General features: G+C 44.5%; 3 protein-coding genes and 1 long non-coding RNA gene across 4 annotated transcripts in view; 1 reads left to right on the forward strand and 3 right to left on the reverse strand.

Moving 5' to 3' along the window:
* Positions 1 to 11,296: 11,296 nt before the first annotated feature.
* On the reverse strand, positions 11,297 to 37,907 carry LOC116980248 (ATPase MORC2B-like). The gene is made up of 18 exons (XM_033032301.1): positions 37,843 to 37,907; positions 37,700 to 37,753; positions 32,996 to 33,030; positions 31,513 to 31,581; positions 29,905 to 29,995; positions 27,995 to 28,103; positions 27,061 to 27,220; positions 26,021 to 26,132; positions 25,181 to 25,306; positions 21,398 to 21,586; positions 20,111 to 20,249; positions 16,998 to 17,089; positions 16,065 to 16,202; positions 15,504 to 15,515; positions 14,716 to 14,864; positions 13,929 to 14,057; positions 12,884 to 12,989; positions 11,297 to 11,474 (listed from the first exon to the last, which is right to left on the reverse strand). Exons 1-18 carry the CDS (start codon positions 37,905 to 37,907, stop codon positions 11,297 to 11,299), a joined length of 1,953 nt encoding a protein of 650 aa, XP_032888192.1.
* A 9,046-nt stretch (positions 37,908 to 46,953) lies between these two features.
* LOC116980791 (suppressor of tumorigenicity 14 protein homolog) lies at positions 46,954 to 98,705 on the reverse strand. Its single transcript, XM_033033377.1, has 13 exons — positions 98,079 to 98,705; positions 91,167 to 91,220; positions 89,815 to 89,977; positions 87,048 to 87,214; positions 85,603 to 85,673; positions 77,197 to 77,372; positions 75,364 to 75,399; positions 63,871 to 64,096; positions 57,578 to 57,711; positions 54,618 to 54,715; positions 52,707 to 52,816; positions 51,806 to 51,924; positions 46,954 to 49,515 (listed from the first exon to the last, which is right to left on the reverse strand). The coding sequence occupies exons 1-13, from the start codon at positions 98,181 to 98,183 to the stop codon at positions 49,487 to 49,489; spliced, it is 1,488 nt and encodes a 495-aa protein (XP_032889268.1). The 5' UTR covers positions 98,184 to 98,705; the 3' UTR covers positions 46,954 to 49,486.
* On the forward strand, positions 64,542 to 68,345 carry LOC116980792. The gene is made up of 3 exons (XR_004414065.1): positions 64,542 to 64,818; positions 66,631 to 66,639; positions 68,307 to 68,345. It is a non-coding gene; the product is annotated as an uncharacterized LOC116980792 (long non-coding RNA).
* Positions 98,706 to 111,443: 12,738 nt separating the features above from the next.
* Positions 111,444 to 124,896, reverse strand: part of LOC116980249 (suppressor of tumorigenicity 14 protein homolog) — an 87,942-nt gene continuing 74,489 nt past the window's right edge. Inside the window, exons 19-20 of the mRNA XM_033032302.1 lie at positions 123,136 to 123,272; positions 111,444 to 112,102 (exon numbers count right to left, since the gene is read on the reverse strand). Coding sequence (XP_032888193.1) covers positions 111,938 to 112,102; positions 123,136 to 123,272 — 302 coding nt within the window. The 3' untranslated portion in view covers positions 111,444 to 111,937. The remainder of the gene's footprint in view (positions 112,103 to 123,135; positions 123,273 to 124,896) is intronic.

The raw sequence follows: 124,896 nt of genomic DNA on the forward strand, positions 1-124,896 counted from the left end.
ATAAAGTTGTTACTGGTTTAAAAATAACTAGACAGTATGACAGCATTTACGTACAGTACAGTTCCTGTTCAACAAGAGTGCCATGACGTTCTGATAAAACTGCAGTTTCTCTTTGGTATCCCTCAGTTGTGTCTCCACCTGCTGCATTTTCTGCTCCAGTTCCTGAGCTCTGCTGATCGCACCTTCAGTTGTAGATTGCAGCCTCCTCCGTAAAGCTCTCTCATAATGCATGAAGTAGTCGTGCTACAGAAACAGACACACTTTGGTAACCTGAACATGGAAACAACCATTGCTTACCAAAGTACTACAATTGCCAAGGTTGTAGGGTGCACTGTAGTACTTTAGTATGGCAGAGGCAAACAAGAACTGAGAAGACAGGCTTAAATAACTTATCGCTGGGTCTCCATAGAAACATAGAAAAAAGTGCAGGAGTAGGCCATTCGGCCCTTCGAGCCTGCACCGCCATTCAATATGATCATGGCTGATCATCCAACAGTATCCTGTACCTGCCTTCTCTCCATACCCCCTGATCCCTTTAGCCACAAGGGCCACATCTAACTCCCTCTTAAATATAGCCAATGAACTGGCCTCAACTACCTTCTGTGGCAGAGAATTCCAGAGATTCACCACTCTGTGTGAAAAATGTTTTTCTCATCTCGGTCCTAAAAGATTTCCCCCTTATCCTTAAACTGTAACCCCTTGTTCTGGACTTCCCCAACATCGGGAACAATCTTCCTGCATCTAGCCTGTCCAACCCCTTAAGAATTTTGTACGTTTCTATAAGATCCCCCCTCAATCTTCTAAATTCTAGCGAGTACAAGCCGAGTCTATCCAGTCTTTCTTCATATGAAAGTCCTGACATCCCAGGAATCAGTCTGGTGAACCTTCTCTGTATTCCCTCTATGGCAAGAATGTCTTTCCTCAGATTAGGAGACCAAAACTGTACACAATACTTCAGGTGTGGTCTCACCAAGACCCTGTTCAACTGCAGTAGAACCTCCCTGCTCCTATACTCAAATCTTTTTGCTATGAATCCTAACATACCATTCGCTTTCTTCACTGCCTGCTGCACCTGCATGCCTACTTTCAATGACTGGTGTACCATGACACCCAGGTCTCGTTGCATTTTCCTAATCGGCCACCATTCAGATAATAGTCTACTTTCCTGTTTTTGCCACCAAAGTGGATAACCTCACATTTATCCACATTATACTGCATCTGCCATGCATTTGCCCACTCGCCCAGCCTATCCAAGTCACCTTGCAGCCTCCTAGCATCCTCCTCACAGCTAACACTGCCCCCCAGCTTCGTGTCATCCGCTCTTTATTTGATTGAGATTTTGACACACATACCAACCAAATAGAGTTGCTGCTCATTTTCTTTTGTATGATACAGCATGAAACAGGCCCTCTGGCCCACCTTCGTCCACACCATCCATCGATCAACCCGTTCACATTTTTGAAGCCACTCCCTACACACTAGGGGCTTTTACAGAGGCCAAGTAACCTACAAACCCACACTTCTTTGGGATGTGGGAGGAAACCTGAAGACCCGGAGACAAGGAGGACATGCAAGCTCCACAAAGACAGCTTCCAGGGTCAGGATTGGACCTGGGTCTCAGCCACGGGGCCACGCAAAATTTTACTTAGAAATATATTTTTTAATGAAAGTATCTGGCAACAGAGCCATCAGGCTCCCCAAGCAGAACCATGTTACTGGGAAGAGCAGGGGATCCAGTGTCCTTGCTCCTTAGATATTTGATGGGACTTTGGACTTGTCTGGGAGAAGCCTGCTTGATCAGATCAGCAGCATTCCGATGTCAGGGATTGGAGTGAAGGGTACATTCTGGACACCCAAAGAGCAACGTACATTAAGAAATATACAATTCCCAATCTAACCCCGATCCACGTTGGCTACTGGGAGCTCACAAAACTCAAGGGGTGTTTGGCCGCCCCCCCCCCCTTGTGATGTCACATCCACTCCACTGACCTATGCCACAATCCCACAAGGTTTAATTCAGCTTAGTTTAGAGATACAGCGTGGAAACAGGCCCTTCGGCCCACCAAATCCACGCTGATCAACGATTACCCCAACACTGGTGCTATCCTACACCCTAGCGACAATTTGCAGATGCCAATTAACCTACAAAACTGCACATCTTTGGGATGTGGGAGGAAACCAGAGCACCCAGAGGAAACCCACGCGTTCACAGGGTGAACATGCAAACTCCGTACAGACAGCATCAGTAGTCAGGATTGAACCTGTGTCTCTGGCTCTGTGAGGTAATAGCTCTACCTGCTGCGCCAGTGTGCTGCCCTGTGCAGGGACATGTAATTGGAAGCAATCTCTCTTGGCCCAAAATATCAATGTCACCTATTATTGTGGATTAGTTGCTAGTCAGATTTAACTTTCTGAAGTCCAGTCTGCAACTGAAGGGTTAGGGAAGCTAAATATCTCAAATTATACTCAATTATTACTAAGATCTTTCACTGTAATACATTATACCACAAATTATTTATCCAGACTTACCATGGGGAAAGTAACCAGTTCCTCTGCTGCCAAATGTTCAAGTTTTTCCTTTGGTATATGGTAGTTTGATGGTACAAAATGACTCAAGAGATTCCTTAATTACAATCAAAAATATTTTGTCAGCTGCATCAATGCTTTATTCAAAAGTAAATTCTTCATTTTGTTTTAAATGGCATCATGCCAACAAAATATGATAGATTTATTTCATGCTTAATCTTCTAGAATAAATTATTGTTTTCTTATGAAGGAGGAAGGAATTGAGCCACTGATACATGGATTTTTTAATGTTCTGAAGTAGTTTTATATATTTACAAGGATATTGCTAGGGCCTAAGCTACAAGGTTGGGCAGGCTAGGACTTTATTCCTTCGAGTGCAAGAGGCCAGAGGTATAAAATTATGAGGAGAATAGATAGGATGAATACAAGGACTCTTTTAGGGGAATCAAGAACCAGAGGACATAGGTTTAAGTTGAGGGGGAAAAGATTTAATAGAAATCTGAGGGGCAACTTTTTTCACAGAAAAGGGTGGTGGGTATATAGAATGAGTTGCCAAGGGAGGTAGTTGAGGCAGTCACTATAACATTTAAAAGACATTTGGACAGGCACATGGATAGGAAAGGTTTAGAGGGATATTCAGGCAGGTGGGACTAGTTGGCAGAAGCTAAATTTGGGTAGGTGGGATTAGTGTAGATGGGTCATCTTGGTCGGCATGAACAAGTTGGGCTGAAGGGCATGTTTGCATTCTGTATTACTCAATGCAATTCATGATATATGTAATAATAGTCATATCTCTACATGTAATTGATAACATGCAATCTCAACAACTCTAAAGACTCAATAATAAAAACCTACCTAAAGCAAGTCACAAGTCCTTTGGGGATTCCACTATTGATCATGGGCCTTGTGAGGTCCACTTGTTCTACATCACTGCGAAGCTCACAGAGGGAGATACCACCTTGAAATCTGAGTGCAGAATCAATGAAGAGTTCAACAGGACGATGATGTTTGAGTTATATACGCACAGCATTAATTCACTTAATTCGGCCTGGTTGCACAGTTTTCATTTTGTAAAAATTATATTAAAATGATTGATAAAATTATATATCTGTCTGCAGATGACTTGCCAGCTTTCATGGTGACCCTTCCCTGTAATAATGACACACTGAACAACTGTACGGAATGGAAGGACGCTTGGAGAAAATTAAATATCAGATTTAGTTCAGTTTAGTTCAGAGATACAGCATGGAAACAGGTCCTTCGAGTCCATGCCGACCATCACTAGTGCTATGTTACGTCACTTTCTCATCCACTCCCTGCACACCAGGGGCAATTTACAGAGGCCAATGAACCTGCAAACCCACACATCTTTGGGATGTGGAAGCACACCAGAGAAGCTGGAGGAAACCCAGGAGGTCACAGGGAGAACGTGCAAACTCCACACAGATATCAGGATCGAACCCGGGTCTCTGGTGCTGTGAGGCCAGAACACCAGCTGTGTCACCGTGCTGGCCCAAATTCATTAAATTCATAGTGAACCTCAAATAGTGAAAGCACAAAAAATAAGCTTATGGCTTTAAAATAAATAAATCCGTACACTTAAATAACATGCTTAAAACCATCTGCTCAATGAAGCAGGAAAGCTACATCCATCCCCGTTTAATTTCATTTAACATAAGATTTTTAGCTCACCTTTCAGGGTCAGAACAAACCAATATATTTTCCTTAACTTCCCACCGAAAATATGGTTTATGTGGAGATCCAACAGTATCTCCGTTCGTAGATTCTGTCTTTACCATTGCGTGTGTCAGGTATTTACCTGAAAATCAATGCATTTATGATGATTAATTGCCCTGGGATGGAATTGGTCCTAAGTAGTGTACTGATCACAATTCTTCATCTTGGCACCAACCAATTTCTGAAATTTGATCACAATTAGATCGGAATTATTTTAGCACCATGTACAATAGTAATTGAAGACACCAGAGACTGCAGAAGCAGGAATCTGGAGCAAAACACAAAGTGCCGAAGTAACTCAGCAGGTCAGGCAACATCACTGGAAAACATGGATATGTGATGTTTCGGGTTGGGACCCTTCTGACTCTAGCCCCAAAATGTCACCTACCCATGTTATCTAGGCAATCTGCCTGATCCACTGAGTTACTCCACTACTTTGCTATTTTTTGTAAACTAGCATCTACAGTTCCTTGTGTCATCAAAATTGACATGTCCTGCCTTCCATTCTTTCTTAAATTTTGACCCTAGTCAGTTATGGAAATCAGTCCGTGTATAAACATTTAGTTACTATTACTATTTTTACAATCTCAGATTTAAAATTATCCTGGTCCTTCAGTTATGTAACAGTGTGACATATTACATCTTTGCTCATGTTCTCTTGCATTCCTCCTTAGTTTTGTTGCTATCTCTTCCCCTCTTTTAGCTTGGTCCCAGTCTTACCTATCTCTCCATCTTAATTCCTTCCCAAGGCCATCCATCTTTCTCTCTTTGCTCCTCTTTCCCATTTCATTCCCTCTTCCCCTCCTTCACTTCTAACCCTTCCTCTAGGAGAGAAAGTTTTGAGAGTGGCTATAAGCCAAATTGAGGCACATCTTAAATAACCTTCCAACAAACAATATTTGCCAAACAAACTGCAGGCGGCATTAATAATCAGATTTATTCACAGCAGAATAGATGATTTAAGATGCCTTACTGTGTGATGATATTGGACTTTTCCCACAAACATCAACAGGAACCTGTAAATAAATAATGTGATGAAAGCAATACAAACATCTTGATAGCTTAGTTCTAGGATTTATTCAATGTACTTCATTTGTAGAACAATCGTCCCATTAGTTTGATCTCTGAAAGATCTTCTGTGGTGATACTTCTTTGGAAGTTTAGAGCGAGGAGGAACATTCAGTAAGTCCTGACAAGATCAAGGTGGTCCTGGGATATGCAGAACCAGGATGGTTTTAATCCAGCTAACCTGTACAAGTCCACCATCTGGCATCGTTGGTTCCAGAGGCTTTCTGGATTATCCGTTTTGTTGGATTTTGCCTCAGAGAGTAGTCCAATGGTACTGGAACGGTCTGTCTAGGCCGCCAAGGAGCTGAGATAATGGACAATACACAATAGGTGCAGGAGTAGGCCATTCGGCCCTTCGAGCAAGCACCACCATTTAATGTGATCATGGCTGATCATCCCCAATCAGTTCCCCGTTCCTGCCTTCTCCCCATATCCCGACTCCGCTATTTTTAAGAGCACCATTTAGATCTCTCTTGAAAGCATCTGGAGAACCTGCCTCCACTGAGGCAGAGAATTCCACAGACTCACAACTCTCTGTGAGAAAAAGTGTTTCCTCGTCTTGATACCAGGCCTCAAAGTCGGCTTCAGAAGTCGGCTATGGGAACGGAGCGCCGGCTCCGGCTGGACTGGAGTTCCAGAGCCCTGGCCGCTGGGGGCAAACTCAACCTGCCAATTAGAGTGGATATCCCGATGAGGTAGAGATCGGTCGCCTCACCTGGCCTAGCCACCACATTTCCAGGAGGATTTCCAAGGGGGATTTGAAATGTGCTCTCGGAATTTTGTCCAGATTAAAGGAGGTGCCAGACCACCCGTTGTGGGAACATCGGTGGTGGACCTGTGTTTCCAACTGATTCCTGGTGACTGAGGAGATGAGATACCAAGTGCTTGAAAATAACTACTGAAAGCTGGACATCTAGATGTTGGGGAGTTGATTCCCATGGTGTGGAGCATGCGTGGGACTGAGCAGTGGCTGGGAATAGCTGTGTCGTTGGAGCATTTTGAGCAAGGTCTAGAGGTTCACGAACTCAGATAATGATGAGAACAAAATCCAGTGAGAAGCATCTAAAAAGTAATAAAATTATTTATTGTATATTTACTTCTGTTAATATGCCTGTAAAGTTGCAGGGAGTAGGAATTTTGTTGTTCTGATCCTGGTGCATGTGACAATTAAATACTCTTGGCTCTTAAATCATCACTGTTTAGAAAAAAGGAACAGAACTATGCAGCACTAAAACAGGCCCTTCGACCCACAACATCTGTGCTGGATATGATGCCAAGACCATTACTTATCTACCTGCGCATAACCCGTATCCCTCCATTCCACTGATTATGACAATTAATTCTGTTTCTCTTTCTTTCTCCTCTTACAGAGGTGATGCTGCCCAGCGTAACAGTGCAGGACATGTTGACAATGCTCTATTTCAATTAACCAACACTCTCTCTGTTCAATGTGATAGCTGTAAATCCCACAGGTCATTTGAAGCTGGAAACATATGGACAGCTAGTGACATTACATCTGCTACCAAAATTAACAATAATTGTAACCAATTTTACGATTCTGATCACTCACGCAAAGCTAAACAAAAATGCTGGAGAAACTCAGCGGGTGAGGCAGCATCTATGGAGCGAAGGAATAGGTGACGTTTTGGGTCGAGACCCTTCTTCAGACTGAAGAAGTGTCTCGACCCGAAACGTCACCTATTCCTTCGCTCCATAGATGCTGCCTCATCCGCTGAGTTTCTCCAACATTTTTGTCTAGCTTTGATTTTTCCAGCATCTGCAGTTCTTTCTTAAACATAAACTCATGCAAAGCTGTACAGTAAGTGCATGGCTGCAAAATATAACTTTGTATAATTAGTATGCCACCTTAGGTAGATATCAAAGAGGAAGATTCCTGGGCAAATATGTGCTCCACTGGGCCTGTGAATGGTTATAGAGGCAGGTGTAGAGCACGTCGCCAAAGTACTTTCAATAATATTTTAAATGCAACTTACAGCTATTATTTCACTTGTTATCTCTCTTGTTAATTCTTTCTGTGGAATATCCATGTTTAAGTTGCAAGTGTCGATTTGTTCCTTCCGAAGGACTTGATAATAACTCTTTCTGGCCTTGAAATAGCAATTGAAATTAATTCGGAGTCAATGAAAACTGAATTGATTGAATACTTTATTGTTACATATGACAAGTCAGAGTGAAATTTTTTGCTTGCATGCCCAAAGTATGCAATAGTCACCACATAAAGGGCACTGACAATGACAAATAATCTTTCAAATTGTGTAAGAGTCAGAAAATATTGGCTGAGGAGTTCTGGTCAATGTTGGGTAAATGAAATAAATTTGTACTTGCTCAAAGTGAACTTCCAAAGCTACTGGGATAAAGCATTGATGGTAAGTCCTTCCTATCATGTGTTCACAATATCTTCCAATTTCTGTGTTCAGAAATGCACCAAAATTGCTAACTTTTTTGAAAGTTAACACCAACATTTTCCTGCAAATTCTTAGTTATACAGCACGGAAACAGGCCTGTCCCACTTGGCGATATTTTCGGCGACTGCCGGCATCATATCAATGTCGCCAAAAGATTTTGAACATTTCAAATTCCAGCGGTGACAAAAAAAATGTTGCGACACTTGACAAAACACCGCGCATCATACGTCATCACACCGCGTCACCACCGTTCGTATCAATATACAGGTACCTGTCCAAATGTCTTTTAAATGTTGTAGCTGTGCCTGCCTCAACTACCTCCTCTGGCAGCTCGTTGCATATACCCACCATCTTCTGTGTGAAAAATGGGCTGAGCTCTGGTCAATGTTGGGTTAATGAAATAAATTTGTACTTGGCCAAAGCAAAGTTCGTAGCCCATTTCTTGGCTAATCTGAATATCTTTAAATTGCTGAATGTTCTTTTTCAAATGCATTATTTATTTTCACTAATCTATGAATTTGTGCACATTCTTAATGAACGGCAGAGCAGCTAACATGAAATATCCTCTTCAAGCTGACAGTTTTTAATTTGACTCAGTTAACACACTGTAGTGCGTGGGTCTCGAAAGGAGGCATGAAGTCCTTGATTTTACTTCATAATGTTACATTTTAACCGTGCTTTCATTGTGGGCAATAATGTGCCATCTTATTAACATACCTTTAACATATACCCACGTGGCTGGAAAACAAAATAATGATGTTTACTTTCGACTTTCGAGATGCAGCATGGACACTGGCCCTTCGACCCACGTAGTCTGTGCCATCCAAAGATCACACCATACACTAACATTATCCTACACACTAGGGACAATTTTACAATGTTAATGAAGCCAATTAACCTACAAACCTGTATGTCTTTAGAATGTGGGAGGAAACCGGAGCACCCAGAGAAAACCCACGGGGTTACAGGGAGAATGTACAAACTCTGTGCAGGCAGCACCCGTAATCAGGATTGAACCGGGGTCTCTGGAGCTGTAAGGCAGCAACTCTACTGCTGTGCCACCCTTTTTAGATGTGTTGGAATGCCATACCAGTGTGTACCGTCACAAAATAATCTGCATTTTAACCAGTGGAATGCTGTAAATTCTGATCACAGCTCCACATTTGTGCTTCAGTTATGAACACAGCAAAGTTTGTTTCAAAGTTTACACAAGGATGTGTCCAAAATGCCTAATCAACTTTATATTAAAATCAATGGCTCCAATTATAGCATCACTTATGGACAATTTTAAATTCATCCTAAAGACAATTTTGTATGCATTTTTAAAGTTCCATACTGTATTATTGAAACTATGGTCATCGAAAATTGAGTAAAACACAAAGTGCCGGAGTGGCAAACATGGATAGGCAGCGTTTTGAGTTGGGACCTTTCTTAGAGATGTTGCCTGGCCCGCTGAGTTCCTCCAGCACTTTGTCATATACTCAAGACTCTTGCACCTGTAGTTCCTTGTGTGCTCATCTGCGATTGTCAGAGTACGTTACCAGAAGTGATTTTGTAATGCCTCTGTCTTCTGTAGAATGCTGTGAAGTGCAGGGTTGTTTCTCTGAGCACATGACTCTGATTTGTGCCACCTCCTCACAACCTGATGTCCTGGAACGTTTGTTCCCAGAGAACGGAACCCTTGCTGAATAGCGTGGCCTTGTGTAACGAGGTCTGTGAGAAGCTGGGATGTGCCTTTTGCGAGAGGTTGACGGGCGTGTATAGTGTTTGGGTATAGTAATGCCCTGCAAGGAGAATAAATGGTCACATTATAACCTGTACAGTGATTCCCTGATACAATAACACCCTGACACAGTAATATCCTAATACAGTTATGCCCTGATACTGTAATACTCTGATACAGTAACATCCTGATACAGTGATGCCCTGAGATAGTAATGTCCTGATACTTTAATATTCTGATGCAGTGATGCCCTGCAAGGGGAATAAATGAAGAATCGCATTAAAAACTATACCAAGGGTCGGCAACCTACTGCCCCCGGGCCGAATGCGGCCCGTAACCCAAAATCATCCGGCCCGCAGGCATTTTTTGTTTCCCGTAATCATCTGGCCCACAGACTTCCATCATCTCCGATACCGCCTAGGCTCGAGGCCGTGGCGCCCAGGCACAGTGACGCAAGGCGGCCGCAATGTCCAAGCAACGCCAAGCGCCGAGCTCTAATTGTACCGCATCCTGCGCAAACCCGCCGGCACGGCCGCCCGTGCACCTTCCTTGTCTGGGCTTCACTGTCGGGATCGGGGTTATCAATAGGCCAGGGACGAGTGAGTGTGAGTATTTCAGCCACCGCCTTCAGGACAGAGCCAAGGCAATGGTCCATAGGTACGCCATGTTGGTGAGTGCCCGTAACTAGGGGCCCGTGCTCCGGGTGACGTCCTCGAAGGGGCGGGATCCATGTGTACACGTGATAGATGTGGCCCGCTCTCCGCTCACAGACATGTCCTGGCCCCTGTGCGGAACAAGGTTGACCACCTACACAGTAATGACCTGATCCAATAATACTCTGATACAGTAATGTTCTGATATAGTAATACTCAGATGCAGTAATATCCTGGTACAGTGATGCCATGATACAATATCGCCCTGATACTGTAATGTCCTGATACTTTAATGCCCTGCGGGGGAAGTAAATGAAGAGTCACATTGTAACCTATTGTAACAACAAAACAGATATGGTTTGGATCATTGGTATCAGGACAGGTCATACTGTTGAAGCCATGTCAGAAATATTCTAATCAGGATGCTGGTGTGTTTAGAATTACCTTAGACAGAGACTTGTTGCTTGAGTCAGCGGGCAGTCTCTGTGCCAGAGGCTCCATTGGGAATGTTCTCTGTAAATGTAAACACGTTGTACTTTAAATTACTTTGTAAAACCGAAATGTTAAAGCGTGCAGAAATAGAGTACAAAGTGCTGGATTAACTCAGTGGGTCAGGCTGCATCTCTGGAGAACATGGATAGGTGACGTTTCAGGTCGGGACCCTTCTTCAGTGATTGTGGGGGAAGGAAGGAAGGGCCTGGTGAAGATGAGGGAGATTTTTTAACATGTGCCCTGATTAACTTTGTCGTTTCAGATCGATGATTCAGTATTACAAACAGAAAGTAAAACTTGGGCACTGCCAGAGACAATGATCACGGACAGAAATAAAGGATTCTGACATATTTTAAAATACACAGCCCATCACTGTCCATTTATAATTACCGCTGAGCGGGGCCAGCGGTGACGAGGCAGAAACATGCACAGGTCTGACGTCACAGGTAGATCAAGACTCCTGATGCCACGGGAATGTTCGCTCAGAGGGTTCTCACAGACCATAGGTAAACAGTGAATTCTCCAATTTCAGGTAACACTGGTGAGCAATGCATTAAACTGATATTGATCATCAATATTAACTTGTTTAAAAATTAGCACAATTGGTCGCATCAGGCACTAAAATAATTAGAAAGTCCTTCCCCCGCCAAAGCTAAATTTGAGGAAAATATTCAAAGCAGGGAGTATTTGAGCAGATACACTGTACTTGCCTGAGATTGCAAGGAAGCCACTTTGACCCAATGCCTCTGGATTGATTTCTCCAATCGTTCCTGCTTTTCATTGGATAATGGTGATCTTGCTTTTATTGCTCCTGATGGAATTTGGGGCAGTTGTTCTGCTATATCACATCTGTGGAAAATCATTAAAGTTACAAGTCCAATTATATTCCTGTGTTATATAAATATTGTGTAATATAAACTGGGGTGGTGGTGGAGGCAGATATGATAACTGTTTCAGAGGCTTTTAGATAGGCACAAGGATAATTTATGTGTAAGAAAGAACTGCAGGTGCTGGTTTAAATCGAAGGTAGACACAAAATGCTGGAGTAACTCAGCGGGACAGGCAGCATCTCTGGAGAGAAGGAATGGGTGACACTTTGGGTCGAGGTCTGAAGAAGGGTCTGGACCCGAAGCGTCACCCATTCCTTCTCTCCAGAGATGCTGCCTGTCCCACTGAGTCACTCCGGCATTTTGTGCCTACAAGGATATTTTAGTTTGGTTTTAGTTTATTGTTACGTGTACTGAGGCAGAGTAAAAAGCTGTTGCTGCGTGCTATCCAGTCAGCGGAAAGTCTATACGATTACAGGATGTGCAGGAAATGGAGGGATGTGGGTTACATGAGGCAGAGGAGATTAGTTTAACTTGATGTCATGTTCAGCATGGACATTGTGGGCAGAAGGGTCTGTCCCTGTGCTGTACTGTTCTATGTTCTATACACACTAGCTTTAAACACTGGATGAAAACGTCCCTGCTCGTATCACGACACCTTTGAGCTTGCCAACCTTTACACTAATGGGCAGAGTTCCTCACATTCATGTTGCCGGGTCCCAATATCCTTCTATCAATGGGACATGTGGCAAATGGAACTAGCTTAGATGAGGCATCTTGGGCCGAACAGCCTGTTTCCGTGCTGTGTGACTATCAAATCACCTTTCCATCCTCTCTGCTCCAAGGAGAACATCTATGCTTCCCAGCTTATTTTTTTCATTTCAAGGGACACTCCAATAAGTAGAAACAAGCAACTACAGATGATGGGTTACACAAAAGAACACAGAGTGCTGGAGTAACTCAGTGGGTCAGGCAGCATCTCTGGAGAACATGGGGAAGTGATGTTTCAGGTCAGGACCCTTCTTCAGTCTAATTAGTATTATCTGCAGTTTCTGTTGTGTACCTTGTTTCTACAGTTCCACACTGACACGATCCTACAAATTAGTGACAATTTTACAACATAGCAAATCAAATAAACCCAAACATCTGTACATCTTTGGAATGTGGAAGGAAATCAGAGCACCCGGAGAAAACTCGTAGTCACAGGGAGAATGTCCAATCTCCGCAGTCAGATTGAACATGGATGTCTGGGGCTTTAAGGCAGCAACTCTACCGCAGCACCACTGTGCCGCCCTAATACTAATTATTACTGATAAGGAGGCAATTGTGACCCAAATAAAATCATGAATTTGCCATATGTATTTAACACTTTATATTAATGTTTTTATTAATAAACCATTCCAAACTTTGACTGAAATGTCCTCGACCTACCGATTTTGTTGTGGATTTTGGTTCATGGAGCAGATCCAAGGGTCAGGCAGTTCTCTGTCATCCACATCCAGGTTAGATGGTAACACTCTCCAACGTAGGCACAGGTCTGACACAAATTACACAAAAATAAACATATAAAAATAAAATATCTTCAGCTAAAGAATAATATGGAATTTTATTTTAAAATACAACCAGTGCACGTCTTTTTAAATTCAAATAGCAGATGGCTTTCAAAGGCCAGACCTACATTTGTTGTCAATCCTTGTATATTCCACGGAGATAACTTGTTGAAACAATGCACAATTCCACCCGGAGAAGGTGCTGAGAGACATGGAATCCCAGCATTTTGGCCCAGACACTAAATTATAAACCACTAAACCAGAATGATAGGAACAAATTCTACGGTGTTGTAAATAAACAACTAATGGGTTAAACCATGGACAACAACATCCCATGTGTATAATTTGCACTACTAGAGCATGTCACCTGCTAATCAATGGGCAAACTCTCACACTTACACTTCCATTTTACCCCACCTAAAATTGTGCATATAAAGGGTTACAGTCACAGTGTCATACAGCATGGAAACAGACCCTTCGGCCCAACACCTCCATGCCGACCAAGATGCCCCATCTAAGCTAGTTGCATTTGCCTGTGTTTGGCTCATATACCTGGCTCATATACCTCTAAACCTTTCCTATCCATGTCCCCACCCACGTGTCTTTGAGATGTTGTAATGGTAGCTGCCTCAACTACCTGCTCTAGCAGCTCGCTCCATAAACCCACCACCCTCTGTGCGAAAAACATGTAAAACAGATGACATATAATAACGTATAACATGTAAAACAAGTGAATAGAAAGTGTATTGGGATGGGACCAGGAGTAATATCTAATAGTTTATACCATTCACCGATCTCATCTTCCTGAGGTTGTGTATCTGGTATTTACTATGTGGGTAGTTTTATAATTCTGATAGTATGGTGTAATACTCTGGGGATTATCTGTTGACTTTCTCTCTCTCGATCCACACCCAGTAGATACTTGCCGCACTGCACAGTGAGTGGGATCTCCACAGCCCGCCTCCTCCTATACTGGACTGCAGGAGATGGTGGCCAGCTCCAGTTGGTCGACACGTATCCAAACTCACTCCAGAACTTTGCAATCCCAGCCCGAGCTGAAAGCACATCAACGTTGACCGTTAGGGTCACTAAACTTAGGAGTTGATTTACCAGAAATAACCACTGCAGTAATTGAACACAGAACCATTACATGTTATATTGCATATTTCTGCTGTCAACCCAGAGCATTTTTTGAAGACAAAAAGGTGTCACTATGCATAATGTTCCTTTTTTACCCCTTTTCTCCTGAGATGCTGCCAGACCCACTGATTTACTCCAGCACTTTGTGTCTATCTTTGGTATAAACCAGTATCTGCAGTTCTTTGTTTCTACAGTTCTACAAGTTGTTTGAGGGCCTGAATGGCATATTTAATTATTACATTTCTAAAAAAGTGAAAATCTAGTTTTCAGGCAGAATACAAACATTTTAAAGGACACTGGTGCATTTTATCCATTGATAAACAGGTGAATGGAGCAGAAATAGGCCATTCGGCCCATCCAGTCTACTCCGCCATTGAAACATGGCTGGTCTCTCTCTCCCTCCTAACCCCATTCTCCTGCCTTCTCCCCATAACGCCTGACACCTGTACTAATCAAAAATCTATCCAACTCTTGCCTTAAAAATATCCATTGACTTGGCCTCCCCAGCCTTCTGTGGCAATGAATTGTACAGATTCACCACCCTCTGACTAAAAGAGGTAGCACGGTTCTTACCAATGTCTAGGCCCTTCCAGTACTGCCGCAAACACTGCCCCATAACTCTCAGTAAGCTGTGGTATTCTCTGGCATCTACAAAGTCTTGCTTGTTATGAGTTGGCTCCATCATTGCACTGGGCACGTTGACCACACCCATGACACCACCACTAGACCTGAGGAAGGGACAGAGACAATGTCCGGTTGAACGCATGGTCAGCCCAACAGTCAACTAAACGCAAGACACAACTTACTACAACTCTTAGAAACATTTAGGCCGATTTATGGATAGAAAGGGTGGAGATTGATATGGGCCAGTTCAGGCAAATGGGACTGGCCCACTGTGCCACTTTGGTCAGCATGGACAAGGTGGGCCGAAGGGCCTGTTTCCATGCTGTGCAGCCCAGTGATAACAAATAAAACAAAATGGAAGAAATTCCTGCCTGACCTTTTATAAATATATTTATATTTTCCCGTTTAAAAACAATAACCACTCTTTTTGTCATTTCTGTTGCAAATCCTCACATTTTTAAAGGTTTATTTAAAATAGATAGTTCTGATGATATACAAAAAACAGAGTGCTGGAGGAACTCAGGTGGTGAGGCACATCTGTGGAGGGAATGGACCTACGACGTTTTGGGCTGGAACCGTTCTTCATTCTGAAGAATAGTCCCAACCTGAAATGTCGCCCGTCCATTCCCTCCACAGATGCTGCCTGACCCGCTGAGTTCCTCCAGCACTATGTCAAGGTTTCAAGGTCACTTTATTGTCACATGTACCAATTAAAGGTACAGTGAAATTCAAATTACCATGCAGCCATACTAAAAAAAAAAAGCAACAACATGCACAACTACATAAAAGTTAACATAAACATCCACCACAGCGGATTCCCCACATTCCTCACTGTGATGGAAGACAATAAAGTCTAATATTCTTCCTCTTTTATTCTCCTGCGGTCGTGGCAGTTGAAGCCCCCGCATCGAGGCGGTCGAAGCTCCTGTGGTTTGGAGTTCCCGAAGTCGGTCTCTAACCAGTGACCGCGGGCTCCATGATGTTAAAGTCCGCAGGCGGTTGGAGCTCTCGAGGTCGGTCTCCAGCAAAGCCGCTAACTCCTCGATGTTAGGCCGCAATGCGGACGGAGATACGATACGGGAAAAAAAATCGCATCTCCCTCGGGATAGTAGATTAGAAAATGTAAAAAAAAACTAAATAACAGTATAAACATACATTTAACACATAAAACCAAACATCAAAAAGGAAGGGGCAGACAGATTGTTGGCGAGGCAGCCATTGCCACCGCCACCCAGTGGACAAGATCTGCATTTCATTGTGTCTTCAGTTCTGATAATTCTCTGGCCTGATACCTTAACCCACGGTCCAGCTGGACTCCAATTCTTTTGTACATTTTGATGAGGCGACAGTTGTTGTAAATGAACATCCCATCACAGTTCCTATTCTCGATGTTCACTCCGAAAATAAAAGTCAGATTATTTGGCTTTTTCAGTGCTCTGTGAATAAGAAGTCAGGCAGTTAGGTGTAGGTCAATTCACAAGACGAGCTGTTCACAACGCCTCAGAAAATGGTGGGTCCAGAGAGACTTTAACACCTCCATAAATGACGACCTGCACACAGGTTGAGAGGACAGTAATTGGAAGAGAATGACCACTGGCCTTTGCTGGGCAGACCCTCAGCTTGGAGGAGGGGGGTGGGGGGAAGGTGACCCTCCACTCGGTCTGGTGGACAACAAAGCCAAGGTGGATCTGCAGGTTCTTTCACAGAGGGGGCAGGAGCCGGTGGTGGGACGGGCAGGAGAGGTTCATGAGAGGCGCACTCCCTACGCTGGGCACCAAAGCACAACAGCCACTGGCCATGCACACATTCCCCCCCCCCTCCCCCCGCAACACCGTGGCAGTGGGATGACAGACCGGCCACAAGATCAGCTCGAGCACACACAGTGCTGGAGGAACTTAGCGGGTCAGGCAGCATCTATGGAGGGAATGGACAGATGGCGTTTCAGGACGGGTCCCTTCTTCAGGCTGATGGAGTGAGGGGGAGAAAGCTGGAAGAGAGGTGGGATCAGGGCAAAGTCTGGCAAGGAATAGGTGGATACTAGTGGTAGACTTGGGGACAGAAGGGCGGGGGGGGGGGGGGGAGGGGGGAGAAAGAGGGTTGATGGGCATGTAGGGAGAATATAGGTCAGGGTAGTGCTGAATGGACGGTATGGGCAAGGTGGGCCGAAGGAGTTGATTCTGTATCTCTTTGACTATTATTTACAAAGCAGACATAAAGCTAAATACCATTACCTCAGTTTTTCTTGATACAGTTTCTTCTTTCTCTCTACATCCTTCTGTGAGACTGATAATTTAGTAACAGCTTTGGCAAGTTGAAGCTTATTCTGGAAAGGATCAACGTTAGAAATCAAAAGAAATGACACTTCATTTTAAGCAAGCTAGTGACATCTAATGATTAACTTTTTGTGAAGGAGCATTATTGGAATAGAATTCTTAACCAAAACCAAACATAAACAATCTACTTTGTACCTATTCAGAATTCTACTATTGACAAGTTTTGAAAATATGAAATTTCAGGTATAGTTTAGTGAATTCTCAACGCACTTGCTCTAAGGCACGAAACACTGTCCAATGAAAAATCCTCTTCAAGAGCCACACGGTTTCCCAGCAACCATCAGTTCTTGAACATCACACAATAACTACGATCTTCTATGGGCACAAAAAAAAGACAGAGTGCTGGAGTAACTCCGCAGGTCAGGCAGCATCATTGGAGAACATGGATAGGTGATGTTTCAGCTCGGGACTCTTCTTCGGGATGATTGTAGTGGTGGGGGGGAAAGAAAGCTGGAGCAGAGGTGGGACAAGGCCTGGCGAGTGATAGGTGGATTCAGGTGAGGGGGGTTTTGATAGGCAGAAGGTTGAACTAAGGCCAGAGATGAATAGACAAAAAGGTGTGAGATAAGGATTTACAGAAGACAGAAGCAGGAATTGAGGAGGAAGAGGAGGGAGAAGGGGAGAAATGGGTGCAAGGCCAAGTGGAGCACAGGTGGAAGAGGAGGAGGGGTTGTGGCAGTTTACGATAACTATGTAAAATTGAAGAATTCAATGTTCATACGTATGGGTTGAAAGCTACTCAAGTGGAATATGAGGTGCTGTTCCTCCAGGTTGTGTGTGCATCACTCTGGCAATGGATGAGGCCCAGGACAGTGTGGCAATGGGAAGGGCAGTTAAAATGGTTGGGAACTGGGAGATCCAGCAGGCCTTGATGGTCTGTGCCTGTGATTGCTCGATGGACTTAGTTTTGCACTATCATAGTTACCTTTTATTACAGTAATTAATGTATTCATTATTACAACTAATTATCTGTGTGTCATTGCTATATCTGGCCTGTTAATCTGCAGCAAGTAAAAATGTCATTGTTCCAACGCCAGTACATATGACAATTAAATAATCTGGACTATATCAGCACAGCATTGGACTATGTTAACATCATGGCAACTGGTCTTGAGGTCTTATCATGCAAGAGGTTGTACGCAAATGTCACAAGTCCAGTCCTGGTGCAGCAAATATTTTGGGGAGCCCTTGACAGAGTTATCTGAAGCTGATAATCAATATCTTAACATTTTTACTTCTGCAAAATCCACAAGACTGGATTGCCAATGTGTTGGTGGTAATCTCAGGAGCAGCTTCTTCCCCTCAGTTATCAGGCTTCTGAATAGTTCTTCCATGAGCTATGGTACTGTCCAATTCACCTCTACCCCATTGTGGACATTGGACTTTGTCATAGATGTCATTGAATCAAACAGTGTGGAAACAGACCCCTCAGCCCAACTTGCCTGCATTTAGCTTATATCTCTCTAAACTTGTCCTATCGATGTACCTGTCTAATTGCACCTTAAACGTTGTGATAGTCCATGCCTCAGCTATCTCCTCTGACAGCTTGTTCCATACACCCACCACCCTTTGTGTTAAAAGGATACCCCTCAGATTCCTTTAAAATATTTCTCCCATCAACTTAAACCTTTGCCCTAGTTCTCAATTCCCCCATTCTGGGCAAGAGACTCTGTGCACCCACCCAATCTATTCCTCTCATGATTTTATACACCTCTATAAGATCTGTTTATGAACTGATGCACTAGAATGCTGAGGACCATATTCTGCACTCTGAATTTATCCCCTTTGCTCTACCTATTATACCTGAGTTTGGCTTCAACATATTTATGTACTACTAGACCAAGTGGGACCCGTTGGGTCCCATCCGCTCAACGCAGGTTGGGGGGGGCCTGCGACGTCACACACACACTAACCACCCCCTATACACAAACACTAACCACCCTCCATATTATATTAATATTATTAATTCACTCCCTATCCATTCCCACCCTATCCACTCACGCATGGCCCCCAACTGACGCGTTTAGACAGGGAGAAGGAGGGGGGTAGAGAGAGAGGGCAGAGAGAGAGGGGGCAGAGACAGAGAGAGATGGGCAGAGACAGACAGAAGGGCAGAGACAGGGAGAGAGGGGCAGAGACAGAGAGAGAGGGGCAGAGCCGGAGAGAGAGGGGCAGAGACGGAGAGAGAGGGGCAGAGACAGAGAGAGAGGGGCAGAGACGGAGAGAGAGACAGAGAGAGACGAAGAGAGGGGGAGAGGGGAGAGAGGCCAGGGGAGGGGAGAGGAGGGGGGTGTTGAGCTCTGCTGTTGGAATAACTTAAGTCACGCACAGTGATTAAGATCCAAATACTGCATTAGCGTTACAGCATAGGTAACTTCATCTTAACACATAACTCAAGATTGAGGGAGAAAGGGAAGTGAAGACTTCTGTTAAACTAGTGGGTGGAGCTACAACTATGACTCATAACATGAGTGACACTGATCTACATCCTCCCTCTAAAAGAATTAAATGTCAGTACAAAACCATTGACTAAATAAGGCACGCATAGCAATTGATAATAAGCTGGAGGAAAGTCCAACATAGCCCGGGTACTTCACGGTGGGCTTGCAAACACGACCAGCACATGCGCGATAAAAACCATCTCCGTCTATCCCCACCGGGGACAGAGTTTGTGTCTTGACTGGTGACGGAGATTGAACCAGCATTCCCAGTGATGAAACAGGGGATTGTAAGCACAGGCGGAGAGGGCGTCGCCACTGGCAGAGCTTATGCGAAAAGGTATGCGAAGAAATCTGTATCGTCCGAACGGTGTGCTGAAGGTTGTTAACTTAGAGAAGTTGCGTTCCAGCGACATCTGCCAGAATGAACTCTTGGCATCTAGTACATTGAATACAGTTGCCTCAGCCATCTACGCTGCAATCTCGTCCACAGTGCACATGGGATAGTGAGGCTGTGTTTAAGTCTTTAGGATTGATACAAATCCATATTTCGTCTTTATTCTTCTTCGTTGCCACAACCATGGTGGAGACCCAATCCGAGGAGTCAGCGACGGGAGCAATTACACCTAGAGACACCATCCTGTTGAGTTCACTTTGAACACGGTCTCGCATAGCATGGGGAATCCTGTGCTGGACGGACAACTGGAAGTACCTTTGGGTTAATGGTAATTGTGTACTTAACGGGCAACCTGCCCAGCTTGTCGTCAAACAAAGTTTTGTATTGTGTCAGGATTTGTTGGGTAAAGTCACAGGTTTTACTCAGATGACAAACAGCAGGGCTGAAAGAGACAAGTCCCAGGTCGCGACAAGCGTTGACACCTAGCAGGGAAGGCACATCCTCACGAACAACATAAAAACTCAGGTTGTGGACATGTGAGTTAAGACAGCAGCGTAACTCGACTTGACCGATAGGGTGCACTGGACCTCCTGCAAATGGGAGAAGGGAGGCAGCCGTAGAAGTGACAGTCTCTGTTTTTCGTATCTTTATCAATACAGCTAGACACATGACGTTACACCTGATCCCTGTGTCAACTTTCTGATAAAAATTCTTGCCATTAACGAGCAAAGCGACCTTGTGATCTAGTTGTGTGTGCAGTAAATCAGACAAGGAGTGAACATCCAAGTTAAAATCTTCGCTAGCAGCCTGCAAATCCGTGGGAGCTGGTTGAGAGCGTTCCGAGAGCAGGCTCTCATGACCGAGTGAATTAACAGATTGTCTTGTTTGCAGTCTGTTGCTACGCGAGTGACAGCATTTGAAGAAATGGTTCCTTTTGTAACCAAAACAACATAATTTTTCATACGCAGGGCAACGGTCACGAGCTGCAGCATGCGAACCCCCAGAGTTAAACCAATTGTCTATTAGTCTAACGATAGGGCTGTCGGGCACTTGAGGAGAACGGCGAGAGATTTGATAAGACATGCCGGCAACATTAATTTCACGATTTTTGTATGGGCGTCAGCCATTTCAGCAATGTGGCAGCGGTTTTCAGCAGTCTCTAGAGTGAGCTCAGCATCTCGCAGTAACTCGTCGCATAATTTATCATTGCGGACACCATAGACCAGACGGTCACGACTAGGCTGTCACATATATCCCTGAAATCGCATCGACTGGCAATGTGCTTCAAAGCACTAACATACATTTCGACAGGTTCACCCTGTCTCTGGCGTTGAGAAAAGAACAAATGCCTCTCCATAACTAAGTTAGTTCTTAACTCACATAACTGTCTGAATTTGCGTAGTAGGCAACCAGGGTCAAGGATAGATTCGGCAGGAGCGATCTGGACACCAGCCGGGTCAAACCTCGCCGGTTCATAATGAAATCTTCTGGCATGTCGGGCAGCTTCTGTGCCTGCTAGATTAAGAAGAATTGAAGCTCGAACACCTGGAGCAGCAGTCAGGTGAGCTGCCTCAATGTAGATTGAGAAATCTTCTTCAAATACGCTCCATCGTTCTGCGAGGTCTTCGTCAAACATCAGGATCTCTGGTTTTCTGAGAGCAGAAGCCATAGTATAACATAAACCGGAGAAAACAACAAACTAAAATAAAAGCAATATAATTAGGCAAGGAGTAAGTCCGTGCACTCTGACACCATGTTGAGCTCTGCTGTTGGAATAACTTAAGTCACGCACAGTGATTAAGATCCAAAGACTTTATTAACATTACAGCAGAGGTAATTTCATCTTAACACTTAACTCAAGACTGAGGGAGAAAGGGAAGAGAAGCTTTCTGTTTAACTAGTGGGCGGAGCTACAAGTATGACTTATAACATGAGTGACACTGATCTACAGGGAGAGAGGATGGGAGGAGGGGGGGGGAGAGTGGAAGGGGGGAGAGCAGGGGGGGAGAGGAGGGAGGGGTGTGGAGGGGGGGGAGGAGAGAGGTCGGGTGTGTGGAGAGGAGGAGAGGAAGAGGAGGAGGGGGTAGAGGAGGAGGGGGGGTAGAGGAGGAGGGGGGTAGAGGAGGAGGGGGAGAGGAGGAGGAGGGGGAGAGGTTGAGGGGGGAGAGGAGAAGTGGGGGAGAGGACGAGGGGGGGTAGAGGAGGAGGGGGGAGAGGAGGAGTGAGGGGAAGAGGGGGAGGGGAGCGGGGCGGGTGGGCGGACGGCAGCTTGCAACCAAAGAAATGCGAGTTCGGCAGCTTCAATCCAGAGGCCGACTTGTTCGTTCTTTCTGCGTCTTTTGAATAACGGGGGCGGGGGGGGAGGGGAGGGAGTGGTCGGGGGGGTGAGGTCACTCGCAGCATGAGCAAGACAGCAGGCACGCAGACCCATTGTGATGTCACCAGTAAGTTTGTAAGTTTTATTTATATAGCACGTTTTAAGTCAACTCGCATTGACACCAAAGTGCTTTACATAAAATAGCTAATAAGTTTCCATACCATAGAAAAAGGTTAACAAAAAATAAAGAAAATGGACACAAACATTATAGAGTTCAACACAAACGTCCCCCCACAGCAGAATCAAAAATTTCCACTGTGGGGAAAGGCACCAGAAAGTTAAGTCCTCTTCCTCTGAAACACCCGAGGTCGGGGCCCATTTGTGGTCTTGCAGCAAGTCCGATGATGTTCAGGGCCCTCTTGCCGTGAAAGGTGGAACTCCGGCGTCGGGTGAAACAATTCCTCAAGCAGCGTGGAAAGTCTAGAGCGGCTGCCTCCTCCCCGGAGACCGGAGCCCGGGGCACTCGTAGCCCTCAGGCCGCGCCGGTTGGAGCTCCGACCCCGGCGAACTCAATCCCTGGCTCCGCGGCGCTCCAAATCCAGCGCCGCCCGCGGCCGGACGCCCGCAGCCACAGCTCCGCGATGTTGGGAGTTGGCGGACACAGCGCTCCGGAGCTTACCGCACGGCGACCCGGTAAGGCATCGCCCGCTCCCTGTTGGTATCCCAGCGCTGCACCGCCGCCGAAGCTGTAGTCCCGGCCGGTCCCGACAGGAAACGCCGCTCCACTCTCGATGGCAGGCCGCGAGGACGGGGCGAAGAAGCAGCTTGGAGGGATGCTGCCTCTCCGACCAGGTAGGGGACTAAGAAATAAAGTTTCCCCCTCCCCCCCCCCACCCACCCACCACATAAAAGAGCTCCAACTAACTAACACACATTTTTTTTTTTAACAGGACTTAAAATAAAAAAAGGTGAAGAGACGGACTGCGGGCAGGCTGCCATACACAGACGGCGCCCACTCCTGCACATCCGTCAATGAAAGACAGTCTTTTTTATTTCAAAGTTTTGTCAGATGTTTTAGCATTTTCCATAATAACTCGAGAAATAAAGCATGAAATTTTAAGGTGATTTCGGACTCCACGAGAAAAATCTCTACTGGAATATGTAAAAAAATGTTACCATTAGTGCGTCGTTTTTTCGAGAAGGTGTGATTATACACAAACAAACACACAAACATCCAAGATCAGACTTTTAAGTATATAGATATATCTGATCTCATTGGATAGCATGTAAAACAAGCTTTTCACTGTACCTCAGTATACATGACAATAACACACCTAAACATATACTTTTGTAAGGAACACTAGTTTCTTAAAATTAATGATTACCTGTTCTTCCATACCATGGTCACAAGTCTTTTCAAACTCCCCCATTTTCAGTTTTGCATCTTGCATCTTTTCCTCTGCTGGAAGTACAAAATCTAAAGTCAGTTTTAGATGCGTTTATTGTTGGCCTAAGGCCTACATCATTGCGGGTAATCCATTTTGGAAGTGTGTACTTTTGAATGAGGTCAGTTGATGGATTTTTCTCTGAAATGTAAATAATTTCTCCTGTGGGTTTTAACAGTGTAATTGATAAAATTCCCACAGCATTGATTACAAGGAGAAAGCCAATCAAAGTTGGCACAAAGTGACTGACATTTGATCATCTGGTGAATTCCAGCTCCTGTTTTTCCAATTCACATCAAATGTTATTATATCAGTTTTAACAGAGTTCTGTAATATTACATCAATGTTTAAAAAGTAAGGTTTAATGAAAACAAATCTAATATTCTGTGCTTGTAGAACAAAGTACAAATGTTAGCAACATTTGGGAAAGAAAGGCACTGATAACTCAGAGAATAATTGTAGCATGTGTCTTTCTTTAAGATGTGCAGACTATATTTCAAAGTGACAAATGGTTATCTAACTTTAGACTTTGAAGATAAAATTAACCTAATGGAATGTATAGCTGGAAGAATCATTTTTTTGATTTTTCAACCTAAATCAAAAACCGTATCCAACCCCCTAATGATTTATTGGACAATATATACTTCATTTGACCTTAAGAATATAGAACTGTACAGCACAGGAACAGGCCCTTCAGCCCACAATGTCCGTGCCGAACATGATGCCAAATTACATTAATCTCCTCTGCCTGCATGTGATCCATATCCCTCCATTCCCTGCAAAGACCGACGTGGAATGTTACGCACTTGATGGTAGCCTTCCTTGCTTACTGGGAGTCCAAGATATCCAAAACAGAGAATCTGTGATGTTTACCGATAGAATGAGTCATTGAAAGCATTAATCCCTACCTACTTTGACAGCAAGATCTGCTTCCTCTACTTCTCTCAAAGTACGTACTTTGAATCCTTTGGAAAAGTATGTGTACTTCCTACAGAGATAGTAATAAATGTCAATTTAAAATCAAGTCACGCTTTCAACAATGGTTGCTTCTAATTTTTTATGGATGTTAGCTCTAATGAAAGCCAACTCTGCAACATACAACCTACCTTTGCATCAATAACTCAGTACATTTCACCAGTGATGCAAATCTAAAAAAATACATAAATATTGCTCGTTTCCAATTTCACATTCAATACTTTACAAATAGTTACAGTAACAAATGTGTTTAATATGGCAGTCAGAATATAGAAATACAATATATAAATATAACTGTGGAAATTAAGGAAAGCTGACTTTAAAAAATAACTTTTTTTTCTCTGTTAGACTAGAAGAAAGTCATGAATGATCATCAGATTAAAACATCTCCTATTTCTCAATGTGGGAAGGAGGTAAATTGTTCTTGAGAAATAATATGGTGTAGAATTTCAAAGAGGAGAATTTTAAAACAGGTGCAACATTTGGTCACGGGCAAATAGTTTTCTTACCTGGGTCTGTACAATGAGAAGATGAGAGGTTTAGCGCGGACCTTCTTCCCCTGGATATAAATCTTCATGTGTGGGTCAATGTACAATATTGCAGCATAGGCTCTGAACGAATAGTGTTCGGGCTGGCTGTGGAGGTACAATGCAGAAATAGCATCCAAACTTTGCTTTATAGTATTAAGTGTCATCAAAATCAGAAGGGTCAGTCTACCAGTTGAAATATGGTGTAAGAAAGAACTGCAGATGCCGGTTTAAATCGAAGGTAGACACAAAATGCTGGAGTAACTCAGCAGGACAGGCAGCATCTCTGGAGAGAAGGAATGGGTGACGGTTCCGGTCGAGACGCTTCTTGAGACGTGGTGCTTTTCAATCGACATTCATAAAGAATCTACTGAAGACGGTTGAGATTTATTTATGCCATCGTAAATAAACGTGTAAAATTTGGAGAAAAACTGAGTTGCACTTTAGTATATTTACACCAATGTTACAACCCTAACATTAAGCAATAAGGGAATATTTTTGCTCAATAATAACACCGAAAGCTGATGATATTTCCATGGTGATGTATCAAGAAAGCAATTAAGGCAAGCCTTCTAGAGACCCAAACAAACAACTGGAAAATCTCCAGTGATATCCCACAGATTCCTTGCACAAACCCATTCTATCCGGTCTGAAGAAGGTCCCTAACCCGAAACGTCACCTATTCACCATCTCCAGAGATGCTGCCTAACCCGCTGATTTACTCCAGCAATTTGTGTCTTTCCATTCCATCCAAGTATGGTCTGGAATTAGAGTCAGTAATGACATGACTCCAGTCTTACCTGTCACTTAATAGAAACTTACATTCCATTTCTCACCATTCCTGTCAGCAACAGATCGGACGGGTCTGATACAACATCCAGTTCTGGTTCTCCATCATCATTCAGCTTTACGTTGTAGATAATTACCAGAGTGCCTGCTGAGCAATCACAAATAATGCTTTATCTTGTGTGAAGATTGCTCGGCATAATGCAGATGTGTCAGATGTGCTGGAGAAATGTGGAGATGTGCGGTAAACGCATTTCAATCCGGCAATGTTCAAAACCTGTGGACTTTGCTGTAATGACCAGTGGGATTAATCATTCTAAGTGGCTTCAGGACACTATGTCATAATTCGTTTGATTTTCATCAAAATTATATCTCAAAAATAAAAACTCCACCATTGATGTATACCACCCAGAATATTTATTTAAATAGTTATAACACACCTTTCACATTCAAAGGACAATTTACCGATTTTCCAACCTACCTCAGTATGGCCACGCATTTTTTTCTACCTGCACTTTTTTATCTGCTCTTTCTCTGTATCTATAATACTATATTCTGCATGCTCTTTATTTTCTCATGTGCACTACCTGATGTACTTGGGTTTGGTGCGATTTTCATTTTTCATTTTATACATAAAATGTTTTTCATTTTATCTTGACGCATGCGACAATAATAAACCAATAATTATTAGACGATCATCAAATATTCAGGCAACTGAATCATCCTACCACAGCCAGCGTGCAGTGCTGAACTACTATCCACCTCTTTGCTGACTGTCGGACTTTGCTGGCTTTACCTTGCACTAAACGTTATTCCCTTATCATGTATCTTTTCACTGTAAATGGCTCGATTGTAATCATGTATTGTCTTTCTGCAGACTGGATGCCATGCAACAAAAGCTTTTCACTGTACCTCGGTACACGTGACAAAAAAATAAACTATTCAGTTGATCTTCTGAAGTAACCTGGGTTTTATTTTACATGGTGAACCTTCTGAGTTATTTCACAGAGCTGATTCATTAATGTATGAGCATCAATAAATAAATCGCTACTCATTTCTTTTATTGCATCTCTTACCGCTTGATCCTGTAATTTTATGAAACTGTTGCATGACATCGAACTCGGTGCTGAATGGGGAATATTTATAAATTAGTGCCATTTCAAGGGAAAACGTCTGGTCATCAGTTTTTATGGATTCCTGAGTTGAAACAAACCATGATGGCACTGGTACAATAACCTGGGGAACAAAACCAAGACCCAAGCATTAGATATGTTTTAAAAATCAAGAACCTGAATGCCAGCATTGTAAACATGCTTCATATTTCACTGTTGCAGATATAACACCATGGAAACAGGCCCTTTGGCCCAACTCATTCATACTGGCCAGGTGCCCCAATCCAAGCGAGTCCCATATTCCTCTGAAACTTTCCTATGCATAAACAGTGCCCTCAAGCCACTCTCTGTCCTTTATTGACCTCTCTCCCCCCCTGGGTTTGTAGTAGACGTAATCTCGCCTAGAGGGAACAAGGACAGAGTTCCCCTGTTCCTCACCTTTCACCCCACCAGCCTCCACATCCCACACATCATTCTCTGACATTTCCGCCACTTCCAATGTGATCCCACCACCAGTAACATCTTCCCATCTGCATTCCTTGTGTCGACTTCCTCGAGGAAGCCATCATTTGGAGCTAGCAGTTCTATTGATAGAAAAGTCCAGCACAAGAACAGGCCATTCGGCCCACAATATCTGTGCTGAACATGATGCCTAGACCAACTCATCTGCCTGCACACGCTCCATATCCCTCCATTCCTTGCATGTCCACGTGCCTATCCAAAGGCCTCTTAAATTCCACTATTGTATCTGTCTCAACCACCACCCCCAGCAGCAAGTTCCAGGCACTCACCACTGTGTACACAAAAAACTTGATTTAGATTCCCCTTGCACCCAGGTTGAATCTCTTGCTGAAAAAGTAAGTAAAATTATGTGATATTAAAGTTCTCTTTCCTGTACCTCATCAATACCTTCTTTCTCATAAAACGTTCGAGATAACAGGATGCAGGTCATGGTATTGGTTTTCTTGGTGAACAGAATTAAGTCCATACCTATTCTCATTGCCCCTCTACAAGGAAGAAGCAGCAGTTAGATATGCAATATATTTATCTGTGTCATTACATTTACAGGCCTGTGAAGCTGCAGCAAGTAAGAGTGTCATCGTTTCATTACCAGTACATTTAGAAATTAAACTCTCTTGACTGTCGAGATCTAAAGCGTTGAATATTACGATCCACAAAGTTACAGTATTAGCTTCCCAGACTACAGACTATAAACCAGATCACAGAATATGTACAACTTGCTGATCCAGTTATTCATGACGTCACGAAGATAGACACAAAAAGCTGGAGTATCTCAGCGGGACAGGCAGCATCTCTGGATGAAAGGAATGGGTGACTTTTCATGGCGAGACCCTTCTTCAGACAGAATCACCATCAGCCATGATCATATTGAATGGCAGTGCAGGCTCGAAGGGCCGAATGGCCTACTCCTGCACCTATTTTCTATGTTTCTATGTTTCTAATCTCTCCACAAACTGTAGGCTGCACTAGTCTAGTCTTGACAAGTATGTACAAGAATAAATGGTAGAAGTTTAACTTAAATAGTGAATCTTCTTCTTCTTCTTGCCTATGGCATGCACAGCCTAGAGTTGAAATTGTGAATTGCATGTTGCAATGCAAGATTGAAATTAAAAATGGATTTCCAATATTTGTACTGGGAATTATTGAATACAATGGGACAAATGATAACATCTTGAATACTGGTTTAGGTGTAGGTTTGTCACGTGCATTGAGGTACAGTGAAGAGCTTTGTTTTGCATGCTATCCATCAGATCAGATAATACTATACATAAATACTATCGAGTGAAACTCAAGTACAATACGGGCAACTGTTTTACTCGGAGGGTAGTCTGTATCTGGAACGAGCTGCCAAGGGAAGCCGTCGAAGTGGATATACAGTAATTATAAAATTTTAAAAACATTTGGGCATATACGTGGATAGGGAGGGTTTAGATGGATATGGGTCAAATGCAGGCAAATGGGACTAGCCCAGTATGCCAACTTGGTCAGCATGGACAAGATGGGCTGAAGGGCCTGTTTCAGTGCTGTACAGCTCCATGGCTTTATGATACAACATAATCCAGCCACCATTAAACCTGCAGAGGTTGTATTATCTTTAACTGAGATGATTGAGTTAGATTTATAAAAAAGATCCATCGAATGCAAGGAATAATTAAAGTACATAGATTATTGTAGCTGGCAGTGGTGCTGTCGGCCAGCTGTACCCATTCCTGGGGTAGGGGAGGAGATGGGTTTGGGTGAACTCGAGATTCCTCAATTAAGGTGAATTTCGACAATGAAGGTTTGGAAAACAAGTTTCATGTAGTTCTCTCAGTGATCAGCTATGGCTTCCACTGGCTTGACCCATTCCCTGCCTGTCAAGGATGCTGCTATTCCCCTGAGCTCAGCTGGAATCTCTCCCTCCTAAATCAGGCAACTCCATTTACTATATTTAACCCATGCACCTCTTGAAGATAATGCCTCCTCTTTTATCATTCCAAAGTATATTCTGGGGCAGTCGTGTTTCTAGACTATCTCACCTTCCAACCTTCATCAGTCTGAAGAAGGGTCTGGACCCGAATCGTCACCTATTCCTTCGCTCCATAGAAGCTGCCTCACCCGCTGAGTTTCCCCAGCATTTTTGTCTACCTTCCTGCCTAAATGCTTTCTTTTCACAACCTCAGGATCAGCAGTTCAAAACCATCAAGTTCCCCTATCAACACTGTCTCTAGTTCCTGCCCCTAAAGCTCACCGAGCAAAACTACTTCCCTGTGAAGGACTAAGAAGAAAGATGCCCCAGAAACTCACGACTTCAATCCATTTCCATACTGTCCACTGAATGGATGATCTGATGTCCTCTTCGAAGATTTCCCCAAATGAATAACATCAGCTGCTTCATCTACAAATTGCAGAACAATTATTGAAGTTCAACGTGTTTAAATCCAATAAATACTTTATATGAAGGTACAAGTTCTATATTTTTTATTTCAATAACATGTTTTATTCTTAAGCACTAGTGATGCAATCTCTCTGCATAGACATTCCACCTTCAATTCATTTTCATATAGTATCTATTTTGGACAGGTACATGGATTGGAAAGGTTAAGGGGGATATGGCCAAATGTAGGGAGGTGGGACTAGTGTAGGTGGGGCATCTTGGTTGCCATATCCAGTTGGGCTGAAGGGCCCATTTCTGTACTATATTTAGTTTTAGTTTAGTTTAGAGATACAGCGTGGAAACAGGTCCTTCGGCCCACCGGGTCCGCGCTGACCAGCGATCCCCGCACATTAACACAGTCCTACACCAACTAGGGACAATTTTACATTTACCAAGTCAATTAACCTACAAACCTGTACGTCTTTGGAATGTGAGAGGAAACCGAAGATCTCTGAGAAAACCCGCACAGGTCACGTGGGGAACGTACAAACTCCATACAGACAGCACCCATAGTCGGGATTGAACTCGGGTCTCTGGCGCTGCATTCGCTGTAAGGCAGCAACTCTACCGCTGCGCCACCATGACCACCCTATGTGTCTCTATGACTCTATCTGAAAGCCATTCATGGATCCTCCTTCAACAAAGCACCCAAGAAACTTTGAGAGTTCCCCCAGAGTAGGGGCTCAAGAACCAGAGGGCATAGGTTTAAGGTAGAGAGGAAAGATTCAATAGGAGCCTGAGGGACATGGATGAGTCGGGCCCGTGTTGTATAACTCTATAACTCCACAGTGGAAATGGAGCGATATTACTTGCTGAATGAGCAAGTGAAGACTGGTTTCCATTGTTACACCTCTGTAACATCACCGAGATCTCTTGGTTCAATGATCCAGGATTAGCACACATTAAATAAATATAAGAACTATTAATGCTAATTCCAAAATAACCTTGGGGGTTTGGGTGAACTCGAGATGCTTCAATTAAGGTGAATTTAAGGTGGGGCAGCGGAGCAGCAGCGGTGCAGCAGGGATGGAGCAACCGTGCAGCAGCAGTGGTGGGTCAGCAATGGAGCCGTGGTGCAGCTCTGCAGCAGTGACGTAGCAGCAATGGGGCAGAGGTGCAGCAGCTGTGGAGCAGTGGTACAGCAGTGTTGGGGCAGCGGTGGAGGACACCAACGGCCACGCTAGGCCAGGCCGACCCTGCAACGCCGCCAGGACAACAGGCCTTCATGGCTGAGAACCCTGCACTTACAAACTGGGACTTGTAAATGGTGCCGAATCTGTTAACTGTATACTGTCTCAGGGTACTACTGCTACACCCTTGTGCTGTATCTGAGATGCTTATCTAAGATGTATCTGATGTTTAGTGATAATTGTACTGAACTGTATACAGCAATGAATTATACTGTACCTCGGTACATGTGGCAAATAAAGTGTCACTGAACCATGAACACTGAGGCAGCTGGTCTTAAATGTACTTACCAGGGTCCATGCCGACTCCGTCGTCCAGAAAACACAACATAATGCCCCCTGTCCCTTGTTCGTTCTCTTCTGTAATTATGAATCAAATGAATACTCGGTTACACAACTTCCCACTTCCACATTTCCCCAAGGTGCCGTTACAATCACTCACTGCATTGTGAAACTTTATACCAAGTGCAATATGCAACAGAATACAAAGTACAACTCCTAAGTGTGATCTGGCCCTTTGCATGCCGTGCCATTCAAAGTTTGCTTCTGCAACAGTGCCTACATGTACAAAACGCTAAAATACTGAACGCCTTGATACATCCCAGAAGATAAAAAGGTGAAATAAAAATCATTTTTTTCTTCACCCCTAACTCGAGACAACATCCCTCCCCAGCCCAACGGTCGGTGGTCGTGAAATGGTGTAAACAAAACCATGGGAAGGCTTTACCCTCTGACCTCCTCATCCTAATCCACTGCTGGACATTGAGAGACAGCGTCCGGTTGGGGACACCCCTCAAACAACGGCAGGGATATCACCCCAGGGGGCCCCATGAATGACCAGGATGTTTTGCCCAAAGACCCTTGCTCGCACTATTCAGTAGAACACTGTTGAATGCACAGTCTGGAAAACGTTAATATCACAACTGACTGACACTTTCTGCAGATTATTTTAATGAGTTTTGACATTCAGCATGAAAGCAGACCCTTCGGCCCTCCGAGTCCTCGCCGACCATCAATCACCCATTCACAGTAGCTCTGTGTTGTCCCACTTTCTCATCTATTCCCTATACACTAAGGGGCATTTTACAGAGGCCAAATAATCTACAAACCCACACGTCTTAGGAAGGGGAAACTGGAGCACCTGGTGTAAGCTCATGCTAATGGAATATATAACACCATGCTCACCAGTTTCATTTTGCAAGCACATGATATCACCTATCCATGTTCTCCAGAGATGTTGCCTGACCTGCTGAGTTACTCCAGCACTTTGAGTCTTTCAATAATATTATACTGTGGCGGCTCCCAGACCAAAATGGAACAATGAGCCCATATAACATCTAAAGACCCTAGAGCACCAAGGTAATTTGGAAATCCAGGATTACATCAACTATTTCATTTTCCATTTTTTATCCAAACAGATTTAGCACACACAGATCTGACGTATTTACGAGGATACTCATTTCTGTAATGGAGTTTTGGTATAGATTTCATGGCCTGACACTCCGCTGCTGTTGCAACTCACCCGTGTAAATGCTCAGTTGTGTAAATGTCACAACCAATTGCTCAGGTGTGTAAACTCACCTATGTACATGCTCGGTTGTGTAAATGTTACAAACAACTCATGTACATGCTCAGTTGTGTAAATGTCACAACTCACCTGTGTAAATGCTCAGTTGTGTAAATGTTGTGTAAACTCACCCATGTACATGATCGGTTGTGTAAATGTCACGAACAACTTGTGTAATTGCTCAGTTGTGTAAATGTCTCAACTCACCTGTGTAAATGCTCAGGTGCGTTGCTCTGGCATCCCTGCAAATACACAAATTATTTCCATTATATCTTTTTCAATTTTTATTTACAAAGCAAGAAATATTCAAATACAAGATTGGTTTCACAAGTTTACAAGTTAATGGAGTAGAATTAGGCCATTCGGCCCATCGAGTCCACTCCGCCATTCAATCATGGCTGATCTTTGCCTCCTAATCCTATTCTCCAGCCTTCTCGCCACCTGTACTAAAAATATCCACAGGCTTGGCCTCCACAGCCCACTGTGGTAATGAGGTTCACAGATCGACTGCCCTCTGATTAAAGAAGTTCCTCGCCTCCTTTCTAAAAGAGCGCCCTTTAATTCTGATGCTATGACCTCTGGTCCTAGACTCTCTCACCAGTGGAAACATCCTTGCCCCATCCACTCTATCTATGCCTTTCATTATTCTGTAATTTTCAATGAGGTCCCCCTCAATCTTCTAAACACCAGCGAGTACAGGCCCAGTGCTGTCAAACGCTCATCATATGCTAACCCACTCATTCCTGGGATCTTTCTTGTAAACCTCCTCCGGACCCTCTCCCGAGCCAGCACATCCTTCCTCAGATATGGGACCCAAATTTGCTCACAGTACTCCAAATGCGGCCTGACTAGCACCTTATAGAGCCTCAGCATTACATCTCTGTTTCTGTATTCCAGTCCTCTTGATATAAATGATAGCATTCAATTTGCTTTCCTTACTACCGATTCGACTTGCAAATTTACTTTTTGGGAGTCTTGCACCAGCACTCTCAAGTCCCATTGCACCTCCGATTTCTGGATTCTCTCTCCATTTAGAAAATAATCTATGCCTTTATTCTTATTACCAAAATGCATGATCCTGCACTTTGCTATACTGAATTTCATCTGCCACTTCCCTGCCCACTCTGCTCATCTGTCCAAGTCCTTCTGCAGAGTCCTTGCTTCCTCTACGCTGCCTGCCCCTCCACCTACCTTAGCATCATCTGCAAACTTTGGCCACAAAGTCTTCAATCCCCTTATCAAAATCATTAATATACAACGTGAAGAGAAGCAGCTCCAGCACTGATCCTTGCGGAATTCCAATGGTCACTGGCAGCCAAAGGCCTTTTATTGCAACTCTTTGCCTTCTGCCATCCAGCCAACCCGCTATCCATGCTCAGTAGTAGGCCCCCTTCGGTCATGACTGACCATGGGTGATGCATCCTAGTTTGCAGGTGATGTGTGGTCGGATGCAAGCCTGGGCGATGTCATATGGAGGACAGGCTGTTGCCCATGCAGCCCGTCCCCCCTCTCCACGTCGCTGATCGATCCAAAGGAACAGCAGGGCCGTTACAGTTTGGCACCAGCGCCGTCGCAGGAGCTGCCAGAGCGAGGTTGTAGACAACGACGAACTGCCTTAGGGGCTCCGACTCCGGATTTTCTTGAGATTTACTCAGGAGCCTTTTCCATGACTGGATATGGCCACATGGCAGTGGAGGTTTTAAATCAGAGTTTTCCCTCTCCTAGATGGACTGCCTTCCCAGGCTGACGAGCCCCATCTGCCCAAGACTCGTGGGGGCGGGAGCGTCTACCTTCCCGTGCAGGTCTATAGCACCTGCCCACTGCCCAGATGCTACCATCCCCAACCCTAAACTCTAACCCTAACGCTAACCAAAACATGCCACTGCCCACTGCTATCCATGCTAGTATCTTCCCTTTAACACCATGGGCCTCTCATCTTCCCTTGCAGCCTGACATTTAACAGTAGCTCTCTGGTAACTTTATATTACGCAACAGAAATAGATGGGCGTCAGGTGGTGCAGCGGTAGAGTTGCTGCCTTACAGCGCCAGAGACCCAGGTTCGATCCTGACTACGGATGCTGACTGTATGGAATTTGTAAGTTCTCCCTGTGACCACATGGGTTTTCTCCAGGTGCTCCGGATCCCTCCCACATCCCAAGAATGTACAAGTTTGTAGGCTAACTGACTTTGGTAAAATAGTAAATTGTCCCTAGGGTGTGTAGGATAGTGTTAGTGTGTGGGGATCGCTGGTCACGGAGGCCCAGTGGGCAGAAGAACCTGTTTCCGTGCTGTATCTCTAAACTAAACTAAAAGAAGGGAAAGTTGAGTGCCGTGTTTAGTGAACTGACAACTCCATCACAGCTGCTCTTGTGCGCTTTTCAAAACCAATGTTATCCCATAAGTAACACAACCAAAGTTTCCAGGCCTTTATCCCTGTCTGAAGAAGGGTTTCGGCCCGAAATGCTGCCTATTTCCTTCGCTCCATAGATGCTGCCTTACCCGCTGAGTTTCTCCAGCATTCTTGTCTACCTTCGATTTTCCAGCATCTACAGTTCCTTCTTAAACACTTTATTCCTGCTGTATGACTCTACAAATCTGGAGGCTAAACATAATTTACTTGTACCTACAAACTTCTGAGAAACTTAACATCATGCAACCCTCTTGACTGGATTTCCAACACCACTGTAAATAATTGTTTTATCCACCAACAGTGCACTCCAGCTACAGTGTGTATCATCCACAAGATGTATTGTGGTTACTCAACTAGACTCCCCCACCCAACCCTATCTCCTAACTCAACCACCAAGAAGAACAAGGACTGGTGCAGCCCAGAAACACTGAGCTGACTACTGAGCGGCCAAACCTCACCCCACCCAGTGTGGACATTTATCACCAATCATTCATCATTGCCGAGTCTAAAGCTTGAAGCTCCCCCCACTGACATCATTCTGGAACAGCTTTCACCCTAAGATTTCAATTTCACAACTGAAGTCACTGGGTGGCGCCTGTAATGGCCGCCTTGCCAACAGTCTGTCTTGTCCCTTCTCTTTTTTATTATTTTAACTGTCTTAAATGTTTGTTTCAATGTTGCTTGGTATGTTTTATGTGGGGGGGTGAGGATCTGGGGAAACTTTATTCAGTCACTTACCTCAACGGAGATGCGATTTTTCTCCGTGTCGCATCTCCGTCCCCACTGCGGCCTAACAACGTGGAGTGGTGCAACCTTTCCTGGAGACCGGCCCGGCGCTTCAAGCCGCGGGTGCGGAGTGGACTTACCATCGTGGAGCGGGCGATCCTTTGCAGAGGAACGCCAGTGAAAGGGCTCCTACCGCGGGGCCTGCGGACTTTAACACCGTGATGCCGCGGTCTCCAGTAAGAAGAGACCGACTTGGGAGCTCCATGCCGTGGAGTGTTCCGATTCGTCTCGACGCCGGGGTTTCGATCATCCCGACGCGAGGGCTTGGACATCGGACCTTCGACAGCGGCGAACTGCGGAGGGTTCAAAGGTCCCGACCACGGGTGAACAAAGGAGGAAGATGACTGAAATGTATTGCCTTCCATCACAGTGAGGAATGTGGAATCCACTATAGTGGATGTTTATGTTGAATTTTATTTTATGTGGCTGTGTGTATAGTTGCTTTCACTTAGTATGGCTCTATGGTAACTCAAATTTCACTGTACCTTAATTGGTTAAGTGACAATAAACACAAACTTGAACTTGAATATAAATCTGAACTATCAATGAAGATTCTTTAAATATTAAATCAAAAACACAAATCCTTCAGCATTGACGGAACCTCGTTCAAAATTCATAATTATTAAACAAATTACGTTATCTGAAGAACATGATAAAGTAATGTGTTTAATAGTTATGAATTTTTAGTTTGAAGGGTCTTGACCCGAAATGTCACCTATTCCTTCTATCGAGAGTGGCTATCTGACCCGCTGAGTTACTCCAGCTTTGTGTCTATCTTAATTTACCTCTTGATTGATTGCAATGAAGATAAATCAGGTTTTATTCACCAGGTGTTGGAGTATAGATTGAAAGTTTTATTCAACACCTCGTGAATAAAACCTGATTTTATCAATTTGAAACTACTCAATTTCAACCACAAAAGCTGATTAGATTAACCCCATTTCCAGTTCTTGGTTCACACTCTACAAGGCGGTGGTACATCAAGTGTACATCAAGATGTCTCTTCCAATATGGCTTTAGATTCCACCACCCTTTGAGGCAGTCAATAATAGGCCACCAACAATCTGAGTGTCAATGTTCCACTTTGACTAATCTATTATCACTTCTACCTATTAATCGAAATCCATAATGTCCCTGTCCCTGTCCCATCTGCTCTGTTGGGTGAAATTGGTCCTTCATACATGCAATCTAGATCACATATAATTCTATACACCTCAATCAAAACTCACCTCAACCTGTTCCATTCTAAATAACCACAACCTAGAGAATGTTGTCATCTTAAACATTATTTATCTACCCTTTTAATTAAATTAATATTTGATATTCATTTCACCAGATTCTTACCAAAATGGGGTTGACAGGGAAAAATAGATCAGCCATGATCAAATGGTAGAGTTGATGTGCCAAATGCCTGATTCTGCTCCGATATCTAATGATCTAACATCGAAGGTAGACAAAAATGCTGGAGAAACTCAGCAGGTGCGGCAGCATCTATGGAGCGAAGGAATGACATTACTTCCTATGTCACTGCAGAACTTGGACTTTTTCTCTGTAACTGTAACACCATATGCTGCACTCTGCTATTGTTCTCTTTGCGCTACTGTTGTTATTGTGTAAGGTTTGATTGTTGTCACAGAGAGAATGATTAGATTTGAGCAGACAAAACCTTTTCATGTATCTCGGTACACATGACAAATAATGAACCAATACAGTACCTTGCATTATCCACCAATTCTGCTAGTGCACCAAAGAGGAATTCATGAGTGGTTCTGTAAACAATGGTGTTATTAAAAAGTGATTCAAAAAATGACAAAAACACAAATATGTGGGTAATTGTAAGTAATTCTGTGAAACTTACGAGTTTGCATGCAGATAGTCAGGGGTGAGCTGCGCTCGAGGTAACTCGACGTATCGGTCTGCCATTTTGATCCTCACCTTCTATCCTTCTTTGTACCTTCCAAAATTATATCAACAGCTAAAACCTACCAGCTCGGTTCTGGAAACAAATCGAAGACCTAAGATTAATGAATTTTACAGATCCTACACCAATTTATTTTCCATTCCAAACTGGAGTCACAACATGCCAACTGGTCCATGAAGAGTCCATGCTTCTGCCAAGTTGCCCAACACCTGCTGTGACTGGTTGATTCGGTCAAAAACTAGGAAGAAGTTAAATGCAGTGATAACCAGGTCAGTTTCCCAATTGGAAAGGGAACAGAAGATGTTCATCAGATATTACCTGGGCTTGAGTTTAGAAAGAGGTTAGATACGCTGCGACTGTTTTCTTTGGAGTATAGGAGGCTGATCTTATTGAGGTGTTCAACATTATGACGGCATGGGTAAAGCGAACCCTCACATTCTAAAACTAAAGGGCGCAGGCTTAAGGCAAGAGGGGAGAGAGTTAAGAAGGATCTCAGGGGCACATTTTTGTTTGAGAAAAAGGTTTTTAGAGGGTAGGCTGCATCTGGATCGAGCTGCCAGATGGATTGGGAGCTATAGAAGTGGATACAATTACAGTTTAAAAGACATTTAGACATGTGGATAGGAGAGGTTTAGAGGCATGTGGGACAAATGCAGGCAAAGGGGTCTGGTGCAGTGCGCCAACTTAATCAGGGTGAACAAGGTGGGCTGAAGGGCCCGTTTCTGTGCTGTACAACTCTATGACTCTATGAGCATAAACTCTGGCCATGGTAATGAGGAGTTCCAGCAATGCTAGGTGCTCCCCCATCTACTCTTTGCTTGAGGCAGCGGCTCCACCTGGACAGGTGCCCCACTCCTGCTGCATCGGTGCACAACACACCTGGACAGGTGCCCCACTCCTGCTGCATCGGTGCACAACACACCTGGACAGGTGCCCCACTCCTGCTGCATCGGTGCACAACACACCTGGACAGGTGCCCCACTCCTGCATAGGTGCACAACACACCTGGACAGGTGCCCCACTCCTGCATAGGTGCACAACACACCTGGACAGGTGCCCCACTCTTGCATGGGTGCACAACACACCTGGACAGGTGCCCCACTCCTGCTGCATAGGTGCACTGCACAACACACCTGGACAGGTGCCCCACTCCTGCTGCATAGGTGCACAACACACCTGGACAGGTGCCCCACTCCTGCATGGGTGCACAACACACCTGGACAGGTGCCCCACTCCTGCATAGGTGCACAACACACCTGGACAGTTGCCCTACTCCTGCACAAGCACCTGAACAGGAGCGGGAGCCGCACTGACTGCAGGAGAGAAGGAACGTCCCACCTGAATCCTCGGTGACCGGCGACGCCTACCCGCTCCCGCTCCCGCCACCGCCGCGTGCGCGTCCCCGGGGCCAGTGCACGCGGCCCCGCGCGAGGAGATGCCGCTACTGATGTACCCCGCCCCCGGCCCGGCCACACACTCCCTGCACTAACAACACCTCCTCATCCCAGCATGTTCTCCACTAACACCATCCACAAAGTGCAGGAGTAGCTCAGCAGGCCAGGCAGCAATTACCCTGCTGAGTTACTCCAGCACTCCGTGCCTTTTCTCTGGCATCTGCAGTTCCTTGTGTGTACATTTTCTCTACTTCTTTGGGTGCTTGCTTTAATTACTTGGAGGTCTACATTAGGGTCTGAGCAAAGGCCAGGGGACAAAGGGCTATGTATTGGTTGTGTCTGAGAGTAGGACAGTGGTGCAGCGCTAGAGTTGCTGCCTTACAGCACCAGAGACCAGGGTTCGATCCTATCTACAGATGCTGTCTGTGTGGAGTTTGCACGTTCTCACTGCGAGAGCATGGGTTTCCTTTGGCTGCTCCGGTTTCCTCCCACACTCCAAAGATGTACAGGTCAATTGGCTTCGGTAAACTGTCCCTAATGTGCAGGACAGAACTAGTGAACAGGTTGATCATTGGTCGGCATGGACTCTGTGGGTGGAAGGGCCTGATTCCACACTGTGTCTCTAAACTAAACCAGTTCACTGAGTAAAATGCCATCAAACACACACATTAATTGACAGTAGGAACACCAGTCTTGCAGCAACACTGAGCAGGGTGAAGATTGGGGTAAGCTTCCTCATCCATTGAAGAGTTCCTCCTCCCCAGTCATGGATGGTTCAATCAGTTATTCACCATACACATGCAAACTTCATCATTCCGACTTGAATTAGAGCAACAAAAGTGGGAGAGGTCATGGGTTTAGCTGACGATGTCCTGGTTTGAACTGAAGGAGTGATGAAGTACTCAGTGTAGAGTAGACTGGTTAAAGCAGAAAATGCTGAAGATTCTGAAGAAGGGTCCCGACCTGAATCATCACCTTTAGTTTTTGTTTAGTTTAGAAATCTAGCGCCTTCGGCCCACCGAGTCCATGCTGACCAGCGATCACCCATACACCAGTTCTATTCTACACACTAGGGACAATTTACAGAAGTCAATTAACCTACAAACCCACACGTCTTTGGGATGTGGGAGGAAACTGGAGCACCCAGAGGAAACCCACACAGTCACAGGGAGAACGTGCAAACTCCTTACAGACAGCAACCATGGGCAGGATTGAACCCGGGTCTCTGGCACTGTGGGGCAGCAGCACTACCACTACCACTGCGCTACTCTCCATGTTCTCCAGAGAATCTGCCTGGCATTCAGAGTTGCTCCAGTACTTGTGCCTAGGGAGAGTTGAAAAGTATTTAAAATCGTACAGTCGGGAGCCAGGTGGGTAGAAGAGGTACTGTGTCTGTGACAGGCCCAGGGAGTGACTGGGGGAGGTCAGTGGAAGGTGAGCTCACCACCACTGGGGTCAGTCTCTTGTGGACCCCACTCTTTCACAGACATTGATCCCACCAACCCTCCACCTTCCTCCTTAGTGGACGACAGATGGCACAATGAGCTAAGTGTTCGGCTGGCAACCGGAAGGTAGCCGGTTCGAATCCCGCTTGGAGTGCATACTGTCGTTGTGTCCTTGGGCAAGACACTTCACCCACCTTTGCCTGTGTGTGTCCTTGGGCAAGACACTTCACCCACCTTTGCCTGTGTGTGTCCTTGGGCAAGACACTTCACCCACCTTTGCCTGTGTGTGTGGATGTAATTATGTGAAGCACTTTGGGGTCAATGCAAGTTGACTAAAAATGTGCTATATAAATAAAGACATTTAATTTAATTTAATTTAATTTCCTCAAATATGCTGCATATATATATATATATATATATATATAATCATTCTTAAAGGGCTGTCCCACTTGAGCGACCTAATCTGCGAGTTTAGAAGAGTGTCTTTGACCTTCAAATTCGCAGCATGGTTGACATGTGGTCCTATGAGGTCCTATGAGGTCGCCGGAACTCTCCTTCATGCTCGAGGGAAGTTCCCGAATACTTGTGGCCTCAGCTAGGTCGCGGAAAATATTTCAGCATGTTGAAAATTTTTCCGCGAGTAAGATTTGGTCGGCGTGGTTCTTTTTAACTCGTAGTGCAGTGGAGTGGGGTCACTATTTAGTTACAGGCAGTCGAGGGCAGCCTTAGCCATCTCCTTCACTGACCGGGCATTTTGATTGGCTCATTGGAGTTTTCAGGACCAAGGAAAACCGACCGGTAGGTCAAATGCCCGCTAAACTTTATTATACTTCTTAAAAGTGTCTCCACTTCCTCTCCGCCCCTTCTCCCCCAACCCCCGTCTCTCCCCTTCTCTCGTCCCCCCCCCCCCCCCCCCCCGTGCTCTCTAAAGGACTTACCTTACACTGTGCAGCCGTTTACCTTCCTTTTCATCGCGGGTGTGAATTTCAGACAGCACTCCCCCGCTTTCCCCCACCTTTGCGATGTGTTTGTGTGTGCGCGGGCGGTCAATCGATCCAGCTCGCGTTTTCAACGCGGACGGTCGATCCAGCTCGAGGCTTTCCAGGCGAGTACCCTCGAGCTTGAAGGTCGAAGACACTCTTCTTAACTCGCGGATTAGGTCGCCCAAGTGGGACAGCCCCTTAAGTTCTGATTAACGATCTGAAATATTTCTGTTCCTCTGCCCACAGAAGCTGCCTGGTTTGCTGGGTATTCCTGGCCATTAGTTCACATTTTCAATACCTACAAGGTTCTTTTTGCATCTAAATATTGTGGTGTACTGTGAGCCCAAGGCAGATATATGAATATACAGGTTTTTTTGTGTGATGTGACGATATAATAGCACATTTAATAAGTAAATAACTAGATTGTCAAAGTTTTAGAGAACTTTCAATATTACAAAAAGATTACTAAAGTTTAAAAAATAAAATGTATTCATTGAATTAAGCAGTCAGGCCCTTAAACAGTTTAAGCAGTTTACAGCACGACAATACATCATAGCAACATACATCAACAGCAAGGAACAACATGCATGCTGGCACCTCTGGCTACCAAATAAGCTCTGTGAATTGAATTTGAATTTGAATTGAATTTATTTATTTGTCATTCAGACCTTTCGGTCTGAACGAAATTTCGTTTCCCTGCAGTCATACATATAATAAAAAATGACAAAAACACATAATCAACACAAATTTGACATCCACCACAGTGAGTTCACCAAACACCTCCTCACTGTGGTGGAAGGCAAAATCTTAAAGTCTCTGTCTCTTCCCTCTTTGTTCTCCCTCTGCGCCGAATATGGCTTTGTAACTTCCCAGAGGCTTAGAGAGGGCAAGCGGAAAATGAGAGTTAAATAGAAGTGATCAGCAAAGCCCATCATTGGAGTCAAAGTGACCACAGAGGTCACATGTGATGTTGTGAATATTACCATGACCATCAAGTGTTGCAGGCATTGTCCACAGATAACACCATATCTTCCTGTAATTCACATCTTTCCTTGTTCGTAAGTTATAGGAGCAGAATTAGGCCATTCAGCCCATCGAGTCCACGACGTCATTGTCATGGCTGATCTTTCTTGCCTTCTCAACCCCATTCTCCTGTCTTCTCACCAAAACCCTTAATACCCATACTAATCAGGAACCTGTCACTTTCCGCCTTAAAAACACCCAATGACTTGGCCTCCACCGTTGTCTGTGGCAATGAATTCCACAGATTCATCAACCTCTGGCCAAAGAAATTCCTCCTCAACTCCTTTCTAAAGATATATCCTTTTATTCTGAGGTGGTGCCCTCTGGTCCAAGACTCTCCCACTAGTGGAAACATCTTCTCCACATCCACTCTATCCAGGCCTTTCACTCTTCGGTGAGGTCAAGGAAAGGGCCCTGTTTCCACCAATCTTTCCACCACCACGCACAAGAAGTGACAAGACAGACACCATTGTGCAGATGCCGAGAAGTGTATTCAGCTCTGGCTGAACAACTTCTAATCTTGTGTGTGGAATCGACAAGAAGACGACTATTCGGTAAGTTTCGGTAAGTTTCAATGAGGTCCCCCTCATTTTTCTAAACTCCAGAGAGTGAAGAGCCCAGGGCCGTCAACATTCATCATGTGTTATTGTATCATTCTTTTATTTCACCATGTGATAATAAATAAATATTTTGGTCTTGTCTTTAGTTCTGATGTGTAGGGAGGAACTGCAGTTGCTGGTTTAAACTGAAGATACACACAACATGCTGGAGTGACTCAGCGGGACAGGCAGCATCTCTGCAGAGAAGGAATGGGAGACTTTTTGGGTCGAGACCCTTCTGGTTCTGATGACAGAATAGCGACCGCAAACATTCTTTCTGAACAGCTGTTGCCTGACTTGGTGAATAATCCCAGCATTTTGTTTGTATTTTTGGGTTCAGAGAAATTTGTCCTTGCTGAGTAAATTGAAACAATTATTTACTACTTCTGAAAACTGTATTTTAATGAAAACATATTAACCTTTTACAAGAATATTCTATCAATACATATTTTAGTCCAAGTCATAATAAAAAATGTACAAATATCAAATCTGCAAAAAATATAGTCTGATTATAAAAATGAGTTTTTATTTCATTTCAAGCATATGTGGCTTTCTCAACCATAGGTATTTTTTAAGAACATAATTCTTATAAAATCCTTATAAAAGAATACAATCTTAAACAACCTAATTATCACATTCATCAGTGTCTGGTACAATAGTAAAAAACAGATATACTTTAATCAATAGATTCAATGGTCTGTATATAGCAAAATCTTGTTTCAGATTTAGGAAAACTAAAATTAATGTATATAACTTACTTTCAGCAATTCCTGTTTTAATATAAAACAAATTAGACATTTCTCTTATTCCATTTTACACCAATACATATGTGTTGGTTCTTCCAATGGAGAAATTTGCCACATCAAATCATTCAAATCATTCTCATATGAAAATTTACACCTATTTCTTTTAAAGGCAATCAACACAAAATAAATCTAATATATTTCAACGAAATTTGACCCAGGGATAATGGCACATTTATGTGAAAAATCAATGGCCACAACATTACTGAGGAGTTTAGTGGGAAGGAAAATGACTGTAGATGTGACCTATCTAGTCACAGTCCAAATGTCTCCAATGCCTGACCCCCAACAGTGGGGAGTGTGGGTGGGAGCAGTGGTGGGATGATGGGGGAAAAGAGGATTAAGGAATTTGCCGTGGTTCCTCAGCTTGGATGATAGAATAAATGAACGTAACAAAAGTAGTGATGTTACAATGTCATGGGGGGCAGATCCATAAAATAATAAAAGCTAATAATGGAATTCTGGCTTTTATATCCGAGGGGTGGCGTCTGAGACCCTGAGCTAGAGGGAGAGGTTGAGCAGGCTAAGACCTTATTCCTTGGAGCTCAGGAGTCTGAGGGGTGATCTTACAGAGGTGTATAAAATCATGAGGGGAGTAGAGAGGGTGATTGCACAGATCCTTTTCCCCAGGGGAGGGGAAATCAGGAACTAGAGGACGCAGGTTTAAGATGAGAGGGGATTTTTTTCCCACACAGAGGGTGGTGGGTATATGGAACGAGCTGCCAGGGGAAGTAGTTGAGATGGTATTATAACAACATTTAAAAGACACTTTGATAAGTACGTGCATCGGAAAGGGTAGAAGGATATGGGCGAAATGCAGGCAAATGGGACTAGCCCAGTAGGCCAACTTGTTCGGTATACACAAGATGGGCCGAAACACCTGTTTCCGTAGCTGTAAATCGCTATGACTCCATGCAATGGCATCAATTGAATTTTGACAATAAGGAAATCTAAAACTAGTGGTATTATTATTGAATATAAAAATATAGATAAAAATATTTTTTTATATTTTGTACATGGTGGCTTTAGAACAGGAATTGAATTGAATTAATTGTATTAGCCAAGTATGTATGCAAGGAATTTGTCTTGATGCTTTGCTCGCAAGGATAACAACACGATATACAGCAGACAATTAAAAATAAAACGTTATAATTTAAACATGTGAAGAATGAAATAAAATACCAGAGCAAAAGGAGGCTACAGACTTTTGGTTATTGAGTAGAGCTACTGCTCGTGAAAAAAAAGCTGTTTTTATGTCTGGCTGTGGTGGGTTTGACAATCCGGAGTCGCCTTCCAGAGGGAAGTGATTCAAAGAGTTTGTGGCCAGGGTGAGAGGGGTCAGAGATGATCTTACCCGCTCGCTTCCTGGCCCTTGCAGTGTACAGTTCGTCAATGGAGGGAAGGTTGCAGCCAATAACCTTCTCAGCTGATTGAACGATTTGCTGCAGCCTCCGGATGTCGTGCTTGGTGGCTGAGTCAAACCAGACCATGATGGAGAAGGCGAGGACAGACTCTATGATGGCCGTGTAGAATTGGACCATCATTGCCTGTGGAAGATTGTATTTTCTCAGCTGCTGCAGGAAGTACATCCTCTGTTGGGCCTTTTTGACTGTGGAGTCGATGGTGGCCTCCCATTTAAGGTCCTTGGAGATGATGGTTCCAAGGAACTTAAATGACTCCACAGATGTGACTGTGGTGTTGTTGATGGTGAGTGGGGGGAAGGGAGGAAGAACTCTCCAAAAGTCTACAATCAATTCCACCGTCTTAAGAGCATTGAACTCCAGGTTGTTGCGATGGCACCAGGACGCCAGCTGTGTCACTTCCTGTCTGTTGGCAGCTTCCTCCCCATCCTGGATCAGTCCAATCAGTGTTGTGTCGTCCGCAAACTTGAGAAGCTTGGCAGAGGATTCAGTGGAAGTGAAGTCATTGATGTAGAGAGAGTAAAGGAGAGGGAAGAGTACGCAGCCTTGCGGTGCTCCTATGCTGAGGGTCTACGGGTCCGAGATGTGCTTTCCCAGCCTCACATGCTGCTTCCTGACTGTCAGGAAGTTGGTGATCCAGTGACAGAGGGGTTCAGGCACAGTCAACTCGGAACGTTTGGAGTGTAGTAGCTCTGGCACAATGGTGTTGAATGCAGAGCTAAAATCCACAAACAAAATCTTTGCATAGGTTCCCTGGCGGACTAGGTGCTGGAGGATGAAGTGCAGGCCTAGATTGACTGCGTCATCCACTGATCTATTGTCCTGGTATGCAAACTGCAGAGGGTCCAGCAGGGGGTTTGTGATATTGCAGGTGGGCCAGCACAAGCCTTTCAAGGGTTTTCACGATTACAGAGGTCAGTGCCACAGGCCTGTGGTCATTAGGACCAGTGATTTTTGGCTTTTTTTGGTAAAGGAACAATAGTGGAAACTTTGAAGCAGGCAGGGACAGTACAGGTTTGCAGGGACTGGATGAAAATGTCTGTGTAGGCCGGTGCCAGTTGTTCGGCACAGAGCTTGAGAGTAGAGGGGGAAACATCGTCCGGTCCTGGAGATTTCCGTTTTTCCTGCCTCCTGAACAGCCTCTCCACCTCCTCAATTGCTATTGTTGGTGATGGAGAAGTGGCCAGACTGATGTTGGGCAGCACGGAGGGGGTGGGTAGTGGACGAGGGCCCAGTCTTTGCAGAATGGAGTCAGGCTGTAAGTGGATGTGAGGTGGCGATTGGGGAGGGGGTGGGTAGGGAAGGGTCCAGACTTTGCAGACTGGAGTCAGGCTGTACTGTAAGTGGGTGTGAAGTGGTGATTGCCGAGGAGTGGGAGGGTGGGGGGGAGGGAGGGGGTGACAACAGTGACAACTAAAAGGTCACATAGAACACAGAACACGGAACTCTATAGTGCAAGAGCAGGCATTTATCCCACAATGTCTGTGCCAGGACCATCTCTTATCTGCCTGCACGTAATTCCTACCCCTACATTCCCTGCTTCTCCATGTGCCATCCAAAATACTTGAACATCACCATCGTATCTGCATCCACCACCTCCCCTGGCAGTGCGTTCCAGATACTCACCACCCTCTGTGTAAAAACACTTGCCCCACATATCTCCTTTAAACTTTGCTCCTCTCATCCTAAGGCTATGGCCTCTAGTATTTGTTTTGTTTTTTCACCCTGGGGGAAAAAGGTTGTGACGGCCTACTCTATCTATGGCAGTTGTTGTATCTATGTTCTATCTATGGCCCTCCACTTGCATCAGGTGTCCCCACAACCTCTGGCATACTAGAGAAAACATTCCAAGTCTGTCCAACCTGCAGCTAATGCCCCCTAATCCAGACATCATGGTGGTAAACCTCCTCTGTACCCTTTCCAAAGCCTCCACATCCTTCCTGTAACAGGGCAACCAGAACGGCAAATGCAACCAAAGACCTCTAATGCTGCATCATGACTTCCTGACCCAATGCCCCAATCAATAAAAGCAGGCATACTATCTTTACCACTGTCCATTTGTGTTGCCACTTTCAGGGAGTTATGGACTTAGACCCCAAGATTCATCAATGCTATTCAGTGTCGTACCATTATTTGAATATTTCCCCCTTTACATTTGACCTTCCAAAGTGAAATACCTCCCACTTGCTCGAATTAAACCCCATCTGCCAATTGCAGAAACAAAGAGCTACAGATGCCATAGGTGGTCACGGTGTTGGAGCAACTCAACAGGTCAGGCAGCATCTCTGGAGAAAAAGGATGGGTGAGATGTCGGGTCGAAACACAGAGTGATCTGTAGAAGGGTCCGGACCCGAAATGTCACCCATCCTTTTTCTCTAGAGATGCTGCCTGACCTGCTGAGTTACACCAGCACTTCTGCAACTTCACTGCCCTTTTCTGTAGCTGATCTATATCTCGCTACATACCTCGACAGCCTTCCTCACAGTACATGACCCCTGCAATCCTAGTGTGATCACACAGAACCCTGCAAAACTCCACTGGTCACAGACCTCCAGCCTGAATATTGTCCTTCCATCACAACCCTCTTGTCTTCTATCAGTAAGCCAGTTCTGAATCCATATCTGAGTCCATATAACCAAGTTCCTGTTAATCCCATGCATCTTAATCTTCTGGATCAGCCTACAATGGGGATATTTAGCAAATTCCTTACTAAAATCCACAACGATCCCTCGTCGATCACCTTCGTCACCACCTCAAAAACTCAATCAAGTTAGTAAGAAATGACCCACTGTGCACAAAGCAATGCTGATTGTCCATAGGTAACCCATTCTTTTCCAAATGGAAGTAACTCCTATCGTGAAGAATCCTCTCCAATAGTTTCCCTACCACTGACATGAGATTTACCAGCCCATAATTCCCTGTATTCTTTCTACTTTCCTTCTTAAATAATGGATCAACATTAGTTACTCTCCAGTCTTCCGGAACCTTGCCTGCAGCTTGATAAGTTGCAAAGATCTTCGTTAAGGCTCCTGCAACCTCCTCTCTTGCCTCTCTCAATAACCTGGGGAAAATCCCATCAGGTCCTGGGGATTTATCCACCTTAATGCTCTTCAAGTGCCCCTACACCTCCTCCTTCTTAATCTCAAACTGCCCTTGCATATTAGTATTCTCCACACTGATCTCACTGTCTTCCATGTCCTTCTCTTTGGTAAAAATCTAAGCAAAGCACTTGTTTACTCACCTACATCCCCAGACTACAAGCACAGATTTCCTCCTTTATCCTTGAGCTGTTCTACCTTCTTCCAGGTTATCCTCTTGTTTTAATATAGGTATAAAAACCTATGGGATTTTATGTAATCTGACTCATCTTTTGGCCGATCTAATCATCTGCTTGAGTTCTCTACTCCCTTCTTTATATTCGTCAAAGGCCTTGTCTGATTCCAACCTCTTAAACCTTGCATGTGCTTCCTTTTTCTGTTTGATCAAATTTACGACCTCTTTGGTCATCCAGTTCCCTTCCTTTCCCATCATGACCCCATCTCCTCACTGGAACATGCCGGTTCTGAACATCGAGCAACTGGCCCTTAACCGACATGTCCGACGTAGACTTGCCCAATAACAATTGTTGGCAGCTCCTGCTGAAGAAAGTCATAGTTTGCCTTACTCCAATTTAGTACTTTCCCACCTCTAATTCAGTACGTGTTTCAGGAAACCTGCCCTGGTGGAGTCTGGGCAGAGGATGTGCTGGGACTTGTTGACCAGGACATATTTCGTCTGCTCGGTACATGATGCACAATGTCCAGTAACACCTTAAAACTTGCTTGTAGATTTGCGACAACATTATCGCGAGGATAAGCACTTTCAATATCCCAAATACTGTACTTATCGAGGAATCCTCCGTCAATCAGTCTCATCAATGGCACTGACTCCCTGTCACATCATCTGTCAGAGAAACAAGCAAACTGTATGAGTACAGATGTGTAGGAAGGAACTGCAGATGCTGGTTTACACCAAAGATAGACACAAAATGCTGGAGTAACTCAACGGGACAGGCAGCATCTCTGGAGAGAAGGAATGGGAGACGTTTTGTGTCATACATACATGTTGGTTAGTTTTAAATTCCCAGTGACATGGCGGTTGGAGTGTTAATCCTGATATAATATGATGTTCTAATGGTGATCATCATGATATAATGAATATTGTATCATATATTATCATTATAATCATATTATTATATTACATTAACCAATCACTGTCATATTTAATCCTATTAATCACAATAATATTTAATAATAATTGCAAAATATAATTATAACATATGATGATATAATTATGTCATATAATAATATTCATATAGTTTCCACATATCAATCAAATTTATAAAATAATATCAATAATAACCATACTCATATTTAATAGTCAATATCATAATAATGTAATTATATTATATAATTATGATATAATAATGATATCATAACACGATGGCCATTGTGATATGATGATATTATTGTTTTACTGCCAGTATTGGTGCTGATTGGCGACATAACGGTTTGACTGTCGAAGATAGACACAAAAAGCTGGAGTAACTCAGCAGGACACAGAAACATAGAAATATAGAAAATAGGTGCAGGAGTAGGCCATTCGGCCCTTCGAGCCTGCACCGCCATTCAATATGATCATGGCTGATCATCCAACTCAGTATCCTGTACCTGCTTTCTCTCCATAACCCCTGATCCCTTTAGCCACAAGGGCCACATCTAACTCCCTCTTAAATATAGTTCCAGAGATTCACCACTCTCTGTGTGAAAAATGTTTTTCTCATCTCGGTCCTAAAGGATTTCCCCTTTATCCTTAAACTGTGACCCCTTGTCCTGGACTTCCCCAACATCGGGAACAATCTTCCTGCATCTAGCCTGTCCAACCCCTTAAAAATTTTGTAAGAATTTTGTAAGGACAGTCAGCATCTCTGGAGAGAAGGAATAGGAGACCCTTCTTCAGGCTGAGAGTCAGGGAAAAGGGAAACGAGAGATACGGGCAGCACGGTGGTGCAGCAGTAGAGTTGCTGCCTTACAGCGAATACAACACTGGAGACCCGGGTTCGATCCCAACTACGGGTGCTGTCTGTACAGAGTTTGTACGTTCTCCCTGTGACCTGCGTATGTTTTCTCCGAGTGCTTCGGTTTCCTCCCACACTCCAAACACGTACAGCTTTGTAGGTTTTTAAGAAGGAACTGCAGATGCTGGAAAACCGAAGGTACACAAAAAAGCTGGAGAAACTCAGCGGGTGCAGCAGCATCTATGGAGCGAAGGAAATAGGCAACGTTTCGGGCCGAAACCCTTCTCCAGCTTTTTTGTGCACCTTCAGGTTTGTAGGTTAATTGACTTGGTAAATGTAAAAATTGTCCCTAGCTGGGTTTCTGGGTGTCCACCAGGGGGAGACTGCAGGATGTTTGCATTCTTGCAGTGGTTTGTAATGTCTCGACGTTGCATGCACTAATAAAAGCGACAGCCTTTCGGTTGTTATGAAGAAATGCAAAGATGGGGTTTAGCTTTGAAACAGGCCCTTCAGCCCATTGAGTCCAGCCAACCATCGATCACCCGTTCACATTAGTTCTGCTATTCCACTTTCACATCCACTTCCGACACACTAGGGGCAATTTACAAAGGCCAGTTAACAGACAAACCTGCATATCTTTGAGATGTGGGAGGAACCCGGAGCACACAACGGAAACCCACTCAGTGGAAACAGGCTCTGCAGCCCACCGAGTCCACACCGACCAGCGATCACTAGTTCTATCCTACACTCTAGGGACAATTTACAGAAGCAAATTAACCTACACATCTTTGGAATATGGGAGGCAACCGGAGCACCAGGAGAAAACCCACGAGGTCACGGGGAGAGCATACAAACTCCGTACAGACAGCACCCGTAGTCAGGAACGAACTCGGGTCTCTGGCCCTGTGAGGCAGCAACTCTACCGCAGCACCACTGTGCCACCCTGTCTTTGGCATTTACACCTAGGGAAAAAGGTTCTGATTGTCTACCCTATCTATGCCTCTCATCATTTCATATATTTCCATCAGGTCTCTCCTCAACCTTTGGCGTTCCAGAGAATACAATCCAAGTTTGTGCAACCTAATTCAAGTATATGCTCTGATATCTGAGAATGATCACTGAGATTGATAACCTGATGAGCTGAACAAATGAAGTGATTGGGAACATCAGCCTTACCTGTTGTGGCCATGTAGTCTACCGTGAAGCTTTTAGTGCGGGTCTGGTTGGAATGATATTTTATCTGTAAACTGGAACCTTTACTGTAAAGGCAGAACTGTTGGTGCTCTCCGCAGAATCTACAGAAGGAATGGGAAAGGAAAGAACATGAGCTGATGAAGCTGACAGGATATATTCTGACAATACTTCAGTGATTTGCTGCCATCACTGCAATAAAATCATCAGCCTTTCTTTTTGAAAGGGACACGGCTGCACCACAGAAATATCCACTGTACGATCTGGGCACCGATAGCAGTTGTGCGCACCCAGCGCTTCACACCAGCTAAGTTCAGGGACACATCCAAGGACGGAAAACAAGGGTCCCGACCCGAAACGTCATCTATCCGTGTTCCCCAGAGATGCTGCCTGACCTGCTGAGTTACTCCAGCACTGTCTCTTTTTTTGTAAACCAGCATCTGCAGATTCTTGTTTATTCATTTTCTCAATAAACGTGACCCGACTCGACTTGAATTTTGTGAGAAAGAACTGCAGATGCTGGATAGAATCGAAGGTGGACACAAAATGCTGGAGTAACTCAGCGGGTGAGGCAGCATCTATGGAGAGATGGAATGGGTGACATTTCGGGTCGAGACCCTTCTTCAGACTGAACACACAACCTGACGTCTTGAATTTTGTTGCTTAGGGAAGAATATGGAGAGATTCGAGCAATACCAGGGCAAAATGTGGATTCTCATCACAACATGTTGATAAACCTCACATTTACACTCTGTGTTACTTGTGTGTTTTATCAACTTTGTTCTGCTTTATGATTTCAAATAGCTGTCTCATATGTTCATCAATCTGAATTGTATTGGTACATTACAAAGACATTAAAACCTCAGGGTCACATACTGTTTGTTACCTTTGTCCATCTACCTCTAGGTAATCTGCCACACACGACGCTCCAATATTTGGAGAACCATCCAGTCTGAAATCTTTGAAGATGAGTTTCGCTCGTAAATGTTCTTGGAGCTGCAGCATTGAAAGAAAAAAACACCAGAGTTTGAACTGATTAATGGCACATTCTAAGTGAGCAGTACTCTGATTAAAGGAACACAAAACAAGTCTTGGCTGGCTAGAAAAACAATTCCGGCTGCTTTCAGTGGAAATGTTCCCCAAGCACAAATGCGTTCTTTCCCAAAAGCATTGTTATATGCAGAAGAAAGCTGTGTTCCCTCTGGTTCCTTACTGGCGAGAGGTTGTCAACCTGAAAAATTGTCCTTCAGCATTCTCACTGTTTCCTGCCAGTGAGACAATCCGCTTTCAATGTAGCCATATTACTTCCACACCATGACCTGCTGTCTTGTAGACTACCCTTCTTTAATGCCCCGTGTTCAGTGCCATTTGAAAAGACCCTCGGTCTATCTTTGTTTGGACTTTATCTTACACTAAACATTATTCCCTTTATCCTGTATCTGTACACTCTGGATGGTTTGATGGGGCAGTCACGGTGGCACAGCGGTAGAGTTGCTGTCTTATAGCAAAATGCAGCGCCAGAGACCCGGGTTCGATCCCGACTACGGGTGCTGTCTGTATGGAGTTTGTAAGTTCTCCCCGTGACCTGCGTGGGTTTTCTCCGAGAACTTCGGTTTCCTCCCACGCTCCAAAGACGCACAGTTTTGTAGGTTAATTGGCTTGTTTAATTGGCCTGATAAAAAATGTTAAATTGTCCAAGTTGGCGATATGCAGAGTACTGCCCTGCCCACTACAAAATTCAGAAGGTTCAGAAGGTTTGATTGTAATCATGTATTGTCTTTACGTTGACTGGACAGCATGCAACAAAAAAATGCTGGGAATAAAACTAAACTAAACTAAATCTACTGGTTCTATCCCAGACACTCTGCCCGACCCTCTCACAAGAGCGGGCTGATCTTTCCCGACACCATGCCATGCTGTCTCTGCTTTGATAGATTGTGCCTTTCCATGTGTTCTATCGTTACATAGAAACATAGAAACATAGAAAATAGGTGCAGGAGTAGGCCATTCGGCCCTTCGAGCCTGCACCGCCATTCAATATGATCATGGCTGATCATCCAACTCAGTTTCCTGTACCTGCCTTCTCTTCATACCCCCTGATCCCTTTAGCCACAAGGGCCACATCTAACTCCCTCTTAAATATAGCCAATGAACTGGCCTCAACTACCTTCTGTGGCAGAGAATTCCAGAGATTCACCACTCTCTGTGTAAAAAATGTTTTCCTCATCTCGGTCCTAAAAGATTTCCCCCTTATCCTTGTGGCCCCTTGTTCTGGACTTACCTCCTCAGTAACTGCTTCAAACCTTTATTTTGAAAAATCCACATTGGATTTCGATGTAGACGAAAATGCTGGAGAAACTCAGCGGGTGAAACGTTGCCTATTTCCTTCGCTCCATAGATGCTGCCTCACCCGCTGAGTTTCTCCAGCATTTTTGTCTAGCTTTTTTCAGCATCTGCAGATTTTCCAGCATCTGCAGTTCCTTCTTAAACATTGGATTTCAATGTCCATTGATTATCTATTTGAGCCCGTCTCTCCATTTTGTACAATCACATTGCCTAATCACAAAGTGAAGCCGAGGATTTTTGGAAAATTGCAACCACTCCAATCTTTTTTTGGCATTTTCTTTTAGGAACCCAGGAATGAGGGAGATGACGGAGAGTGATGGACCAGGGAAGATATTATGCATTGGAAAAGTTTAGAACCTTCCTCTATATGGAAGAGATAGTTGACGTTGCTCCCAGATTTCTAAGTTGGGAAATTGCACTTTGTTTAACAAAGAATGATCTCATCGACTACCTTCAAATTCCAAGTACAGTTGATGCCTTCAAGAAGGTCGTTTGAATAGCTGGGGAACACAAAGCTGCCATTTGTCCCAACAAGAACACCCCCGCAATCTGCAAGAAGGAAGAAAACATGTCAGCGGTACTCTAGAGACAGAAGAGACTGCAAGAGATGGAATCCTGAGCAAAAAAACAAACTGCTGGAGGAACTCAACGGGTCAGGCAGTATCTCTGGGCAACATGGATAGGCGGCGTTTCAGATCAGGACTGAAGAAGGGCCCTGACTCGAATTATTTGAGAGATGCTGCCTGACCCACTGAGTGACTCCAGCACCGTGTCTAGCTGAGGGGTTGTTGTCACAAGAAGCAGACTGGAAGAAACCAACGACAAAACATCTACATTGGCCTTCACCGACATGCCTGATGTTGAACTTAAATTCTCATTCAAACAGCAGTGGAAATAAATAACATATCCCTCTTCAGACGTTGCTGCCTCCAATACAACTCTCATGTGAGATTCAGGTGCTGTGAAACCTCTGCCCTTGCAGTCTGTACAGATTCACTGCCCCCCTCCTCTTGATACGAGAGTCACAGGGATAAAGCCAGCAGTAGCATCACACTCACAAACTGATAACCAGCCGGTGAAAGAACCATGGACCTCCACAAACCCACTGCACCAAAGTATCTGCCAACCCTTTGTGAAAACAGTTGAAGACTGATTGAAGAAGCATTGTGGAAGTTACAATCTGTAAGGCAGGATTGTTCATAGAGTCTCCTGCCTATGGTATTCTGAACAGGGCAGAGGATGAGAGGGTACAACTTAAACTCGACTGTTTAATTGAAAGATTCAACATGGAAACAGGCTGACCATCACTTACCTGTTCACAGTAGTTCGATGTGTAGGAAGAAACTGAGGATGCTGGTTTAAATCAAAGGACCAACAGATGCTGGTTTAAATCTTTCATTCGTTTGTTCTATATCTCTCTACATCACCGTCTATATCACCTTTTTCCCATTTCCCCGACCCTCAGTCTGAAGAAGGGTCTCGACCTGAAACGTCATCTATTCCTTTTCTCCAGAGATGCTGCCTGACCTGCTGAATTACTCCAGCCTTTTATGCCTATCTTCACACTAGTTCCATGTTGTCCCTCTTTCTCATCTGCTCCCTACACACTAGGGGCAGAGAGCCTAAATAACCTACAAACCAGGGATGGGGGAGGAAACTGGAGCACCTTGAGAAAGCCCACGCGGTCACAGGGAGAACGTGCAAACTCCACACAGACAGCACCAGAGGACAGGATTGAACCAGTCCCTCGCATTGTGAGGCAGCGGCTCTACCCTCTGCACCGTCCATAACTTGTGCGTGTTTTGACATCATTGTAAAAGACAAATACTCCCAGTTAAAGACCAGAGTGAGGTATAAAGCACTATTTTAACAGACTGGTACAGTTCATGTATGGAGGAATTTGGTTTACACCTACAATTTGCAGCCAATTGACATACAAACAGTTATCGTGATTTCTCAACAGGAAAAGCTTCTTTTCATGGAGAAACTCAGCGGGTGCGGCAGCATCTATGGAGCGTAAACAAAAGGAATTTCCTTCGCTCCATAGATGCTGCCGCACCCTCTGAGTTTCTCCAGCACTTTTGTCTACCTTCGATTTTCCAGCATCTGCAGTTCCTTCTCAAACACGAGCTTCATTTCATATTTGTTTTCAAACCCGTTTACATTCACAGCTTGCACATGTCTATGGTTGGTTTCGTGAATCAGCTGTTTGCTTCCACATTGCTTCGGGCTTCAGGAACCCACCCATTGTGCCAGGCTGATGGGAGGATAGGCAGGATGTGGACGGACAAAGGTTAACCCCTCATTGACCAACGCAGCATCTCACCATGGCACTGAGGCCGAGAGGTAAATTACCATTGGAACATCCATGTTGCAACACGATGCTACCTCAATAAAGTCATCGAGGTAAATGACACGGAAACAGGCCCTTCAGCCCATCTCGTCCAAGATGCTCCATCTAAACTAGTCCAATTTACACACATTTGGCCCATTTCCACATCAACCTTTCCTATCCATGCACCTGTCCAAATGTCTTTTAAATGTTGTTACAGTATCTGCCTTAACTACATCCTGTGGCAGCTCGTTCCATATACCCAAGAAGAAGAAGTTGCCCCTCAGGTTCCGATGAGCAGGACCCATCCAACAAAGGTGATCAGTACATTGATTTCCAATTCCAGACATCAGGAATTTCCTTTGATTCTCTCCCATAATGCCATCTAACCATCTGCAAACTTTTTACAGTGTTATCTTGATTTTATTTTTCCCTTTCACTTTAAACCCATGTTCTCTGGTTCTGAAGAAGGGTCCCGACCCAGAAAGTCGTGTATCCATGTTCTCCACAGATGTTGCCTGACCCGCCGAGTTACTCCAGCACTTTGTGTTTTGCGCTAGTTTCCAACATCTGCAGTTCCTCGTGTCCCTGCTACATCTTGGTTCCCCTACCCTGGGAAAAAGACCGCCTGCAATCACCCTGTCTTGTTTCCTCTCGCCTGAAGCATGAATTCTTCTGTGTAAGAAAGAACTGCAGATGCTGATTAAAATCGAAGGTAGACACAAAATGCTGGAATAACTCAGCAGGTGAGGCAGCATTGCTGGAGAGAAGGAATGGGCAACGTTTCGTGTTGAGACCCTTCTTCAGATTCTTCTGTCATGATAGCTGTACAGCAATGATCACAGTTCAGAAGTACTTTTAAAGAACTTCAGGATAGCTCAGTACGAAATCATTTTTCAAAAGTACTTTTAAAATACATTTTCGCAGCAAAACACAATGAGATATCTGTACTGGGAGGTGAAAGGTGTTTTCTCAATGCTAATATTCTTCGCTGGTATTTGAAGGAATGTTGACTTTTGGAAACCTTCACGATGATGTGCATTTTCGATGGAAACTTTTCACCTTTTTATTCTCCTTACCTGTTTCTGGTACCTGAAGAAACGTGATTGAGTATTGTGAAAGTTCACATCCTGCTCTCGGGTTAAAGGTCACGAGTAACACACTCCCAGAAACTACCAGCTCGCTGGTAAAGGCGTGGCCCGTTTGAATGAACCTGTAAATGAAAACATTGCAATTTAACATTTTGCTTTCCTTCATAATAGTTTTGCACCTATGCTAATTACTGCACATGAGAAATAAAATCAAGATAACACTGTAAAAGTTTTGCAGGTGGCTAGATAGCATTACGGGAGAGAATCAAAGGAAATTCCTGATGTCTGGAATTGGAAATCAATGTCCTGATCACTTTTGTTAGACGGGTCCTGCTATCTCTTGAGACACTGTGTGAGAACTGGGTAGTCAGTGCTGGAGGGGGAGCAGTGATGGAGCTCAGTCTCATTGCACTCACACGAGACCATGAACGATATCAGGGTCTCTGTAATCCAACAGCTGCATCAGTAGTTACAGATAACTTATTGTTTACCGAACTAGTTTTAAAAGACATCTGTAACCGCACCCTTTACTAATCTTGGTACAGGATGCGATAGGTGAATGATGTTAACAGAATGATGCTGCTAATAAAACGTTGTTGTTGTCTGTCCATATCTGGAAGGTCCATGCATGTATCCGGCTTCTTTATAGAATAGTCACCCACACGAGTAAGTTAGTTAGTACGACTATTTAGTTTGGTTTGGTTTAGATGTCCAGCATAGTAACAGGCCCTTCGACCCACTGAGTTCACACCGTCCTTCAAAGATTCAATGACTTATTGTCACATGTACCTAGATGCAGTTTCATTGCATTGTTTTACATACAACCTGGTAAAATCATACAGCAGACCTCACCGAGGTAGTACACAAAGAGTCGCCATGTTTCTGGCGCAAATCAAGTTACAAAACGTTCATTGAACAGTTTTATCTTCTCGCAGCGGTGAAGCAGGACTTCTGCCGCGGCACGTGCTAGCCGGCGGCACCCCGCCATGTTCCCCTTCGATCGCGACGGCCCCTGTCAGGTCCCCTGCATTCACCTCAATCACCCGCTCACACTCGTTCTAAGTTATCCCACTTTCTCATCCACTCCCTACACACTAGGGGCAATTTACACAGGGCCAATTAACCTACAAACCCGCACGTCTTTGTGATGCGGAAGGAAACCGGAGCATCCAGAGGAAACCCACGTGGTTACAGGGAGAACGTGCAAACTCCACACAGACAGCACCAGAGGTCAGGATTGAACCCGGGTCTCCGACGTTGTTAGGCTGCCGCTCTACCCACCGCGCGCCATTTAATTAGCAACTACGTTCAACTGGTATTTGTCCTTGTGTATGCAATGGGACATCATACACTTCTTGAAAAGAAAAGATTCAGTGATTAGTGGGCATAGAAGTTGGGATGTTATTCTGCAGGTGTACAAGATGTTGGTGAGGCCACATTTAGAGTATTGTGGTCAGTTTTGGTCACCCTGTTATCGGAAAGATGTCAAGCTGGAAAGGGAGCAGATATGATTTACGAGGATGTTGCCAGGACTCGAGGACCTGAGTCACAGGACAAGGGACGGCAGGCTAGGACTTTATTCCTTGGAACGTAGGAGGATGAAGGGTGATTTTGTAGCGATGTATAAAATTATGAGAATAGAAAGCGTGAATGCACAGAGTTTTTTACGCAGAGTGGGGGAATCAAGAACCAGGGGACATAGGTTTAAGATGATAGGGGAAAGATTTAATAGGAACCCGAGGGGCAACTTTTTCCACACAGAGGGTGGTGGGTATATGGAATGGGTTGCAAGAGGAGGTAGTTGAGACAGGGACTATAACAACATTTGAAAGACATTAGAACAGGTGAATGGATAGGAAATGTTACAGGTACGTGGGCCAAACGCGGGCAGGTGGGACTAGCTTAGATGGGGCATCTTGTGAGCATGGATGATTTGGGCTGAACGGCCTGTTTCAATGCTGTATGACCGACAAAATCAACTTCTCTGAAACCTCTGGCTAATATTGTCCCTCAACCTTTAACTGAAGTAGATTACGTGATCACTATCACACTGATGGTTGCGCAAGCTGACTGTGAACAGATTAGATTGTGAACTTCCTTCATTGCAGTGGTGGCCAGAGTCGAAGAGCAATTATGTATCTGCGTGTTTTTTTTAATTTTAGATTACACAGCGGCCCACTCGAGGATCAGTCGGAATCTGCCTGAAGACAATCCCTCTCCCTCCCCAGGGGAATAACGTGAAGTGATCTCAGGAGGGGATTCACATGCTCTGTCATAACGTTTCCAGGAAGAGAGTCAACTCATTAAGGGTCATGGCAAGCTCACTGAGTTTTTCTCCAGCAGTTAGCATTTCCTCTGCTGAAGTGTATTACATGCAAGCAGAGAGCAACTGATAATGAAACTATTGTGGCCCGAGTTTGAACATTAATGAAAATGCCAAACCTCGAAGTAGTTTACAGTTGCTGCAGAGGAGGTTCTGATGTTTACTTGATGAATTACGTAACACTGGTATTAGGGTTGTCAACTCGGCTATGGCTGGGTGAATGATGAGTTGGCCTGGATTCTGGACTGCACACAAAGCCCAGCTGGAGGGCCAGCTGAGGAGTTTTGGCCCGGCACGCCATCCAACATAAACCAATGATCGGCCATGAGAAGGACGGGTGGTGGTGTCGGCGGTAAGCGAAAGTCCGAAGGTCGGACAGCTGGCCAGGCTGCCGACCGATGGGGCCATGGGCGAGGCTCTGCTGCTGCACCCCATGGGCTGCACTACATCGGGATGGGTGAGGCAGGGCCGGACTCGGCGCTCCGACCCGACAGTCCCCTCGACCAGTCAAATACGGGATAATGTGGTCCCATATGGGGCAAACCAATTTAGCCCAATATATGGGATGTCCCGGCTAATACGGGACAGTTGGCAACCCTAACCGGTATCTAATGGCCAGTTGGTGGTAGTGAGCGGTTGCTTCGCAGTCTTCCACAAACACAAAGACTGGCTTTGATCTTTGTAGTTTAATTCCTATTTCAGTTGATAAGCCACAGGAGCAGAAATAGGCCATTCGACCTATTGAGTCTACGCCATCATTCATGACTGATCTATCTTTCTCTCTCAACCCCATTCTCCTGTCTTCTCCATCTAATCCCCCAACACCCGTACTAATCAAGAATCCCTCAAGATAGACACCAAAAGCTGGAGTAACTCAGCGGGTCAGACAGCATCTCCAGTGATGCTGTCTGACCTGCTGAGTTACTCCAACTTTTTGTGTCTATCTTCGGTTTAAACCAGCATCTGCTGTCTATCTGTGGCAATGAATTCCACAGATTCACCACCTCCTTTCTAAAGGTACATCCTTTTATTCTGTGTCTTTGCCCTCTCATCCTAGACTCTTCCACTAGTGGAAACATCCTCTCCACATCCACTCTATCCAGACCTTTCACTGGTGGGTAAATTTCAATGAGGTATCCCCTCATCCTTACAAACTCCAGCAAGTACAAGCCCATTACGGTTAAATGCCTACGGTAACCCAGGGGTGGGGAGCCTGCGGCCTTCTAGGCCATTAAGTGCGGCTTTTGAATGAATCCAAATGTTGTAGAACAAATCTTTTTATTATTATTAATATGTTTTTGTTCATTTTTTATTATTTTTTATTTTAATCTTAAAATTAATGTATTTAAAATACCAAAGAGTAAAAGAAGATTCAACGAAATAATCCTCCCCGACTGACGGCCACAATTAAAACATTAGTAAGTCATGAGGGCTATTTTAACAAAATAATGTACATTTTGAAGTATATCTAATTGAAGTTTCTAGGATGCGGCCTTATTAGATTACAGCTAACTTAATGTGGCATTCCAACATGACAAGGTTCCCCAACCTTGCGTTAACCCAATCATCCCCGGGATCATTCGATATAGACCTCCTCTGGACCCTCTCCGACGTCAGCACATCCATTCTCAGATTTGGGGCCAAAAACTGCTCACAATACTCCAAATGCAATCTGGCCAGTGCCTTATAAAGCCTTCGCATTTAATAGTCCTTGCATTGATGCGAGTCACCAGGCATGAAGTACAAAGTTCAGCTCATCTCCAGAACAATTGCAGTCAGAAATTATCAAAGCTACAGCTGAACAAATATTTGATTCACCAGAACAGAACACAAAGTGCTGGAGTAACTCAGCGAATCCGGCTGCATCTCTGGAGAACGTGGATGGGTGAGGTTTCGTGCCACCCGACCCATTACGTCCCCATTCCTTCTCTCCAGAGATGCTGCCTGTCCCGCTGAGTTACTCCAGTGCTTTGTGGCATTTTATGTAAGCCAGCATGTGCCGTTCCTTGATTCTCCATTTAATTCATCAGAGTTTTGGGAATTCACAATGTATTGAGTGAATCGTTAACAGTATATAGAAATTAGCAAAATTTGAATAACTAAACAAAATAAATGTCACGTTTTATGAAATATTTACTTGGCCTAAATATCTCAGTTTTCTTCCAAATGCATTCCAATTATGTGAAAGGAGTAGAATTAGGCCATTCAGCCCATCAAGTGTATTCCGCCATCAATCATGGCTGATCTATCTCTCCCACCTAACCCCATTCTTCTGCCTTTCGAATTTTTAGTATTTAGAAAATAGGTGCAGGTGGAGGCCATTCGGCCCTTCGAGCCAGCACCGTCATTCATTGTGATCATGGCTGATCGTCCCTAATCAATAACCCGTGCCTGCCTTCTCCCCATAATCCCTTGATTCCACTAGCCCCTAGAGCTCTATCTAACTCTCTTAAATCCATCCAGTGATTTGGCCTCCACTGCCCTCTGTGGCAGGGAATTCCACAAATTCACAACTCTCTGGGTGAAAACATTTTTTCTCACCTCAGTCCTAAAGACCTCAGACTTCAGTCAGGGCTTCTCTTCATAAGCTTGGACACTTGTACCTGTAATTCTAACAGCTCTTGTAAGAAATTAGAACGTCCACATCTGTACAGAGTGGGAGGGAAAGCTACTCGGGCTTGAGGCACATCTAAGCACTTGTGCTGGCAATTGCCGGCAAATTGACTGTGATTTGAGGAGCAACAACTCCCAGGTCAATCCTGACAAGGTCACCCTGGATGTCAGGAGTGCCTTAGTGTCAGATGTACCATTTAGAACAATAAAATCCTTACCTGCAGCAGCACAACAGAATATGTAAACATAGTACACTGTAAATGTCCGTGTGTGTATGTTAAACTGTAAAGAGGGGAGAGAAGATTCACAAGGATGTTGCCACTTGCCATGACTTGAGGGCCCGAACTACAGGGAGAGGTTGGGCAGGCTAGGGCTTTATTCCTTGGAGCACAGGAGGATGGGTGACCTTATAAAGGGTAATAGGTATATGGAACGAGCTGACAAAGGAGGTGGTTGAGGTAGGTACATTATATTTAAAAGACATTTGGACAGGGTCACGGATAGGAAGGTTTTACATAGACACATACACAATAGGTGCAGGAGTAGGCCATTCGGTCCTTCCAACCAGCACCGCCATTCAATGTGATCATGGCTGATCATCCACAATCAGTACCCCGTTCCTGCCTCCTCCCCATATCTCTTGATTCCGCTAGCCCAAGGAGCTCTATCTAAAGCCCATCCCACTTAGGAGACCTAAACAGCAACCTCTGGTGACCTTGCCCGCCACCAAGGTTTCCATGAGGTCACCAGAGGTTTTGGTCACTCTCCCTAATGGTCGAAAGTGGTTTCCGCGTGGTCGAGGCTTCATCTAGGTTGCTGCTATTTTTTCATCATGATTAAAACCGGCCTTGACTAAAAATAGGTTGCCGATTTAAAAATCCATAAGTTTTTAGCCGCAGGTCTAGTCGAAGCCGGTTTTCTTCATAGTTGAGGAAAGTTTTCAACATATGCGTGGGAGGTGGTAGGAGGTTGCAGGTCACCTCGACCTTGATTTTTTTTTTTGGGTGTCGGGCAAGGTCACCAGAGGTTGCTGTTTAGGTTTCCTAAGTGGGATTAGAAGGGACTTTACTCTCTTTTGAAGTTAGCATCCAGTGAATTGGCCTCCACTGCCTTCTGAGGCAGAGATACATGGGCCAAATGTGGGCTGGTGGGACTAGAGTAGATGGGGCATGTTGGTTGGTGTGGATGAGGGAGGGAACGGGCTATTTTGTCCATTGGCTGGGGATTTTGTCGAGGTTCAAGTTGACCAAAGATCAAGATCAAACAAAGATTGGAACCAAAAATGAAAAAAAACCCCAACCCTTTTGAAAATGATCCATTGAAGTTTTCTGTAAATGACACGTACTTACTAACAGTTTGCTCTATATCTGGGAACCAAGAGCTATACGTTGCCACCTCCACATCACTGCAGACGGATCTGGCGGCCATCCATGTAATGTCAGCTTTGATGGAGTAACCACTCATTCCTTGGACCAGCCAATAGTTACTGCTGTTTCTGCTGCAGTTCACTAATCCCAGCGAATCAAAAGTCTGCTTTCTGCTTTGTAGCAAAATATGAAATACACATTGGCCTAAAAAGACACAAACAAGTCAAAAGTATTAGGACATTCACTTCATCTTCATGTGTAGGAAGGAACTGCAGATGCTGGTTTAAACCAAAAATAGACACAAAATGCTGTAGTAACTCAGCGGGACAGACAGCATTTGAGGGATAGATTTAAGGTGAGGGGGGAAAAGACTTAATAGAAACCCGAGGGGCAGGATTTTTCACACAGAGAGTGATGGGTCTATGGAACGAGCTGCCAGAGGAGGTAGTTGAGGCAGGTACTACAGTATATCAGCATTTAAAAGGCATTTGGACAGGTACATGGTTTAGAGGGATTTGAGCCAAACATGGGCAGGTGGGACTAGCTTAGATGGGGCATCTTGGACAAGTTGGGCTGAAAGGCCTGTCCCCATGCTGTACGACTGTCCCAAGGTAATCAGTAAACAACCACAGATTCTCAATTGCTTCTTGCCATAGTCTCTTCCAAACTTCCCCTTTGCCCTTCCCCTGTCCCATCTCCCTGCACAGCTGCCAGGTTGTGAAACTCTAGAATTGACTAAGCAATTATATTGTTAGGTTTAGGGGCATGATTTTGTTCCTGTAAGACTGCACCGTATTTCACTTAATACTTAAGCCCCTGCCCCACTGTACGAGCTAATTCAAGAGTTCTCCCGAGTTTCCCCTGATTCGAACTCGGAGAATTACGGTAATAGCCGTTTGTAGGCACTCGGGGCTCGCGTGGACATTGTTACTGTTCCAATCAGCCAAGCACGAGACATGAAGGTTGAAGAATGAATAAGCTGTTGAGTCACAGACTTTACATTGAAAGTCTAATCAGAAAAGGTGCTATGGAAACCAAGCCGTAACTGGGAGGTGAAGCAACCCCTTCTCACCCAATGCTTGCTCAATCTAGCTTTGCCTCACATTTCCCCAGTCCCCACCTCTTTAAACTGGCTAGCTTCCCTCTACATGAGGTGCCTACAAACGAGGTGGACAAACTTGTGGAATGCTGGGGGTCGAGGAGAGATCTCAGGTTTAGGTTTTATTGTCACCTGTACAGAGGTACAGTGAAAAGCCTTGTTTTGCATGTTATCCAATTGCTCAGAGATACCATACATCAATACGATCAGTTCAAACTCAAGTACAATAAATTGAATAGGTATATGGACGGGAAAGGAATGGAGGGTTATGGTCTGAGTGCAGGTAGATGGGACTAGAGGAGAATACGTGTTCGGCACGGACTAGAAGGGCTGAGATGGCCTGTTTCCGTGCTGTAATTGTTATATGTTATATGGTTACAATAGGTAGAGCAAAGGGGAGGGTACAGAGTGCAGAATATAGTTCTCAGCATTGTAGAGCACCAGTTCCACAAAGTTCAATGTTCACTCTGGGATAGAGGTGAATCGAACAGTACCCTGGCTTATCAGAAGCCTGATAACAGGGGATGAGGCCGTTCTTGAACTGATTGAAGTATATAAAATTATGAGAGGCATAGATAGGGTGGACAGTTAGAACCTTATTCCCCAGGGTGAAGTTGTCCAATACTAGAGGGCATAGCTGTAAGGTGTGAGGGGAAAAGTTTAAAGGTGACGTGTGGGGAAAGTTAATTTTTTACATGGAGGTTGGTGGGTGCCTGGGACACGCTGCCAGGGGGTGGTGGTGGAGGCAGATGGGATAGTGGTGTTTAAGAGACTTTAGATAGGCACATGGCTATGCAGGGAATGGAGGGATGTGGACCACGGGCAGGCAGGGGAGATTAGTTTAACTTGGAATCACGTTGAGCACAGACATCGTGGGCCGAATGGCCAGCTCCTGTGCTGGGCTGTTCGCTGTTCTATTTCCGTCCAGAGTTGTGACCGAAAACGGCAACTGCGCATTTCCCTCCACAGATGCTGCCTGACCCGCCGAGTTCCTCCAGCTACTCGCCGTTTTCTGCTATGAGGAACTTCAGCGAGTTTCAGTGAACCACGACATGGGGGATGATTGAGAAATGGCCAGCATTTGGACGGCACTACGGTCCTGGTGAAATTCACCCATGGATGAATCCATGAGAGGCTCTGAAGGTGCTGAATTTCACATTGGCGTTGGTCACCAAGCAAGACCAGGCCCCCCTTTAACAAACCCATTGAGCTGAACTCCGACGAAAGGAGCAGCAATGGCTACAGTGGAGCTGAGAAAGAGATGGGGACTGGTGTCAGGGAACCAGTGTCTGAAGAAGGGTCCCGATCTGAAACATCATCTGTCCATTCCCTCCATAGATGCTGTCTGACCTTCCGGGTTCCTCCAGCACTTTGTGTTTTGAGCAGAAATGGCCAATAGTTAAACTCTCCACATCTAGAGTATGGGTGAACGAGTTTGTTGCTGACAACCCTAATGAATGGATAAGGTTACTGATGGATGCCAAATCCCTGAATTCAGTAATCTACAGGGGCCTACGTTAAATGAAAGAAGCTGGCATTCAGAGAGACCTGCGTTGAGTTGATGCCAGAAGTGTGCACAGGAATGTGGAACTTGAGCAGGAACCTTTGCTGTTGAAGGTATGTGAACTCACAATACAAGTTCCAACATGTACCGTTTGACCTCCAAGTTACAGTCAAGACCTGATGTGAGAGAAAACAGTAAAGACACAAAACCGAGGCCAAGGATCAGTCAGCAAATGACATCATGACCTGTGGAATGGATGGCAATTCAAGAACAGACATCTGCTCACAAGGGAGAGGTCTACAAAGGTAAATCTCAAACGGGATCGATTGAAAGACACAGTATGGAAACAGCCCTTTTGACCATCGAATCTATGCCGACCTAAGATCACACTAAAGATAGACACAAAAAGCTGGAGTAACTCAGTGGGACAGGCAGCATCTCTGGAGAGAAGGAATGGGTGATGTTTCAGGTCGAGACCCTTCTTCAGACTAGTTCTATTTTATGCCACTTTTCCATCCACACCCAACACACCAGGGGCAATTTACAGAGGGCCAATTAACCTACATCCCCGCACGTCTTTGGGATGTGGGAGGAAACCAGTGCACCCGGAGAAAACCCACATGGTCACAGAGAGAAAACTCCACACAAACAGCACCCGAGGTCAGGATAGAACCGGGGTCCCTGGTGCTGTGAGGCAGTGGCTCCACCTGCTGCTCCACTGTGCCGCCCACTGTGGCAAACCAAAAGTATTTGTATCCAAACTCTCTGTTTCAGGAAAAATATGCCAGCACTGACAGAGAACGAAAACAGTTGGACAGATATAGAAGAGAGGATGTTTATCAGAGGCAGTGATCACGGACTTCATTACAAAACAGCAAGAGGAACTTATGAACTTGCATGTTTGCAAAGAGAATTCGTGCAGTTTCAGTTACGATTTTACTCCGAAACACAACACCGGAAAAGTACCGGCAAATGATATGTAAATCATCTGAACTGAGAGGTCCAGGTGCAATAATGCACTCACTGGTCGGCGTGATGTAAAGACAAGCTTGCAAGATTGGAGGTTGAAGAGGAGGAGCAGTGGGATGAGATGGGATGATGAGGAGTTGGGAGAGGGCTTCACCGCTGGTGATGCAGGCATGGCCCCACAAGATTCCACTAACTCAGCCACAAACTAAATCATCTTTGACCGCAAGATGGTGTAACACCAACTGGATGAAGAACCGTTGGACCCAAAGACATGGAAGAAGAATTCCTTTGGGAGCTGCTGGCAGGTATCATCTGGAGCATCATGTGGGTGAAGAGAAATGCAACATCTATACACTGAAATGATGACAAGAGAATTGTTGAGGAAATGGTGTTGACATGACCAACTGTAGAAATACACAACAGAAAGAGGAAATGACAGAGACTGAAATAGTATCAAGGTCTTGGCCAAGAGCTGATTTGTTCACCTACAAGAAGGATTGGTACCTTAGTAACAGTTAACTCCTCAAAGTTCCCATTTATTAGCAGGATGAAAGACGAGGGAGGTGCAACATTTCCCACAACAGTCTGAATTCTATTCGCAGTTCAAAGCACTCCTGAGAAACTAATATGCAGGGGTGCATTGATTCACCATGTGACCTCACCTCCATACCATACAAGAAGTTTGCAGAGCGATATGGTCAAACTATCAAGAGACGGTTGCTGAGATTTAAATTGTAAAGACCCAAAACCTCCCGTAAACACGACCGACACCTTTTAAAACTGACATGAAATACAGTAATCGGCCAAAACCATGAATTTACAAAAAGTAAATGACACCGAAGATAGACACAAAATGCTGGAGTAACTCAGCGGGACAGGCAACATCTCTGGAGAGAAGGAATGGGTGACGTTTCAGTTCGGCACCCTTCTTCTCGACCTGAAACATCACCCATTAGTTCTCTCCAGAGATGCTGCCTGTCCTGTTGAGATAAGGGCCTGTCTCACATTGACTACCTAATTCACGACCTCTGCCAAGTTTGCCCTTGACTCATACTCACAGCATGGTCGTCACAAGGTCGTAGGAGGTCATAGGAGGTCGTATGTAGGTCGTGGCAGGTTGTGATGTTAGTCGTAGGTACTCGTGGCATCAAGTAGGTTGGGGCGTTTTTTCTAGCCTGATGAAAAATGTCCACGAGTAAAAAAGGTGGTGAATTAGGTCGTGGAAGTGGGTCAGGCCCTTTATTCCAGCATTTTGTGTCTATCCGGTTTAAACCAGCATCTGCAGTTCCTTCCTACACAAGTAAATGACACCTTTGGCCATCCACATCTGCCCACCATAGGACCAAGAATTAATACAAATAATACACTGAAAAAAATAAATCAACACTGTAAATAATGTGTTGGAAGGTCCTAGGCCTCCTCCATGGCCAGAGTGAGGCCCACCGTAAATTGGAGGAGCAGCACCTCATAATTTGCTTGGGTAGTTTACACCCCAGCGGTATGAACATTGACTTCTCCAATTTCAGGTAGTCCTTGCTTTCTCCTCCCCTTCTCAGCTCTCCCTCAGCCCACTGTCTCCGCCTCTTCCTTTCTTCTTCCCCCCCCCCCCCCTCCACATCACTGAAGAAGGGCCTCGACTCGAAATGTTACCTATTTCCTTCGCTCCATAGATGCTGCCTCGCCCGTTGAGTTTCTCCAGCATTTTTGTCTACCTTTGATTTTCCAGCATCTGCAGTTCCATCTTAAACGAAGGAACTGCAGATGCTGGTTTATACCAATGCTAGACCCAACAAGCTGGAGTAACTCAGCGGGTCAGGCAGCATCTCTGGAGAAACAAAATAGGTGATGTTTCAGGTTGGAACGTTGCAGTTGTCTGAAGAAGGGTTCTGACTCAATACGGCACCTATTATTTTTCTACGAGATCCTACTTGACCCGCTGAGTTACTCCAGCATTTTGTGTCAAACTGCAGCACTGCATCAACTTGGCTTAATCATTCCCCATGTTGTGGAGAGGAGATGTACAAGATTCAGTGATGAAAACATTGAACTCAGCTTGTCACTGGTAAAGCTGAAAAGCCTACACTGTTGGACTTGAATGGGTCAACAGATGAGACAGAACCAAACTCATCTTCAGCGACACCAGCACTGAAAGAACAGGAAACTGTCAACAGAGACACCAACACTCGGACCAGCACATCAACAGAATGGGTGCAAACTCTGCGGCAACAGGGCTGAGTTACACCACAACACCAAACTCATATAACAAAATGACTACGTCAACAAAATGAAGATATTGTTATTCTGCCCAACCTTGCAATTAGAGTTTAAGTTGAAAGTATCTCGTCAAAATAAAAATGTCCTTAAAAAGAGAAGATGCAGAGCTGTATATAGTAAGATTGAAGAAGGACTAAGATTGTTTGGCTAACTTTGTACAATGTCACTCACCAGTCAGTGTATGGCAAGAATATACATTATAGCACTCAGACAGGGAAAAAATGTAGAATAAATACATTGTTGTGTCACTGACTGGCTGCGGAATGAACAAACAATTTTCTGGAAACCTTGCCCAGGGTGTGGTTGTTGCCTGTCTACACCCAAGGCAGCAAACTTCAATAAAGGGCTTGTCCTCCATGAGGTGCAGTGCTGGGCATCCTCAAGGCCCGAGCCAACAGCCAGTCATCGTCATTCCTCAAAGCCATCCTTGGCTCGTTTTCAAGAACGTTTGCAGCCAAATGCAACAAGTTGGATTCAAGTAATGCTCTGAATGCACCAAGCACGTTACAGCAACAATGGCTGGGGCCAAGCTTGGGGAATGATTTGGCCGCTGTTGCTATGCCGAACACAAAGCATCTGGGTCAACAATGATTCAAGCGGTGCACAACAATTAGCTCTCAGAAACCAAGGTCACGATCTACGTGCGGAGCCACAGGAGATGGGCAAGGTCCTCGATGCGTATTTCTCCTCGCTTTTATAGACAATAGACATTAGGCGCAGGAGTAGGCCATTTGGCCCTTCGAGCCAGCACCGCCATTCATTGTGATCATGGCTGATCATCCCCAATCAGTACCCCGTTCCTACCTTCTCCCCGTATCCCCTGACTCTGCTATTTTTAAGAGCCATATCTAGCTCTCTCTTGAAAGCATCCAGAGAACCTGCCTCCACCGCCCTCTGAGGCAGAGAATTCCACAGACTCACCACTCTCTGTGAGAAAAAGTATTTCCTCGTCTCCGTTCTAAAAGGCTTACTCCTTATTCTTAAACTGTGGCCCCTAGTTCTGGACTCCCCCAACATCGGGAACATGTTTCCTGCCTCTAGCGTGTCCAAGCCCTTAACAATCTTATATGTTTCAATGAGATGCCCTCTCATCCTTCTAAACTCCAGAGTGTACGCCCAGCTGCTCCATTCACTCAGCATATGACAGTCCCACCATCCTGGGAATTAACCTTGTAAACCTACGCTGCACTCCATCAATAGCAAGAATGTCCTTCCTCAAATTAGGGGACCAAAACTGCACAGAATACTCCAGGTGTGGTCTCACGAGGGCTCTGTACAACTGCAGAAGGACCTCTTTGCTCCTATATTCGATACCTCTTGTTATAAAGGCCAACATGCCATTCGCTTTCTTCACTGCCTGCTGTACCTTTCATAGACTGATGTACAAGGACCCCCAGATCCCGTTGTACTCCCCCTTTTCCCAACTTGACGCCATTTAGATAGAAATCTGATTTCCTGTTTTTGCTACCAAAGTGGATAACCTAACATTTATCCGCATTAAACTTCATCTTTTACCATGCTTTTACCATGGAGAAAGACATGAAGACTGAGGAACTAAGGATACTTGTCTTGAAAACAGTCTGTTTTACCACCGAGGAGGTGCTGAGTGCCCTAAGATGTATGAAGATTGACAACTCTCCCAGTCTCGATTAGATATATCCAAGTACAACGTGGGACATGTGGGAAGAAATTACAGGTTCCCTGGCTGAGATTTATGAATCAGCATTAGACACGGGTGAATGATGGAAGACTAGAGGGTGACTAATGTTGTGCCCCTTTTTAAGACGGGCTGCAAGGAAAATTGTGGGAACGATACATCAGTTAGCCTAACATACGTAAAAAGATTGATGAGTGCAAAGCAAAGCCATAGATGTTATCTATATGCATTTCAGTAAGGCATTCGATAAGGTAGGCTGCTCTGGAAGGTTGGATCCAGAAGTTATAGGTGACTGGATAGAGAATTGCCTTCATAAAAGGAAGCAGAGGGTGATGGCAGAAGGTTGTTTAGAGGGGTTTAGAGGGGCTTGGAATATTTTGAAGGTGTTTAGAGGGGTTTGCAAGGGTTTAGAGGGGTTTACACGGTTTTTACATGGTTTACATGGATTTAGAGGAGTTTAGAAGGGTTTACGTGGGTTTACAGGGGTTTAGAGGGGGTTTGGATGGGGATTAAAGGGGATTAGAGGGGTTTAGAGTGGTTTACAGGATTTAAAGGGGTTTACAGGGGTTTAGAGGAGTTTAGAGGTCTGTGGCCAGTGGTGTACCTCAGGGCTCAGTGCTGTTGTGGTTTCTATCAACGATTTGGATGGGAATCTAGAACGCACGATTAGTTGGATTGTAGAAGATACTAAAGTAGGTGGTATCGTTGACAGTGAATATAGTTAGCAAGTATAATGGGCCTGTCCCACTGTACGAGCTAATTCAGTTTCCCCTGATTCGAACTCGGAGAATTATGGTAATAGCCGCTCGTAGGTACTCGGGGCTCTCGTGGATATTTTTCAACATGTTGAAAAAGCTTCACGAGTCTTCACGAGCTTACCGCGTTTCCCAAGTACCGTTAGCGATACGAGCCGCTAAGAGATGTCCCGAGCTCCGACGTACCCGCTACGTACATTCTACGTGCTTACCACGGGTTTGATTATTTTTTTTTAACTCGGGAGAGCTCTTGAATTACCTCGTACAGCGGGACAGGACCATTACAATGGGATCTTGATCGGTTGTACAAGTGGGCTGAGGAATGGCTAATGGAGTTGGGATATCAAACCAGAGCAGGTCATTCACAGGGAATGGTTGGGTCCTGGGAGTGTTGGGGAATTGAGTGTCGAAGGTGGGATGTTATGTTACAGTTATACAAGATGTTGGTGAGACCACACTTGGAATATTGTATACAGTTTTGGTCACCCTGCTATAGGAAGAAAGGGTGCAGAGAAGTTTTGCAAGGATGATGCCAGGACTGGATGGCCTGAGCTACAGGGAGATATTAGGCAGGTTAGGACTTTATTCCTTGTAATGCAGGAGTCCAGACTAAATGTTCATTTGTAGGTATTGGTGTCTAAAACATAGAAGATTCAGATTAACTTCACAAAGTTGAGAGCAACTCAGCTGTGTTGTGCTACTGCAAGCTGTGGACAGCTGGAGGCAAAGTATTTTCTCAGGAAAGGAGTGGGAGGATATTGCTTCTGACGTTGAGACCATGAGGCTGGAACTGGCCGAGGAGGTGAGCAATCACAGTGCAGTGCACACTCGGGGATTCCTGCAGGAAAAAGCATTCATCACCAAGCTAGGTCAGGACGGGGGAGTTGGACATGTTCCCAGGTCGTGCGTCAGCTCACAAGATTGCAAGCTGGGGTCAAAGCTTGGCGAGGGTGGGAGCTTGGGGGAGAGGAGGGATGGGATATCACGTCATCAACTTTAAGGAGCGGAGTCACCAAACCAAACGCCTCGTTTTCATCTCTGGCCTTTGTCCAGCCATCTGCCTAACTCCTCCTCATCACTCATCAGGCTCTGCCCCACCTCCTCTTCATTCCCAGCTTCCTCCCTCACTCCACCACTATCAACCAGAAGCCTCCCGACCCGAAACATCACCCATCAATGTTCTCCATAGATGCTGCCTGATACTCCAGCAGTTGTGTCTTTTTTTGTAAACCAGCACCTGCAGTTCCTTGTTTCTCCATTTATCTTAATTCTAGGTATGATGCGTTTTGTATTTCAGGCAGGATTTCACTGTAGCCAAGGTCAATAATGCGTATTGTTGTGGACACAGGTTGAAGAGTCATTGGCGTCTGGGGGTGGAGCAGAGGCAGTTGTCCACTCTCCTCTGCCATTCCAAGGCCAAGTGGACACTCCAGGAATTGTGTGCGTCACGGGAGCTCAGCATTTCAGGAAGAGGTTCCAAATGATCAAACTCCTACGGAAAGTCCCTGGGTTTGAGAAGCTGCAGGGTTCACGATAGGAGGGGCAAATGCGATCATAACATTCAGCAGGCACTGTCACAACATTTAAGAGACAGTTGGATGAATATGTGGATAGGAAAGATTAAGGGATATGGGCCAAGGGTGGGCAGGTGGGACTGGTATAGATGGGGCATGTTGGTTGGCATGGGCAAGTTGGGCTGATGAGCCTGTTTCCACACTGTATGACTCTAGGCGTGTCGTGGTGTGCAGACTCCAGGAATGGATTAGTCTGCAGTCAGGGAGAGCTCGGATTAACCGGTGGCTGACGGCAGGACAGAGGGTCCTGGTCTAGTCTAGTTTAGTTTAGAGATACAGCACGGAAACAGGCCTTTGGCCCACCGGATCCGCGCCGACCAGCGATCCCCGCACATTAACACTATCCTACACCCACTAGGGACAATTTTTACATTTACCAAACCACTTAACCTACAAACCTGTACGTCTTTGGAGAGTGGGAGGAAACCGAAGATCTCGGAGAAAACCCAAGTGGTCACGGGGAGAACATGCAAACTCCGTACAGACAGCACCCGTAGTCAGGATGGAACCCGGGTCTCCGGCGCTGCGTTCGCTGTAAAGCAGCTACTCTACCGCTGCACCACCGTGTCGCCCTCTTGTTGGACTCTTGCACTCTGCACCAGGTTGGCAGCCTTGCTGACTAGATGTGAAGCTGTGGGTTCATTTGCATTGTTCAGTTGGCACCTACTCCACATGTCGTGACATCAGCTGGCTTCAGGCAATGCAAGGTTGTGTGCTGAATACTATTCAAAGCACCAACGGCCTCGCACATTCTGCAAAGACCCAGCTCAATCTTCACACCATTTGTTTCCTGTCCTTCTTTGTCACATTCACTCTGAGATATCCGTCACCCCTCCCAAAGCAGATATCCATCACCCCTTCCTGCCAGCTTTCTCAGTGTCCAGGTGTCTTTCACAGCCATGAAAGGACCCTCCAACTCATAGAGATTTCGCTGAGCACAGGGAGGGTTTAGAGACCTCGCAGGCACATGCAACTGAATCTTATCCGCAATCTTGGACTCTACCCTCTCCAGCATTCTGGAACCTTCTCCTCTCCTCGCCGTTTCCAATTCCCCTGGTTAACTCTTTCTTCCCTCCGACTGTCCTTGTTCCCCTGTCAACAGGTTGGCATTTCACCAACTATATATGTTTTCAAGGAGCTGGTAAAACCGAGGGAACTGGACTGACAACGTCCCGATTTACTGAGGACATCTTTAGAAGAGAGGTCTCTGTAATATTCACTGCATCGCAGATATTATAATTCTGCATGCCAAGAATTTAAGATGAGGTATTTAAGATGAGTTATGTGTGATAAGCAATATTCAAATTGAACTCGTACGACTGTTACTTCACACTCTTCATGAAGGATAAAGGGCCTGTCCCACGATGCGAATGTACCCAAGAGCTCTCACTTGTGGTGAGTACGTGGAATGTACGTAGCGGACACGTCGGAGCTTGTGGATGTCTCGTAGCAGCTCGTAATGCTAACGGCAGGTACTCGGGAAGCGGTAAGCTCGTGAAGTTTTTTCAACAGTGTGAAAAATTTCCAAGAGTAAAAAAAATACTCGTGATGAGGTACCACGAGTTTGATTTTTTTTAAACTCAGGAGAACTCTTGGGTGAACTCGCATCGTGGGACAGGCCCTTTGATAAGGTACTTACCGGTTTTCAAACTTCGAACGTATTCTTCATTTGCCACTGTAAAAGATACAAAATAAACCGTCAATAACTTCCTCACATTCATTTTGAGGTGATCGTTCCCCTGCGGTACAATGCTAGAACAGACAGCAGGGATACAGGCCCATCGTTCCCCTGCGGTACAATGCTGGAACAGACAGCAGGGATACAGGCCCATCAACTTGACCAAACCATTCTGTGCATTCACCCTATCTATTCCCCTCATGATTCGACACACCTCTATATATATATAGGATTGCCCTCAGGGCATCCTGAATGGTTTTAGATGCTATGTGAAAGGCTATTATAGAGAAACAAAATTGCCCAAATGATTACTGTCTAATAAAGGAAATGCACGTTCATAGTAGAAACATAGAAACATAGAAAATAGGTGCAGGAGGAGGCCATTTGGCCCTTCGAGCCAGCACCGCCATTCATTGTGATCATGGCTGATCGTCCCCAATCAATAACCCGTGCCTGCCTTCTCCCCATATCCCTTGATTCCACTAGCCCCTAGAACTCTATCTAACTCTCTCTTAAATCCATCCAATGATTTGGCCTCCACTGCCCTCTGTGGCAGGGAATTCCACAAATTCACAACTCTCTGGGTGAAAAAGTTTTTTCTCACCTCAGTCTTAAATGGCCTCCCCGTTATTCTAAGACTGTGGCCCCTGGTTCGGGACTGGCCCAAGTACTTTAGATTACATTTGTGAATAGATGTGATAAAAGTAAGAAATGTCAAAGTCCAAACACTCCGAACTCGCTGGACAGGTACTTGGAAAGGAAAGGTTTCCATGCCGACCAAGATCCCATTTGCCCACATTTGGCCCATATCCCTCTAAACCTTTCATAGAAACATAGACATAGAAACATAGAAAATAGGTGCAGGAGTAGGCCATTCGGCCCTTCGAGCCTGCACCGCCATACGATGATCATGGCTGATCATCCAACTCAGTATCCTGTACCTGCCTTCTCTCCATACCCCCTGATCCCTTTAGCCACAAGGGCCACATCTAGCTCCCTCTTAAATATAGCCAATGAACTGGACTCAATTACATTCTGTGGCAGAGAGTTCCAGAGATTCACCACTCTCTGTGTGAAAAATGTTTTTCTCATCTCGGTCCTAAAAGACTTCCCCCTTATCCTTAAACTGTGTCCCCTTGTTCTGGACTTCCCCTACATCGGGAACAATCTTCCTGCATCTAGCCTGTCCAACCTACTTAAGAATTTTGTAAGTTTCTATAAGATCCCCCCTCAATCTTCTAAATTCTAGCAAGTACAAGCCGAGTCTATCCAGTTTTTCTTCATATGAAAGTCCTGACATCCCAGGAATCAGTCTGGTTAACCTTCTCTGTACTGCCTCTATGGCAAGAATGTCCTTCCTCAGATTAGGAGACCAAAACTATACGCAATACTCCAGGTGTGGTCTCACCAAGACCTTTCCTAGGTACCTGTCCAAATGTCTTTTAAATGTTGTTATTGTACCTGCCTTAACCACCATGGATCGGAAAGGTTCAGAGAGATTTGGGCCAAATATGGGCAAATTGGGATTATCTTAGATGGAGCATCCGTGGTCAACATGGATGCATTATGCCAAAGGGCCTCTTTCTGTGCTGTTGGCCCTATGACCGCTGAGGCATCTTAAAAGGATAAACCAAGTTACCAATATATAGCAGCATTTACAAAATTCATGCTGAATCCCATCCAAGAGAGGGAATGGCCCAGATTATAAACAGCAGTGTACAATTGTGAATTGGTCTAGTTATGCTGTTTGCTGTCTGTGCCCCAGTTCACACAGAGTGTAAGTCGGAATCTTACCTTGCAGAGTGACAGAGGATGGGTCGACCTCTGCGAGCCGCCTCACGCCTGCGGTGTGGAGATGCTGCCGCAATACGTTGATCAACACTTCAATACTCAGTGTGTATCTAATCAAAAGCTCCGCCTCCTTCGGCAACGCAAACTGCAACCAGTAATGGGCAATAATGCTGCCGTTGCTGCTGATAAAAAAAATGTCAGATCAGAACAAGAGCGGGTAATGGTTCTGAATCAAAACAATGTACTGACAGCCTCAGATAAAGCTGCCAGTGAATGATTCGGTCAATGACAGGGTAACAAAACCGCAGGCATCAGAATGTACTCGGTCCAGTCTAAGAGAGGGTTGCCCTTAGCTGGAGCGTTGGAGTGGACCCCCTTGGGCGACGAACATTTATGCTCTGAATCATCAGCATCTGAATGGGCGGCATGGTGGCGCAGCGGTAGAGTTGCTACCTCACAGCGCCAGAGACCCGGGTTCAATCCTGACGACGGGTGCTGTCTTTATGGAGTTTGTACGTTCTCCCAGTGACCGCGAGGGTTTGTTTCAGTTTCCTCTCACACTTCAGGAAAAGTTTGTAGGTTAATTGGTTTCGGTAAAAAAACAAATGTAATTGTCCCTAGTGTGTCGGATTGTGTTTGTGCTCAGGGATTGCTGGCCGGCACGGACTCGGCGGGCCGATGGGCCTGTTTCCACGCTGCATCTCTAAAGTCTAATAGATAATGTGCCCGTCAATTGCGATTGTCCCTGGGGTAGGCAGTCTGTTTTTACAGCAGCTGGTCAAACACTTGGAAAATGTACATCAGCCAAGAGTCCACTTAGAGTCATACAGCAGGGAAACAGGCCCTTCGGCCCAACTTGCCCCTTCTACACTAGTGCCACCTGCCCACATTTGGCCCATGACCCTCTCAACCTTCCATCTTCATGCCTCTGCCCCATTGTTATGAACGAATGAATGAATACTTTGTCATGTGGCAAATCACAGTGAAATTCATTACATTCATACCCAAGGTATGCAAATAGTTGCCACATAAAGGGTACAGACAAAGTTACTAAGTATCCGCACCAGGCACTCCTTTGTTCTTCCCCCTCCTTCATGGCTGTTGAGATATCTGCCTCAATTACCTCCTCCGGCAGCTCGCTCCTTATACTCACCACCCTTTGTATAAAAAAGTTGCCCCTCAGGTTGCTATTAAATCTTTCCCCCCCTCACCTTCAACCTATGTCCTGTACAGAACATACACCAGCTTGGAGTCTACAGTAGTGATCGTGTACCGTGTCGAGGCTGATGAGTGTGGTTTGCTGCCCACCCAGTCAGAGGAAGGTGGTCAGAGCTCATCCCAACACATCTTCTCCCCTGGATTATAATTGAAAGCCCAGCTGGTTGCGACTGCCGTTTCCCCATAGCATCCTACACCATGGACACTCACTTCTCAAGAGTGTGCAATCAGATGTGTGGCCCCAGTTTTGTTTGTGGACACCTCTGCATCTACTCGTGGGCAAGGAGACTTCTAGAACCTGCCGAGACTGTGGTTGTCAGGGCGACACAAAGCCATCAATAAGCATCTCCAGCCACGGGGTACGGAACTAGCCTCACTCGTCCCTTCCACAGAATCGCAGCGCAGTAACAGGCCCTTTGGCCCACCTTGTCCATGCCGACCATGTCGGCATACTGGGCTAGTCCCATTTGCCTGCATTCAGCCAATATCCTTCTAAACCCTTCCTCTTCATACATCCATCTGAATGTCTTTAAATAGTTGTCGTTGTATCTGCTTCTATAACTTCCTCTGGCAGCTCATTCCAGATACGAACTACCCTCTGACTGAAAACATTGCCCTCTTAAATCTCTCTGCTCTCACCTTAAGTCTATCCTCTCCCCTCCTCCCAGAAGAAGCATTTACAAGAGGCCATGTAATGATTAGCTGGAACCTGCATTGTTCCACCTGACACGGGTATCATTCATGCCTACACCTCCCACCAATTCGAATTGCCGATTCCAAATGTCAGCAAATGAATCCAACATGTGTCCATGCTATAGGGGACATTTAAAATGCATTCACCCATTGAAAGTAGGTGCTCTGTGCCTGCAGATATCCGCCATAGCCTTATACGAATACGCTGCATAAAGAGACGGATTTAAGATGATCAAAAATAGCTGGAGCAAGCTACTCAGAGCCACACAGCTGTACAGCACAGAAACAGGCCCTTCTGTCCACCCCCTTCATGCCCAGCAAGATGGCATATTGGGCTTGTCCCACTTGCCTGCATTCGCCTCAACTCCCTCGATACTGCTCCTATCCATACATCTGTCCCAATGTCTTTTAAAAGTCATGATTGTATCTGCTTCTACAACTTCCACTGGCAGCTCATTCCAGATACAGACTACTCACTGAGTGAAAGAGTTGCCCCTGAGCTCTTAAATCTCACCTTCAGCCTGTGCCCTCTAGTTTTAGAATCATTTGCCCAGGGAAAATGACTGAGCGTTCAAAGTCCGTCTGAAGAAGGCCTCTGACCTGAAATGTCACCTATTCCTCTTTTCCAGTGATGCTGCCTGATCCACTGAGTTACTCCAGCACTTTGTGCCCAGGCCCAAGATCTCAAGATAGGTTACTGTCATGTGTCCCAGATAGGACAATGAAATTCTTGCTTTGCTTCAGTACAACAGAATATAGTAGGCATGAATACAGAACAGATCAGTGTGTCCATATACCATTATATGAATATATACACAGGCTGCACGGGTTCCCATTAGTTGCCTATGATCATTGCTCCTCCATACTTTACTTTCTCTTTCTGAGCATCTTTACACTACACATTGACTTTGTGATCTCTATATTCTACAAGATTGCTAAGCAACAGAAACTGATGCAAAACTTGCTTTTTATACATTGTAGCCAAATTGGCAAAATGACAGATGCAGTTGTGCAGAAAACAAATTGTGGCTTTTAAATTTTGAATGTTTTATTTTTAGTCACCAGCTGCAGTAAAAAGTGCATCCTTACTATCATTTGCAGTTATTTACTAAGCCAAGATAGACAGCAATCTCCAACCTATGACCTATGCATTGTCGCTGAACAGTCATATCAGTCTGAAGAAGGGACTCGACCCGAAACATTACCCATTCCTTCTCTCCAGAGAATCTTTCTTTCTTTTAAAATATTTTTATTAATTTTTTTCAAAAACAAAAGACAAACCAAAAAAAGGATAAATATAACAGTGATATTGATACATAGGGATCAGGATTATATATTAATAACAAGTATAACATAGAAACATAGAAAATAGGTGCAGGAGTAGGCCATTCGGCCCTTCGAGCCTGCACCACCATTCAATATGATCATGGCTGATCATCCACTCAGTATCCTGTACCTGCCTTCCCTCCATACCCCCTGATCCCTTTGGTCACAAGGGCCACATCTAACTCCCTCTTAAATATAGCCAATGAACTGGCCTCAACTACCTTCTGTGGCAGAGAATTCCAGAGATTCGCCACTCTCTGTGTGAAAAATGTTTTTCTCATCTCGGTCCTAAAATCTTCCCTCTTATCCTTAAACTGTGACCCCTAGTTCTGGATTTCCCCAACATCGGGAACAATCTTCCTGCATCTAGCCTGTCCAACCCCTTAAGAATTTTGTAAGTTTCTATAAGATCCCCCCTCAATCTTCTAAATTCTAGCGAGTACAAGCCAAGTCTATCCAGTTGTTCTTCATATGAAAGTCCTGACATCCCAGGAATCAGTCTGGTGAACCTTCTCTGTATTCCCTCCAAGAATGTCTTTACTCAAGATTAGGAGACCAAAACTGTACGCAATACTCCAGGTGTGGTCTCACCAAGACCCTGTACAACTGCAGTAGAACCTCCCTGCTCCTATACTCAAATCCTTTTGCTATGAATGCTAACATACCATTCGCTTTCTTCACTGCCTGCTGCACCTGCATGCCAACTTTCAATGACTGGTGTACCATGACACCCAGGTCTCGTTGCATCTCCCCTTTTCCTAATCGGCCACCATTCAGATAATCCGAGTATGAGTCCAGTGTCAAAATACACATTGAGTATAGACCTCCCGGTCTCTATGTAAATATAGTTAAGTGTTTAAAAGACAACTTGTATATATAAAAACAAAAAGATAAAAAGAAAAAAAAGAAAAAAAGAGAAAAAAGAGAAAAACAAAACCCCCTAAACTAAAATAAACAAAACAAAATCTGGGCTGCAAAGAATTTCAACAATTTAAGTCCGTGTTTGTCATCAAGTCCGTTCTACCATATAAAGGTAAAATAAATATTATAACGGTTGGAGAGGGAACAATTTATATCGTGTGAAAATGTTGAATAAATCTTCCCCAAGTCCTATCAAATTTAACCAAGGGTTCAACAATGTCACTGCTAATTTTTTCTAAATCTAAACATGATATCGTTTCAGAAAATCTGCCTGTCCCGCTGAGTTACTCCAGCATTTAAACCAGCATCTGCAGTTCATTCCTACACATTAAGTTCTGTGGCTGGCGACTCCAGTGTTTCATTTTCATTAGAACATTGTTTAAATAGTCACAATCCAGTTTACAGATAGTTACATCCGGAATTAAAACAGCTGACTGCTTCAAATCTGCACTGCGAGGCTGAATATGCATTTGCCAAAAATCCCCCTTTGAACTATTATTGGGTCACAAGAATTAACTTCCTTTTGTTGCCTTTTCTCAAGTTCCCCAATAGTTCAGTTTAGAGATCCAGCATGGAATTTGACTGGTATGTTCAGCTGGAGAGTAGCGAGATGCTGATCAATGCTGAGGTTTACAGTTTAGTTCAGAAATAGTTTGCAGGTATTATCACACAGTGTGCACTGGTCTACTGATTTGCTAGCTCCAGCTTTATGCCCTCTCTGCAGACAAAGACTTAGCTCATTATTTCAAACTAAAATGTATTTGCTGAAATTTATAAGGTTCGAGTTAACATGACTGGTGTCAGAATATTATTCTCAAAGGAATAAAGCATATTTAATCACCATATTTTCCCAGAGCATTAAATATTTTGATTCGAACTAGAAAATAGGCATACAACATTCTTAGAAGTACATCGTTTATATTCTAACCCAACAGCTAGAATATTAACAAACAAAATGTTATCAACTAAATTTAATCTCTCTAGAGGCTGTAGACAAGGATGCTCACTATCGCCACTATTATTTGCTCTTGCAATCGAACCCCTAGCAGAAAGCGTTAGAAACCATCCAGGAATATTTGGATACAATACTAGAGACACAAGGAATAAAATCTCCTTATATGCAGATGATATACTAATATATATTACAAAATTAGAAACTAGTATTCCAAACCTATTAAATCTAATAACTCAATTTGGTCAGTTTTCGGGATATAGAATCAATTGGAATAAAAGCGAAATCATGCCAATAACAAAATTCAATTTACATACAATACAACAATCCCCTTTTAAAATAGTTAAAGATAAATTTAAATACTTAGGAATCTGGGTAACCAAGACATACCTCTTTATTTAAACTAAATTTCCCACCCTTACTGAATAAACTACATAAGAATATTCAATACTGGAAAACACTCCCCATTTCAATGCTTGGGAGAATTAATGCTATAAAAATGATTTTTTTACCGCAACTATTGTACCTACTTCAATTAATTCCGATATATATCCCAAAAACTTTTTTCAAAAAAGTCGACTCCATTGTTACAAGTTTTGTCTGGGATTATAAGAATCATAGAATAAGTAAAAAACATTTATGTAAATCAAAGATAAATGGAGGTCTGGCTTTGCCAAATTTCTTATTTTATTTTTGGGCAGTCCATATTAAAAACATGAATTTTTGGCTGGAAGAAATGGACCAACAACCAGATTGGCTAATGATGGAAAAGGAAGACTGTCTACCTTTTGAAATTGGACCGATCATATTTGCCCCCACAAAACAGCACAAAAAAACCTATAAAGAAACCTGCTTATGTATCCATAATACATAGTGGAATACGAATTTGGAAACAAATAAAAAAAGATTTAAAATTGAATAATATACCACTCTGCCTTCCCATTGTAAATAATCCTTTGTTCAAATCATCCTTTATGGACAAAGGTTTCACACAATGGAAAAATCATGGAATCAAAAATATAGGACATCTTTATGGGAAAGGTACTTTTCTTTCATTTCAAGAGTTACAACTGAATTATGGACTGCACTCAAATAATTTTTTCAGATATCTACAAATTAGAGATTATGTTAAATCTAATACACAAGTTTACAGGAATAGGGAATCAGAAATTCTTGATGAATGTCTGAACAAGCATCCTAATACTGAAAAACTAATAGCTTATATTTATAACACCCTACTAAATAACGAGGTACCACCGACCGAACCATATAGATACAAATGGGAAAATGAAATAGGTCATCCTATCACGAAAGATATGTGGGACGAAAGTTTACAACAAATACATCAATGTTCATTAAATGCCAGACATACTTTAATACAATTCAAGGTCTTACATAGACTACACTTCTCTAAAATAAAACTAAATAGAATCTTCCCACAAATCTCTCCTATTTGTGATAAATGTCTACATTTAGAGGCTAATTTAACACATACGTTTGCAAACTGTATAAAACTTAAACATTTCTGGACAGATATTTTTGAAATAACTTCAGAAGTTATTAATACAAAACTGGACCCAGACACAAAATTAATAATACTTGGAATATCAGAACAAAGCTTAACACTCACAACAAACCAAAGAAACTTCCTCAATTACAGTATAATAACCGGAAAAAAATTAATATTAAAATTTTGGAAAGGCCCTACAACCCCCACAATCAAAATGTGGATTACGGAAATGTCGGAGACCCTATACTTAGAAAGAATTAGACTTGTCTTAATGGACAAACAAGATCTTTTCGATAAAATTTGGGCTCCATTCATTAACTATCTGAAGGGATAGATTGGCACAGCACGAGGACCTAGCTGAAACTTGAACTCAGGAACAGATGAAAAACTATACTCTATACTTTATAACCTACGAACCTATCTCCATTGATGTATTACAGGTAACCCATTCCACCTCCCTTGTTTTTCTGTTGTGTTGTTTTTTATTTGTTTTTTTTTTTTTTTTTTGCTTTCTTTTTTATTTGTAACTTTCTACCCTCTCTTTTTCTCGCTTTCTATAAAAAATAAAAATACTAGAAGCAGAAGTAATTGATAATGGAAAATTTTAATAATGTATGACTGATGTATATGAAAAGTTTTTTTTTTTACTATAATATGTAACTACATTTTATAATATGTCTACTTCTAATAAATAAATTAAAAAAAAATAAAAAAAAGAAGTACATCGTTTTATAAAATTACTTAGACCTCTAGAATGTTAGATGTTGCAGGGAGACCTGATGGGAGTATATGTAATTATGAGGCATAGATAGGGTAGACAGTCAGAACCTTTTACTTAGGGCACATATATCAAAGAGTGCATGGATTTAAGGTGAGAGGGACAAAGTTTAAAGGAGAGGTGCGGAGCAGGTTTTAATCTGCACACGCAGAGGGTGGTAGGTGCCTGGTACGTGCTGCCGGGGGTAGTGGTGGAGGCAAATATGATGGGGGTGTTGGGGCTTTTGGATAGTCACATGGATATGCAGGGAATGGAGGGATGTGGATCATGTGGAGGCAGATCACTAATGGGGCTGTCCCATTGTACGAGGTAATTCAAGAGTTCTCCCGAGTTTCCACTGATTCGAACTCGGAGAATTACGGTAATAGCCGCTCGTAGGTACTCGGGGCTCTCGTAGACATTTTTCAACATTTGTTGAAAAGACTTTGCTCATTACATTTGTTGAAAAATCTTCACGAGTCTTCACGAGCTTACCGCATTTCCCGAGTACCTGCCGTTAGCGTTACAAGTCGCTAAGAGACGTCCCGAGCTCCGACGTACCCGCTACGTAAATTCTACGTGCTTACCACGAGTTTGATTTTTTTTTTAAACTTGAGAGAGCTCTTGAATTAGCTCGTACAGTGGGACAGGCCCTTAACTTGACAATAACGCAGACCAATAACTTGGCATCATGTTCAGCACGGACATAGTGGGCCAAAGGGCCTGTTCCTGTGCTGTTGTATATTCTATGTCTACTCCAGCTTTGCTCACAATCATCATCTGTTCCTCACTAAGACCTGTGAGTTCAACATGTGTGTACACATCCAAGCAGAGTACCCAGTTCACCACCCTCTCACACATCCTTGTACCAGTCTCCGCTTGCGACACGTTAGAATCCCACAAATGAACAGATATAAAACTGGACGGTAGGTTTTACTCTCCAGTGTTATATACACACACACACACACACACACTGAGTAAACACTTTAAATCACTGATTCGTAATTATCTAATGGACATATTCTGTTTTACCTAAACGAGAAGACATCACTGTCCACAAAGTAATAGCCAAGGGCTGGGGATTGTCTGTAGAGTTGCTGCAGCTGGAAAATAATAATACTTTTGGTATTAAACAAGGCAAGCTTCAAATCTCCAAAATACTTTTAGTTTAGTTTATTGTCATGTGCAGTGAAAAGCTTTTAACCTGCGTGGTATCCAATCAGCAAAAAGACTATACATGATTACAATCAAGCCGTCCACAGTGTACAGATACAGGGTAAAGGGAATAACATTTCATGCAAGGTAAAGTCTAATAAAAAATAGTCCGAGTGGCTCCAGTGTCAGTTCATATGACAATGATATCAATTCCCACGTTACCACCAATGGGAAGTAAAGCTTGCACCGCACCATTCTAAATAAGTTAATACGTTTTTATAATCATCTTCAACAAGAGAATTCATCAATTCTCGCAGTTTGATGGTTGCAATGGTGACTGCACTGTTCAGTGATGCTGTTTGCTCCTGGTCAGAGAGAGATATTAACTGGAGCTGCTGCAATAACTTCTGACTGACCATCAGAGTGGACATTCAGATTTGTAACGTGTGGGCACAGAAGCATCAACCAAATATTTTGTTTTTCCTAAAATATAGAGATAATAATCACGTGACTTATGCTGTTACAGGCAGCACAATGGCGCAGCGGTAGAACTGCTGCCTCACAATGCCAGCGACCCAGGGTCGATCCTGACCTCGGGTGCTGTCTGTGTGGAGTTTGCATGTTCTCCCTGTGACTGCGTGGGTTTCCCCCAGGTGCTCCAGTTTCCTCCCACATCCCAAAGACATGCAGATTAATTGCCCCTTTGTACATTGTCCCTTGTGCGTAGGGATTGGATGAGCATAGAACTAGTGTGAATGGGTGATCGATGGCCAGTGTGGACTTGATGGGCCGAAGGGCCGGTTTCCATGCTGTTTCTAAAAATGCTAAACCAACTGCAAGCTGTTACTCCATTTTGATGGACTAATGTGGACTAGCACGAACTGAAGTGAAATGTAAGCCACTTGAATAAACAGGACACCTTAAATTAAAAGATGCTTCATTTAATGCTGGCAGCTCAACGCCAACCTGAAGCCCACTCACATTTAGAATCATACAACATTCACATTGTCCAAGCTCTCTGAGAGAAACATAGAAACATAGAAAATAGGTGCAGGAGGAAGCCATTCGTCCCTTCGAGCCAGCACCGCCATTCATTCTGATCATGGCTGAGAGAGGGAGAGAATTAGTCCAACTCCTCTGTGTAGCCTGTGGCTTTGTAAATTATTTTTCTGATCATTTTGATTGTCTGGAACAGATTCCAAGCAAGTCTGTCGGAGAACATTTTATTTAATGGCGTCAGAACTGGCATCTCTTGTCAACAGAAAGATGGTCTGCAAATACAGAAATGATTAACTAGTGCTGATATTTACTCACTATCTTACCATGGTCTTCAATGGGTTTGCCAAGGAGGAGAAGATCCTAGATTGGGGTGTTGCTAGTTCAGGTGTGAACGAGCCTCTGGGAAGCCTCATGCTTCCAACGTAATACCGGGGTGCTCCCTGAATCTTGAGGTTCGGATTGATGAACTCATCATCAAGTGGTGTGGCCCCTGAGACATGAAACAATAACTAAATTATCCACAAACATTACATTCAAGAGGCTTCCCTTCTGCTCAAGTGATAGCTTTTAAAGACAAAATCCTCAAGAGATTTGTGTAGGAAGGAACTACAGATGCTGGCTTATACCGTAGACGCTGAAGATGCTGGCTTATACCGTAGACACAAAAAGATGGAGTAACTCAGCGGGTCAGACAGCATCTCTGGACAAAAGGAATGGGTGACGAGGTCCAGAGGTGCTGCCTGACCCGCTGAGTTACTCCATCTCTTTGTGTCTATCCTCAGTAGATTGCTCCACTGTGATATCTCCTCAAGTCTCCAGCGATGCTGCCAGAGCCGTTAAGTTATGCCAACTGTGTCTTCGATCGGCACCAGTGGTACCACATTCTTTCAAACTCCACATGGGGGGAATCCAAGAGCCCCGTGCAGTTACTGCAACGGTACGCACCAGTATGGTACCACCACCTCTAGAGTTCAAAATTGGATTGGCACATTTTGTCATTTTTAACTTACTGGGTATTCATTTAAATTAGATGTTGATTGGTCACAACAATTAGATGTTGATTGGTCACACAATTAAAACAGAAAAGGGGGGTATATTGATAGGGATAATTATCGATAGATGTAGCTTAATATTTAATTGATATGTGTATCGGCACCTTCTTGTCTAAAATAAGCATTGCGAGAGTTAATAATATTGTTTCAAAGTTATACAAGATGACTTATTCCACAATATTATAAGCACAAACATCAAGACTGAAAATAATATTAAATTAGTTTTACGTTTTTCTTGGCACAGCATGGATTCATAAAGCTATTAAAAAATGAACATTCCTAAAATAAATGTTTTGATTTGATGTAAATCCATCAATGATGTGAATGCTAAACCTGGACCTCAAACAAGGGGGCATTTCAATGAGTCACAGCTGAGTCCTGGCAAGGAGGTGCTTCTGTGCGGGTTTGTAGGTTAATTTGGCCCACTGTGAATTGTCCCCAGTGTGCAGGGAGTGGATGAGAAAGTGGGTCATCATAGAACTAGTGCGTTTTGGAAAGATCTGCAGATGATGTTTTAAATCGAAGGTAGACATAATAAACTGGAGTAACTCAGCGGGACGGACAGCATCTCTGGAGAAAAGGAATGGGTGACGTTTCGGGTCGAGACCCTTCTTCAGACCCAGTGTGAATGGATGATCGATGGTCAGCATGGACTCAGTGGGCCGAAGGGCCTGGTTCTATCCTGTATCTCTAAGCTAAACCACAACATGTTTGTAGGAGCCATTCATGCTTAAGCTAGTTACTGTTAGCATATTATTATTATTTTGTCTAGATATTTCTGGCAGTATAATTTTGTACGCTTGGGGGAGGGCTTTCGATACGTAGATGAACGTTACATACATCATACCAGGAGAGGGAGTGGCCAGATCAGACTGGGGCGGGCAGGGGAGAGAGAATACAGTTCTTACCAGAGGAGTGAATGGAATGTTACAGCTTGTATGAGAATAAGGAATACCTGGTATGAATCATCTCTTTGTTTGGGCAACTACTTCAATAAAGAATCAATTAAACTGAAAATAACGACTGGAGGATCCAGTTTTTTATCGTCTGCGTAAGTTCACTCCTATCTGCCTGTGTAGTAATCGCAACAGAAAATTGGACATTGGAAAAGTTAGAAATTGCCATTACAGTGTTTTCCCCTGACTCTCAGTCTGAAGAAGGATCTTGACACGAAACATTGCCTTTACTTTTGCCCAGATATGCTGTCTGTCCTGCTGAGTTACTTCAGTTTTTGGTGTCCATCTGGTTTAAACCAGCATCTACAATTCCTTCCGCCCCACAAGGTGTTAACTTTTAATTTAACACATGTACGCAGCATAAACTGAAGTTTGAGAACCACATCGTTGATTAATTTTTATTTGACTTCTAACCTAAAGAGTGATCAGTGAAAATGCTTGAAAGAGATTAATGTTGTAAGGATAACTCTCTCCCAGTTTACACCAGGTCTAATATATCCCACACAAATGCTATTGCACTTTCAAAAAAGACACAAAGTGCTGGAGTAACTGAGCAGGTCAGGAAGTATTGCTGAGGAACATGGATAGGTGACGTTTTGGGTCAGGAATCTAATTCAGACTTCCCTTCAGTAAAAAACTCTTCCTCACCGGACCACTCACCCCCCCCCCCCACACACTATGGGACCTCCCCCTAACCCCCCCCCCCCCCCACACTATGGGATCTCCCCCTAACCCTCCCCCCACCCCCTCTGTGGGAACCTCCCTTATTGTGATTCCTGCTCCTCTTCTCCGTTCTAACACACTGAAATAATAGTTAGGCAGGATAACAATAGTGTCACAGAGTTACACAGTGCGGAAACAGGCCCTTCAGCCCAACATGTCCCTGCTGACCAAGTTGCCCCATCTACACTAGTCCCACCAGTGTGCCATCTTTATTTGTGGGGTCATAGATTATTTATGCCTGAAATATGTTTGAATAGGATCAACATCTACTCCAGGTTTATCCAGTATTTGCTCACGACGTCACATCAATGATGGGAATTATATAATAAAAAAATAAATAAAATAAGTATTTTACTTACTGATGCCGATAATGACAGCGAATACTAAAGTGATGATTAACACTACAACAGCCAAAAGACACATCCACACTTTACACCTCCAGAAGACAATTTTGTTGTAGATATCTTTGTTGCAAATATACTGTTGAATCAGACTTCTCAGTTGTCTAGTTTTACCTTGGGGCTGTCGAAAGATGAAAGAAATGAATTCAGATGTTTACACGTTTATACAATGGAGTTAACAATAAGAATCCGAATGTGATGCAGTCTGCAAGTTACCTGCACACTGATTACATTTCCTCTCTCCAGCTAAAACACACATCACACTCCCACAGCAGCCTATCATGCAGAACCTTACCAAAAGATCTTGCTGAAGTGCACACAGACAATGTCTACAGCCTTGTCCTCAACAACCTTCATGGTTATTTCTTTCAAAAAGCAATCAAATTCATGAGACATGCACTGCAGAGGGTGGTGAAAACTGCCCGACGCATCATCGGTTCCTCACTCTCCTCTATTGAGTCTGTCCAAAGCAAACGATGTCTGCGAAGGGCGCGCAGCATCGTCAAGGACTGCTCTCACCCCAGCCATAGACTGTTTACCCTCCTCCCATCCAGGAGGCGCTACAGGTCTCTCCGTTGCTGGACCAGCAGGTTCAGGAACAGCTTCTTCCCTGCGGCTGTTACACTACTTAACTCTTCACCTGGGTGATTGCCAATCACCCCCCCCCCGACACTCCTTCCCGCAGAAATATTGCACTACTACAACTGTATGTACATATATATATATATTGCTGTTCCATTATTCTATGTTCGCTCTTCTGGGTGAGATGCTAACTGCATCTCGTTGTCTCTGTACTGTACACTGCACAATGACAATAAAGATTGAATCTGAATCTGAATCGGACATGATCTCCCATGTACAAAACCATACTGACTATCCCTAATCAGCCCCATACCGATCCAAATGCATATAGATGTTATCCCTCAGAATCCTCTCCAGTAATTTCCCTCCCACAGTTGTTGATGTGCCCTTCCTTCTGCAGAATGGCCTCTGGAGAGTGAGCCTGCTTCCAGAATGGCAGTGGTGGGGGTGCAACAGTCACCCATTCAGTCTGTACAAAAACCAAACCAGCAAGATGTTGGCTCTACACTTCATGCTCTTCTCTCCTTAACTCACAGCCGTTTATCTCTTTTTCATCCCAGCCTTTGTCCACCCGCCTGCCCAGCAGCCCCCTCAACTGTATCCACCCATCACTTCCCAGGCTTTCTCCAGCCCCACCTCCCTCCCAGCTTTCTTTCTCCCCCCGCACTACATCAGACTGAAGCAGGATCCCGACCCGATACGTCACCTATCCAGAGTTTCTGCCTGACCTGCTGAGTTACTCCGGCACTCTGCGTCCCGTGTTCCAGCAAGTGGTGTGTTGCCTGTGAAGAGTAAGATTGCGAGAGATGAAGAGGATGGAACCACAGGTTGTTTGACCTCAATCAGCAATGGGGTTGGGTCTGTGATGGAGCCTAATTCTGCTCTCTTCCCTTCACGGACCTCTCACACGTTGAAGACCAGGCGTATTCCTGTCTACATGTGGAACCCATGTTGCTCCTTGTAGTGCAGCCCTTCAGCCACTGGGAGGAGGCATTCGAGGAGGACCTTCCAGTGGTTTTCCCAGTCTTGGACAATAGGGACCATCCTTGCCAATTAATGCAAAACGATTCCTCTCTTTTCCTGAAGATTGACACGATTTGATGGAAAACCTCACTCCCCTGATTGCTTTTCTGAATGACTCATCGATGACTCAAAGCTTAGATCTGTGCGTGAACACATGAGAACCATCTGACGCTGAGGTTGGAGTGGCCTTGGTTCAGCGGTGGAGGTTGAACTCTTTCAGTAACAAGTAACATTCTTGCTATTGAGGGAGTGCAGCGTAGATTCACCAGGTTAATTCCCGGGATGGCGGAACTGACATATGATGAAAGAATGGATCAACTGGGCTTATATTCACTGGAATTTAGAAGGATGAGAGGGTATCTTATCGAATCTTATAAAATTCTTAAAGGATTGGACAGGCTAGATGCAGGAAAAATGTTCCCCATGTTGGGGGGAGTCCAGAACCAAGGGTCACAGTTTAAGAATAAAGAGTAGGCCATTTAGGACTGAGATGAGGAAAAATATTTTCACCCAGAGAGTTGTGAATCTGTGGAATTCTCTGCCACTAGACAGTGGAGGCCAATTCAATGGATGTATTCAAGGAAGAGTTGGATATAGCTCTGGGGCTAATGGAATCAAGGGATATGGGGAGAGAGCAGGAACGGGGAAGTAATTCTGGATGATTAGCCATGGTCATATTGAATGACGGTGCTGGGTCGAAGGGTCGAATGGCCTACTCCTACACCTATTTTCTATGTTTCTACCACCTATAGATCAGCTCCACTCCAGCAAGGGGCTTGTTGGATGTGAAGGGCAGTATTTCAGCAAGAAAGACTAGGAGGGACAGGACAGTAGTACAGAAACACAAGAAACTGCAGAGGTGGTTTACAAAAATACAACACAGTGCTGGAGTAACTCAGCAGGTCAGACAGCATCTTTGGAGAACACGTGTGGGGGTGAACCTTCTCCAGCCTGAAGCAGAGTTTTGTTTGACCCCATTCTGCAAGGGGGTGGAGCTGCTGAACTTAGCTGTACAAATCATGGGATGCATGGGGTGGTGGAGATGAGTTTCCATGACAACTACATTTGGATCTGTGCCCGTTCTTGTACATGATCTGGAGGTGTTCCAGAGGTTCTCTGGAAGGCTTTCCCAGATGAGAGAGATGAGGCTGTGAATGTATCTGACCTTCCACTTCACCAAACTACAGAAGGTCATCTTGTACACCACCTGATGCCAATGACACTGATGTCAATGACCGTTGACCAGTAATGGTTCAAGTGCTCATCCAAGTGCTACATCGAGTCAAGTCCATCAGTTTATCATTGTATGAGCAAGAGAGCTACAAGTACAACCAAAATCTTGATTGTGGAAGCATTACCGGCCAATAGACTCAAACAACACACAAAAGCAGAAATTGTACATCTATTCCACCGGTGGGCGAAGCGAAAAAGACTGTGCTAAAAGAAAGACAGTGGTCCAAAAATGTACAATTAGAAACCAAGTGCATTGTAGTGCAAGAAGTGGTCCACAGTGCTCCGTTACTGAGGTGGGATTAGGTTTGTGCGGGTCAGTTCAAGAAAACTGACGGATGTAGGAAAGTCGCTGTTCCTGAAGCTGGTGATGTGGGACTTCAGGCTTCTGTACCTCGTGCCTGATGGTAGCAGTGAGAAGAGGGCATGGCTTCCTTCCTGCAGGCACTGATTAGTTTCGATTCTTCTCTGCCCTTGGCTCTCGGCTGCTCAGCCCTCGGGCATTCGGGATGTACAACTTCTTCACAACACAAAGGGCGGCACGTGTGGCTGCCTTACAGCGCTTGCAGCACCGGAGACCCGGGTTCCATCCTGACCATGGGTGCCGTCTATATGGAGTTTGTACCCGTGACCTGCATGAGTTTTCTCCGAGATCTTCAGTTTCCTCCCACTCTCCAAAGATGTACAGGTTTGTAGGTTAATTGGCTTGGTAAATGCAGAAATTGGCCCTACTGTGTGTAGGAGTGTTAATATGTGGGGATCGCTGGTCAGCGCAGACCCGGTGGGCCAAAAGGCCTGTTTTTCACTCTGTATCTCTAAACTGAACTAAAGAGGGATTTAAGAGCGAGTTAGACGTGGACCTTGTGGCTAAGGGGATCAGGGGGTATGGAGAGAAGGCAGGTACGGGATACTGAGTTGGATGATCAGCCATGATCATATTGAATGGCGGTGCAGGCTCGAAGGGCCGAATGGCCTATTTTCTATGTTTCTATGACTCGAGTCCCATGCCACCAGGCACTGTGTTCTTATGTTTTTATGTTTCTAAAGCCGAGGGTCTTTTCACACATCCTAGTTGCCGTGTATGTCAGGACACTCAACGGCTCATTTGTTGGGACGATGCTGCGAGATGCTGTCCAAGAGGGACTAACTTTGCAAGCCCCTCAAGCCTCCTGCAGCAGAGTTTGTGTGACCATTGTTGTCTTGGTGCCAGGCCAATGGAGATAACAGATCAGACACTTGTCCAAGAGTCATGGATACATCTGTAATGACACGGGGATGAAGACGTGTGTAGTCTCTTGCTTGGGCGGAGATATTTTCAAACAGTACTTGGCTCAGGAGCGTTGTCATGAGTTGGGGCCCATCACCCTGATGAAGCAAGCAATTGTTGTTGTGCAAGAGCTTTGTCTGAGGAGGACTCCATGGAAGTTAGTCTTCTCCAAACCTTCCCAGAGGTTTGGGCCCTTCCTGACTCTGGCACTCTAGTCACCCAAGAGGCGAGGTCAGCTGAGATCTGGAGCCGAACTTGGAGGAGAAAGATGGACACAAAGTGCTGGAGTAACTCAGCAGGTCAGGCAGCATCTCTGGAGAAAAAGGATGGGTGACATTTCAGGTTGGGACCCTTCTTCAGACTAAAGGTAGAAGGGGGGGAACTGGGAGGTAGGAAGAGGCCAGAAACGTGGAGGAGAAAGAGTGTAGTCTTGGTTCATGAGGGAACCAATGACGTGGACAGGACAAGAAGATGGTTCTATTTGAAGAATATTAATAGCTGGATAAAAATTAATAATCTCCAGATTACTGTGTCAGTCATGTGCAAATCAGTCAATCAGATCGGAGTGTGGCTCAAAAAGTGGGTTAATGAAAAAGGGTTTCAATTCATGAGGGAGAGTGAGGCACTGGAGAAAGAGGACCCATTCTCTTACAGTTTCACTTTGATTAGATTAAGCTGCATAACGCAACAGGGTGTGGCAACATTCACAGATGACGAGGGAGAATTCTCAAGTTACAGAGCAATATCAGGGCGGAGGCGGAGTATTGTGCAAAAGGGGGATTGCCCAGATGATGTCAGAAGCAAACATCCCACTCAGCTCCAATCTGGATCCGAGCATGGAAAATGCATTCTGTATTGCAGCAGGCTGCATTTAAAAACCTCAAGGTACAAGAGGCATGTGGTGTCAACTCGAGGAGCAGCTTTGTAAAGTGACCAATTCTCAGGAATTAAATACTTCTGGATATTTGATACACAGGGTAGAGTGGAAAGGGAGGATGGCAACAAAGAGAAAAGTTTTGGCTCAGGACCGTTCAGTCTGAAGAAAGGTCCTGACTCGAAACGCCACCTATCCACATTCTATAGAGATCCTGCCCTGACCCACTGAGTTACTCGAGCATTTGTGACCTTTTGGGTAAACAGATGGGACGACAGATGGCACAATGGGCTAAGTGTTCGGCTGGCGACCGGAAGGTAGCCGGTTCGAATCCCGCTTGGAGTGCATATTGTCGTTGTGTCCTTGGGCAAGACACTTCACCCACCTTTGCCTGTGTGTGAATGTGTGTGAATGTGTGTGAGTGATTGGTGGTGGTCGGAGGGGCCGTAGGCGCAGATTGGCAGCCACGCTTCCGTCAGTCTGCCCCAGGGCAGCTGTGGCTACAGAAGTAGCTTACCACCACCGAGTGTGACTGAGGAGTGAATGAATAATGCGATGTAAAGCGCCTTGAGTATTAGAAAGGCGCTATATAAATCCCATCCATTATTATTATTATTATAAACCAGCATCTGCAGTTCTTCATTTTTACAGAGAAAAAAGATTTCAGCTTGGGATGTCAAGAAATCAGTGGAGTTGAGGAAGGGCGAGGGGCAGGAAGTTACGGGGGGGGGAAAGAGTTGTCCATGGGCTAGTGCAGTCGACAAAGCACCAGCTGCAGATTCAACAGGAAATGAGAAGGGCCAGTAACAGGCGCAATGCAATCATCATCTATGGAGAAACCAGGCAGACCACATTTGGCATAATGGTGTAGAAAATTAACACACAGCACAATAAATGTTTTTGTAGATCAGCAAGTTGAAGACTAAGACAAAAAGCAAAGTGCTGGAAAACTCAGCAGCACCTGTGGAAGAAATGGACAGGCGATGTTTCAGGTCGGGGCTCTACTTCAGACCGAATGAAGGTTCAGGAGGTTTTATCTCATGTTATGTAGTAGAGATTGGTTACTTTTCTATTCTTGTAGTTAAGGGGTTTTGGGACACAATAAGCATATTATGATGGTACAATTACCACAAGTGTAATTTCTACAACTTTACAGACACCTCCCAGAGTCTAGTGTTCATTTTAGTCCCTCATACCCAGCGAAGATACACTCGCCATGGAAAAAGAGCAACAAATGTTCATCAGAATGGTGGTGGGTGTGAGGATGGACTGGATCTCTGGCGCCTGTATCCACTTGAGTTTAGGAGACTGGGAAGAGGTCTCATTGAACCCTGTGACAGGGTGGATGCAGGGAGATTGGATCTCCTGCCAAGATGTTGTAGAACGTAATGCCCCTGTCCCACTTAGGAAACCTGAACGGAAACCTCTGGAGACTTTGCGCCCCACCCAAGGTTTCCGTGTGGTTCCCGGAGGTTGCACGTGGTTGCCGGAGGTTGCAGGTAGTGGAAGCAGGTAGGGAGACTGACAAAAACCTCCGGGAACCGCACGGAAACCTTGGGTGGGGCGCAAAGTCCCCAGAGGTTTCCGTTCAGGATTCCTAAGTGGGACAGGGGCTTAAGGGTCAGTCTTCAGTTCAGGAGAAGACATCTGGGACAGGGATGAGAACACATTTCTATATTTAAGAGGACAATAAATATAAAGAATTCTCTACCACAGAGGGGGTGGGGTCAAGTCACTGAAATTATGCAAGAAAGTACATAGCTTTCTGGAAACGAAGGGCATCAAATGAAATGGGACTGAGACTATGGCATTGGGTCAGAGGGTCAGGCAAGGTCATAATTATTGGCAGGGCAGGTCAGAGATTCCAAATGCTATCTTTCGATGTTTTCTTGCTTCTACAGAATTTTATATCAAGGTTAAAAGAGATTTAGTTCAAACTGAATCTAATATCTTACATTTATACAAAGGAAAATGACAATGGTTGAGACTTGGGGAGATTGGGAAGTTGAGTTGGAAGGGATGACAACTAGGACATTGATCAAGGCAAACATAGAATCCTTTGAGGAACAAAAATCCTGACAAGAAAAGTGGTCCAGCCATGACTAACAAAATAAAGATCACGTTAGATTACAGACAGCCAGTTTATGTTGCTTAATCTTGAGGATTGTGAACATTTCAGATATAGAAAAGGGGAAACAAGTACTCAATAAGAGAGAAAAGTCAAGATGCATCTTGTAAGTGACAAGAACAAACTAACTTCTATAGATGTGTAAAGTGGAATAAATGAAATTCCTTTGATGCAATAACCACACCATAACCAGTGACATGGAATCCCACAAGAATGATGATACTTACTAAGAGTGGAGTGAGGAAATTGGACTATTTGTCGGAACGTGGGCCAGACTTTGGAATTTGATACTATACATAATTTGTGCATTCACATTCTGCGGAGGTCTCTCCTCTACTGGTTCAACGCAATGAGAGGGGGTTCAGGGAAACAAACACACGTTGGTGCCGGGATGATGCTGGTGTAACTGGGATTAGGCCACCAGTCAAGATCGCAAAATTAGACCAGGGATGAGAATATGTTTCTTTACCCAACAGGAACAGAACCTTTGGAATTTCTCACCCAGGAAGGCGGGAAGACAGTCACTGAATATAATCAGGGGAGGGATGGATAAATTATTGGATACTCTGGGAATAATTTATGTTTATTGGAGCAGAATTCGGCCCATCATGTCTGTTCCGCCATTCAATCATGGCTGATCTATCTTTCCCTCTCAACCCCTTTCTCCTGCCTTCTCCCCATAACCCCTTATACCTACAAGGTCTACATGTTTGTACCCCTGGTCTCCACTCCTCAATACTCCAACATCACAGCACCCTCCAATGTTTACACCTCCCTACATGATCTCCAGTCTCTGTCCTCCACCCCCCGCCCCCCTTCTTCACACGATGCCCACCCTTATGTCCATCCACCCACCCTCCCCGCGCACCCCAGTCCACACACTGTTTACCCCTCCCCTGGGGCTCCCTGTCCCATGCCTCTCCTGCCCCCCTGGTTGCAATCTCCCCCTTATCACTGATCTCTCCACAAACCCGCTCACTTGCCGAGATCAGGGAGATGTGCAAGTCGCTATAGGAATGTAGGAATTCTCCCGATGACCGGAGTTGCTCGGCTCCCGGCGCCGGGTGAAGGTTAGGGGCGAGGTGTCTCCGGGGTTCGCGGGAGGGAGCGTATCTCACCTGGCCAGGTTGGCTGTCGAGGAGCCGCGGCGACTGCTCGCCACCGTCCGCCGGCTCTGGGCGGTTGTGGATCTGGATCAACGGCAACTCGCCCGGCCCGGCCATCCGTTCCCCCGGCCCCGTCCCTCGACAGATCCACGGCCGACCGACCGCAGGCTGCTCCGTCCCGTCCCGTCCCGTCTCCACTACACCCGGAAGTGGCGGCTCCAGGTGAAGCAGGTTGGAACGTCGCGGAAACTCTCTTGGAAATTGACAAACTTTTCTCAAAGTTAAAACTCTTCTCAAAAGTTGACAGAAACTTTTCCCCTCAAAGTTGACAAACTCTTCTCAAAGTTGACAAAACTGCCTCAAAGTTGACAGAAACTTTCCCTCAGAGTTTGACTGAAGGCTGCAGCCCAGAGACTGGAGGTGAGAGTTTAAGGTGGGGGGGGGGGGGGGGTAGAGGGCACCCGGTCCCGGGCAGCGGCGGGACCTCACTCCTTGCTTGGGCGGGTGGGTGGCGCTAGTAGTGGGTCCCGGCGCCGGCACACTTCTCCTGCGGCGAACTCTAGCCGTAGCGTGGAGTTGCAGCAAGCTCTGTTGCTGAAAGCTCTCCCCCGCCCGCATCAGTACGGGAATAACCCACCTCACGGATCTCCGCCCGCCCCCTTCCCTGCTACCCGAGTCAGCAAGTTGGAGTTTGAAACTTGTTGTGGAAAGTTGTTTTAATTGGACTCTTTATATTTCAACTACATCCAAACCCACACACAAACGAAAGGTTTGTTTTGGCCACAGGCACGAACTCGGTGATATTGGGGACAAATGAGTTACAGGCAATCTTGGAACATTTTCCTTAATTGGTTTAAAAACTTCGAGCTATGTTAAGGAAAAGGGAAACAGCGAGAGACCATAATAAGTCATCAGCAAAGAATGTCAATGCCAACAGTTATTGAAGACTATTGAATTCTTTGCTTTTCAGCACACGCAGAAATAAGCTTAACCTTGTTCACAGACACACAAGGAACTGCAGATGCTGGAAGCTCGAGCAAAACACAAAGTGCCGGAGGAACTCAAGATTCAAGAGAATTTATTGTCATGTGTCCCAGATAGGACAATGAAATTCTTGCTTTGCTTCAGCACAACAGAAAAAAGTAGGCATAAATAAATACAGGACAGAACAGATCAGTGTGACCATATACCATTGAATATATATATACACACACACATAAATAAACAGATAAAGTGCAATGGGCTATTAATGATCAGAGTTTTGTTTGAGTTGAGTTTAATAGCCTGATGGCTGTGGGGAAGCAGCTATTCCTGAACCTGCATGTTGCAGATTTCAGGCTCCTGTACCTGAAGGCAGCGGGGAGATGAGTGAGTGGCCAGGATGGTGTGGGTCCGTGCTGATGCTGGCAGGTCAGGCAGCATCCGTGGAGTGAATGGACCGAGAACGTTTTGGCACAGGACCTTATTCTTCTAACTTGAGCAAGGGCGGAGAAAGCTGGCAAACAGCACCTCATATTCCATTTGGGTCACTCACAACCCAATGTCATGAACCTTGAATTCACCAATTTTAAATAATGCCCCCTGTTTTGTTTTCCCTGCCCCTTTACCTAGCAATGTTATACAATGTTGAGATTTTAAAGATAAAGTCTGCAATTTATCCCATCAGATAAAGCATAAAAAGAAGTTTGATTTGACACCTAATTCACTTTCATATCTCCAGTATTAAAAAAGTTATGGCCATTTTCATACTCGGAAATTAGCATCTTGTTCCCTATTGCTTTTCCATTGACAACACAAAAGCTGTGATCGAGGACAGTCAAAAGCCCATAACTTTCTTAAAAATTAAGAGAACTGAAATACATTTTCAGTTATTATAGATTGAAGCATTCTGAAACATATATGAAACAATCTTACTTTGATGACCTGAAATTAAAGCATATAACTAGTTAGTTACCCAATTGTAGCTAATTACAAAATTCAATTACTAGATCTAAACATCTATCCATTTCTTAAGAAAAGATTAACATTTTTAAATAGCCTAAGTGTCCAAATAACATTCACACAAGAATTCACAATATAACATGATTTTTAAATCTTATTGTCATGAATTTATAGGCCAAATGGAAGGAATTTAGTGTTTTATTCCCGTAAATGAATGGCCATTTTAATAATCTTGCGAGTGGGATTTTGTGGAACGTGATCGATTGGAACGTTGCGGTTGCGGTGAATTTAAACCCCATATCGGCAGGAAAAATACTGCCAATTCGTATGGGGCCTAAGTCACCTTTTCGCAACATGAAATTTTGATTAAAGGCATCCTAAGAAGCACGTTTATATGTAAAAATAAACGGCGTACCTTGCTTTGTCCCGTACGTGAGATCCGTCCCGTTGTCGGCGTTGACGGCTTTAGAAGACGCTTTTTAATTTACTCCTGATATTAAATTATCCAGCGTAGTTTAAAAAAAACTTCAGAGAACGTATGTCGGAGCGATTTTTCTTCAGCAACTAAACAGCCTGACAAAGATCGATTTGAACAGGCTGGAGAAAACGGCATTTTAAACCCATCCCCCTCTCAAAGGCGCCAAAGTCGCACACACGGGCAGTGACAGAACTGCAGCTCCGCTGAAGGTAAGTTTTGTAACATACCTACTTTACCCCACAGTGGTGCAGTGATAGAGTTGCTATCTTACAGCGTCAGAGATCTGGGTTCGATCCTGACCATGGGTCCTGGCTGTATGGAGTTTGCACGTTCTCACATGTGACCGCATAGGTTTCCTCCGGGTGCTCCGTTTTTTCCTCACATTCCATGGATGTGCAAGTTTGTAGGTTAATTGTCTTCTGCAAACTTGCCCCTTGTAGTGTGCGCGTGTGCGGGGCCTCCGGCCGGCGAGGCTTGTGGTATCAGCGATAATTTCCAGGCGCTTTGAAGACGTGTATTACTTAAATGAGTTGCTTAAAGCTTAAATAAAGTTTAAGTCACCCTGTCCCACGGTACGAGTTCATTCCAAGAGTTCTCCCGAGTTTAAAAAAAATCGAGAGCCCCGAGTACCGACAAGTGGTCATTACCGTAAATCTCTGAGTTCGAATCAGGGCAAACTCGGGAGAGCTCTTAGAATGAACTCGTACCGTGGGACAGGGGTTTTAGAATTTTTCATTTGCCCCACAATACCTCTATTGTGTAAGATAGTGTTAATGTATGGGTGATGCTGGTTGGTGCAGACTCTGGGCCGAAGGGCCTGTTTCTCTACTACCCCACACCATGACTGTGAATGTTCACTTTATCCGTGCCCTCATGATCGTGTACACCTCAGCCTCCTATGCTCCAAAGAAATATGTCCCAGCCTATCCAACCTCTCACTATAACACAAGCCCACAAGCCCAGGTGAATCTCTTCTGAACTTTCTCTAGACGACCAGACCTGCATGCAACACTCCAAGTGTGGTCTCACCAACTGATGGTGTGTTGTGTTTTAACCAGATGAATGGACGGTGATGATAAATCTTCAACTTCCTTCAGCCCGACCATTTTGAGCCGCACTCCGTCGAGGTGGTCAACAGCTTCAGCAAGTTCATCGTCCGTGGTGACGTGGGAACTTCCCTGTGATTTCCAGTGAAACTGGCAGACAAATGTCGTGACCTTGGCCTCGCGTTGAAGCTTGCACACGGGGGTCAGGCAAACATACAGTGTGACTTGTGTGATGTGAGATGATTGACCAACGTGTCCCTTCTGCATTCCTCACCACACATACCATGGGACACTAACAATACTTCCCTTTCCAGTGTTCTGCCGATATAACGGGCAGCACCGTGGCAGAGTGGTCACCTTACAGGTAGCTTACGACACAATGAGTGTGACAGTGTGGAACCTTGAATTCTTTAAAGTAGGTCGCAAATCCATTGAGTTTGCAGAAGGATCCTGGCCCGAAACCTTGCCTATCCATTCCTTCCATAGATGCTTCCCGACACACTGAGTAACTCCAGCACTATGAGGTGTGGTAAGTATTTCTGACATTTTTTGCTTTACTTACAAGCCCAATAATGTGGTTTCAGAAGAGAGGGATGTGTTCAAGATGGTATAATTTGTTTCAGTTTTAATATATGAATTCAGATTGAGTGACGCAACTGATTTTCATGAGAAAATCACAGTTTGTCAGACTGAAGTTTCAGAATGACTGTTTAACCAAGTCCACTTTGTGAACGTGCAGTTCCTTGCTTCTTGTTTGTCTAAAGATTGAAGAAAGCTTGTGACCAGCATTCTGTGATATGGTCATGTTTCAAGTCTTGGTGGTGCACTGGTTTAATCTGAGAAACTCGCCATCAGTTGTTTAACAAGTTGTCTATAATATGTACTGATTTTTTCTTGGATTTCTAGTATTCTGTGCAGATTCAAATCAGTTTTTCATTTTAGGTAAGAAGGAACTGCTGATGCTGGTTTACACGAAAGATAGACACAAGAAGCTGGAGTAGCTCAGCGAGAGGCAGCATCTCTGGAGAGAAGGAATGGGTGACGTTTCGGGTCAAGACCCTTCTTCAGACTAGTTAGGGATAAGGGAAATGAGAGATATAAATGATGATGTAGAGAGATAAAGAATAATGATTGAAAGATATGCAAAAAAAGTAACAATGATAAGGCTTTTGTTAGCTGTTTGTTGGGTGAAAATGAGAAGCTCGTGCGACTTGAGAGGGAGAGGGGGAGAGGGGGAGAGGGAGAGAGAGAGAGAAAAAAAAATGCTGGGGTTACTTGAAGTTAGAGAAATTAATATTCATACAACTGGGCTGTAAGCTGCCCAAGCGAAATATGAGATGCTGTTCCTCCAATTTGCATTTAGCCTCACTCTGACAATGGAGGAGATCTTTGGCAGAAAGGTCTGTGTAGGAATGGGAAGGAGAATTAAAGTGTTTAGCAACCGGGAGATCAGGTTGGTTCAGGCGGGCTGAGCCAAGGTGTTCCACGAAACGATCGCCCAGTCTACGTTTGGTCTCGCCGATGTATAAGAGTCCACATCTTGAACAACGGATACAGTAGATGAGGTTGGAGGAGGTGCAAGTGAACCTCTGCCTAACCTGAAAGGACTGTCGAGGTCCCTGGACAGAGTGGAGAGAGGAGGTATAGGAACAGGTGTTGCATCTTCTGCGGTTGCTGGGGAAGGTACCTGGGGAGGGGGTGGTTTGGGTGGGAAGGGATGAGTTAACCAGGGAGCTGCGGAGGGAACGGTCTCTGCGGAAGGTGAACAGGGGTGGAGATGGGAAAATGTAACTAGTGTTGGGATCCCGTTGGAGGTGGCGAAAATTTCAGAGGATTATGTGTTGTATGCGATGGCTGATGGGGTTAAAGGTAAGGAATAGGGAGACTCTGTCTCTGTTACGACTAGGGGGAGGGGGAGGGGGAGGGGGAGCAAGGGCAGAGCTGTGGGGTACCGAGGAGACACGAGTGAGGGCCTCATCTATGATGGAAGAGGGGAAACCCCGTTCCATAAAGAATGAGGACATCTCGGATGTTCTAGTATGGAACACCTCATCTTGGGCGCAGATGCGGCGTAGACGGAGGAATTGGGAGTTGGGGATAGAATCTTTACAGGAAGCAGGGCGGGAAGAAGTGTAGTCAAGATAGTTGTGGGAGTCAGTGGGTTTGTAATAGACGTCAGTCAATAGTCTGTTTCTTGTGATGGAGATTGTGAGATCAAGAAAGGGGAGGGAGGTGTCGGAGATGGTCCAAGTAAATTTGAGTGCAGGATGAAAATTGGTGGTGAAGTTGATGAATTCCATGAGTGTTGCATGGGTGCAGGAGGTAGCACCGATGCAGTCATCAATGTAACGGAGATAGAGTTCGGTGATAGGGTCAGTGTACGCCAGGAACAGGGATTGTTCAACGCACCCTACAAAGAGGCAGGCATAGCTGGGGCCCATAGCTACGCGCCTTGGACTTGGAGGAAGTGGAAAGAGTCGAAGGAGAAGTTGTTAAGAGCGAGGACTAGCTCCGCTATGCAAGTAGAGTATCTTTAGGTGTCTTTTATTACATATTTAAAAGCACAAAACATTTTAAGTGGATGCCATTCTTTTTCTTATTTAAAATAGGGAACCAAAGGATTTCTCAAAGGGTAAACCAAATCATTTCTTTATGAATTTGCAAATAACATGGTGAAATCCATCAGTCATCAGCTTCATCTATATTTTCAGCTACATTTGAAGAGTGAGTGAAAGCAGGTCTTTGTTGGCAAGGCCATCAATGTCATCCATGCTTAATTGCTCTTGGGAAGGTGATGATCAACCACCATCTAGGACCTCTGCTATCTTTCTGGTACTTCAGCAATGTCATAGTCACACAATACGGAAACAGCCCTTCGGCCCAACTTGTCTATGCCGACCAAGATACCCAGATAAGTTAGTTTAGTATTATTGTCACAAGCACTGACATTCAGTGAAAAGCTGTTGATAGTGTGTTTGCTATCCAGTCAAAAACAAAAGTCAGTCCCATTTTCCCACGTTTGGCTCATATCCCTCTTAAACCTTTCCTATGTATGTATCTGTCCAGATGTCTTTTAAATGTTGTTTTAATACCTGTCTCAACTACCTGCACTGGCAGCTTTGATTCTAGATGGAGGAAGGATGCCCAAGTCTCACCGTGCCTTTCTCCTTTCAGATCTCTGAGCCAGAGTGTGAAGGATCAGCTAGACACTGACCAGATACTGTGTTGTAATTGACAGGACAGCATGGGAGCAGGGTCAGCATATGTGGGCCCCAGACTCAGGGCAAGGATAGCACAGGACTTCAGCCCAAACCTATCCTCCTGCATAGGTGGGGTAAACTTCAGTAGAAGACTAATGAGTGTGGCCATTGAAACAGATTGGAAGGTTTAGGTTATTATCATGTGTACCCAGGTGCAGTGAAAAGCATTATTTTGCATGCCATCCAAACAGATCAGACATACCATGCATAAATACTGTACAATCACGTTAGTATCAAGTGTAAGGGCAGCTTGGTGACACAGTGGTAGAGTTGCTGCCTTACAGCGCAAGAGACCTGGGTTCAATTCTGACTATGGGTGCTGTCTGCATGGTGTTTGTACGTTCTCCCCATGACCTGCGTGGGTTTTCTCCGGGATCTCTGGTTTCCTCACCCACTCCAAAGACGTACAGGATTGTCGGTTAATTGGCTTGGTAAAATTATTAATTATCCCTAGTGTGTGTGTAGGGTAGTATAAGTGTGCTGGTTGTCACGGACTCGAAGGGCCTGTTTCTGCGCTCTCTCTAAACGAAACTATAATAGACAGAGCAAAGGAGAAGAAACAGAGTGCAGGATCTAGATCTCAGCATTGTAGCGCACCAGTTCCAGAGACAAAGTCCAATGTCCTCAATGGTAGGAGATGAATCAAACAGTATCTTCAAAGCCACAATCAAATTTATTTGTCACGCACCAACGAAGGGGCAGTGAAATGTATTTGCCAGCAGCGATAACACTTAAAAAAAGAACACACAATACACAATAGAATTTAACACAAACATCCACCACAGCATTCTTCACTGTGGTGGAAGGCAACAAAGTTCAGCCAGTCCTCCTCCTTTGTTCAACCGTGGTCGGGGCCATAAATCCTCCGTAGTTGCCGCTACAGACGTCCGGATGTACAGGCCCTCTCGTCGGGATGATCCAAACTCCGACGTTGGGACGGTCGAACACACTCTGCAGCTTGGAGTGCCCGAATCGGCCACTTTCTTACAGGAGACCGCAGCTTCGGGATGTTATAGGCCGGCAGTCAGAGCTGTTAGCTTACTCAAGGACCATTCAGAAGCCTGATAACAGAGATTACAATTCTCTGTAATTTCATGTGGTTTTGGGGTGAGCTGGTCCTCAAAGCAAGCTGTGATGTAACCCAACAATAGGCTTTCTTTGGTGCATTCGGAGAAGTTTGGTAAGAGCCAAATTTCCACAGTCTCCTCGGGAAGTAGAGGCGTTGGTGTGCCTTCTTCGTTGTCACATTAATGTGGTTAGTCCATGACAGATCGTTGGTAATATTAACACCAAGGAACCTGAAGCTGTCAACCATTTCCATTTCGCCACCATTGATGCTGTTTGGGGCATGTACTCCACCATGCTTCCTGAAGTCAATAACTAGCTGCTTTGCCTTGCTGGCATTGAGAGAGTGATTAGTGTCTTAACACCATGTCTCTAAGATCTCAATCTTCTTTCTGTACTATATCTCATAATTGTTCATGTTGTCTGCAAAGTTGTAGATAGTAAGGCTGAATTTGGCCGTACAGTTTGTTAGTATATAGGGAGCATAGTAGTCTTTTTTTGTAAACCAGCCTCTGCTGTTCTTTATTTCAACATCTAGGCTGCTTGCTGATGGGCACCAAGACCATCATCGATGTCTTGCACTGATAGTCAGCAGCTCTCCTCCAGCCGGGCTGAAGCTTCCCGAGGAGTTTGTTGCTATGGAATAGGCAACACAACATTTCCGTGGTTGCATTAACTTGGTTGTAAATCCAGAAGCCATTGTGAGATTTGAGCCTGGGCTACTGCCTAGTTTGTTTGTGCAGAAACCTAACTATAGTATTATCATTCTCAAACAGTGTGGGAGAGCAGATGAATGCCAGGCACGACTGTGATTGTTAATGATGGGTGTGGTAAACCAAACAACATTTGAGGTGAGTATTATTTAAATACGACATCTGGAGATCCAACCATTGATCCCTGTTGAATTCATGGAAAATCTTGCATAATTTTCCAAGTCAGGCAGCAGTGACTCCTCCACAGATGTCTGACCCCATTGCCTTCTGAGAGTGAGTCAGGAGGACGTCTCTGGGCTGAGACCATCTCCGTCAAATGCTAGCTCCCGAAGCCCAAACATCTTGGTGTCCACAGCTGCCACATAGTATTGAGACCCTCACAGCTCCTGTATGCCAACCCCCTCCCCTCACCCCCACCCCCCCCCCCCCGTATGCAAACCCTCTCCCCTCACCCCTAAACTGTACTTCTGATCCAGAACACAGTGCCTGGTGGCATGGGACTCGAGTCATAGAAACATAGAAACATAGAAAATAGGCCATTCGGCCCTTCGAGCCTGCACCGCCATTCAATATGATCATGGCTGATCATCCAACTCAGTATCCTGTACCTGCCTTCTCTCCATACCCCCTGATCCCCTTAGCCACAAGGGCCACATCTAACTCCTTCTTAAATATAGCCAATGAACTGGCCTCAACTACTTTCTGTGGCAGAGAATTCCAGAGATTCGCCACTCTCTGTGTGAAAAATGTTTTTCTCATCTCAGTCCTAAAAGATTTCCCCCTTATCCTTAAACTGTGACCCCTTGTTCTGGACTTCCCCAACATCGGGAACAATCTTCCTGCAACTAGCCTGTCCAACCCCTTAAGAATTTTGTAAGTTTCTATAAGATCCCCCCTCAATCTTCTAAATTATAGCGAGTACAAGCCGAGTCTATCCAGTCCTTCTTCATATGAAAGTCCTGACATCCCAGGAATCAGTCTGGAGAACCTTCTCTGTACTCCCTCTATGGCAAGAATGTCTTTCCTCAGATTAGGAGACCAAAATTGTACGCAATACTCCAGGTGTGGTCTCACCAAGACCCTGTACAACTGCAGTAGAACCTCCCTGCTCCTATACTCGAGTCATGTAGGGAAGAGATATTTACTGTTAAATCCATTTGTAATTTACCTCCATAACTTTTTTGGCTGGAAATCATCCAGAATTCTATATGTCATTTTAATCTCTCTCACACATACACATTTACTTCAGTTTTGTTGTATTTTGGTACTATTTCCGATTGCACAACAACCTGCTATTCTGCATTGGTCCTTGCATTTATTGATGTACTTACTGTCCACTCTGTGAGCTTTGTGTGAACAAGTGCTGTTCCAGAAGATGATTAGTTTGTACTCATGTAGTATATGACTTGACTGGATAGCACGCAGAACAAGCTTTTCACTGTATCTGTGACAATTAATAAACCAACAATATGGTGGTTGCTGAATGATAAGGGGGGTGAATGGAAATGGTTTAGCAATTGCAACAAGCGTGATCCTTTCAATAACTTCTAATATTTAAGAACTGTTCTCACTGAAAAGAGCATCGCAAATAAAAGGAAATTAATGTATAAAATCAACATCAATTTATTGTTCTAACCACTTACAACTTGAATTTGTACAAATATTCTAGTAATCATATTTTCCCCATTATATTCCAGAATTAAAAGGATAGCATCTTCATGGTCCAACAAATCTATACACTCTTATATGCAGTTATATGAATTACAATGGAACACATTATTGCAATACTTAATTAGGTTATTATTCTGTTACAACTTGCCAAATTATATGTATAATAAGTTCAAAATATTTGATTTAATTTCTTCAATATATCTGAATCTAAACCAAGAATAAATTCACCTGTGTAGGAAGTTAGTACAACGGCATGTTACCTCCAAGATACCAAGACTGTACCAATGCACAAAAAGTAATTTGCCTCAAAAATCAAAAACACTCATGCAGATACCAATCAGCATTCATGTTATACACTACATAATATGAAAACATTCTACAATTCGTAAAATGTTGCCAAAAGTAATTACATAGAATATATGTATAAAATGAAAACAGATCTCGTTTTCAAGGAGACACAAGCACTGCAGACGCTGAAATCCTAAGCAAAATACAAGTGAGTCTGGCAGCATCTGTGGAGGGAATGGATAGAAATGTCCCGACCTGGAAAATTGTCTGTCTATTCCTTCCGCAAATGCTGCTTGATCTGCTGAGTTCCTCCAGCACTTTGTGTTTTGCTCCCTTTTGTAAAGGACTTTACAAATTATGTGTTGATAATATAGGGTTCTAGTGACAATGACAAGGGCCTGTCCCACTGCACGAGGTAATTCAAGAGCTCTCCCGAGTTAAAAAAAAAAGAAACTCGTGGTAAGCACGTAGAATGTACGTAGTGGGTACGTCGGAGCTCGGGACATCTCTTGGTGGTTCGTAACGCTAACGGCAGGTACTCGGGAAATGCGGTAAGCTCGTGAAGACTCATGAAGATTTTTCAACATGTTGAAAAATGTCCACGAGAGCCCCGAGTACCTACGAGCGGCTATTAACGTAATTCTCCGAGTTCAAATCAGGGGAAATTCGGGAGAACTCTTGAATTACCTCGTACAGTGGGACAGGCCCTTTAACAATTGGTCAAATTAAGGAAAAAAGATGTGTTACTGTGATATTGATAGATCAGAGCTTAACTTAGCTAGCACTGAATTGGTTCCTAAGATCTCCTATTGTCAGACGTGAAACTATAAATTGTAGTTATATTGATGCTTCTCAGATTTTAACCACTAGGGCTGATTTAACCTTTTTACATTTAATTGTCTTCCACTTGAGGGCCAAGAGACATGACGCCAGAGATCAGGAGCAGGATTCGGGCATTGGTAAAATAATTGAGTCCTGGCATTTGCTGAGATAAGTGAACCATTGTCAAGCTGATGTCATGATTCAACTCTTGGAGTTGCCCCTTCTGAATTCAGACTTTCTGAACCAATATCTTAAAATAGAGATGTGGCACCAAAGTAATATCACATGTGGCTTTAGATTTAAATTGGGCAATGCCTACTTGCATGAGAGTGATGGAGTAATGCAGCATGGAGACAAGCCCTTTGGCTCAACCCACCCGTACTGACCAGGATACCTTCCCAATATTACAATTCTTAAACGTTTGGCCATATCCCACTTCCCTATCCTTGCATCATCCCAGCCGACCGTTGTTAGATTGGAGCTGTGTGACATTGTTGGTGGTTGGCAATATGGTGGAGAGGTGTTGGGGATGTGCAGATAAAAGCAAAGCTCCTTACCATACATTCAGAATTGGATATAATTGTATCAGACTTCCTGTGTGTACCTTTGCAAACTTAAGACAAAAATGCACGCATTAAATTTGCTACAGTTAAAAGAAATCATAAACAGTTTTCATCTTTGTTTGAGATATTTAAAATTAATCCTGTAAATGGGGAGGTGATGGAGTTGTTGCAGCAAATACCTCTTAGAGTGTACAGCGCAGAAACAGGCCCTTTGATCCAATTTATCTATGCCGATCAAGATGATCCATCTAAGCTATGGTCATTTGGCTGCGTTTTGCCCATATCCCCTAAACCTTTCCTTTCCATGTACCTATCTAAGTGGCTTTTAAATTTTCAAATATCTATTACATTTTTAGATGATATCATACAAGGGACATATTTTCTTCTGAAGGGTAACTTTTCCATAGTGTTACAGTCATACAGCATGGAAATAGGCCCCTCGACCCATCATGTCCCTGCCAATCATCGTACCCATCTACACTAATCGTGGCGCTTGTTCCGCCCCTTTCTGTGCATCAAGGATTCAAGTACTCATCCAGATACTTAAATGTTGTGAGAGTCCCTGCCTCCAACACCCACCAACCACTCTCTGGGTTAAACAATTCTTCCTCGGATCCTCTCCAAGCCTCCGACTTCATACCGTAGATGTATGCCCTCTAGTTTTAGACGTTTCTACTATGGATAAAGCTTTCCCAAACCCAATCCACGCTCCTCATAATTTTGTATGCTTCAGTCAGTTCTCGCCCCAGCCTTCTCCACCTCAACCCATCGACCCAGCGTCTCCTTATGACTGAAATGCTCAGTCGCATACTGAACTGTCTCATGCTTTAGAAAATTCCACTTTGCCCTCCCTGCCCTTGTATTCTATGTCAGAGCTAATGATGTTAAGTGTGCTGCATGGTTTCTTAACCACCTTATGTCGTGGTGCTGCCACCAGTTGGGATCTTTGGACATGTGCATCAAGATTCCCTTGTTCTTTATATAACCTGTAGCTTCACCAATCATTATATATATTTGCACCTTGCTGCTCCTCCCAAAATATAACACCTCACGATTATAAGAATTAAATTCTAACCTGGTTTGTAGGTCCAACTGGAGTCCAGAGCAAAGTGGGGTGAGAGCTCCCTGACAGATGGGGCTGCTCCATCTTCATCTGATAACACATGATGTGTTAAACCAATGAGTGTTACACCTGATGTAATGTGAAATCAAGGACCACTTAGACACCATGAGTCAAGTTGGTGCCACTGTGCACGAGTAAGCAATCTGAAATTTCATCCAGTTTGTAGCAAAAGGCCATTGCCTGCTTGACACACAAACTAGATCTATTAATGTCAGTGTAAATTAATCCTTGACCTCCAGGTTCAAGAACAGCTTCTATTCAGCAACTATCAGGCTCTTGAACACTGCACAACACTAACCTCAGCAACTACGATCTTCTATTGACTATCTTTGGTTGCACTACAGACTTTAGTTTTGCACTATTATGGTCAACTTATGAATTGATTGTGTGATTGATCAATATAAATGTGTTTGTGTGTTATCGTATTTACGGGCCAAGTAAGAATTTAATTGTTCTGTGGCCGGTACCTATGACAATTAAACACTCTGGACTCCTGAAGTATAAGTGCATTGTTACAGAACATTCCCTATGAAATGTGTTGTAAATTGTACTGCTGAATTATGACAGAAACATTCTCTAGCAGACTGTAACAACGTTCAGCTGTACAAGGGGGCAGTCAAGTACAAATGCATGACAATGTTTTGGTCTAATTGCAATCCTGGTTAATTCTTTGTCCTCTCATCTATCTGACTACCATTACAGAAACAATAAGAGGAACACAATGACCATGCTATCTTCATTTCATCCAATCGTAAAATCTATCACTGCTGTGTCACTACTGTAAGTCTTGTAAGTAAATACTTTGCAGTGTTCTACTGATGTGGTGCTATGAGCATTAGAAGTGAAATTGAAAACTGCCTGAATTAAATTAAAGTATTTGTTCCTTGCACAGTTACAATTTTCAAGAGTTGCCGATATTCCTGTGCATCCACTCTCGGAACTTTGTGATGCGTGTATAAACCCCAGGGTGTCCGTACCTGCCGCATCCTTGACCCCAGCTCACAATTCCAGCCTGAAACCATTTTCCAGATGGTTCTTCACAAACCAGTGGCCCTCCAGAGTCACCCTGCAGAGAACAAGAAAAAGATGCAACTCCATCAAAGGAACCAGAATGCAGTGACGACTTACACAAGGTTCCTCAAACTTATGCTGTTTGTTTGAAGCTATTAATGCAAGATGGATGGGGTTGACGTGCATGCAGAAGGGATTAGTTTAACTTTGCAACATGTTCAACACAGATAAGGGCCCGTTCCAGTGATGTTGTGTACTGTTCTATGGTACCATCAAATCCAATGGACATTCGGAAGAAGGAAACACAAGAAACTGTAGATGCAGGTTTACCAAAAAAATGACACAAGGTGCTGGAGTAACTCAGTGGGTCAAGCAGCATCACAAGAGAACATCGATAGGTGACATTTCAGATTGGGACCCTTCTTCAGAATTCAGAAAAACTTTTTATTAAAGAATTGTGAGCATATGGCGCTGGTTATCACAAGTACTTGAAGTGAATTGTACATCCATATATAAGCGGCAAATCTGGAATTAGAGGGCTACACTGATCAATTTAGATGATAAATTATAGTCACAGAGCTGTACAGCCCACCATGTTCACGCAGACCGAGTTGGCACACTGGGCTAGTTTCATTTGGCTGCATTTGGCCCATAGCCCACGAAACTCTTCCTAACCATGGCAAATGATCAAGTCAAGCAAAAATGCTAAAGCGAACTGGTTGAACCAAATGGCTGTTTCTCTATAATATCAACAAGGTGACCTAAAATGAAAAACACTTTAAAAACTTTAAAACTTAATAATTTATTAAACTTACAATTTGTACTTATCACGCGGAGTCGGGTTTAATTTTTCAGATGTCACTGCTCAGTATTCACGAGCAATCAAATCTTAGATTTAGAATTTAAAAATAAGCACCAGATGCAGGGAATTTGGCCAAATTGGACTAGCCCAGCATGTCAACTTGGCCAGTCTGGAAAAGGTGGGCCGAAGGGCCTGTCTGCTGCTGTACAGCTCTGTGACTTTGTTTTACTCCATAGAATGCTTTACCATTTAACATGATCAATGTAGTCCACCATCCCAACACTAGTTTCTTGTCCTACATCATCAGCCTTGTAGCGGGGACTCACAGGAGTCCAGCCAAGAATGAGTCGAACACCAAGTTGTGAGAACGTAAATGTATTTAATAACTATCACCATGTTGTTCCCTAATCCAACCATGTAAACGGATGTTACCCGACCTTAAATACCCAGGACCAGACCGTAACACCAAACGCCTGCCACTCTGAGACACTCAACCCCTGCCTCCTATGCTGAGGATTCGCTAGGCGGTGGCTAGCCACCAGGCACTGCCACATGACCTCCCCCCAGAACCGGAGGAACCAAAACAGACGGGACGCCGAAGGAGGCGGTAATAACTGCATAAACACGTCCACCCGAACAGAGTCCTTGACCTGCCCGGAAGAACATACAGGAACCCGCGACGGCGGGCGCCCATGACGAGGAGGCCGGGCCACCCGAACCGGCTGGCTCAAGTCCAAATGTGGCGCGCCACGGACACAGTCTCTTGCCGGCCCCCCGTGTCCAATACAAATGTCGCTGTCCGGTGCAACACCCGACAGGGACCTTCATAGGGCTGTGGCAAGGGCGACCAGTTGGCATCGCAGCGCAGAAAGATGAAAGGGCAGTCCGCCAGCACCGACGGCACATGGAAACGGGCCATGCCGTGACGAGAAATCGGGACAGGAGACAGGGCGCTGACACTCTCCCGCAAACGCAGCAGCACGGAGGTTCCCGGGACCCATCAGCGGCCGGGACGACCTCTCCCAGGACGGTGAGCGGAGCTCCATACACTAGCAATGTTACAAAATTTTGAGATTTTAAAAATCAAGTCTGTAATTTATCCCATCAGATAAAGCATAAAAATAAGTTTAATTTGACATCTAATTCACTTTCATATCTCAAGTATTTAAAAAGTTATGGCCATTTTCATACTCGGAAATGAGCATCTTGTTCCCTATTGATTTTCTATGGACATAACAAAAAAGTTGTGATCGTGAACAGTCAAAAGCCCATAACTTTCTTAAAAATTAAGAGAACTGAATGAAATTTTCAGTTATCATAGATTGAAGCATTCTGAAACAAATATAAAATAATCTTACTTGGATGACCTGAAATTAAAGCATATAATTAGTTAGTTACCTAATTGTAGCTAATTTCAGACTTCAATTACTAGATCTAAACATCTATCCATTTCTTAATAAATGATTAACATTTTTAAATAGCCTAAATGTCCAAATAATATTCACAAATAATTCACAATAAAACATGATTTTAAAATCTCATTTACATTAATTTATAGGCCAAATGGAAGGAATTCAGTGTTCAATTGCTGTAAATAAATGCCCATTTAAATCAGCTTTCCAGTGGGTCCCTGTGGAACGCGCTGGTTTAGAACGTTCACATTGCGGTAGATTTGTGCCTCAAATGCCGAGAAAAATACTGCGCGATATAATGGGCCCAAATTGAGCTACTCGCAATATTAAATTTTGTATAAAAGGATCTTTAGAAGCCCTTTTGAATGTAAAAATATACAACCTAACTTCTGCTATTTTCTTTATGAGACCCTGCGGTCGCTGACGGTCGCGGGTTTAAAGATTGATTTTTAAACTACTATAACTATTATTCAAGGCCTTTAAACCTAATAATAGCTTTTGCGACGGGGTCTATCAGCGATTTTTCGTTAATAATTAACTAGGCTGAACATTTTCGATTGGAACAGCTTAGAGAAAATCGCGTTTTAAACCCGCCCCCTCTAAACGGCGCCAAAATCGCGCACAACCTCAGCGGCAGATCTTCAACGACGCTTCAGGTAGGCTTTGCAACATACCTACATACACCAACTCCACCGAGGATGATGGCAAATCCTCCTTAGGGGCAGTACGAATCCCCAGCAACACCCGTGGCAGCTCATCCATCCACTCCGGGCCCGTAAGGTGAGCTTTCAGGTGGCCTTGAGATGGTGATGGGACCGCTCCACCAACCCATTCGACTGGGGATGGTATGCTGTCGAATGGTGGAGCTGCGTCCCCAAACAGGCGGCACATTGCAGACCACAGCTCGGATGTGAACTGGACGCCCCTGTCCAAAGTGATATCGATGGGAACCCCGAAGTGGGCAATCCAATTTGCAACAAGGGCCCCGAGTGCATGACTGGGAGGAAGTGACCACAAGGGGGATGGCCTCCGGCCACCGCGTAAAACAATCTACCACCATCAGTAGATGCGACACGCCCCAGGATGGCTGCAACGGCCCCACGATGTCCACGTGCACGTGGTCAAACCGCCAATGTGGAACTGAGAAATCCTGTATCGGTGCATGGATGTGCTGATGTATCTTGGATGACCGGCACGGGATGCACGCCCATGCCCAGTGACCGACCTGCTTCCGCAGACCGTGCCAGATGAACCTTGCCGCCACCGTGGATTGATGGGTGGGCCAGACCGTGGATCACCTCGAAAACATGATGGCGCCAGGCCGCCGGGACAACCAGCCGTGGCTGTCCTGCGGACACGTTGCATAAAGCACCCGAGGGACCCAACGGCACATCCTCCAGCACCAATCCAGAGATCGCAGTGCGGTAAGCTGGCACTTCCTCGTCGGTCAGCTGCGCTGCTGCCAAGGCGGAGTAGTCTATCCCGATGGCTGGGCTGAGCATGGCTGCTATCGCCAGACGGGACAAGGCGTCTGCCACCAGGTTGCATTTACCGGCTATGTGCCGGACATCGGTGGTGTATTCGGATATGGCCGTCTGCTGGCGCTGCTGGTGGGTGGACCAAGGATCCGAGACCTTGGCGAACACGAATGTGAGGGGCTTATGGTCCGTGAAGGCCACAAAGTGCCAGCCCTCCAAGAAGTACCGGAAATGCCGCACCGCGAGATGTAAGGTGTTGACTCCCGGTCAAAGGCACTGTCGCGACAATCCGCTGGGTTCAGCTGTCAGCTGAAGAAGGCGAGAGACCGCCATTAACCGTCAAAGCACTGCTCCAGGACCCCGCTGACCGCGGAGTCCGAGGCATCCACGGTAGGAGCTGTGGGGGTGTCTGTTCGCGGGTGCACCAGCATGACCGCCCGAGCCAGGGCATCCTTTGCCCCTTCGAACGCTGCCACAGCGAACACGTCCCAATGGACCTCCCACCGCTTGCCAGACAGTAGCTGGAACAGCGGCCACATCACCTCAGCCGCCGCCGGCACGAACTGGTGACAGAAAGTTACCATGCCCACGAACTCCTGAAGTCCTCGCACCGTGGAAGGCCGCGGGAACTGGCGTATGACCTCAACCCTGTCCGGCAGAGGCACTGCTCCTAGAAATTCAATGGCCCGGAGGCCGACCTGGCTCTTACAGAGGTTGACCACCAGGTCATGCTCGCTAAGGCTCTGGCACAACAAACGAAGGTGGGCGCAATGTTCCTGCCGCGTGCGACTCGGCACCAGGATGTCGTAGAAGTAAATAAAGATGATATCCAATTCCAGACCCATGGTGTCCATGAGGCGCTGGCAAGCCTTGCGGCGTTCTTGAGGCTGAAGGGCAACCACAGGACTTCAAACAACCCAAACGAGGTGATGATCATAGTTTTAGGGACATCCTCCCATCGCACGGGGATTTGGTGGTACCCGCGGACTAAGTCAATCTTGGAGAAAAACGTAGCCCCGGCAAGGTGGGCTATGAAGTCCTGAATGTGGGGAATCGTGTACCGGTCAGCAGTCGTAGCCTCATTAAGGTGGAAATAGTTCCCACAAGGTCGCCAGCCCCCAGAAGCCTTTGGCACCATGTGAAGCGGGGAGGCCCATGGGCTGTTGGAGCGCTGGACGATGCCCATGGCCTCCAAGTTGCGAAACTCTGCTTTGGCAATCTGAAGCTTGTCGGGGGCAAGCCTGTGGGTGCAGGCTTGGAGCGGTGGGCCCGAGGTGAGGATGTGGTGCTCGACCCCGTGTTTCGGGCTGAACCTGGACGTCGACGTTGTCCACCGCTGCCACCGGGTTGCTGTTCGACGGTGCGGGCGCAGTAGGGCGCAAGGCAATCGCCTCCATGGACGAGGTGCTGGCCCTTCACATCCACTATGAACTCTTGCGCCCGCAAGAAATCTGCACCCAGCAGCGGCTGGGCCACATCTGCGACAACAAATGCTTTGCCGCACACTCCAAGCGGCTCGGCCCGAAGATCCGGAGCAGCAGCTCCTTGAGGCCTACATACTTCCCAGCCGCCGGCAGATTAGCGAGGTACGGCATGATCCGACCGGCCGTCTCCTGGTTGAGAGCGCTTACCACGTAATGGTACCTGGTCTCATGAACCGTTACGCCTTGGTCGTGGAACTGCAACTCGACCTGATGGAACCATACTCCTGGCTGCGAGGTCCAAAAGGTAGGCAGCTTCAGGGCGAACGCATTGAGCTCGATCTCGTAGGCGGTGGTGCGTTGAGCAAGGTGCATTTGTTCGGAAAATTTCTTCAGGATTCCACTCCTGGTCGTCGGGGTCACCAGTGTAGCGGGGACTCACAGGAGTCCAGCCAAGAATGAGATGAACACCAATTTGTGAGAACGAAAATGTATTTAATAACTATCACCATGCTGCTCCCTCTCCAAACACGTGAACGGGCATTACCCGACATTAAATACCCAGGGACAGACCGTATCACCAAACACCTCCCACTCCGAGACGCTCAACCCCTCCCTCCTGAGTTGTGGGTTCGCTATGCCCGTGGCTAGCCACCAGGCACCGCCACAGATTCCTCTAATATCCAGAAGTTTATCGATCGCTGAATCTTTTCAATACCTGACCCTCCACGGCACTTCGTGAGGATTCCCAGTAATTCATTGCCCTGTGAACAAAGACATTTCTTCACCTTAGGGCAGCACAGTGGCAGAATTGTTGCCAAACTGCGCCAAAGATCCGAGTTTAATCCTGACTATGTGTGCTGTTTGTACAGAGTTTGCATTTATTCCCTGTGACCACGTGGGTTTCCTCTGGGTGCTCCGGTTTCCTCCCACAAACAAAGAGGTTTGTAGGTTAATTGGCTTTGGTAAATTGCTCCTAGTATGTCTGATAGAACTGGTGTATGGGTGATCATTGATTGCCGCAGACTCGGTGGGCTGAAGTGCTGTTTCCATGCTGAACTAAACACCTTTCCTAACGACCTACTCATTATAATAATGTTATCCCTGGTTCAAGATTCTGCAGCAAGTGGAAACACCTCCCCTGTGTCTGCACAGTTGAAGCTTCCATTAATGCTTCACAGAGATCAGTTTTTTTGCCTAAAAATCTAGCGCACGGAGGGCCACCCTACTCAATCTCTTCTCATAGAACAGACCCAATTTCCCAGCAATCTGGTTGTACACAGTTGTGAGGTCTCACCAAGGCCCTATATATCTGTAGTAAGATCAACTTACCCTTATACTCAAAGCTTCTTGTAACGTATTTGAGTTGACACATCTGCAGGAAGTATTTTTAAATACTTGGTTGTGTAAATGGTGAACAGCATGCAGAACAGCTATGATGTAAAAAAATGTTAACTCCCGTTCTGTGGTAAAACTGTAATATCTTCCTTGGTCTCATTTAACAGCTTCCTTCCTAAGTTTCCCAGTTTCATATTCTTGCCAACACTAAAGCGGCCTTTTCACGGGGCGACTTGACGCAAGAGTTAACCAGAGTTTAACATCGTGGGAACCTCGTGCGATAACAGTACGGCATTCGTGGACCACCGTGGACCACCGTAGCGCTAACGGCAGGTAATCGTGTATCTTGGTCACTCGGGAGAAAATTCAAGAAAGTTTGAATTTCTCCAAGAGTGACTTGTACACTTGTGGTTGAGCATTGCAACATTATATGGACGTAGTGGCCAGTGCGATATCCGTAATAACTCTTGCGGGTACCGTGGGAACTCCTGCGAACGGTGAACCCGGAAGCTGGACAGAGGGGACAGAAGGTGAGTAAAAATTGTCTTCTGTGGGATTGAATTTTAAAAATAAATAAAAATAAAGATTTGCATCTGCATATGGACATCAACTTATTCATGAGTTATGTTAATGAGATTCAAGAAAATAACTATAATCTTTAAAAGGGACTTTAAAAGGGACGTTACTGAAAGGTTACGCATTTTTATGGTCCGTGAGAAATCTTTCACATGTACTTCTTTGAGAGATACAGGTCGGAGTCCTCGCCGACTAGCGATCGATGCCTTTCCGAAGCAGGGTCCGGAACCCTACCAATCAATGTTGTACAGAGACCCGTGTAAGGAGTGAACTGCACATGCTGGTTTAAACCGAAGACAGACACAAAAAGCTGGAGTAACTCAGCGAGTCAAGCAGCATCTCTGGAGAAAAATAGCTGATGTTTCGGGACGAGACACATCTTCAGACTCAATTCCGATTAGGCTGTCTGAAGAAGGGTTCCGATTCGAATCGCCACCTATTCTTTTTCTCCAGAGATGCTGCCTGACCCGCTGACTTACTCCAGCTTTTTATGTTTTTCTTCCCAGATCTGACTTACCTGCTGAGTTACACCAACATTTTGTGTCCTTCTGTGCGTATTAACCAGCATTAACCAGCGTCTGCAGTTCCTTTAGACATTACCTAACTTCAGATTTTAGAGATATAGCGCGTGGGAACTCCTGCGAACGGTAAACCCGGAAGCTGGACAGAGGGGACAGAAGGTGAGTAAAAAAGGTGGTCTCAATATCGACAAGGGAACATGTGTCCTTCGAGGACAGTCCCACCTAAGTGTCATTGTTGGATAATCTTTTTAACAGGAACACTTGCAGAGATGGCTCCCAGAAAATCTCAAAGAAAGGGGGTAAAGCGTGTCAGAGATGTTTTTGCCATGTTGCTCTATTCAGTTTCTATATTTTTTCAGTTTCTATATCTATATTGTTGCTCTATTCAGTTTCCCAGGGGGTCGGGATGGGACTGGAGTTGGGAGGGAAAGGTGGGGGAGTCGAGGGAGAGGAGGGGGAGACAGATGGGGGTGTCTTCATTTACTGGCGGCGGGTGTCTGTCACTGAAACAGGCAGGTGAGATTTCACATCCACCTTGTGTGTGCCTCTCTCTCTCTCTCCCTCCCTCTTACACAGGCTGAGAGACTCTGCCTCTGTGAGTGTACGTCTCTTTCTCCCCCTCTCCCACACACAGTAAGACCGAGGTACTGTGCTCAGTCCATCTGTGTCTCCCACATACACAGTAAAACATGTCTCCAAATGAGCCAATTCAACCAAGGGAGGATATTTATAGTGTGTGAAAAAAAAAGTTACATCATTTGTGTCACGTGTAGTTCACGATGTTCATTCAAGATTTAACGCGAAAGCTCGGGAGACGGACAAGTCACTCGCACAAATAACAGAAATGCCGAGTACCGTGGGAACTCTTTATCTACCCCCCGTTATATCGTGCGAGACTCGTGCTGGACCACGACCACTTCACTCTGGTGACATCTTGCGTCAACTCGCCCCGTGAAAAAGCCCCATTAGAATATGTTCAATAATCAGGGGGGAAAAAAACTGCCTTGTTTTCTTTCTTCATTCAAGACGGAAAGGGAGGTCAGATAAAACAAATAGTTCTTAAATATATCCAATAATGTATAATATATAAAAAATTACATCATGTCCCTCTCCCTGATTTCACCAGGGAGAGGGACATGAAGGATAGTGAGTTCAGGGATGGGGTTGATTATCCGGTCCATGTAGGTATGAAGTTATTACATCAATGTTGATATCTTATACAATATTGGATATATTTAAGAGATATTTTTTATACTTATAGAATAAGTATAAGAATTAAACTTATAGAATAATGAATTTAGGATGATTGATTCAATGGCACCATTCTGTTCATGTTTAATTTTTTTAAACGGTCTTGATTAATTGACAAATTGACATTATTGGTTGTGTTCTCCAGTGTCTTTGGTTGCACAACGGACTTTGGGTTTCTTTTGCACTTGTATCGTGGTTATTAATTTATTGATTTTTTGTTTATTATATATGTGTATTGTGTTTATAGGCCTGTTAAGCTGCTCCAAGTAAGAATTTAATTATCTGTACATATGCCATTTAAACATTCTTGACTCTTTGATGTGAAAGACATCCTAAAATAAATATTTAGTGGCTGATTTCACCAGGGACAGGGACATGGAGGATAGTGAGTGCAGGGATGGGGTTGTTGATCATCCGGACCTTGTAGGTATGAAGTTGATGGAGGTATTAGATGTGTTGGAACACACAAAGGTGGATAAATCCCCAGGGCTGGAAGAAATCCATTTGAAATTGCAATGGGAAACGAGAGAGAGTGCTGGTGCTCTGACAGAGATATTGCATCTTTGTTAGCTGCAGGTGAGGTACCACAAGACTGAAGGATAGCTAATGTTGTGCCTTTATTTGAGAAGGGCAGCAGGGGTAAGCCAGGTAAGTACAGACCACTGAGCATTACATCAGAGGTAGTGAAATTACCAGGTATGTCCCTTTGGATTAGGGATCATCAGCAAGGCTTTATGAGGGGGAACTCCTCACTCACTACTATAATTGAGCTGTTTGAGAAACTAACGAAGGAGAGTACTGAAGGCAAGACAGTAGCAGTTGACTATATGAACATTAGTAAGGCACTTGAGAAGTGCATGGTCCATAAGGTTAAGGCTGGTCCATGAGGTTAAGACAGGGAAACCAAGGTGAACTAGCAAATTGGATCCACAATTGACTTGAAGTCTGTGACCACTGGTGTATCAGAGGGATCAATGCAATTTATCATGTATATTATTTACTTGTATGTTAAGTAACTGTGCGGATGATGTGAAAATTGGTGGTATTGTGGACAGCAAGGAAGATTGTCTAATGCTACAACAGGATATAGATCAGATGGGAAATTGGATGGAGCTTTGGCAATTTTATCCAGCCAAGGTAGCATCTCTAGAGAAAAAGGATGGGTGACGTTTTGGGTCGGGACTATTCTTCAGACTTTATGCAAGGTGATGAATTTTGTAAAGTCTACCAGGGTAGGACATAGATAGTGAGTGATAAGGCACTAAGGAATATTGATGGATAGAGAGTACAAGTGGCAATACAGCACATGCATGCTTGTGTTCAGAGGTTCTGGAGTTTAAGGTGGGTTAAGTGAAAGGGGAAACATTTAGTAGGAAGCTGAAGGACAACTTTTCCCCCCATAGAGCGTGGTGCGTGTTTGGAACGAGCTGCCAGAGGAGGTGGTTAAGGCAGGTACTATAACAACTTTTAAAATACATTTGGATAGGTACATGGATGGAAAGGTTTGGAAGGATATGAGCCAAACATGGGCAGGTGGGACTAGATTGGATAGGGCATCTATCCAAGGGCATGAACGAGTTGGGCCAAAGGGGCCGTGTTGTATGAATCTATAACCATTCTTTGACCTTCCTCCTATGCATCTGCTCAACTACAACTTTACCGTATCCTTTCGTGGGCTAGTTGCATTAAAACAAATAGTTTCTCTTGTTTAACCGACATTCTCCTCCCATTTGCTTTTTGTCTATTAAGACTCTTCTTAAGCCCTTCAATTTTACTGATCATCTGTGCTAATATCTCATGTTCTGTCCCAGTACCAAGCCCTGTTCAATATCCTGAAATGTATCTTGGTAATGTTTTGCAACATTAAAGCTAAAACTGTAGATTTTCACAGTTTTTTAGTTTTTGTTTTAGAGATACAGCACGGAAACAGGCCCTTCGGCCCACTGAGTCCACACCGACTAGCGATCCCCGCACATTAACACACGCTTCCACAGAGTAAGGACAATTTACACTTATACCAAGTATACAAACCCAAGCCAATTAACCTACAAACCTGTACATCTTTGGTGTGTGGAAGGAAACCGAAGATCTCGTAGAAAACCCACGTGGTCATGGGGAGAACGTACAAACTCCATACAGACAGCACCCGTAGTCGGGATTGAACACGGATCTCCGGCGCTGCAAGCGCGGTAAGGCAGCAACTCTACTGCTGCGCCACTGTTGTTAGAAGGTTGTGGGCAGTACAATTAGCAACTGTATCCATCATTATGAACACATCCTTTTACATACCTCACATGCATCAACTTCGCCAGTGAGGTACCCTGCACACATCATTCGTGACGTTAGTATATTTCCCATAAAGTTATTGCATGTTGTTTGATTAATGATTCTAACTTCACCTTTTTGAAGGATTACAGGGAGATGACCTGAAAAATAAAAAACATGTATTTTTTCTCAGCAGCAGTCATAAACCATTCTTTTCAAATATGGACATTTTCCAGTAATAGACTACATATACAATGTGCAATTTATAATATATATTTTTACAGATCACAACTATACTTGTTGATCCTGATGCTTAATGTAGGGCAAGAGATATTTAGTATTCATTACCTATGCAAAACCACAATTATATTTATCTCCTATCCAGTGCTAATTGTGGCGTTATGTACCAGGGCAGTGTACTGGCACCTCTAAAATCGTAAGATTTTCTTTTTTTAATGATTATACAAAGATTACTTATGTTTCAAAAATAAAATTGATTAATTAAATCAGGCGGTCATGTCCTTAAACATCTTATGCAGGTTATACAGTAGATAATGCTCCATAATAGACACAAACAGCAAAGAATAATATGTTTTGGCACCTGTCCACAAAAAAGCCTTAGTCTTACTGCTTAAAACTATCTTAGAACCATCATCCAACTGTGTCGATTAACTGTGTCGATCAAGCGGGCAAATGGGACTAGCTTAGAGAGGGCATCTTGATCAGCATGGACAAGTTGCACCAAAGGGCCTGTTTCCGTGCTGTAAGACTATCATTCTGCATCGGAATGGTATCCAATAGCAGCATCGGGGCCATGAAACAAACAATAGTAGAGATGGTCTTTTTAGAGTAGATGTGGGGAGGATGTTTTCAATAGTTGGGGAATCTGGATCCAAAGGGCACAGCCTCAGAATAAAAGGACATAACTTTAGAATGTTGAGGAGAATCTGTGGAACTCATTGGCACAGATGGCGGTGGACGCCAAGTCATTGGGTATTTTTAAAGTGGAGATTGATAGGTTCTTGATTAGTAAGGGCATCAAAGGTTACGGGGAGAAGAGTGAAAAATGGAGTTAAGTGGGAAAAATAGATCAGTCTTAGAATGGTGGAGAAGACTCGATGGGTTGAATGACCTAATTCTGCTCTTATGTCTCATGATGAGCACAAGAGTGGAAGAATGAGGAAAGGAAAAGTATTGTATCTACACGGTGGGAATAATGTCGTTTTGTGACTTTTCTAATGTTTAATTCGGGTGCATTAATTTTATTCTTTAACAACATTTTACTTTCTGGGCTTGGCCGTTGTTGGGTCAAGTCATGTGTAGGAAGGAACTGCAACTGTTGGTTTACACCAAAGATATGGGTGATTAATATACTTGACATATGGAAGGGTACAAAGAGCATGTAAGGCGTGAAAAGGACCGATGAAAGCAGACATGTTTGATGTTCATCATGTTCGATGAAACCAGACCTTTGAGTCAATAATGTTGGAATTGAACGCTAAATTTGTGCGTCTACTCACACCTTCAGTTTTTTCATTTCTGGCCTTTGTCCAACAAACTGCATATCAAAACCCCCCTCACCCATGTTTATCAATTACCTGCCATGCTTTGTCCTGCCCCTCATCTCTTCCAGGTTTCTTTCCCCTTCCCCCCACCACCATCAGTCTGAAGAAGGGTCCCAATCTGAAACATCACCTATCCATGTTCTGTGGAGATGCTGTCTGACCCACTGAGTTACTCCAGCACTCTGTGTGTTTTTTGTAAACTGGATCCCACAGTTCCATT

The sequence above is a fragment of the Amblyraja radiata genome, chromosome 14, assembly GCF_010909765.2.
Source record: "Amblyraja radiata isolate CabotCenter1 chromosome 14, sAmbRad1.1.pri, whole genome shotgun sequence".
NCBI lineage: Eukaryota > Metazoa > Chordata > Chondrichthyes > Rajiformes > Rajidae > Amblyraja > Amblyraja radiata.

What these genes read in the sequence shown, in the direction of transcription:
- LOC116980248 (XM_033032301.1), bottom strand. Translation starts at nt 37,907, where the DNA reads ATGGCAGACCGATACGTCGAGTTACCTCGAGCGCAGCTCACCCCTGAC. An exon ending in CTGGAAGGGCCTAGACATTG is followed by an intron (nt 14,058 to 14,715) that starts GTAAGAACCGTG and finishes ATGTGCTTTCAG; the next exon opens with CTCGGGCTGGGATTGCAAAG. An exon ending in CAAAATCCACAACAAAATCG is followed by an intron (nt 11,475 to 12,883) that starts GTAGGTCGAGGA and finishes GATTTTCCACAG; the next exon opens with ATGTGATATAGCAGAACAAC.
- LOC116980791 (XM_033033377.1), bottom strand. Translation starts at nt 98,183, where the DNA reads ATGGCCGGGCCGGGCGAGTTGCCGTTGATCCAGATCCACAACCGCCCA. An exon ending in ATCCTCTGTCACTCTGCAAG is followed by an intron (nt 75,400 to 77,196) that starts GTAAGATTCCGA and finishes TATCTTTTACAG; the next exon opens with TGGCAAATGAAGAATACGTT. An exon ending in ATAGAGCAAACTGTTAGTAA is followed by an intron (nt 57,712 to 63,870) that starts GTACGTGTCATT and finishes TTTCATTTACAG; the next exon opens with GTTCATTCAAACGGGCCACG.